The sequence below is a fragment of the Malaclemys terrapin genome, chromosome 6 (assembly GCF_027887155.1).
Source record: "Malaclemys terrapin pileata isolate rMalTer1 chromosome 6, rMalTer1.hap1, whole genome shotgun sequence".
NCBI lineage: Eukaryota > Metazoa > Chordata > Testudines > Emydidae > Malaclemys > Malaclemys terrapin.
Window position 1 is genome coordinate 113535449 of NC_071510.1, and position 128908 is coordinate 113664356.

Sequence of the window (128908 nt, forward strand, 5' to 3'; positions counted from 1 at the left end):
TCCCACTTACAGGGAAGTCCCGAATTAGGAAACTGATACAGCTAGAGGGACTGGGGTAGAGATGAGTAATTGCCTCAGATGATTCTGGCATTGTTCAGATTTATTTTTAAACAGGGACCAAGGCAAGGCTGAGTACCGCTGGGAACCTTGAACCACACACAATAACAACAAGCCAACCCCTGCAAACCCTCAGGGCAGGGCAGGGAGGTGGGCACAGGAGGAGCGGGCATGGTTCTGCTGGTGTCTCTCGCCAGTGGGAGCGCGCTCTAGACAGAGTGTAACCAGAGATCAGCTCAGGCCGCTCCCCTGCGGCGGGGATGGGGAAGGGGGGAAGTCTCCTGCTCCGGTGGCCGCTGTTATTACCTGGGAGTCACGTGGGCTCTTCCCTGGCTAGGGGAAGGGCTTAGTTAGGGCTTCAGGGCAGCTGCTGCAGAGGTGGATCCTTCTCTCCCCCCCCGAATAGGATGAGCCCAAATGAGCAAACACCCCCACCCCCTCACCCCACCCGGCTCTAACCTGCCTGCGGCCAGACACCTTGCGTAGAGTTGAGGAACTAGTTTGGCAAGTCCTGAGCCAGCTTGCGGAGGGAGCGGAGCGCCATTGGAGGGCTGGGAGAGCCCGAGCCAACCCCAGGCGGCTGGTGCGCCTCTGCCCTGGTAGCGGGGCGAGGCGAGCATGCAGGTGTAGGGCGGGAAACGCTGCCAGGAGCGGCCGGAGGAGCCCGCGGGGAGCCCAAGTTTCCGCGAGAGGTAAGGGGCTGCGGAGGCGGGGCGCTGCTCTCCGGGTGCGGCTCTCGCACCGGAGCCGGGGCGAGGGGCATAGGGGGGGTCTCCGCGCGGGACAGCCCTGGCTGGTGGGTTGGGGCAGGAGCGGCGGCGTGTCCCCCGGCTCTGGAGGCGGGTTGAAGGGCTTGAGGGCGGTTAAATGGTGCCGCTTCCCCCCAAGCCCAACCCGGCTATGTCCTTACGCCGCTCGCCCCGGCGATGAGTGCCGTGCCCTTCTCCTGCCGCGCCCGCGCGGCTCTGCGCCGCTTTAACCCAGCCGGCTGCTGACCATGGTAAAGTGACTCTAACTTTCACTGAGCCCTGATCCTCCTCTGTCCTCCTGCCGGGCTCGCTGCATAGGCGCTGGAACGAGGGGTGCGGCCAGCAGCACCCCCTGGCTTGAAGTGGTTCCCATCACACACCGGGTTTACGGTTCGGTTCAATGGCTCGCAGCGCCCCTGGCTCGGAGCTATTCCTGTTGGCTTGCTCAGACCCGAGAAAGCGAGGCCACAAGCTCCATGGGAAGGATGGAGGCTGCCATGCCCAGCGCAGGGGGAAGGAGTGGCTCTGCCTGAACCCAGACTAAAGTTCAGAGCCACACAACCGATCCCCAGAGAAAGGCCAAACAGGTTTTTGTCGCTCCTCCACAGGCATCCAAACAGGTCCCAGCTAGATTCAGGGTGCAAGTGCTGTCACCCTTCAGCCTTTGTCTCTACAGACTTGTGTACTGAGTACCGCAATCTCCGAGGTTTCTGTAGTTGACCTCCAGGATAGGAGCCTGAAGGCGCTTCATAAACTAAACTAGCTATTTAACGTTAAATAATATTAATATCGCTTATATAGTGTAAAGCTAAAATAGCTAATTTTTCCTGGGCATTCACTAATCTCTTAATAGTGCACTCTCAGCACTGCTGCTTGTTTAAATGACCAGTGCACCTGCCAGTTCTGATTCATTTTCAGAATGATCACTTTTTAAGGTAAACATTAACTCAGTGCAGAAGCACCTTGCATTGGTGTGTTGCTGAAGCTGGTGGAGGAAATAAAAAAGCCAAACCTACTGGTGTTTGTTTTCAAATGTCTTTTCAATCCCTGTCTGCCAGCACAATAGAGAAATGCACGTCATTCTCCCTGGACTGGGTGGACAAAGGCAAATTATGATGCACCTGCCTTGACTCCAGAATATGCTGCTTCTATATCACTGTGTAGGCTGCAGTATGTTGTTGTTTTTTTTTAAAGACTCTCTACTTCTTGTGCTCGTTGGTAAAGTTTCCTTTTCCTTTAATATAACAATGATTGCCTGATTCCACTGTGACTGCAACAATTTCCATCTACACAACGTTCTATAAAGCTCAACAGTATAACAAAGGAAGTAAAACTCTACAGTATATTAATTCCTTAGTCAACTAAGAGATGGTTTTCTTCCTTTTTTTTCTCTTAAGGAAATGAGATGTTATTCCAATATAATGCTTAAACTTTAATATTTTGGCCAAATGTAAAGGTTATATAAATGCTTACATATTACATGAATTTCGGGCTGTCACATCCTCTAATAAAGTGACTATAGCACATTCTCACAGAAAAATAGTTTTGAGGGAGGGGAGAATTTTTTGTTTGAATCGCTTGGTAGATTTATGTGACTTTTGTGGGTCACAAGTATAGTGTATTTCACCTACATTTGTAAACAAGTTTTTGTTAGTGGTGGGTTTTTTGTTTGTTTTGTTTTGAGTGCCAACGGTGTAATTTGGTGCTGTACAGACCTAGGTAGGTAATCCTGACCTGAAAGACTTTTACTTATAGGGAATGTGAAAATGGAAGTTCAAACTCTAATGACAAAAGCAGCTCCTCACTATATTTTAGGGACTGTTTAGTAATTGGTTGGTGCATCTTACTTTTGGTGATGATAGGGTGGAATGGAAGAAGGGACTGAGAGCTGTGAGTTCTGATAATCCTGGCTGGATCAGGCTGTGTGGCCTTGGGCAAGGCCCTTAAATTTTGTTTGTTTCCACATCTATAAAATGGTGGTAATTGACTAATTAAAAGCTATGTTTACATAGTCTTCTACAGAAGTGAAACTGGTGCTTATTAAGGAACATTTATAATCATGTAATAAAACTTGCCAAGAATATCATCTGCGAGGTTTGTCACTATTTAGAACACTTAATGTAATAGTGAACCAAAGAAAATTAGTGTTAATTCTTCTGGGCTTTTTGGTTAATTGTCTCTTTGGTTCAGATTTCTTACTACTCCATGTCTATTACCTATTAAGATTTAAAATAATGTCCCTAAAACATTAGCTTTTTTTCTCTAAAAGTTCTAATAGAATTGCGTAATTGGATGAGTTAGTTATCAAAACAATATCCTAACTTTTTTTTGTTAAGAATATATTAGAGATATTTAGGAAGTGAAGTACCTCAGATGCTACAGTTACGAGGACTGTGTAAGTAGCTGCCTAAGTAGCTGTGTAGATATAGTACCAGGAACTTCTGGGTACTGGAGGCTCTCAGATGATTTGTGATCACCTTTTTCTATTGTAAATATATTGTAGAAAGGGTAAGAGAAAAGTGAGCCAAGTACAAACCAAGTGGACTACTAGCTAATCAGTTCCTAAAATAAATCCTGCACATACTCTTATTAAAGCCTGGAAATCTAACTCCTGGTATGAGCTTATGAGTGTCAAACTGTATGGTATCAAATCATGGTTGGTGGTTGATCTGTTTTTAAATAACTCAAGCTCACGGTGACCAAGATGATTTGGTCACTGTCTGCTTTATTTCAGTCTATGAAGATTCCAAATGTGAATTCCCTTGCCAGTAAAAGATTGAGTACTTTTGTAGCATTGGAGTAATTTATGCTTCATACTCCTGGACATATGCCCCAAACTTTTTTTTTTTTTTTAACTAGTGCTAAACATTGAGGTGGCCTTACTTTCAGTAACTTGATTTGTTCTTTGCTTGTTCTCTCTTGTGAGACTTCCTGAGAGTATTCTGGTCCCTAGTCTTGCAATTTGCAATATTAAATTGAATGAGCCACTTGCCTGCCGCTTCTATTCAAATTAGCCTGAACTCATTTGCTAATTTTTTTTTTACTGTAGTTATGCAGGCCTTATTTTGACAGCATGTTAGTTGTGTTAGGCCTGATTATGAAGTCTGCCATAGGTTTAAATTCTCCTTTTGGGAATTGGAATCATAAGGGTTTCCGATCTTTATCCTTGGCTGTTTTCTTTAACCAACATCTGCTAAATGGAACAGTCTGATCCTAATTGTTTGAGCAAAAGAATGGAGCCAGAAACTCCTGAATGTTAATCATATCTCTGCTATGTGGCTTTGGGCAAATCTCCTAACCTTTCCGTATCTGTTTCTCTTTCTTTAAAATGCAAAGAAGCCTTCATTACCCATCTCCTAGGGGTATTGATCAACACTCTGAAGATGCAAAAATATTACCTAACACAGGCCTGCACAACTCGTAAAGCAGCAAGGGCCATATTACTCCAAAGAAAACAGCTGAGGGCCGAAACCCCCCAGCGCCGCCCAGCCCCGCGGAAACAACCCCTCCAGCCACTGATTCGCCGCTCGCCTCCTCACACCTCCCCCCCCAAATATAAAGCCTCGCTGCCACTGCCCACCCGGCTCATCATCCCCCCATGAAATAAGGGGAGGGGAAAAGAGGGACAGTTTGAAGGGATTTTCTGGGGCTATGAACTAAGGGGAGGGGAAAGGGTGGCGGTATGAAGGGATTGGATGCGACTGTCCAACACACAAACACAGGGGGCGCAGGGAGCCCGGGGGGGGCAGTGTGATAGGGCCTGGGGTGGGGGGGAAGAAGGTCCCTGGACCAGGGAAGGAGGCAGCAGTCGGGGCGGAGCAGGTGCAAAACACACACACACCCTCCCTCCCTCCCCTGGGGATTTCCTGGCTGCCCACAAACAGTTCAACCCCCCCCCACCCCCTGATCACTATGGAGGCCACCCTGGGACCAACCAGCGCAGTAGCTGCCCCGCCCCCAACTGAAGGGAGGGTTTGGGGGGGTCTCGGCCCAGTTTCCCCCTCCCCCCCTGAGCTGCAGCTCGAATCCAGGCTGGACACCCCTCCCCTCGCTTGGCACTTACTGGCTCTGCTTCAGCGGGCCCAAGAAGCGATGCACTGTTGTACGCCAGGCGGAGGGAACAGGAGATGGAGACACGTGCGGTTCTGGCCGTTAGGGCGGCTGGAGCGCGGCACGTGCAGGGTTGTGAGGCGGGGCCCCACCCCGGGCAGGGGGCGAACCCAGCAGCCCCACCCCGCTGCTTGCCCGCGGGCTGCACAGTGAGCCCACGCGGGCCTCATGTTGTGCAGGCCTGACCTAACAAGTATTCCTACATCTTGACTCCTTAGGACACGTGTAAAACTCTAACACAATAGAGTTTTGTGCCGTGTTGGATATCAGACTTTAAAGTATAACTTTTTTCTGATTTATATCTTAATTTGATAACTTTCTCAGAGAACTTGAGCAAGTTTACTGGACATGGTTGTCTTAATCATAGAAACAGTGCTGAACAGGATGGCATAGAGTGGAAACAATACAAAGATAGAAGTCATGGGATAGATGAGCAAGAAACAAATAATTAGGCAGTACATGAAAAATTGGAGACAATAAACCCCCAAGAGCCCAATCAATCTGTCTAGTCGAAGGAAAGCATCCTAGTGAATGAAGGGAAACACAATTAACATAAAGGAGGCACAGTATATTTCATTATAAATCTTAACTCTTATTTGTCCTCCACAGTCATCATAGAATGGTACATTTAACATCTCTTCTTAATTTTTATGTATGTAGTTTTAAATGGCCCTCAAAATTTGATCTTAACTCCCGTTAGTTTACTTAGGGTTACCATTCGTCCGGATTTACCCGGACATGTCCTCCTTTTGTGTGCTAAAAATAGCGTCCGGGGGGAATTTGTAAAGCACTCACAATGTCCGGGATTTCCCCCTCCCCCGGCAGAGCGAGCGGCTGGGAGGGCTGCAGGAAAGTCCCGGGCTGGACTCCGGAGCAGCTTCCTCCTCCCACCCCCACCCCTGCATTCTGAGCTGGCCGGCAGCTCCTCCTCCTGCAGCCCGCTCCGGCAGCCCTGTGCAGGGCCAGGGACCGGGTTTTGTTGTGCTGGGGAGCTCAGCCATGTGTCCGGCTGGCACAGAGCCCAACACCCTGTTCTGAGCAGCAGGGTAAGGGGGGGCAGGAGAAGGGACAGGGAGGTTCTGGAGGGGGCAGTCAAGAAACGGGGGGGGGGCTTTTGGAGGGGAGTGGAGAAAGTTTTGGGCAGTCAGGGTACAGGTAGGGGGTAGGGTCCTGGGGGGCAGTTGGGGGGGGGTCTTAGGAGGGGGCAGTTAGGGGACAAGGAACAGGGAGTCTTAGGTAGGGGGTGGGGTTCTGGAGGGCAGTTAGGAGCAGGGGTCCCAGGAGGGGGCAGTCAGGGGACAAGGAGCGGGGGGTAGGGGGCTGGGAGTTCTGGGGGGGAGCTGTCAGGGGGCAGGAGTGGGGAGAGGGATCGGAGCAGTCAGGGGACAGGGAGCAGAGGGGTTTAGATGGGTTGGGAGTTCTGGGGGGACTGTCAGGGGGCAGGAGTGTGGAGAGGGATCGGAGCAGTCAGGGGACAGGGAGCAGAGGGGTTTAGATGGGTTGGGAGTTCTGGGGGGGGCTGTCAGGGGGTGGGGAGTGGTTGGATGGGGCGTGGGAGTCCCAGGGGTCTGTCTGGGGGTGGGGGTGTGGATAAGGGTTGGGGCAGTCAGGGGACAAGAGGCAAGGAGGCTTAGATAGGGAGTGGAGTCCCGGGGGGCAGTTAGGGGCAGGGGTCCCAGGAGGGGGCAGTCAGGGGACAAGGAACGGGGGGAGGGTTGGGGGTTCTGGGGGGGCGGGAAGTGGGAGGGGCAGGGGCGGGGCTAGGGCGGGGCTCCTCCCGTCCTCTTTTTTGCTTGTTGAAATATGGTAACCCTAGTTTACTACAACTATGAGTATGAGTATTACCCCACCCAAGCATTTCTGGCACTAAAAGAAGGAAAAAAAAAAAAAAAAAAAAGGCAGAGCTACAGTAGAAATTTGTAGGCTAACTAAATAAAAGAATGGGTGGAAATCAGTGGCATATATGTGCAGTTATACAATACACCTACAGCAATAAACTGCTTCATTTTGACTTTTACAAATCACATTAATTCTATCTTGTGTCAGGTCATTCACACCAATAGTGTGACAAAGTCACAAATTAATGTTGTAGCATCCTGACCTCTGTCAATATGTTAGAGATACATTCAGTAGGGTTGTGGTAGTAAAAAAAGAAGTGGGTAAACTAAACTCCATATTCCCCTAGTGAGAAGTAGGGTAAACTCTATTTAACTGTGTTTTCCCTTGACTATACCACTGAATATGTTCTGTTACCAGAATGAAAGTGGTGCCTCAAAGACTTCTAATTTTGAAGTAGTGGATCTTCCTTAATATCTCTTTCTCCAGAATGTGGAACAATCTAGTTTGAAGTAATGGAACAATGTTAGTTGCCCTCTCTCTACTTCCTGTCCTCTATCTCATTTCTTTGAGAAAGTTGCAAATGTTCAGCTTTTACATTATTTAACTGTTACCTGACAGCTCTTTAAAAAGATATTAAATAACAGGGTATCTGAATAAATCTGTCTGCGAGTGTCTAGCCTAGCACTGCCTGGTGGCGTTTGCCCAGGTAACATAGCAAGGCATGTTTGCCTCCTAACCATTCTCAGTTAGGATGTTATCTGTATTTGAAAGGGTTTATTAAAAATAGGCATCTTAGAGGGATGGTATCATAATATTTCCAAAAGCTTGATATGTTTGGACCAACAGAAGTAATGCCCAAATGCTAATGGATACTTGGACTAAACAAGGAGAATGAGACTACATAAGGAGTGCACTACTGATTACATGTAGTGGTGCTGCTCTGAAATGCAGAGGAAGGCAATTTCAGAATGTGAAGTGAATCTTTTTCTGCCATGTGAACTACTATTCCCCCATACACAAATTGACCCTCTAATTAAGACCCTGATCCCCCAAATACTTAATATGAGTAAAGCTTAAGTGTGTGTGTGTGTATTTGGGGAGGGACAGGGGAGGGGTGTAGAAGGGAAGAGGGAATCCGAGCATAAGTGAAGTTACCTGTTGTATTAGTGTTACCGTGGCTTGAGATGCTTTCCCTACTGCAGTATTTGCCTAGATGTATTTTTGACTTTTCTTTACACTTTTGTAAAGATGTGAATGGGAGGCAAACTGTTCTAGGAAATTGTTTTTTTGGGGTTTTTTTTTTGTTTTGTTTTTTTTTTAATGGTCTCTATTGTGAATGGTGCCCACTTTGAGGGGAGGGGTGTGGGAGGGTGGGGTATGTGTGTATGTTTCCATAATCATTATGATTAAAGAGTACAAATTTGAGCATTTTAAAGAGAATAGTCATTGTCAAATTTTCTCATTCATAATGGTGGCAAAAATTATATTAGTGAAAAAACATGTTAAGAACACTTTATAGCTTAAGTTTTTTTGTTTTTGCTTAGTTGCAATCTCTGACTTTATTTGCTAGCAGAATGTAATTGTCAAAGATTGTACATATTTTTTCTGGTTATGTCTTTATAAAGCTTCTATGTCTAATAGAAAATGGATACATGCACTTCATAGAATCGTAGGACTGGAACGGGCCTTGAGAGGTCATCTAGTCCAGTCCTCTGCCCTCATGGCAGGACTAAGTATGATCTCTAGAACATCCCTGACAGATTTTTTTGTCTAACTGCTTCTTAAAAATTTGTAATGATGGAGATTCCACAGTCTCCCTAGGCAATTTATTCTAGTGCTTAACCTCCCTGACAGGAAGTTTTTCCTCATGTCCAACCTAAACTGCCCTTGCTGCAATTTAAGCCCATTGTTCTTGTCCTATCTTCAGAGGTTAAGCAGAACAATTTTTTGCCCTCCTTCTAACAACCTTTTATGTACTTGAAAACTGTTATGTCCCCTGTTATCATGTTTTCTAGACCTTTAATCATTTTTGTTGCTCTCTCTGGACTTTCTCCAATTTGTTTATATCTTGACTTGACTTGTTTGTGTGCTTGTATGTGGTTTTCCTTAAATAAACCGCTTTATTGTTCATGTGAAAAATAAATTCATAGAATTTAAGACCAGAAGGAACTATTATGATATTTTAAAGTTTGACGCCCTCCATAACACAGACCTATGAAACTCACCCAGTAAAGTCTACATCAAGCTCATAATTTCTGTTTGTGTGATAGGTTATCTTTTAGATCAGCAGCTTTCAAGCTATGAGGCGGGCCTCCCAAGGGAGGCATGGGAATGTATCAAGGGAGGTATGAGCTATGTGCTTTTTATTTATTTAAGAGTTCTGGCTGTCAGCTCTGGATGGCTGGGACTCGTGCAGAAGGGTCGTGCACACCTGGGAGGCAGGGATAAAGGGGACAGCTGCCACCCAAACTCTGGCTCTCCTTTCCCCCAACCATTCGCTATCCCTCACCAGAAGGCAGCTTGGGCTCTTCTCTCCCCCCAATTTCTCACCAGGAGGTGGTGGGGCTCCGGCTGTCAGTCCCGGGGTGGCAGCAGCAGTGCAGAAGTAAAGGTGGCAATGGGAAGCTAAGTCTGCTGTGAAAAGCGATATTGACAAATATATCACGTTTCACATTGCCTCCCTTACTTCTGTGCTGCTGCTGGCACAGTGCTGCCTTCAGAGCTGGGCGCTCAATCAGCAGTCACTGCTCTCCGCTCTTCCTTCAGAGCTGGGTGGCAGGGTGTGTATGTGCGTGATGGGGGCCCGGTCAAGTAAGTTTGAGAACCACTGTTTTAGATGGATATCCAGTATTTATTTAAAGACTGGAAGGAATGGCGAATCCATGCATCCCTAGCTAAATTCTTCCAATAGTTAACTAATCTCACGCCAAAATTTGCATCTTATTTCTAGTCATTGTCTTGCTTCAACTTCCAACCATTGGATCTCATTAAGCCCTTTGCTGCTAGATTAAAGAGCTCTATTATTGGAAACAGTTTTGTACTTCCTGGTGCAGTGTAGAGTGAGCCTGACACCTGTCTATAAGGTGCCACAGGACTCTTTGTCACTTTTTACAGATCCAGACTAACACGGCTACCCCTGATAGTTGACACCTGTGTATTACTCTGCCTTAGTTCTGTAGTTTAAGACTATCATGAATTTATTGCTTCTAAGGGGTCTGAGAGATTTATGTTTATTTGTATTACCTACCTGAATTGCATACAGTTTATTTGCTTAGTGGAAATTAATGAGAGAGTCTTGTTTTTTTTGTTTGCTGTTTAGTTAGCATCATGTGATGGCTATAATTTTTTTCACTGTTGTGTTTAGAACAGGAAGTTATTTTAAAAGGTAATATCATAAACGTCCTTTTAATTAGTTGCTTTTGAATGAAGACTTTGTGGGCCATAGATCTCTCCCCCCATCCCCCAAATGTGGCTGTGATGTTGTGCAGTCTGTATGGTTTTATAAAACCCAGGGCACCAGAGGCCTGATCCTCAGCTAATGTAAACTGGTGTAGTGCCATCAGTCTAAGGGCTTGGCTACACTGGCGCTTTACAGCGCTGCAACTTTCTCGCTCTGGGATGTGAACACCCCCCCGAGCGCTGCAAGTTTCAGCTCTGTAAAGTGACAGTGCAGACAGTGTGCTGGTAGCTACTCCCAGCGCCTTAATGTTGCTAGTGAAGACATACCCTAATTGACTTCAGTTAAGCTATGTCACTTTACACCTCTTGGGTCTTGGCTGAGTACAACAAAAAACTTTGGAAGCTCCATTTTCATTCCTTTTGAAGTTAGAGAACTTAAAGATACAAATACAACTTGGCTTGTAGAGTACATGCTGTGCCAGTTATTTGGCACTTTTAATGTCAAAGGTGCACTGCTGTTCAGTGATTTGTAGTAGAGGGAACATAGGATCTGCCCTATTGGATCAGACCACTGTCAACTACCAGGAGAGTAACAGAAATGTGAAAACTTCATTATACCTATCTAATTGTGCGTGCTAGAGTTTGCTTCTAATGGTGATACAATAAGCTTCTGATGATTCCCTTTTCAATTACCCCTCGCTTTTGTAATTTCTCTTATATGCATGTTGCTTGTCAGTTTTAGCTATATTTTCCTTAAGGTCAGGTTGGGAATTTAACTTAACAGGCCAAATTAAAGTGTGCTATTTAATTGTTCTTCTCTGACATTGGTTTTTCTACCAATTTAAAATATATCTAGCCATCCTGGTTGTGCACTGAGCAAACACTACATTGAGCAATCCATGATGACTCAAGTCTCTTTCCTCCAAATTTGGAGTCCATTTATGCTATCCTTTTCTACATTACGTACAACCAAGTTAAGCTGCATCTGCTATTGTGAATTCTATCTCTTTTAGGTACTTCTGTGGCCCCTGTCACTAAAGTATCAAGCACCTCAGAATCTTTAATGGTTTTATCTTCACAGTATACCTGTGAGGTAGGAAAGTACTATTATGTCCATTTTGTAGGGAACTGAGGCATAGAGAGGTTAAGTGACTTGCCCACAGTCACACAAGCAGCTGTTGGTGAAGTAGGGAAATAAACCTGGCTCTCTCAAGTGCTCTAACCACTGAACCATCTTTCCTGTCCAACATCCCCAGTGAATTTAAGATTATCTGGAGCATTTTTTAAATTCTGTGCATTTTACTAAACAAATCCACGTAGTGGCAGGAATACAAGCTCACAAGCTATTTTATTTTATCCTCTAAAACATGAAATAAATTAAATAACCGATTCCATTGTAGGACCCTGGGGAACTGTGTTAACAGACAGATGCTGACAGTACCTGTTTTAAGAGAGTATCTACACTTAAAATGCTACAGAAGTACAGCTGCACCGCTGTAGAGCTTCAGTGTAGACACTACCTATGCTGACAGGGTTGATTCTCCTGTCAATTTAGGTAATCCATCTCCCCGAGAGGCAGTAGTTAGGTTGATGGAAGAATTCTTCTGTCTACCTACCTACCGCGGCCTACACAGGGACTGAAGGAGTGTAGTTAAGACTATGTAGGGGTGTGGATTTTTCATACCCCTGAGCAATGTGGTTATGCTGACCTAATTTTCTAGTATAGGCTAAGCCTAAGGGAGCCCCTGACATCTAGTAAATATCTTTAATTTTCCTTCTGTCACAAATATATGTTTAAATGCATTTCCATAGGTGCTGATAGGTCATCCTTTTCTCTCCATATGTCTCTGTTAATAGCCTTGAAATTTTAGCACTTACGTAGCTGCTCACTGTAACTTTCCCATTGCTCAACAAATGTTTAATTCTTGCCAAGACTTTGCCCCTTATTCTGTTATTTATTATTCTTAATTTTTTGGAAGGATCTCATTAAAAGTCTTGAAAAGACCAATTATCTCCTGGGTCCACCTTTAACTACTGTCCTAAAGCTTTTTTTAAGTAGGGAAGGAAACCTCTTAACAGGTTAGGTTTATTTTACAGAAGTCAGGCAATTAAATTGCCCTACCAAGTTAGTCTAGTGCAGCTGATGAAAGCTGTCTTCATCTACACTTTCCAGCAGTTTCCACAATGGTGAGGTAAGAGATGCACTGATTTGTAATTCCCATGGCATCGTTTTTAAAAAAGTCACATTAGGAGCTTTCTAATTATCAGCAACTACTGTTTTGAGGATATTGTATATTGTCAGTCTCTCTATTCTACACTCTTAAATAAATAAATAAATAAATTCCCTGTGTAAATACATGCTGTTTGCTTCTGGTAACTTACTGCACCTGAATTTCTAAAATTGCTTTATACTTTCATTAGACCACAGTACATCAAGGCTATGCTCTGGTCTCTTTAATTTTACCTCTTGGATTTGAAATTTCCAAATTTCTCCTGTATCTCTGGCATGAACTAATGCATGATTGATTGTTCTAAGGAAGATGAAATCTTCCATAGTGCTCCTAGCTAGTTGCAATGAAAAAGATTGTTACTTCCTTAATACTTCAGGCTACACCCTTCAGCGTGATTTGATCACTCTTATTTTACAGTAGCATGCTTATCCCTAAGCGTCATTACTAGCACTACAATTATCCAGCCTTGCTTAAAAATTCAGCTATGCCATTTGGCATAATGGCCTGTGGTAATGAATTCCATACTCCGGCTGACTTCACTGCACTGTGTGACAGATTCCTGCTGAGCCATATTCTGCCCTCAGTTACATCAACCCCCGTAATATCAGCGAAGTTGCATGAGTGAAACTGAGCCCAAAATTTGGCTTGTACAAAGTTTATCTAATTGTGCAATCCAATTCGTTAAAGCTTGTCTCACTGTCATATACCAAAACAACCTTGATGAATACAAGAGAACATTGTATATTCCACGATTAACAAGACCATCATTCTTATCTACTCTCAAACTAGTAGTTATTGACACATTTGCTAAGTGTTGTATCAAACAGCATGCAAAGTACATAATAATGTTGAAATGACCTCAGACTCTAACTCTACTCCATAAGCTTAGTTGCTCAGATGTAGATCTCTGGTTTCACAAATGTCTCTGTAGAAGCTTGTGCTCAGGTTCAATCCCCCGTCCCCATGATCTACCCATAGGTAGGGCCCTACCAAATTCAGGGTTGGTTTTGGTCAATTTCACGGTCACAGGATATTAAAAATTGTAAATTTCACAGTTTCAGATACTTAAATGTGAAATTTCAAGGTGTTGTAACCATGCGGGTCCCATCCCAAAAGGAGGTAATGGGGTGTCTCAAAGCTATTGTAGGGGGGTCGCGGTGTTGCCATCCTTACTTTCTGTGCTGCTGTTGGAGATGGCGCTGCTTTGAGAGCTGTGTGGCTGGAGAGCAGCAGTTGCTGGCTGGGCCCCCAGCTCTGAATGCAGCACTGCTGCCAGCAGCAGCACAGAAGTGAGGGTGGCATGGTATAGAGGGGGTCCTCACTTTTTTGGGGGGCAGGGCCAGTCTTATGGGTGGGCGACTGCCCAGAGTGCCGTGATTGGGAGGGATTCCCTTGGTCACCCTTCCCCCTCAGCCAGCCCAAGGCCCCTTTAACTCCTGAGTGCCAGGGTGCTGGGCTGGGAGCCGGGGAGGGGCAGGGCTGGGGGCGCCCAACCGAGGGCTCCTACCATATCCTGGGCTCCAGCTGCAGGTCCTGGTCAGGCTGGTGAGGAATGGGACATCATCTTCCCCTGCAGGGGCTGCTCCCAGGGCTGGGTCAGACCCACCTCCAGGAACCTTCTTCAGCTGCCGGAAGCTCTACGGCTGCGGGCTGGGAGCCCAGCTCTGAAGGTAGCACCACTGCCAGCAGCAGTGCAGAAATCAGGGTGTCATGGTCAGGGCCGGTGCTGCCATTTAGGCAAACTAGGCAGTTGCCTAGGGCGCCAAGATTTGGGGGCACCAAAAAGCGGTGCCCCCAATTTTTTTTTTTACAGCGTTCCTACGCCCCCTCCCCGAGCGCGCAATTGCTGCTCCACTTCTCCCGCCTCCCAGGCTTGCAGCGCCAATCAGCTGTTTGGCACCGCAAGCCTGGGAGGGGAGGAGAATTAGAGTGGGGGCGGCGTGCTCAGGGAGGAGGCGGAGCAGAGGTGAGCTGGGGTGGGGAGCTGCCACACGGCTCCCGGGGGGGGAGCTGCTGTGGCGGGGCGCAAGGTGGAAGTTTCGCCTAGGGCGCGAAACTTCCTTACACCGGCCCTGGTCATGGTATTGCCACCTTTGCTTCTGCACTGCTGCTAGCTGTGGCATTGCCTTCACAGCGGGGTGACTGGCCAACATCCACCACTCTCCAGCTGCCCCGCTCTGAAGGCAGAGCAGAAGTAAAGATGGTAATACTGCAACCCCCCTACAATAGCCTTGTGGCTGCCCCACAACTCCCTTTTGGATTGGGACCCCCAATTTGAGAAATGCTCATCTCCCCTGTGAAATCTGTATAGTACAGGGTAAAAGTACACAAAATGCCAGATTTCGTGGGGGAGACCAAATTTCACGGTCCATGATGCATTTTTCACATTTGGTAGTGCCCTACCCATAGGCAAACATATCCCACATACACCTCTACCCCGATATAACGCTGTCCTCGGGAGCCAAAAAATGTTACCGCGTTATAAGTGGAAACTTATATCGAACTTGCTTTGATCTGCCGGAGTGCGCAGCGCCCCCGCCCCCTCCACCGGAGCACTGCTTTACTGTGTTATATCCAAATTCATGTTGTATCAGGTCGCATTATATCAGGGTAGAGGTGTATTTCAGGACTAGTGTTAGTGTATTCCTATTACTTTTGCTACTATTTCCCTCCCTGGAGATATGATTTGATTTGAAATAATACTTAGCAATTATGTAGTGCTTTTCACGTGTAGATTTCAAAGCCCTTTACAGGGGGATTATTATCTCCATTTTACAGATGGGGAAACTGAGGCACTGAGCAGTTGAAGTCACTTACCTGGCGCTACTAAGCAGGTCAGTGGCAGAGCTGGAAATAGAATCCAGGACAGTGATTCTCAACCTATTTACCATTGTGGGCTGTATCCAATACTACCTGTTTGGCCCTGAGGATGTCACATGAGCCGCAGATTGAGAACCACTGATCTAGGACTTCTGACTCCTGGTCCAGTGCCCTGTGCAGTACTAGATCATGCTGTCTCTAATAATAACAATGTAAGATGCATTCATGACATATCAAAACTTAAAAAGTTACCTTTAATTGAAGAACTAATGAAGGGAACAGCAAATGCTAATCTGTTGTATATTTTTCTATATTTAATGATACATTTAGAATGAGCAGCCTCCCAAGTAGCCCGTTTTGAGGTATTTCTGGGAATATCTGAGGTACAAAATGTCTACAGTTACCAAGGAAATATTTGCACTGTAGTCACTGTTAACTTTGCTCTGGATCTTGTACGATTAGTTGCAGGTGATTGTAGCCTGATTATAATAGCATAATGTGAATTAAACATCCTGATCTTTTTTCAGCAATACAGCCTTAACTTTGAGCTGAAAGCCACATATCCCCTTGCTAATCATTTGGCCCACCCTGTCTGGTTTTTCAAGTTGCTAATCTTTTGGAGAAGAGCATTTACACATTTTATCTTTGTGACCATCTTCTTCTCTAAACATATACAGCTTCTGTAATATAACATTATCTTGCAATGGTAGAATGTCATTTTCATATACTGTAGCATACATACGATATTTAATGCAATTCAGTTATCTAAAAGCATGTGAGTTTTTGGAAGATGGAGTGGATAATATGTCACTTCTGTTATTGACTAAATCTAGTATAGACTTGTTCTCAGCAGAACAGTTCAATAAAACTTTGTCCACAACTTCCTTAAAGAGATTTCCCCTGTACCTGACCCCCAAAAATAATTGAAAATGATTTCACTATTAGGAAAAGCTTCCTGAATTTAGCTGATGGTTTTCCTTTACTTAAGAGCAGTGTACAATCAACAGCTGAACAGATCTCTAATGAGATGCAAATAGAGCAAGCTACCTGTTCAGTCCTGTCTAGTGGTGCAACACATTAAGAGTAGAAATGCCTAACCTGAAGTGCAGTCTAGGCTCAGTGAGTGTCCTCTGTCATTTTTTGTGTAAGTGTAGCAAATTGAAAATGGTGGTTGGCAAACTCTCACTTCATCACTCATTTTACTTCTGTGTGTTTAGGCTTATAAACGGAGACTTAGTTCATTCCAATCAGTATAAACATGTTTGGGGTAAGCTGTGATACAGGAGAGTTTGTCTGAGCATTGACAGAGACACACCCTGGAATGCAGTGCTCTGTGCGGAAGCTGGATATTATTATTCTTTTTTTTAATAGAGAGATTATCTAAAAATTTGCCATTCAGGTAAGATGTTTACTCTTTTTTTTGCGAAAATTGTCCCTTAATCATGTAGAACATTTCTGGGTAGATTTATAAACCGGGCAACCTTCCCTACTTTAAACTTGCTCTGGTCTCCAAATGTGTTATGGGCTTACAGAGGATCCATGAGATTGGTAGAAGGATGCACCTCCAGCTGCTTCTGAATTGTTAACACCCAAAATTGTAAATCAGGCCCGCAAAATCATGAGATCTCAAAAAAGTGGGTTCTTTCTTTTTCTGTCCGAGCTGTCAGTGGTTTGTTTTCAATCTTTTCTCCATAACCAGGAGGATTAGAAACTTTCTTTTATAAGGAAAGCTGTGTTCTCATCTAACCACACCACTCCAGGAGCTGGGTCTTTATTAAAACCATGAAATATTTCAGAGCTGGCAATAAAATAACAATTGACAACACTGTCACTTGTCTGAAAGAAGAATGGAGGGCAGCTTCAGAAGAATCTGCCCCACTGCTGTGAATTTCAGAGACTACTCTAGCTCTCCTGAGCTTGTGGTTCTATGGGGAAAAGGGCATGTACACCTCCATTTACACTAGTTTGCCCTCTTTATGTGGTTTGTTTTTATTATTTTAAATTGCAAAGCCCTTTCAACAAAAGCTGTATTTTTTTTTTAAATGTGGATGATTTAGTCTGTGTAATCTGAGGAATGAATTTGAAACTGCTTTCCAGTTGGAGGGCCTTGTCTTACCTGAAACAAGAATGGCTATAGATGGATCCTCTGTGGCCCATAAAAAGAAAAATCCTGATATTGAAACACTGCCCTAAAAACAAAAAATGGGCAAAGGGGAATGAAAGAACTGGGTTTTTGCCTTTTATTGCTTTTGAAATAGAACTTAAAAGATCATGGCTGTGGTGTGTCTGGTGCAATCCCCACAGCCAGTAATGAATGCTTTATCATCGTCCATAATGCTGCATGAGTTTCGGGCTGTGTACACACTGCATCTTAAGTCGATATAAGTTAAGTTGCTCGGGGAGTGAATAACCCCCCTCCCGAGCAACGTAAGTTAAGCTGACCTAAGCGCCAGTGTGGACAGTGCTATGTTGGTGGCAGAGCTTCTCCCGCCAACATAGCTACTGCTGCTTGTGGGGGCTGGAGTAATTAAGTTAATAGAAGAGCTCTCTCCTGTAGGATTAGAGCATCTGCATTAGCAGTGCTACAGTGGTACATCTGCATCAGTGCAGCTACACCACTGTAAGTTCTATAGCGTAGCCATAGTCTTAGTTGCAAGGACAGACTGACGGGTTGGATCACAGAAACCCCCTTGGGAGCTGCCACCTAATGTACCAAGACTACTTCTATTCCTGATTTCCCTGCCAGCTCAGGACTCCAGCACCCTGTCTTGCTGAGCCAGACACTCCCATCTGCTCCAACACAGACCCAGGGTCTGAATAACTTGCCCCAAAGCTGCAAGTTTACCTGAAAACAGCTCACAGAAGTGTGCTTGTCTTTAGCACTCAGATGCCCAACTCCCAATGGGGTCTAAACCCAGATAAATCTGTTTTACCCTGCATAAAGCTTATGCAGGGCAAACTCATAAATTGTTTGCCCTCTATAACACTGATAGAGAGATATGCACAGCTGTTTGCTCCCCCAGGTATTAATACATACTCTGAGTATATTACTAAATAAAACGTTTCAGAGTAGCAGCCGTGTTAGTCTGTATCCGCAAAAAGAACAGGAGTACTTGTGGCACCTTAGAGACTAACAAATTTATTAGAGCATAAGCTTTCGTGGACTACAGCCCACTTCTTCGGATGCCATCCGAAGAAGTGGGCTGTAGTCCACGAAAGCTTATGCTCTAATAAATTTGTTAGTCTCTAAGGTGCCACAAGTACTCCTGTTCTTTTTAAATAAAACGTGATTTTATTAAATGCAGACAGTAGGATTTAAGTGGTTCCAAGTAGTAACAGACAGAACCTAGTAAGTCACCAAGCAAAATAAAATAAAATGCGCAAATCTATGTCTAATCAAACTGAATACAGATAATCTCACCCTCAGAGATGCTTCAGTAAGTTTTTTCTCAGGCTGGACACCTTCCAGGCCTGGGCACAATTCTTTCCCCTGGTACAGCTCTTGTTCCAGCTCAGGTGATAGCTTGGGGATTCTTCATGATGGCTTCTCTCCCTCTTTGTTCTGTTCCACCCCTTTATATATCTTTTGCATAAGGTGGGAACCCTTTGTCCCTCTGGGTTTCCACACACCCCCCCTCACTGGAAAAGCACCAGGTTAAAGATGGATTCCAGTTCAGGTGACCTGATCACATGTCACTGCAAGACTTCATTGCCCACTTGCCAGCACACACACATACAGGAAGACTAACAGGTAAACATTGCCATCTGCAGAAAATGGGCCTTGTTAATGGGAGTCCTCAAGATTCCAAACCATCATTAATGGCCCACACTTTACGTAATTACAATAGGCCCTCAGAGTTATATTTTATATTTCTAGTTTTAGATACAAGAGTGGTACATTTCTACAAATAGGATGATCACACTCAGTAGATTATAAGCTTTGTAATGATACCTTACAAGAGACCTTTTGCGTGAAGCATATCCCAGTTGCATTATATTCACTTATTATCATGTTTTTATAAAACCATATAGACTGCACAACATCACACAGACCTCTGTGATCTAGAGGACTGCGCATGTATGCCTGGCCTACACTAGGAAATTAGATCGGTATAACAGTTGCTCAAGGGTGTGAAAAATCCACACCCCCTGATTAACGCAGTTAAACCAATCTAACCCCCAGTGTAGACAGCGCTAGGTTGATGGGAGAATTCTCCTATCTCCTAGCTGCTGCCTCTTGTGGAGGTGGATTACCTACACGGATAGAGAAGCCTTCCCTTTTGCATAGGTAGTGTCTTCACTAAAGTCATTCTCCAATGTTTTAAGAGGAGCCCTTATAGTTAAGAAATTTGGAGTTGTAAATCTGGCTCTCCCATAGACTTGAGTTGACAAAGACCACAAGGCATTTAACCTGTCTGCCTCAATTTACAGATGGAGGTGATATGTATTTCAAAGGAATATCATGATTTTATTTAAATGAGCTAATGTATTGGAAACAATGCAAAGAATTTGTTAATGTCAATTATTTATTGGCTTCTTAGAGGCTTTGCACACATGGGGATGGGGAAATTCAATGTCAATCAACTATTGTTTCATCTAGGTTTGAGAGCCAAATGTAAGGTGGTTGATTTCTGGTATAAATAGAACAATTCCATTCTGCTCCCCTTTCATGCATCTGATCTTCAGCGTGAATGTGCCAAATATCAGAATGTGCCAAATATCAGAATTGCAAAAGGTGATTGAGCAGTTTATAGTTTATTCCTCATCTCTTTGTAGCTTCCTCATCTTGGATTTTATCCCAGTATACCAATGCTGTGAACAGTTCAAGTCCCATAGCTATGCATGCTCTTACCAGAGATTTAAAAAAAAACAACACAAAATACAACAGCCCTGGTAAATGAACGCAATAATAAAAAAAATAACCCATGCTCTTGTATGGTTCTTTTCATCCAGAGATTTCAAAGCAAAATGAGCTAGAGATCATAATCAGAATTGGGGGAAATTATTCTAAGTGAAACTTTTTCGGTAAAAAATTTTTAAGTTTGGTGACATTGAAACATTTTGAAAATTTGAGTTGATTTTGCTGAACTGTTTCAAGTGAAGGGAAAAAAATTGTAGTGTTCTATCTCTTTGATTCAAGTCTACTTTTGGTTTTGAAATTTCCTTCAATTTTAAAATCATTTAATTTTGATTAAGCATTTTTAATGGTTTTTTTTAAACACTTCATTTCAGGCAAAAAAAAGTTTCTACTTAAAATGATTTTTTTAAAACTTTGATTTGCCAGATGTTTTCTTTTGGGTCAGCCCAAAACTTATTTGGTTTGTTGGAAATTAAAAAAATAATAATAATCAACTTTTCAGGCAGCTCTAATCATTATCCCTGTTTTACAGGTGAGGAAAGTGAAGTACAGAGGTCAAGTGACTTGTCAGTGGCAATGTCAGGAATAATACCCAGGACTCCGGTGCTCTATTTCCTTGGTCACACCGCTTTGAAGTTTATAATACTGTTGGTGGGTACCACAAGCCCTGCAACTTGGGACTAGTCTTAAGGAGGAGTTCTAAACTCTCCTTAAGACTATTTTTTTGCAGCGTTTTTGTAGCTGTGTTGGTCCCAGGATATGAGAGGGGCGAGGTAGGTGAGGCAAATCTTTTATTAGACCAATTTCTGTTGGTGTAAGATGCAAGCTTTCAAGCTGTACAGAGCTCTTCTTCAGAGTGTCTTCCTTCTCCAGACCTGATTCCCTTCCCCAGACTTGAAGAAGAGCTCTATGCAGCTCGGAAGCTTGAATCTTCCACCAACAGAAGTTGGCCTAATACAAGATTACCTCACCTACCTTGTCTCGCTTAAGCTTCTTGTGAATTATGTTAGATCCTAAAACAGGTTGGTGTTGTACTGTTGGATCAATGCAGCAAAATTCTGTTAACATTTACTTAAAAATAATGTCCCTGTTGCATGGGGATCTAGTTTATGCTTATTAGCACACCTTAAACTATATCTACACTGGTATTTGGACATGGGTACTGGACTGTGTGTATGCTCACCTATATACCCTATACCCATGCCAAACATCCAGATATGCTGTTCTGGATGTGGGGGTTACGCTTGATACCAGGGTATATCACGACCATGCTGCCTTTTTTGGTACATGAGGTTAGCATTAGCATTTCAGAGGTGGTATCCCAGGATTCTGTGCGTCATAGGAGACACTCTAGGATCCTCCTTGCTGTGCCCTGGCAATGGCAGCTCCCACTCCCACCAAGTTGGGCAGCAGAGAGGAGTAAGACATGGAGCAAATGGCCAATGATGTGGTTCTGTTCCCATTCCCTCTTGCGGGACAAATGTGTCTGTGTGCAACTGGTGAGAATCTTAGATTCCATTCCCTTTACCCCTGTCACAAGCCAAAGATAGGTGACCGGGACGGTGACTGATCCCCACTGACGCCCTATGACACAAAGATGCAGGAGATTTCTGGTGTTGTGACTATATGTCTGTGGGTGGACCACCACTTCTGGACCAGAAGAACCAGCACACTGGGGTGGGATCACATCATGGAAACCTGGGATGATGAGCAGTGGTTGCTGAACTTCAAAATGAAGACGAGACGTTCCTGAAGCTATGTGAGGAGTTTAGGGTGACCAGATGTCCTGATATTATAGGGACAGTCCTGATATTTGGGGCTTTTTTTTATATATAGGCTCCTATTTCCCTTCACACACACACACACCCCACCACCACCCTTTGTCCCAATTTTTCACACTTGCTATCTGGTCACCCTAGAGGAGCTGGCCTCAGCCTACAGCAAGAGAACATTTGGTTTTGGAGACCTACAGAAGCAGGTGGCTATTGCTTCTGTGGAAGATGACAACACTGGAGCTACTAGTCACTCGCAAACCACTTGGGTGTGGGGAAGTCTACTGTCAGGGTCGTGGTGGTGCAGGTTTGCAAAGCTATCGACACTCTCATCTATCCACGGTTGGCTGCCTTCACCAGAGTTCTGGATATTACAGCTGGGTTGTAGAGAATGGGGTTTCTTAACTGCATGGTGATACCCATATTCCCATACTTTGCCCCTCAAAAGAAGCAATTGAGCACGTCAGTTGGAAAGGGTGCTATTCACTTCTTCAAGGGCTGGTGGACCACAAAGGCAGGTTTTTGAGCACTAATGTTGGACGCACAGGAAAGGTTCATGATGCCAGGGTGCTGAAGAGATCTGGACTGTACTTGAAGGGGAGGAAGGGACTTTATTCCTCAGAAATGACATGGTTCTATACAGTGTCTCTGTGCCCATGGGTATTCTGGGGGACCCTGCATCTCTGCTGCTACCCTGGCTAATGAAACCCGGACATGAAAGATCCAGCAAAACAAGAGCTCAGCTACCAACTAAGCAGCTGTGGAATGGTAGTGGAGTGCCCCTTTGGATGGGTGAAGGCTTACTGGCGATACCTAGGCAGCTGGTTGGATGCCATTGTGGCCAACACCATCCACATTATTGTGGTGTGCTGTGCACTTCGTAACATTTGTGAGACAAAAGGTGAGTACTTTAGAACAAAGTGGACACAGGACTGGACTGACTTGCAAAGCCTTTACCCAGTGACTATTCATACTGGTGCTGGATCACAGTGGGCCAGATGCAGTTTGTGCCTACGTCTTGGAACAGTGGGCGGGCAGGGGTTGACATCAGCCTGGTCCCAAACAAAGCATGCAGCTGCTGTAAAAATGCAAGAGAGAACTTTCTCCACTCACTTATGCTTCAGTGTACTATTTTGTCCGTCCCACCCCCCACCCCCCTAGTCATTCGTTGGTCATTTTAGGTAATGAGTTATACACAGTATAACACCTTTTGGTTTGTGATTGTTCCAAAGATGGTGTCTGCCCAGTTAAATTGCAATTATTATTCTTTAATTTTATGTTAATGTTCACAGCTATTTAGGGAGATTACTCAGTGCCTGAAGGATGCTTGAGAACAGTTAGTGAAGGGCTAGGGAGTGGCTTTTACAACAGCTTTCTGGGGACTGTGATTGTGTTCAGGCATAAGGGCACTTATTGGCTGTTAACCGTGAGTAACCCCCTTGGTTCAAAGCAGTCATGGTGTTTTGGAGTGGGGTGAGGGGCCATATTAGTGCTGTTCAGATAGTGAGGGCACGGTTTCTTCACTGTGTCCTTCCTGTTGTGTCAATCTCCCCCCAGCCGCAATCAATAGGGTTACTTGTTATTTCTGTGCACATTGCACTTTCAGCGCATCTCCACTTATAGTCATAGATACCTGGGTGGACAGGGGTGGTGGTGGTGGTGGTGGTTTGTGGGCATGGTTCTGGGTGGTACAAAGAGGACCTTGCAATTCTTTGGTTCTGGACAGTTATGGAACCCAGGGCACCAATTGGTGGGATCAACACCTAAAAGGGGGACAAAAAACATACCCTTTCACCACCGCCCAAATGAAGGGTCCACACAAGTAAAGGAAATAAACATTAACTTAAACTAGTGCATATAGTGTAACTCTGAACATTTTTTTTTTTTTTAAAAAGGAACTGAGAATTAAAACAGAATGGATCAGACTACTCAAATAACATTAACACTTGACTGCCTGTGGCCCTGATCTCCCTCTCCCTGGACACGGGAGAAAGGCTGCAGATAACATAACTGCTGTTGAAGGACACACTATTGATACTTTTCAGCATTTCAGGAATGCTATTGTTTTCATTATACACCTCTACCCCGATATAACGCTGTCCTTGGGAGCCAAAAAATCTTACCGCATTATAGGTGAAACCGTGTTATATCGAACCTGCTTTGATCCGCCGGAGTGTGCCCCCCCCGAGCGCTGCTTTACTGCGTTGTATCCGAATTCATGTTATATCGGGCTGCGTTATATTGGGGTAGAGGGGTACTTTTTTTCTTCAGATGACTTTTGCAGCCTCCCCAAAAGAAAATGGTATCTAGCATGGACTAATGGTTTTTAAAAATCTAATGCTTTAGAGTCTGGGCTGCATTTATTTCAGTGGCAATATTAAGGATATGACGGGCTGGACCTCCTGGGATGTCTGGGCAGGTGGGCTGAGACGCTGCTAAGTCAGACTGTTCTGCCAGCCTGGGTCCCCTTTTACCTGGCATTGCTGGGCTAGGCTCTCCAGCCTTTTCCAGCCAAGCAAGCGGGCAGGGCCACACCCAGCTGCACAGAGAGACAGAGATCGGTTCTGAGAAGGCTCAGCTTAAGGGGCTTGCCACGGCACCCGGATGTCCACCCCTCTTTGGAGTACAAACCCAAAATTATATGGAATTTGCCTCTTCCTTCAATGTGGAGGAGGGTGTACACAACTTCTCGCCACCTGCCCTCCAGTTAGAAATCACATAAACTGGGTAATATTATAAACCAGATATACATTTATTAACTAGAACAGGTGTATTTTAAGTAGTTAAGGGGGTAGCAGACAGAACAAGGCAGATTACTAAGAAAATAAAACAGAGCACGCAAACTAAGCTTAATACATTTAACCAGTTTCTTTAGTGTAAGTTCACAGGCCAGACACTCTTCCAGCTGGGTCCAATTCTTTCCCCCAGTTCAGTCCAGGGCCGGCACCAGGCACCCAAGCACATGCTTGGGGCGGCACCTGATAAGGGGCGGCGGGGCATTCCGCGGGGGGGGGCGCTCCGGCGGCGCTGCGCTGGGGGGGAGGGCTCCGGTTGCGCGGGGCTCAGCGAGGGGGCGGCGCAGGCGCAGGCGCGGCACTGGAAGGGGGTTCCAGCGGCGCTCGGCGGGGGGCGGGCTCCGGCGGCGCGGCGCTTGGCCGGGGGTGGGGGCAGCGCGGGGCTCGGTGCTCGGGGGGGAGGGGGGAATTCCGGCGCGCGGCGCTCGGTGGGGGTGCGTCACGGGTGCGGCGCTGGAGGGGGGTTCCGGCGGCGCTTGGCAGGGGGTGGGGGCGGGCTCCGGCGGCGTGGCGCTTGGCGGGGGGGGGGCGTTGCGGGGCTCGGCGCTCGGGGGGGTTCCGGCGGTGCTCGGTGCGGGGGGGGGGGGTGGGCTCCAGAGCGCGGCGCTCAGCGGGGGGGCGGCACTCTGGGGGGGGGGGGTTCCGCCAGCGCTCGGCGGGGCGCTTGGCTGGAGGGGGGGGCGGCGCGGCGCTTGGCGGCGGGGCTGGGGGACGGTGTTTTTTTTGCTGCTTGGGGCAGCAAAAAAGCTAGAGCTGGCCCTGGTTCAGTCTTAGTTGTTTCCAGCAGTCCTCTTAGGTGGGGTAGCAGGGGAGAACTGACTACCTGGATTACCTCATTCCCCACCCTTAAGTAGGATTTGCATAAGGCAAGAGACCTTTGTTTCCTAGTTTGAACACCCTCCCCCTGCCAAGCTTCTCATGGAAAAGTACAGAATTCAAGATGGGTTCCAATATCAGGTGACATGGTCACATGCCTCTGAGGGGGCCCCTGTAGCCATTCTTCACAGGCTGACCCACACGTTCACAGGAAGACTAAGCTCTTTTATAGTCCGTTGTCTCTTGCTGATGGGCCATCAGCACAGTCGGGCTTTTTCATTGTTGTATCTTAAGTGTTAGCAGCAGGCATCACCCAACATAGCATAGTTACCTGGAGGCAATGTCCTCCCCCTCTCTGGGCATTTCAGGCCCCAGCTCTCCTGCTGGGCCACTAAATGGTTCGGTTCCCCTTCTGGGGCCTCAAAGTCCAGGCCACTTCCCCCAGTGGTTAACTGGGCGTGGAGGGGGGGAAGGGGGGAGACCCAGGCCCACCCACTACTCCAGGTCCCAGCCCAGGGACCCTGTAGATAGCAGCTGTCCACCATGTCCCTTTATCTAATTCTCTAGGCCACTTCCCCATGGCGCTGCACCATCTTCACCCTTACCTCAGGGCCTTGTTCTGACGGGAGTCCCAACAACCAGCCCAGAGCTCCTTCTCACTCTCTCCATCTTCAACCAGCACTGCCCTGTCTGAGGTCCTGCAGCTCCCTCAGCCAGCCACACACCATCCATGGTCATCCAGCTCCAGGAAGGAACTGAACTCACTCTTCCCTGCAGCTTTTCTTATACTTGCCTGCTGGGCCCTGATTGGCTGCTCCGTGCAGTCCTGTTCTGATTGTCTGTGTCCTACACAGCCACTCTAGGCAGTTTGGAGGACCCTCCCCACTGTCCTTTTCTGGGGCTGGGTGTGGCAGGGCCACAAGGCTTCCAGCGAGGGCCTCAGAGGGTCTGGTATACCCTGTCACAAGGACAGTCAACTGACAGCACATTTATCAGGACCCGGGTGTGCTCAGTTTATCAGGCGACTGCTCTTGGAGCAGGTTCCATATCCATGTGTAGTGGTGGAAGAGTGTAGCACACCTCAAGTGGTCAGCATAGGTCTCTACTACAGGTGAGAATGGGGGGACAGGGACCGTCATTGATTTGGGTAAGGATTAGGCAGGAAAGGGTTCAGTGCACTCTGGGAAAGGGGCTGGAGGACCACTGAATTTGGGATATAGAACATGTCCCTTTCCTTGTCCATACTACACACTGGCAAGTGTAGGGCCAGGCCACAGCCTGGGCATGTTCATACCCACACCTTTCAGGCATGCTAGCGTTCTTGTCTTGTGCATGCCTTGAAACCTGTTCTTTTGGGGTTCATATGTGGATGGTAGGGGGATTCCGGCACAACTGTGTGTGGCCTGTGTCCAAACACCAGCATAGACCTCGCATGAGATGGACCAAGTAAAACCTGGGATGGAATTTTGAAGAATCTGAAAAAGAGAACACACCAAAGTCCCATGTAGGAAAAAGGATGGGATGTTCCCTGGACATTCAAATGTAAGCTTGGTTTTGAAGCACTCTTTTATTTGAATGTCTTGTTTGCATTACTAGTTTATTGAAGTGAGACTAATTATTTTGTAAGTAATAGTGGTATAAACTGATGGGGGTTTTTTTGGACTTCTCTAGAGAGAAGCCCAAGTGACACAGCTCACACATTGATCCAAAGCTCAGTGGTGTCAGAACTGTGTTTTTTATTTTTGCCCCAATGCTGGTTATTCTTTTTTTAACCCAATTAAAAAGTTCATTCTTAGTTTGAATCTGTTACTCCATGTTTATAAAATGCATCTGACCTATCTGAACTCTTTTTTATATTTTGGAAGCATATCTAGTTATATTTGGCTGCTTCCATGCAGAATCTCCTATTACAGTGGATAAACTGATTAATAAATCTTTAATGAAGGATAATATTCCATTAGGCCATCTGACCGGGACCACTGACAATATAAAGTGAGAAGAGGAAAACAATCTCCCATCATGAAAATGCTTTAAGTTTGTCTAAAAAAGAAGAACAGGAGTACTTGTGGCACCTTAGAGACTAACAAATTTATTAGAGCATAAGCTTTCGTGGTTCTTTTGTAAGGAATAAATGGCTAGCAGGAACTGTAGAAGCAGAAGCACTAACTAAACACGTTACCTGTTTGATAATTATCAGGCTGTGAAATGTACTGCTATGCAGTGTCCCAAGGTGACAACTCTCTTAGAGATTCTGTGTTGCTTACGTATGGTGATTATCTGATTTGCTATTTGCAATAGTCAGTGGAAAGTTAGCTGGCAACTACTTTTGTGGCTGCAGAAGTTACACTTTACAGACTAACAAATATTTTGCTCCCTCCCTGGTCATTGATTAGATTTCATTTGAAGATATATAGAATCATAGGACTGGAAGGGACCTCGAGAGGTCATTTAGTCCAATCCCCTGCACTCATGGCAGGACTAAGTATGTGGTGTTAAATCAGTGTTCTCAGATGCATCTCATGACTGCCTCTTTACTCATGGGGTAAAATTCATCCCCAGATATAACTAACTATAATGGATACATTAATCCCATAGTTTTTCACTTTTTTTCTCCAAATGCCATCAGAAATAGATACTGGATAGACACAAAGTCTCCATTTGAAATGCTGCCAAAAAAAATCTTCCTTACTTGTCAGTGGGACCATGTCACCCCCTCTTTGAATCACTCATCCAGTTTTCCCCTTTTCTGCCACATTAATTCAAGTTTCTCATCCTTCAGAGCCTCCTGGTTGCCCCACCCACTTTCCCAAAAATACCAGCCTGCACACAGTGTCCATTTCTCCCACAAACATCTCTACCTTCTTCCATACTGCACCCTAGTACTGAAGTGCTCTTCCTGAGTCAGTGATAACCTACAATGAAAATTTACATTGGCATAGCTGCATCTCTCAGGAGTGTGAAAAATCCTGAGCCATGTAGTGAAACCAACCTAACCCCTAGAGTAGACAGTACTAGATCAAGGGAAGAATTCTTCCATCTACCTAGCTACTGCCTCTTGGGGAGGTGGATTAACTACATCAACAGGAGAATCCCTCCTGTTATTGTGTCTACACGTTACAGCAGCACAACTATAGCATATACCCTCTACCAGAAACACCTCCTAAATACTTTGTACTAACAAGACATGGTCTATCAACATTTGCCCTATGCACTTTCTTCCTCACTCAGTCTGTCTGTGTTTTTAATCTGTATGAGCTTTCAGGACAGGACCTGTGCTGTCCTTTGTTTTGGAAAGCATCTAGTACATTGTGGGTGTAACCAAAATATGTAAGAGTCTTGATAAGGACTGGGCATGGTTTTCTTTCTCCAGTCATGCATGGATGATGTTTGTACAGTATTAGGTAATGGAAGACTTATTATTTTCAGAAACTAGCAAGTCCCTGAAACTCAACAGGATTTTGTAACAGTGTATGGCCACCATGACAAACCAAAATTAGTATTTGTGCTGCCGAAGCGAGATCTCTGCTCCATGCAAATTATTTTGTATAGAAATGATATGTTAAGTTCCTTTTGACAAAAGAATATAAATATTATGTACGTGTTAAATCCCAGTAGAACATTCATTTCTAGCTAAGACTACTCAGTTTGTAACTGAGAACCTTCTTTGGCGGATGACTGTAAAATATTTAAAACATTTGCCTAGTCACACACTTAGTGCATTTGTCAGAGCCAGGCTTACAAAATAGTCAACACAGATTATATGGTTTGCTATATTTGTGTTTACAGAGAAGATGCAGTTGAAATCAGTTTCTGTTTCAACTAAACTCTGGGATATGAGGTGTTCTTGTAACTATTTCCTTTTCTTGTTGCTAGTTTACAGTATTCAGGTTTCCACCAGTTCTGGGTATAGCTATAGCTGCTGGAGATGTAGAACTTGGAACAAGAACTAAATAAATTCATGGAGGATAGGTCCATCAATGGTTACCAGCCAGGATGGGTAGGGATGGTGTCCCTAGCCTCTGTTTGCCAGAAGCTGGGAATGGGCGACAGGATGGATCACTTGATGATTACCTGTTCTGTTCATTCCCTCTGGGGCACCCGGCATTGGCCACTGTCGGAAGACAGGATATTAGGCTAGATGGACCTTTGGTCTGACCCAGTATTGCCGTTCTTATGTTCTTAATTGTGCTTAAGAGGCATGTTGCAACTAATTGGTACTGAATAAGTAGGGGTTTTGTACTTAAAAACAAGTGTTGTCTAGTGGCAGGAGCCATTGGTTCCTGGGTTCTGTTCTTGGCACTATCCTTGAGCGAGAGGCAAGATTCCTTAATCTCACTTATATAAAATGTGTACAGTACTTAACCTGCTTCAAATGGGTAAGGCTTAACGTAAAGTGCTTTGAAATCCTTGAATTTTACTCTTATGTACATGAGTATAGCTGCTTTTGCTGTATTGAGCTAGTAAAAGCATGCCCTGAATACAGAAGTATCACTGGATTTGGACCAAATCTTTACCATTCATCACTTTAACATGACCGTGACTCAGAATCAGGATGCCTGATTGCAGTTTTAAATACATAACCTTTATTTCTGTAACAGTCATACACTGCTTTTTCTACCACTTCCTTCTCCAACTTTTCTCAGAGTATTCTGATCTTCAAAGATTAAAACTGTGTGAGCAGAAAGTTAATACAGCTTAGTCTGACCCTCATCTCAATTGTTCCTGTTTCAAGTGACTTCACATATGATGACGTAACCTCATTTGCCGTACTTTTAAATATTTTATGCTTGCCTTGAGTTCCTTAACATAAGACATGGAAAAAATATAATTGTCCTGGATGAAGTATAAGATTTAACAATTTCAGCATATATGATAAAGGCCCCAAGAAATAATCTGGAAAGTCTGCTCTCCCCTTGAAACGTGTTGATGATTTTCTGGATATAAAGTGTAAGATAGAACTGTATGCAGTGGCCCTTACTTTGTTGGATAAAGTTTTCCATTATTGATGGTTTTCCCCATCCTAACTTATTAACTAGGCAAATATTAACTTGAATCACTGATGTGGCCCAAGAAGCCAAATATATTTTGTAATATCCTTGAAATGTTGAAGGAACTAATTCTTTGTGTGTCACTGTTCTATGGGTTAGAGTCCACCACTGCAATTCAGGAGAGATTTGGGTCCTTTGCCAGACTTTGCCACTGGCTTGCACTCTGACATTAAGCAAGATCAGGCCAGGGCCACAGGTCAAATCACTTGCTATTAGGATATATCAAAGTAATTGTTGAATGTAGAGGAGTGTTTAGTGTTTAAACTTCATGAAAATTAATGAGTCGTTACTTGCATTGTTTTCACTTGCCTGTTATAATGTAACCGCAAACATTTACATTGTGTATACGCTATAACTAAATTACCTATCAAAGAAATCTTGTGAAATGCTAATGAAGGACTTAAGGATTTTAACAGAAAATGCTAATTTCAAAGCAAGTGGTCATTGTGTGTGATGATCGAGGTCATGGACTCCAAGTGCATTCCTCACTGTCTGTTATCAAAGAAAAAGCCCACCTGGGTACAGACACTCTCAGCTAGCTTTCTATGTAAAGGAGCTCTAAATATGGATTCAAGAAATGACTGTTTGGACTCTTACCGGGAAGTGTGCCAGATGCAAAGTGGAGATCCCTAGAGATGTACTCACCTGTTAATATATTTTGACTGCTTTAACCCCTCAGTAACTCTCATTTCTTTTTCTTATCTAAAAAACCTGTAGTTAGTTTACTATAGAATTGGCTGCCAGCATTGTCTTTGATAAAAGGTCTGGAGTACCAATTGATCTGTGGTAAGTGGCTAGTCCTTTGGGACTGGGAGCAACCGGATGTGGTGTGATTTTTGGGCTTATCTCGCCATTATTACTAAATCCAGTTTGTCTGGGTGGCAAGATAGGCTCTCCAGCCTATGGGGACTGTCTGTGACTCCATGGTAAGACTGGTATAGTGATCAAGGCGTTCACATTTGTTACTGGCTTGGTGAAATCTAATTATAGAATATATCGTCATTTTGGGGTGTGTCCTTGTTTTCTGACAGTCTGACCTGACATTGGCGCACTCAGTTGTGTGCCACTACAGACAGTGTGACACTTAGGTACTTTGCCAGACTTTGCTACTGGCTTGCACTTTGACATTAAGCAAGTCATTTACGCTCCCCCACCCCCTCTGCCTCCATTTTTCCACTTGGAAAATGGGCATGATAATGATCACTCTGGTAAAGTATGTGAGATCTTTGAAGAGAAACAACTAAAATACACCAATTCTTTTGAAACTGGACACATCTGATCAATTAACTTGTTCAAAGCTTCACTTCATTCAGAAATATGAACTTTTGGTGGAATTACACAGAGGAGTGTAAGTAACTCTTTGAGCCCTGCTAGCTATGACATTTTAAGAGTCGATGTGATGGATATGGGAATATTTTTGAGTGACCTTACTGCATTAAATTTATGCATTATTCTGGGCCAGGGACTGTATGTAATTCCATGGTGGAGGGTGACCACAGCTCCTCCAGGAACTATGAACAGTCAGTGCGGGGGTGATTAGGCAAGTTTACTCGGGTTGTAACACCTCCCAGAGAGATAGTAGCACTTGGAGAGGCTCGCATATACTGCCTGAAAATGGATTCTTCAGAGACCAACAGACAAAGAAAGGTCTCTTGGATAAATAGCCTAAGTTTAAAATAACAAATGGCCTTTGTTCTGGTCCAGCAAATGGACAGAACCTTCTGTCCAAGTGGGTTGGGGGGGGAAGGGACAATCCTTATGAAGTGTTGGAATTACTGATGCCTAGCAGAGCTCTTGTTGGGTTTAGGGGAGTTATCTCTGGTAAGGTTATTAGCATGTGTGTACGTTCTTTTATTGTTTTCTCTGTAATTCTTGTTACCATGCAACTCTTTATAAGGTAACTTATAATTGCTGGCAATTACTCTGTTCCTAGCCTCGAGAGAGAAACAAAGTGCAGACACTGACCTGTTTAGGTACCCTGGCTTGCTCGGAATATCACAGTGTAGGCAGGGAACTGTGCTGCATGGAGAAACCCCTGGTCTGGAGGGAGAGAAACGTGGGTCTCTACCCAAGAGAGGTGATGGCTGAGGAGCTGGGAGCCTAGAATGGGTAACCTTGAGGGACCATGGAGGGGGAATACAAGTGCAGTTGCCCTATACTATGATGATAGGTGCTTGGAATATTGAAATGGAATTAAAAAGCAAATTGAAATTAAGTATTTTAAATTGTGGATTACTGCATGGGATTGGGAGCTGGAGTGTTCTGAGAAATCCCTTGCTATCTTCATTTACCAAAGGTTTCTACGCCAGTAACTTCAGAGCTATCCTGAGGTAGGACTGGGCAAGTCTCCCTCTGTATCCACTTAACCACTCTTATAGTAAATTTTGACTTGCTTTGTTTTTTTCATTATGTATTTTTATGATTGCTGTGATATTCAGTGTCATTGAATGTATTGGTCCTAATTTTTAAAGGGTGCTGCCATCTTAAATATTTCTTATAACTCTTCCCCCCCCCACACACACACACACCCAAATTATCATTGAGAAGAATGAAATTGAAATCTTATACTTGCAGACTTTTACTCCTTTACAATTTTTGGTCTAGATTGCTGGTCTTTTTCTTTAGAATGCTGACCACTGGGACTTTTTGGTTTTGTTTGTGCTGGGCCTTTATCCTCCAAATGACAAACTTTGCCAACGTGAGCAGGAAATACTCAAAACTCTGGACTTACCACAGCTTAAAATGACTGCTTTTTATGTCAAAAGATATATAGGAATCCAGGATGTATTTACTCTTCCACGCCCTATATGACTGACTACTTCATAATGCATGGCATCAATGTCATAGGACAGTTAAAGTACATAGCTACTTTTACAGACACTGTGCATGGTCAAAAATATGTTTCAGTTGTGCAGAGTTTTGGGCCAATTGCCATAGCATAAAACCCTAAATAAATATCCTGAATTGTAAGCCTATGTGCACAATACAAACTGGCTTTTCAAATCCACATCGCCTATATTCTTATAGCTGCCTTTATCTTCTGCTTTATTATTTTATAGAGTAGAAGGTAGAAAATCAAATATCTTATAACTGACATTGCTCCTATTGCAAATAAATTAACCAGGTTGCCTTTGATCAAAGTAGTACACAAACATAATTCATGTAAAATGCATAAAGGTTAAGGACATTACACATATTGTTCGACCAGCATAAAGGACAAAATACCAGTGTCTCCTTCCATTCCTAGAATAATGTGGGGGGAAAGGGGATCTTGGAACTGAGGGGAATCCCATCAGCACCACTTTCCCTATAGTTCCACTGGATGGAAGTTCAATTTGTGCCTCTCTCAAATAATCCTATTGATTTAGAGGTATTTCCAGCAGCAGCAAGTAGAGGTTTCTTTTACATTTTCCTTTTCACTACTTAAAACTGAGATAGAAGCTTTCTTTAAAATCCTTGTTGGGATCTGCTTTCTGGAGCATAAAATTGCCTTGACATGGGGATACAATTTGGGAATTTGACTCTTAACCTTGTGCTTGTTTCTTTGGCCCACATTGCCACTTCTCTGCAAAAATACTTTCTTAAAGTCTAGCTATGGAAAACTTTTTTTCAAGATAGCACGAGTGTGTTGCGCTTGGGATGGCAAGGAAGTGCTTTAGTTTTTTGTGTGTGCTAATAGATCACTGAACCCTATGGAATGCAAAGGCCCAACATCTGGAAAATATTTTCTGAGTTCCTCACAGAAGAAAACTACTTAGAAGAAAAATCAAAAGCCATGGCTCCATGTGTATGGCCCTCGTTCATGTACCTCAGTCAACTCTGAATGGTTGCAAGGCAGCATCTTAGGAAATCCATTATAGTGATTCTTTAACTTAAACCTGTGACACTTTCTATTAAGACTGAACGCTTTGCTTCTGACCCACCTTTCCCATGTTTTGCGGGAGGGGGAAGAGGGGAAGTCCCATGTGTATTTTTCTTCCTGGTGGAGAACATTTTTGTGTAGTGTTTGATGTTAAAAAGGCCAACATTCCATAAACAGGCATCTTGCATCTGCTGCACACCTCTTAAATGGGATAGGGGAGCTTGTGTGTGTCCATGCTTACATGGCTTGTTTGCCTCCTCATAATACGGCGACTCTAGTTGAGTTTTTATTTAATTTCTGTGCTCCCGTTGTGCAAACACTGTAACTAAAGTTGCATGTATTAGTGTTCCCATGGACTTCAACAAGATTACTGCATGTAAATAAAGTTCAGCGCATCTGCTTGCACCTGTCCTTTTGTTCAGTCAACAAGATGTGTGACTGAACCTAAGGGGATTGAACCTCTTGCTATACTGTCAACTTAGGTCTTGTCACAGTAGCAAGTTCTGCTGCTTTAATTATACCAATATAGTTAAAGGACAGCCCCCCAACATGGACAGTGTTATTGATATGACTTACGCTGCTTCCCGAAAGAGAATCAACACTAGTTAAGGCACCTTTATATGGGTATAACAGCATCATAAGAATGACCATGCTGGTCACACCAATGGTCCATCTAGTCCAGTATCCTGTCTTCTGACTGGCTAATGCCAGTTGCTTCAAAGTGAATGAACAGTACAGGGCAATCATCAAGTGATCTGTCCCCCTTGTCCACTCCCAGCATCTGGCAGTCATCTGGCAGTTAGAGACTTAGGGACACTCAGAGCATGGGGTTGCGTCCCTGACCATCTTGGCTAATGGCCATTGATAGTCCTATTGTCCATGAATTTATCTAATTCTTTTTGGAATCCAGTTATAGTTTTGGCCTTCACAACATCCCCAGGCAATGAGTTCCACTGGGTGACCATGCATTGTGTGAAGAAGTACCTCCTTTTCTTTGTTTTTAAATTTGCTGCCTATTAATGTGACCCCTGGTTCTTGTGTTATGTGAAGGGGTAAGTAACACTTCCTTATTTACTTTCTCCACATCATTCATGATTTTATAGATCTCTAATGTCTCCTCCCTCAGTTGTCTCTTTTCTAAGATGAATAATCCCAGTATTTTAAATCTCTCCTTTGTGGAAGCTGTTCCATACTCTTAATCATTTTTGTTAACATTCTAGGTACCTTTTCCATTTCTAATGTATCTTTTTTTGAGATAGGGCGGCCAGAACTGCATGCAGTATTCAAGGCGTGGGTGTACCATGGATTTATATAGTGGCATTATGTACTACTGTCTTATTATCTATCTCTTTTCTAATGGTTCCTAACATTGTTAGCTTTTTTGCCTGCCACTGCACATTGAGCAGATGTTTTCAGAGTTACCTACAATGACTCCAAAATGTCTTTCTTGAATGGTAACAGGTAATTTAGACCCCATCATTTTTTATAGATTCATAGATCCATAGATTCTAGGACTGGAAGGGACCTCGAGAGGTCATCGAGTCCAGTCCCCTGCCCACACGGCAGGACCAAATACTGCCTAGACCATCCCTGATAGACATTTATCTAACCTACTCTTAAATATCTCCGGAGATGGAGATTCCACAACCTCCCTAGGCAATTTATTCCAGTGTTTAACCACCCTGACAGTTAGGAACTTTTTCCTAATGTCCAACCTAGACCTCCCTTGCTGGAGTTTAAACCCATTGCTTCTTGTTCTATCCTTAGAGGCTAAGGTGAACAAGTTTTCTCCCTCCTCTTTATGACACCCTTTTAAATACCTGAAAACTGCTATCATGTCCCCTCTCAGTCTTCTCTTTTCCAAACTAAACAAACCCAATTCTTTCAGCCTTCTTTCATAGGTCATGTTCTCAAGACCTTTAATCATTCTTGTTGCTCTTCTCTGGACCCTTTCCAATTTCTCCACATCTTTTTTAAAGTGCGGTGCCCAGAACTGGACACTATGTATAGTTGGGATTATGTTTTCCAATATGCATTTGTCAACATTTGAATTTCATCTGCCATTTTGTTGCCCAGCCACCCAATTTTGAGAGATCCCTTTGTAACTCTTCACAGTCTGCTTTGGACTTAACTTGAGTAATTTTGTATCGTCATGCCACCACACTGTTTACCCCCTTTTCCAGATCATTTATGAATATGGTGAACAGCACTGGTCCCAATATAGATCTATTTATGTCTCTGCATTCTGAAAACTTACCAAGTTTTCCTACCCTTTGTTTCCTGTCTTTTAACCAGTTACTGATCCAAATAGGACCTTTCCTCTTATCCCATGACTGCTTAGTTTGCTTAAGAGCCTTTGATGAGGGACCTTGTCAAAGGCTCTCTGAAAATTCAAGTACGCTATTTCCACTATATCATCCTTGTCCACATGTTTGTTGACCCACTCAAAGAATTCTAATAGATTGGTGAGGCATGATTTCCCTTTACAAAACCCGTGTTGATGTTCTCCCCCCCCCCCCCCCCACCAAAGAAATTGTATTAATTGGTGTGTCTGATAATTCTGTTCTTTACTATAGTTTCAACCAATTTGTCAGGACTGAAGTTAGGCTTGCTGACCTATAATTGCAAGAATCACCTCTGAAGCCTTTTTTAAAAAAATTGGCATCACATTAGCTATCCTTCAGTTATCTGGTACAGAAGCTGAGTTAAGGGATAAGTTACATACCACAGTTCTTCAATTTCACATTTTGAGTTCCTTCAGAACTCTTGGGTGAAAGAAAATTTAATTTACCAATTTGTTCCCAAACCACCTATATTGACACCTTAATCTGGAACAGTTACTCATATTTGTCACTTAAAAAGAAGAGTTCAGGTGTAGGAATCTCCCTCGCATCCTCTGCAGTGAAGACCAATATAAAGAATTAATTTAGCTTCTCTGCAATGGCCTTGTCTTCCCGGAGTATTACTTTAGCATCTTGATCATCCAGTGGCCCCACTGATTGCTTGACAGGGTTTCTGATGTATTTGAATTTTTTGTTTTGCTGTTTGTTTTTGAATCATTTGCTAGTTGCTTTTTAAATTCTTTTTTGGCCTACCTAATTACACTTTTACATTTGACTTGCCAGACCTTATGAGCCTTTCTATTTTCCTCAGTAGGATTTGATTTCCAATTTTTAAAGGATGCCTTTTTGCCTATAACCGCTTTTTACTCTGTTTAGCCAAGGTGGCATTTTTGGGGTCCTCTTACTATTCTTTTAAATTTGGGGTATACATGAGTCAATGCACAACTACATATCAATCTGTTGGCACTCACATCTGCACCAGGACAGGTTCCAGGCTTATTTGACAATTTTTGAAGGTCTCCAACTATAAACTGAGAGTGGATGGGAATATGGTGCCAGAGTTAAGGCGGGTGTGAACACTTCAATTGTGAAGTTTTTGAGTTTTATCATTCCTTTTTTGAAGCTATAATTTCGTTAACATTGTGGGTTTTGTTTTGTGATTTATTTTAGAAGGGGGAAAACTCTCATTAAGATTAAGGTTGAAACTTTTCTGACTGGGAATGTATGCCCAGGTTATTGGGACGCAGGGACCGTGTAAATACCTAAGATATAAAAGAGCTGGTGAAGGGGAGAGGTTAACAGTTTTATCACCCAGTTAGGCATTAACTCTGCCCTTCCTTGTGCTAGATAACTAATTCTGTTTCTACATTTGCAGCATGTGGGACAACTCTGTAGGTCACTCCAGTGCAAATGGAAAGAGGGATGGGAGATGGCAAGATAATGTCTATATGAAAGTAGGAGAAAGTATTTATGGAGCACTGGCAATGTAGTAGGAATTGAGCAAAGAACAGTGTTACCAATTCATACATCCAGTGCTGCATTTTCTGGATTTGGATTAAGTGAGCATGGTCAATGTTCATATGTAGCTAGTTGTCTTTAAATTCTATCAGAATAGTTTTGTTATATTTTACCATCAAGTTAACTATTAACTAGGTGGTATATCTTGATTACTTGTTGACACTTGTAATTGGGCTGTAGATTTAAGTGCTTTCTCTTGTAGTAAAGACAAGCCCAATGGGGGAAGAAAACTAATCACAAGAGTTTTTAGTCTCTATTTGAATCCATGGAAAATACTTGTTCAGGGGAAAAGGTATTTGAAGCAGCAGTAAAGCGTTAAGTAAAGTCCCTGAAGATTTTCTTTCTTTCTTTTCTTTTTTTTTTTTTGGTTAAAGAAAATCTCAGTTGTGTCAATACACTATGCAGTTTTGATCTTTGATGTGGCCTGAAAAGTACAAGCACGCCCACCTCTCTGGGCCAGTAACCCTTCCAGGGCCATCTCTATCAGTATCCACTCCTTACTGTCTTCTAGCAAGTAAACTGTGATAATTAGGCTTTGCCTACACTGGCACTTCATCAACAAAAGTGTTCAGGGGTGTTAAGAACCCCCACCCCCCTGAACGACAGAAGTTCTACCAACGAAAAGAGCTGGTGTGAACAGCGCTTTGTTGGCAGGCGCGCTCTCCTGCCAACAAAGCTGCTGCTGCTCGTGGGGGGGGTGGAAGTTTTTGTTGGCAGGACAAACTCCTCCTGCCGACAAACAGCAACTACATGGCGCACCTTTTAGCGGCACGGCTGTAGCGGCACAGCCGTGTTGCTAAAAGCCTCGTAGTGTAGCCATACCCTCAGTGTGCTCTGCATAGCCTTTTGCATAGACAAGCCTATAAACTTGTCTCTGAATGCAGCAGAACACCCCCCCACCCACACAATAGCTCAGGGGTGGCCAACCTGTGCCTGAGAAGGAGCCAGAATTTACCAATGTACATTGCCAAAGAGCCACAGTAATATGTCAGCAGCCTCCCATCAGCTACCTGCCCCCATTCCCTGCACCTACCACCGGATGGCAGCCCCAACAATCAGCGCCTTCTCTTCCCTCCCCGCACCCTCCGATCAGCTGTTTTGTGGTTTGCAGGAGGCTCTGGGGGGAGGAGCAAGGGCACAGCAGGCTCGGGAGAGTGCGGGAAAGGGAGCCCCTAGTGGCAGCCAGCAGTATTGCAGCCCTTTTCTGTGGGGGAAAGGAAATTTTGCACAAAAAACGCTAATTTCTGCAAAATTCTGCACTGCGCTGTGGCGCAGAATTCTCCCAGGAGTATCTCATGGAGGTGGATTATGTCGACGGGAGAAGCTCTCCCATTGACATAGTACTTTCTACACCGGTGCTTAGGCTGGTACAACTGCTTTGCTCAGGGTGTGGATTTTTCACACTCCTGTGTGATGGTAATTATACTAATGTAAATTTGGGGTGTAGACCTGGCCTGAATAGAAAATTTACTTCTTTCTGAGTGGCGCTCTCACCTTAGTATCTGAGTGCTTCCCAAATATCAATGAATTCATCTTTCCGTCCCTGTGAGAATACGTGGTGATGGTATCCCCATTTTATAGCTCGGATGCTAAAGCAGAGACATGAAGGTTAAAACCATCAGGAGTGTCCACTGATTTGAGGTCCTCAATTTGACACCCAGGCCTCGATTTTATGTATGTACTTTTGAAGAATACTTAGCATTTTTGTAGCACTTGGGAGCTTTGCTTTGAACATAAGTGATTTCAGTTGGAAATGCTCATCAGTTCTACAAACCTGGCCCCAGATATCTCAAGGTGGACACCCAGAAACTGAGGAACACCTAATCAGTGGCCAACTGTAAACATTTTGGTGTATGTAATTAGCCTAACACAGGAGTGGGCAAACGTTTTGGCCTGAGGGCCACATCAGGGTTGCAAAACTGGGCAAAATTATGGAGGGCTGGGTAGGGAAGGCTGTGCCTCCCCAAACAGCCCGACTCCCATCCCCTATCCAAGCCCTCCCACTTCACACCCCCTGACTGCCCCCCTCAGAACCACTGACCCATCCAACCCCCTGCTCCTTGTCCCCTGACCGCCCCCTCCTGAGACCCCTCCGACTCTAACTGCTCCCCCAGGAGCCCACCCCCTTCCAACCGCCCCTGCTCCCTGTCCCCTGACTGCCCCACCCCCTATCTACACCCAACACCCGCTGCTCCCTGACTGCCCCCTCCTGGGACCCCCTCGCCCCAACCACCCCCCCTGGGACTCCACCCCCTATCCAACCACCCCCTGCTCCATGTCCCCTGACTGCCCAGACCCCCATCCACACCCACGCCCCCTGAAAGGCCTCCTGGGGCTCCCATGCCTATCAACCCCCCCATTCCCTGTCCCCTGACTGACCCCCCCCCCAGAACCTCTGCCCCATCCAACTGCCCCCCTGCTCCCTGTCCCTTGACTGCCCCTCAGGATCCCCTACCCCTGGTGAGGTTCCAGAGGACTGGAGAAGGGCAAACTTCGTACCTATCTCTAAAAAGGTGAACAAAGAGGACCCAAGGAATTAGACCACTCAGGCTAACTTTGATACATGGAAATATACTGGAACAAATTATTAGAGTCAGTTTAAGCACCTGAGAATAATAAGGTTATGAGAAATAACGTGCGTGGATTTATTGAGAACAAATCATGCCTAACGAACCATAATTTTCTTCTTTTATGGGTTTAATAGCCTAGTGGTGGTGGGAAGCTGTAGATATGGTCTATCTTGATTTTTAGTAAGCTTTTTAACACAGTCACACATGACATTCTCATAAGCAAACTAGGGAAATGTGGTCTAGATGAAATGGGTGCACAACTGGTTGAAAAACCATACTCAAATAGTTATCAATGGTTCACTGTCATAGGACAATATATCAAGTGTGGTCCCAAAAGGGTCTGTCCTGGGTCTGGTACTAGCCAATATTTTTATTAATGACTTGGATAATGGAGTGAAGAGTATGCTTATACAATTTGTGGAAGACACCAAGCTGGAGAGGTCACAAGCACTTTGGGGGAAAGAATTAAGAATTCAAAACAACCTTGACAAATTGGGAAATTGATTTGAAATCCGTTAGATAAAATTCAATAAAGACAAGTGCAAAGAAGGAAAAATCAAATGCACAGCTACAGAACTGGGGAATAACTGGCTAAGCAGTAATACTGCTGAAAAGGATCTGGGGTTACAGTGGATCACAAATTGAGTCAAAAGAGTGATGCAGTTGTGAAAAAGGCAAATACCATGATGGGGTACAATGACAGGAGGGTCATATTTAAGACATGGGAGGCAATTGTTCTGTGCTACTTGGCACTAGTGAGTCCTCAGCTGGAGTATTGGGTCTAATTCTGGGCACCACACTCTAGGAAAGATGTGGATAAATTGGAGAGAGTCCAAAAGAGCAACAAAAATGATAAAAAGGTTTAGAAAACTTGGTCTGTGAGGAGAAGTTTAGTTTGAGGGGCGGAACTGATAAGTCTTCCAATATGTAAACTGCTGTTATAAAGAGGACTGTAATCCGATGTTCTCAGTGTCCACTGAAGGTAAGATAAGAAATGTTTGGGTTAATCTGCAGCAAGAGAGATTTAGGTTAGATATTACAAAATACTTTTTAACTATAAGGATAGTTAAGCGCTGGAATAGGCTTTTAAATGAAGTCGTGGAATTGCCATCATTGGAGGTTTTTAAAAAACGATTAGACACATACCTGTTTGGGATGATCTAGATATACTCGATCCTGCCTCAGCACAGAGGGCTGAACCAGATAAGCTCTCAAAGTCCCTTCCAGACCTACGTTACTATGATTCTGTGTGTGAACTGAAATTTTACAGGGGTGGTAAAAAGCGTATCCCTGTCACCAGCGCAGTCCCCTACCCAATTTTAAACCCTTTTTCCAAGCATGGAGGTGCTAGAGCTTCTCAATAAAATGGCTGAGAGAATTTTAACATGGGCAAACCAATGTATTTTTCCCTACTCTCATTCTCGAAAATAGCCTAACAGTGTTTCCTGAAACTTTCACAAAAATTGAGGCAGTCACTCACCATGGAACATTTCAGTCCAAATGGTTAAGTTTTTGGCAAAGGTATAAGCAACTGAAAACAGGATCTTATAAGGGAAAGTGCTTAGGGTTGCCAGGTGTCCAGGTTTCGAAAAGGTCGAAAAGGGACCCTGGCTGCTCCAGTCAGCACCACTGACCAGGCTGTTAAAAGTCCAGTTGGCGACAGAGAGGGGCTAAGGCAGGCTCCTTGCCTGGCAGGATCCGCACGGCTCCTCGGCAGCAGCGGCATGTCCACCTCTGGCTTTTACACGCAGGGGTAGCCAGGAGGCTCGGCACGCTGCCCCTGCCCCAAGCGCCAACTCTGCAGATCCCATTGGCTGGGAATCACGGCCAATGGGAGCTGCAGGCGCAGCACACAGAGTTACCTGGCAGCGTCTCAACATAGGAGCCGGAAGGGGGGACATGTCGCTGCTTCCGGGAGCTGCTTGAGGTAAACGCTGCCCAGAGCATGCACCCCTGACCCTCTCCTGCACCCCAACCCTCTGCCCCAGCCTGGAGCACCCTCCTGCACTCCAAGCCCCCCTCATCCCTGGCTCCACCCAGAGCCTGCACCCCTAGCCAGAGCCCGCACCCCCTCTTGCATCCCAACCCACTGCCTCAGTCCAGAGCCCCCTCTCGCACCCTCAAATCATCATTTCTGGCCTCACCCTGGAGCCTGCACCCCAAGCTGGAGCCCTCACCCCCTCCTGCACCCCAATCCCCTGAGCCAGCCCGGTGAAAATGAGTGATTGAGAGTGGGGAGAGCGATCTACAAGGGGGAGGAGGGTTGGAGTGCATGGGGGTGGGGCCTTGGAGGGGGGCGGGGCAGGGGGTAGGACAAGAGTATTCGGTTTTGTGCAACTAGAAAGTTGGCAACCATAAAAGTGCTGAGCAACCATGACTATACAAACAATATTACAGTAATGCCTCTAAGGGTACATCTACACTACAGCGGGGAGTCGATTTAAGATACGCAAATTCAGCTACGTGAATAGCGTAGCTGAATTCGTCGTATTGCAGCCGACTTACCCCGTTGTGAGGACGGCGGCAAAATTGACTTCTGCCGCTTTTTGTCGGCGGCGCTTGCTACCACCTCTGCTGGTGGAGTTAGAGCGCTGATTCGGGGATCGATTGTCGCGTCCCGACGGGACGCGATAAATCGATCCCCGAGAGGTCGATTTCTACCCGCCGATTCAGGCGGGTAGTATAGACCAGACCTAAGTCAGAAGCAATGGGATTTTGGCCTCTGCTGGAACCAGGCTTGCAATCACTGAGAAACTCCAGCTTTTTCGCTATTTCCAGTCCTCCCCAGAAGTTCTAATCGGCTGGCTGCCTTTCCCAGTTCCCTGACTCCCAGGGAGGAACAGTCAATTGGGGCTGCTGCAAGAGGCAGAGGGCACTCTCCCCTCAGGAGCTGGCAGCTGATGGTGATTGGAGATGACACCATTGTTACAGCAGGGGAGGGAAGCAGAGGGAGCAGGCACCTTCCCATGAAAAATGGGTCATCCTCCTTCCTCACCCTTCCTCTGTCCCCTCTCTAGTCCTGCAACCCCAGGCCTGGGGGAGAGAACAGCTGTTCCTCCTGTCCAGCTTGAGAGAGGTGGGTGAAGAGCTTCCACCATGGCTAGAAAAGCAAAGGTGCACAGAGGACAAGGGACAAATGTTGGGCTGAAGGGGACGCAATCAATTGATGGGGGGCTAAAGGGGCTTTTAACATTTTATATGGGGCTGGGGATGATGGCTGTGGGGTTGGGCGTGCACAGCATTAACTGGGATTTTGGGACTTTGGAGAAATCTCTGTACCGTCAGGCACCATATGATAGAAATGTGTGTGATTTGATCTCAGTTGTGCTTTCTGGCAAGAGCTCCTACAGCAAGGGCCACAATCTCCTTACCCTTAATACACTTATGAGATTTGGCACCACTATATTTGTCACCCGTGCTGGAGGTGGTAAGGGGGAGTTCCTTTGTCTGATTGCAATATTGCCACCCCCAAATGTCCAAGAAGCACAAGTCAGACCCCCCTCCAAATTTAAAATAATAAATTTTGAATCCTTTCTATTTGCCATCTGTTTTTTTTTTAACTTTTTGGGGGTACAATTAGGTCACATTTTTAAGTTTTTCTCCCCAATCATGAGGGCTAGAAACTTTTCAAATGAAAGCTAAGATTCTTGCATCCTTATGTTAATTTGGGAGCTGGGAGTTGAAGAAAAAACACCAGATATGACTTGCAGTAAGATAAAGTTGCAATAAATTCACAAAAGTTGGCAATATGGATATGTAAATAGAAGATCTTGCATGTCAGAGATCTTCTATGAAAGCCCTGGGTTTGCTTTACTAAAACAATGAAGCTTTTTATTTCTCCAAACACTTTTTGTATTTATTCAGATGTCAGGAGTTGATATCCACATGACTAAAGGTTTTATATTATGTTGACACACATTGTATAGTAAGATAATGCTCTGAGTAAACTGAGCTCTATCAAAATGATTTTAGAATTGTGTGTAATCACTATGCTAATACACTGATGAAAGAGAATAGTTCTCAAATTTCAAATTGTTACTTCGTAAGATTCATTCCCAGGATAAAATTCAAGACGTATTCAATTGCTTCTAGAAAATTTAAGGAGAAGTGGAACACCTTAGAATGCCCCTATATATAAGAGTGTGTCACTCAAAGTTCTTGCATGTATTCATGAGCTTTTCTTTTTGTGTCTGTTGGTAAAAATAAAAGCATGTGTGTTTAACTTTGCGGAGTGGAGAGTAACTGGCACAATGTAGCTATGTTAATTGAATTTTTAAACTGTTTAAATTATTTAGATAGGGTTGTGACCGTCTGAGTGTATTGTTGTCAATTCTTTGATTAGTATACTAATGTGCTTGATATTTATATAATGAAAATTAACATGCAATAACTGTGGTTTTCATTGAAGGCCTTGATGTTCTTTTTACTCCCATCTTCACTGTCCCTGTAAATGAATATCTGTAATACTACTGCCTTAGAGATTGCTACAGTTACTTCTTTCTTCAATCTTTTATCTTAACTAGAAAATGAAACCAATACATGTTTTTTTCCATGTACAATTTGTTGCTCTCCTCTGAATACTTTTTTCTTTTTTTAAAGACTTTCAAAACTAAGCCTTGCTCTCATGGAGCCTTAGCAAGTGAAGAATACAATGGGAAGAATATTCTTAATGTCCAATCAAAAACATTTTTGTTGACTTTGGAGATGTGTTTAGAGTATGACTATTCATTACACAATCATGAACTGGATTTAGACTGAGATTATTCTAACCAAATAGCAGCGTCTGATGATGGTATCAGCTCTGCTTCTCCCAAGGCAGCAAAATATATATTAACTTTTGGTATGAGTACCTGACTTTTTGTAGGGACAAACTTTTGTCAGTATTGTATTGAGCACCAGAACCACAGGGAGTCAGCCTGTTTGAGTATTCAGCTTTCTTATTTTTTTGGTACTCATAATGAAACAGTAATGTGTGCTAATAGAAACAGAGATCTGTATGGTGGAGAATGGGAAGTTTTAGTAATATTTTTATGAACAATGTGTGTCTCAATTTATCCACCCATTTTGTATTGTTACCTAACTGAGGACATGTCTATACTACAGACCTATATCAGTATAACTATGTTGCTCAGGGGTGTGAAACATTGTTCAGGAGTGTGGTTTTATTTATACCAGCCATACCGCACTGTGTTGACGGGAGAGCTTCTCCCGCTGATATAGCTACCGCCTTTCAGGGTGGTGGATTAATTACACCGATGGGAGACATGATGCAGCTGTGTCACTGTAGTACTGTACTTGAAAACAAGCCTTGACTGTGAAGCGTTTGGTTCCTAATTTAGGGTGAGGGGAAGTGAGGCATAGCTGGATGTCCGACAATATGTCTGTCTGGGATGGATCCCGATGTGCCATCAAAACCTGAATGGAATCAACACATATGAATGTTAGACCCAATGACTGAACATTAACTCCTAATGACTGGCAGCCAGTAGGAAGCTGTTTCCTTCAACTCTCTGCAGGAAAGCACAGTGGAAAGTCCTGAGCAGAAAAAAGGGATGAGGTGTGAAAAGACTGCGGGTATGTCTACATTACAGAGACTATGATGACATAGCTTCAGTACTCTCAAGTGTCTTTATGTTTTTTGTTTTGTTTGCTGGTAGTTTGTGCATGGAAAAATAAAGATCAAACATTTTCTGTCTAAATTATTTTAATCTTGGTTTGAAGAAAACCATGAAACAACTCTTTATGCCAGCATATTGTGTGGTGGCTCTGCCGATTGGAGCAACACTGCCTATTCTGCAGGCAGCAGTGTTCTTAGTGATTTAAAAGTACAGTTCACAGAAAACAGGCATATTTTATAGAGCTACACTATGGCACGCATTAGGAAATATATGTCCAAACTCAGACAATACTTCCTATCTGAAAAAGGTGGGGAAGAAGAGAGGTGAATAATAACAGTATGTCTTAGATTCACCTAATAATTAGTAAGCTTCAGACAGATTTGATAGTATGGCTGACTGAAAAATATTGTAGGTTACTTAGAATCATAGAATTGTAGGACTGGAAGGGACCTCGAGAGGTCATCTAGTCCAGTCCCCTGCATTCATGGCAGGACTAAATATTATCTAGACAGATGTTTGTCTAACCTGCTCTTAAAAGTCTTCATCTCTGGAGACTCCACAATCTCCCTAGGCAATTTATTCCAGTGCTTAACCACCCTGACAGTTTGGACATTAGGAAAAACTTCCTACCTAAACCAGGATATGTCTATGCTGCACTTTCATCATTAAAACTTTTGTCGCTCAGGGGTATGAAAACCCCCTCCCCTTTCTCCCCCCCCAAACAACAAAAGTTTTGATGAAAAGTGCTGGTGTGGACAGCGCTTTGTCGGCAGAGGACGCTCTCCTGCCCCCTCATTCGCGGTGGCTTTATTTTGTCGCTGTGAGAGCGCTCTCCCAGCTACAAAGAGCAGCTACACTGCGTACCTTATAACGGCAGCTGTGCCACTTAGCTAGAGCCAGACACGCTGCCGCGCTGTCCTGTAAGGTGCGCACTGTAGACATAGCCTAAGAAGACTTTTCTTTTTAAATGGAGGAATTGAGACTGAACACTACTTGCTGCTAATAAAAGGATATCTTCTAAAATATAAATATTTTCTGATTTAAAACCTAATCCCAAACCGAGGAGGAGTTTCTTCTGTTCAAGAGGGACTTTGATTTTCTTTTTGCTGTCTTTGCAAAACTGGCCAAACTCTGTAGATTAGACATTTGAGCAAGAAGAATGACTTTGGGTACTAGCTCAGTCAAGAAGTTGTTGGAGTGGACAAATGCTATATTATATTTCATGCTTTCCTGATTTGGATAGGAGAAACCAGAAACGCAATCTCTGTACTCCTTTTCTGTAATGGATATAACATCTTACTTGCCAAAAGCATAAATTTGACTTTTCCATAAGAACTTCACTTTAAGTAAGTTCTTTACTTTTTATAGACTTTTAAGAGGTACAATGCCTAATGGTAATATCCGGTCTTGATTCAGTTCAGCCAGTCTGGCTTGTCTTGAGGAATGGAAACTTTATTTATGGATTGTGAAGTAAGGATTGGCAGGACTTGAACCCAGGCTTGAAGAGCTACGAGGCAACCAACATCCTCACACTACCACCCAGCAGCAGTTCCGTTGGGATCACTGTCAGACCACTCCAATATTGACTCCTTGGTCCTATATAAGCACATAGGGCATACCAGGAAGCATCCAGGTAACAATGTAGATGCCTAGGTAACTGCCATGACTGATCTGTTTCTGAACTCCATGCATTGACCTCAGTGCTGACTTGGATTCTGACTTCCGATCAACCTCTGAGACTGTCTTTGTTCTGTTTGTACAGCACTTAACACCAAGGAGTCCTGGTCCATGACTATGGGTCGTGAGTGCTACTGCAATCCAAATAACGTAGGGGGAGTTTATAGTGACCCTACCCGCGGACATTCCACTTTCCCCGAGGGTGCTCCGCCCCAGGTCCTGCCTTCCCCGAAGGCCCCACCCCCACACTGCCTCTTCCCGCCCTTGCTCCGCCCCTCATTCCACCTTTTCCCACCTCTGTTCCGCCCCCTCCCAAAGGGTGCCCCATCCTCGCTCCTCTCCCTCACCCCCACAGCCCCTCCTGCTGATCTGTGGTGGCGGGAGGGGGAGGTGCTGATCGGGGTTGCTGGCAGGCGGGATGGCTGATGGGGGAGAGGAAGCAGCTTATCAGTGGGGCTGGCAGTGGGTGCTAAGCATGCACTATTTTTTTCCCCATGGGTGCTCCAGCACCCCATGGAGTCAGCGCCTATGATAGTGACTTAATATTAGATTGCCGAACGTTCTGTATTACAAAAGATTCTTGCAACCTTCTCTTTGAGAAGGTCTCACATGTTTGATTGTTGCAGGACTATGACACCTGGCAGGGGGACTACCTGCAACTGTAACAACGCTTCATTGTGCAGGGTTTGAACCGAGTCTTCAGCACAGAGTACTGCTACTGGAGCTCCATTAACTGGCAGCAGAAAGCTATTATCCTGGGGAAAATGCTGGGGGGATGAATTGACCCGTAGGTTCACATGCTGGGTTCTGGGAGAGGTTGGAGGAGCCCAGCCTAAACTGGCTTTCACCCCCCACTTCTCCATGAGTTGGAATGTGATGGCCTTGGATGGGGGTAAGGGCCACTGGAACCAGGGTATGGTTGGGGGGGATCTCATTTCTTCTTCCCTCTCCTCTCTGGGAGTTGAGGGAGATCCAGTTTGTGGTGCCTCCAGAGAGGGACATGGGCTGCTGGGGCCACATGCCAAAGTCTGGGATGCTGGAAATAGTCAAGTGTGACTCCCTTCCTTCCTGCTACAGCTGCTGTAGCAGCTCCTGAATATTCCCAAGTAGTGGAGGTGGAATGAGCTGTGGTGGTGGTGGTTTGGCAGTTTTGCCAAGGTTTTTCTTGAGGAATGCAAGTTAAGAGAAGGGAAATTGTGATTTTAACTGGTTATCTTTCTCAACAAAAAGCTAGTCAGAATTCCATGGGGCAAAAAAAAAGCCACTTCTATAGCCTGATGGTTTCTTTACTTTTTTTTGTTTTAAAACAAACAAAAAAACCCTAAGAAATTACCTATGTTAAATAATATTTAGATTGCAAAGTCAAGCACTTGAAAATTCGGAAAGGCCTGATTCATGATTGCCTACGCACTCTGAATTCTGCCTCCTTTTGTGACTATCATGGGCACTGAATGGGGGTAAAAAGGTATGTGAACATGTAATTTTACTACAGGGCAGAATTAAGGTTGCCTGGGAGACTGTAAATTTGGCACTTTCTAAGTGAAATAAAATATTTGTTTTCATGGGGTTTCTTACATAATTTTACTTAAACTGTATAGAAATACCACTGTTCTCACCCTCTCGGTCTGGGTTAAAGCAATCCATTTGTTTTGGGCTATCCCAAAACAATAGACTGTGCTGCTCTGCCAACTTATATATTTTCCTCTATATACATTCTATCCTGTTTTCTGAACTGGGAACACACACTGAAACGTTGCCTGAATTAGAACTATATGAACTGCAGCTACAGACTTCAGCACAATTTATTCTGTTCTAGCTGTTTTGGTGGAATAGGCAAACAGTTACTGGCACAAGTTCTCTGGATTGTATGCAATGTACTCCTTTATATAAATAGTCATAAAATCTTAATGGACCTAATTAGCAGTTGATATCTGGCTAAACAGTGTTTTTAAAAGCAATTCTTCAAGGGCTTTTCATGCTTCTGCCTCCTGGAAATACCATCTCAAATACAACAACATTGAAAAGCTTATTAAAGAAAGACATCTGCTGCTGATGTGATGTCCTTAAACAGCAGAAACATGGCTCCCTCTAGTTTGTTTGGATCCTGCAAGGGGAGCTGATCTATGTCATTGTCATCTTCACCTTTGCTGAGGCTCTGGCCTTTGCTTCCAGGCCTGGCACAATGGAACCAGTTCATTTTCAAATTTTGCCCTGTTTCACTTTGTGGATTCAAATAGAAGTTGCCACAGCTCCCTCTATTGGCAGTAACATCTTACATACAACACTCACCCCTCCACACACACTTTTAAGTCAGAGTGTTTTACTACAAAAACAAAGCAATCTCTGAGATTCTCTTTCAGAAAATTACCAAAAAAACCAGTAGTAGACTGTTTTTGTGCTTCTGTTTGCTTTCTTAGATTAAATTTATATTCAGATAAAAAAAATTAAGGCAGGCACATAATATTTAACTAGAATCTCTGTTACGTCCTTATACTCCAGCTCACCAAGTTCTAGTGAAAAATACAAGTTTTTAAGAACAGTAAATATTGTTTTTTTCCACCAATGTTAGGAAAACAGCCCTTCGTTTATCAGCATCTATAAAATTTGCATAAAAATACTGCTAGAGTCTCTGAATATATATTGCAAAAAAAAATTTCATTAAACTGGAAACCATCCATATTGATCAAATGGCTGCCTATGGCTTTAAACTTTTTATATACCTTCTGTTTCCAGTTTTCTCTGATATGTTCATGGTATACACTCAGAGAAGTTGTATAAAAACATATAACACTCTTGCTGGAAGGCTGCAACATAACACTATATTTATTGTTAAATCCAGAATGATAACACATAGTAACCAAAAACAGACACACAAAACAGGCTGCTCCCTGAGGCAGATTGGTACAACTCAATCTTGGCACCTTGCTGTAGCCTGGCTCTTTCCAGACTGACTGATTGCATGCTTCCCAACAGAACCCCCTAGCCTGCAAGCCGGACCAGGAACCCCCACTCCCTCTACATACACTCTCTTAGGGCTTGTCTACACTTACATTTTACATTGAAAAATCGTGGAGGTGGATTACCAGGAGTGCTGGGAGAGCTCTCTCCCAGCACGCGCAGGCGACCACACTCGCACTTCAAAGCGCTGCCGCGGGAGCGTTCACGCAGCAGCGCTTTGAAGTTTCCAGTGTAGACGTATCCTTAAAGGGAGAGCTTGCAATTCCAACACAGTGCTGTATACACCACATTTATGTGCAGAGTAGAGTGATCATATGTACCTAATTACCTTAAGGCCCTATCTGTTCTGGCCATGGAACCATGTTTAAATGGAGTTTAGCCTTAAGGCTTGTCAACACGGGCACTTTACAGTACTCCAACTTTCTCGCTCAGGGGGGTGAAAAAACACCCCCCTGAGTTCTACAAGTTTCAGCGCTGTAAAGTGCCAGTGTAGACAGTGCACTGTCTATTGTTCCAGCGCTGGTAGCTATTCCCCTCATGGAGGTGTGTTTCCCTCCCCCCCACTCCAGCGCTGGTGCCATGACTACACAGCCACGGCAGTGCTTTAACGTTGCTAGTGAAGACATGCCCACAGATACTGCAAGATGGGGGTGTAATACTGTTAGCTAGCCTTTGTGGAAAAGGCAGCTTCTTCATTTTAGAAGGATTTAACTTTAGGTTCAGGAAAACCAGTACAGCCATAACAGAGGGCCAGGCTACACAAGCTGTGACGAGATCTCCCAATTGCTGTAATTCTGGTGTTGATAGGCTGAGTTCAAACTGTGCTTAAACCTATGGACACTGAAATTTACTTTAAGAAATATATTTTCTGGCTTGGTACATAAGGGAATTTTTAAGAAATATTAACATTATTTTTAGAGAGTCCATTTTTATGCTTATTCTAATTCTGATATGCTATGACATACCTGAGGCATGATGCCTGTCAAGGCACTCCATACATGGGCCAATAGCCAAGAATGTAATCCCTTCATGTGACACATCTTCCCAGGTGTCTCCCAAAAAAATTTCACAACTATACTTACTTACTGACCTATAGTAGTTCTGTCATTTCTATTAGGTAGCTTAGTTTAATTCCTTTCCCTTTGGAGTCAATGCCCATTTAAAAACATATGATTTATCTGAAAAATATACCTACCCACTTTTTTTTGCATTATGGTAGCTCCTAGAGACATCAATCAGTGCCTTATGTTTATACAATACTTAGCACAAAAAGATGGTTCCTGCCCATTTAAAATCTGAGACTAGAGATAACAGGTGGATGTAAGAAAGCAGATGGAGGCAGTACTGAGTACCAATGAAACAATTAATACTCAAGATTTCTTCTCTCTAAATGAAAGGAGCACAAATTGAAAAAACTATCTTTTCAGTTTATGTTCATTGTTGCTTCCTGTGTTGTCAGTTTGTCTGATTCCACTTTTTGGTCTCTGGATCTTCCGCACAGTGACATAGGAGGCATGTGGTGCATCTGCAATTACATGGGGTTCTAAAACTACAAAACTGTGGCAGAGGGATTTGGAAGCAGGTGTAGCATAGTGATTGCTATTTTTAGTTTTCCTTAGAATACAATTTGACAGATAAAGAGATGTGGTCTCTGTGAAAAGGTGCCTAGGCTTACCTCTTTCTATTAGACAGTACACTTAAGTCTCATTGTTTTGTGAAAAATTAGGCCATGCTTCTAATTTCATCCCCTGTAATTCAGTTTATTACAACATATGGCAGCAATAAATTTGTGGTGGTTTTGTTTGTAGAATTGGAAAGGGATCATTATTCAATATAAAAATCATTCTCTTGAGGTTCACAATAGCTGGCACAAAAGAATTACCATCTGTTCAAATGGGTCTTTGATGGCTTGACGGGCTGTAGCATGGTAACATTTTTAGCTTTGTGTGATTGTCTGTGAGTATAGTGTAGCAGGGCTGTTTTTGTATTTAATCTAATGCCGGTTAAGTGTTAACAGACTTTTGAAGTAAGAGAGGAAATCTTCATCAGTGCTGACAGCCCTGTATGGGCCTTCTGCACTCGGGTGAATTTCACTTAGGCCTGGTCCACGCTAACCCCCCACTTCAGACTAAGGTACGCAAATTCAGCTACGATAATAACGTAGCTGAATTCGAAGTACCTTAGTCCGAACTTACCGCGGGTCCAGACGCGGCAGGCAGGCTCCCCCGTCGATGCCGTGTACTCCTCTCGCTGAGCTGGAGTACCGGCGTTGACGGCGAGCACTTCCGGGATCGATTTATCGCGTCTAGACAAGACGCGATAAATCGATCCCAGAAGATCGATCGCTTACATCCAGACCAGGAAGTAAGTATAGATGTACCCTTAGGTATTCAGATATGGTGGTGATGTGAACAGCTTAAGAACTTAAGTAGAGAGAATTCTGTTGTCTTAGCATAGATGTACAATTCTCCTTCAGTGCAATTTTTTTGAAGGCTTTCCCTTCTTGCATATACATGACTATGGCTTGACCTTCGCGGCACTTATAATTTAGCTTGGATTTGTGAGGGTGATGAATGGAAGACCGAGTTCCGGTTTCAGTATGGCCATTTTGAGTATCTGGTGATGTCTTTTGGTCTTTCAAACACCCCAGACGCTTTTCAGCATTTTGTTGTTAATATTTTTAGGGACATTTTAGATCAAATACCTTAACAATATTCTTATTTTCAGAAATCCAACTCCTCCATGACCAACATGTTTGCCTAGTACTGGAACTTCTCTGTGAACATCGGCTATAGGCAAATCTAGAAAAATGTGAATGGAATCCATGGAATTTATAGGTTGTAGAGACTTGCCCCAGTGGCATCAGTGTGGATCCTAGAAAAGTATCTGTGATCACAAATTGGGCACCCTAAGAAATGTGCAACAAGTACAAAGTTTCCTTGGATTTCCAAATTTTTACCAACATTTTCTTACAGATTTTGCTGGACTGGTGTCCCATAGACTGGATTGCTCTGGAAATGGGAAGTTTGGTCAATCTTCGATTGCTTAAAGGAGGCATTTACGTCAGCGCCTAGATTTGGTGAAACCTTTATAGTTGAGGTGGAAGCATCCAATATGACAATCGGAGCTGTACTATCCCAGTGACATGGACCCTGGAATTTATTCCATCCATGTGCATTCTACTCCTTTAAACTGAAAGAGCAGAGTTACTAGATCTGCGATAAAGAACGACTCTCTGTTAAAGCTGCTTTTGAAGAATGGCACCACCATCTTGAGGGTGCCGGACTTCCAGTCCTGATATCTACAGATCATAAAAATTTGGGATATCTGCATGCTGAAGAGACTCTGAACCAATGTCAAATCTGATGGTCTTTATTCTTCTCCAGATTTAACTCTGTTTTCATGTACTGACGGGGCACCCAGGATGGCAAGCTAGATGCATTCTGTCTTAAGAGGGAATAGCTAGGAGAAAGAGCTCAAGCTCAAAAACATTCTACAATCCTCAAATCTTGTAATTTTGCCTATGCCCTAGTACATAGGATTTGTTGCCCCACCTCCAATCCTCATTATTCAATGACCAATTTGTGGTGGAAAGCATGTTGAGTCAGAATGTTGCCAGTGACCAACCTCCTAACCTGTCTTCCTAATTAAATATGGGTTTCTTTATTTTAAAGGCTGTATCTGTTTTCCACAGGCACACCCAAGCTTGAAGTACTTAAACTTTATGATGATTCTCTTCTGGCTGGTCACTTTAAACCATGTAGACTAGTTTCTCTAAATACCTGGGGGGTCAAAGATGCAGCCCTTCATCATCTTCTATATTAACTCCTCCAATGTTTTCTCTTGAACAAAAGCCCCCTGCGTGAAACATGTTTGGGAATCTTGCCTTTATGAACCCCATCCCAGTCCTGGTCATTCATCTCCATGAATTTTTATCATTGATCTATCCAAACTGGATCTATCCAAATTGGGACTAAAATGGTCCACTTTTATCTCATATCCCAGGATCTCCACTGCTGAGGAGATCAACAGCCTCTTTTTTTTTTTTTTAAACTCACATCTTCAAACTCTCTGGGCTACCATCTAGCATCATCATCCACTGGCACACACAATTCATTTCCCATTTGTGACTAGGACTTCTTAAATTGCTGAATGTTAAGCTACATCTTACCTCTGCCTACCATCCTCATACCGATGAGCAGACATAAGAACATAACATAAGAACAGCCATACTGGTTCAGACCAATAGTCCAATGTAGTCCAGTATCTTGTCTGACAGTGGCAAGTGCCAGATACTTCAGAGGCAATGAACAGAACAGGGTAATGTCGAGGGATCCATCCCCTGCTGTTCAGTTCCAGCTTCTGGCAGTTGCCGCTTTAGGGACACTTGAAACATTGGGTTGTGTCCCTGACCATCTTGGCCAATAGCCATTGATGGACCTATCCTCCATGAACTTATCTCATTCTTTTGAACCCAGTTACATTACTGGCCTTCATGACCTCCCACGGCCATGAGTTCCACGGGTTTCCTGTGTGTTGTGTGAAGAAATACTTCCTTTTGTTTGTTTTAAACCTATTGCCTATTTAATTTCATTGGGCTTCTTGTGCTATGTGACCATACGTGTAATGTATTTGGCCAAATGCATTAATCGAATCCTTGAATAATACTTTCATTGTTTCATCAGTTATCACCAGGATGACTGGGTCTATGGATTGCATCTGCTGTTCTATCCATTCTTACAAAAGGTGTCTCATGTCCCCACAGCCATCCACCTAGTCCAGCATTTTGTACCATGTCCAAGAGGAACTGAGAAAACATCTCAATTCTGCCAAAAATAGCTACAAGTATTATGTGTACCAACATCACTGGGAAGTCCCTTTGTTTCATTGACTGGGTATGGTTATCATCATGGAATCTCACCTCCACTTCACCCTCACGTAAAGTAGATCATCATTACTTGGGTTCATGTAAAATTATCCAGCAAATAAACCCCATCTTGGTCAAGCAGCTTCCTGTTCACCTCCTTTGGATCCTGTCTTCCATGTTTTGCTGTTTAAAGCCAGGTACTCTCACTCCCTTTCCTGGATGAGTCAAGCCTCAGCCAGTCATCCTCCAGGGGCACGAAGAATTTCTTATACGATGGATCCTGGACTCTGTTAGTCAACTGAGGAGCAAACTGTGAGGTACTTTGTGACTTGGGAAATTTATGGGCCAGCTGACCAGTCATGGGAACCCCACCAGTCACAGCTACACATCTGATAAGATTAGGGAATTTCACCAAGCCTACCCTGCCAAGTCCAGACCTGAGAAACCTGGAAGGCATCCTTGAAGGGAGGGTAAATATAAGGAGCTCATGCAGCCTGTGCAAGGCTTGTAATTGATTTAGTATAGCATATCCCTCACTGGTCATTGTTCACCTGAGGCTGCTTACGCTGACTATACAAGAACTCAGTGAGTGCCCTTCATATTCTGCTAAGCACAACAGTTGTCTGGCTCCTTACCCACTAGATTCTGCGTTGTGTTCTCAGAATACACACCTGATGTTGCTTCAGCTGAACCTGAGTCTGTTGTGAGTGTTATCTTGTTCCATGGCAATGGATAACTATATTGAACTTTTTACGTTTAGTAAAGAAATGAACTTTTGTGTTCTCAATGGTAGTTTAGTATCATTAAGGCTGCCCCCACTTTTTGTTTTGTTTTAAGACAAAAGTAGCTCATTGATCTGGTTCAAAGAAGCCCGTTTAGCTTTTGAATCATAGGCCAGCTATGGTATATTGGCACAGAGACATTCTATTAGCTCATTAGTCAGAGTTAAGCTAGCTTTTGAAAATTGATATAAAGCGAACGTCTAATGTTTCAGCATTCAAGTGCAGTATGATGGGAGTAGGGTTACATTTTACAAATGTAGGCCCTGGGACAGAGAAAAAATAAAGTACAGGTGTTATGTCATCCATTTGGCCTTTAGATTGCCATGATTTCTCACTATTCCCAAAGGCATGTGTGGCCAAAGGCCTTGATCTTTTTTGCTAAAACTCCTGGAGTTAAAAAAAACAAAAACAAAAAACAAAAACCATAAATGAATTATCTATAATAGTTATCCTCAAATCTTCTGTTTAGCAAATTGGGGAAAGTTCAATGATCACACTTTAAAATGGCTCCCTCCACAACACAGCAAAACGTCTGTACAGGGCCGGCTCCAGGCACCAGCCAAGCAAGCTTGTGCTTGGGGCGGTAGATTCTAAGGGCCGGCATTCCGTCCAATCTTAGGGTGGCACGGCTGCCCTATTTTTTTTTTTTTGTCTTTGCCTCTGGGTCTAGCCGCCCTGCACCCTGTTTTTTTTTGCTTGGGGTGGCAAAAAAGTCAGAGCTGGCCCTGCTTCTATATGGTTTTTGGTAGGGAGATTTGTAGTTTTAAATAATTACAAATCTGAGGCAGTAATTAACTCTCTGAAAGTTATACTGAAAGAAATGACTAGCAGTTGCCTATTGTCCCTGATATGGAGGGTAGAAGTAGTAATCTGATGTTACCTGTCTGTTTTCTCTGGCATCCTCCATCTACCAAGGAGACAGCATATGTTTAAAACAGAGTTCTAAATTTGTTTTAAACACGGTTTATATTTACATGGCTTCATTGGCAAGCATATACAGGTAAATTACGTGTACATGGCCCTGATCCTGAAACCATAAGTATGCGCGTGGGATGCTGTACTTAGAGCCCTATTGAAGATAGTGGGGCTTGGTGAAGGTGCAACCGTCTGCTTGTATGATGCCAGTTGCAGGATTTGGGCCCATATTTAAAGCAGTGTTCTGTAATTAGTTTAGAGTCCAATGTGTGCAAAATACTGAATAAAGAGTGGCCTCTTCATTATTTACTGCTCCCCTAATCTGTGTCATCTGTAAACTTTATCATTGATTTGGGTTTTTTTTTTCTGATAAAAATGTGATGTAGCATAGGGCCAAAAAACAATCCTTGTAGGACCCACTAGGAGGGGAGGGATAGCTCAGTGGTTTGAGCATTGGTCTGCTAAACTCAGGGTTGTGAGTTCAATCCTTGAGGGGGCCATTTAGGAATCTGGGGCAAAAAAAAAGATGGTTCCTGCATAAAATTAAATTATGGGACCAATCAGTTTGACTTTTAACCCATTTAATGTGCGCCATGTTAATTTTGTATCATTCTAGTTTTTTAATCAAAATGTCATATGGAATCAAGTCAAATGCCTTACAAACCACTAAGTATATTACACGAACACAGTTACATTTAGCAGCCAATTACCCCCCTTTTAATCTTTAAGTCCTGTATCAGTTGTTCCATTATTTTGCTTGGGAGTGATGTCAGGCTGACAGGCCTATAAGTATTGTGGTCCTCTCATTTACCTTTTAAAAATATTGGTATAACAGTTCCATTCTTCTGGAACTGCCCCACAGTTCCAAGATTTTTTGAAAACCCACATGAACAGTCAAGAGAACTCCTTGGCTTGTGTATGTGTGTTAACTCTTGGGTACAGATTATGCTGATCTATTGATTTTAAGAAATTCTAACTTGAGGAGCACACCTTTAAGACTAACAGATGTATTGGAGCATAAGCTTTCGTGGGTGAATGCATCCGACGAAGTGGGCATGACTTTAGGAGGTGCTGTTTAACATCCTCTTGAGTTGTTTTTGGAATGGAAAGTGTTTCATCATTACACAAGATTGCATCATCTGTTTTTTTCTTAAATACAGAAGAAAAATATTTATTGAACACCTTTTCCTCTTTCTGTATTATTATTGACTGTTACCATTTCCATTCCATAGGCTAATACCATTATTAAGGTTCTTTTTATTCCTAGTATACTTAACTCTGCTGGCTGTAGATTTTGCCAAGTGTCCTTTTGCTTCCCTTAGCAATTTTCTGTAATTCCTAGTTTCTGATTTATATTCATTTCTATCATCTTCCACTTTCTTCTGTTTATGTGGTGGGTTTTTTTGTTTTGTTTTTAAATTGCTGCTTTTACTTCCTCTCTATGCCAGATTGTTTGTTTGTTTTTTAAGCAGTGTGACCTTCCTTCTCAGTTGTGGCTTTCTGGGCATCTAGTAAAATATCTTATTGTTCCCAATTATCATTCATCTTTTTCTGTTCATATTCTTTCTCCCAAATGACAGGGCTCATAATTGTGAAATGCTTCATGGGTGGGTTTCCAAACTTGTCTACAGTGTGATTTGCAATCTATTATCAGGGCAAGTCTGGATAGGCAAACAAATTATTAAACATGTTCCATTAAAAATGGTTCCATTAGTCCTGTTTAATTGCTAACAAACACACCGTGTCTTTAACATCTTAATCATGACGTAGAAGAATAGTATTAAATTTATATTTCATGTTTTGAAGATTAACACCAGATTGTATAATTCAATGAAGGCATTTCTGTACCATTTAAGTATATTTTTAAAAACTCGACTTTTTAAAAATGACCTAACGCTTTGAAATATGCATCTTGGAAGTTTACTGCAAAAATAGGAAATGATCCTTCACAAGATGCTGAAAATACTCAAAAATTAACAATTTTCAGCTCTTTAAAAATACTTTAGTAGATGAGACTGATGATTCCTCTTAGAAGTCTTGCTCATATCCAGATTGTGAAAATCCAGAAAAGGCCAGATCTTTGAACATTTTAAAAGGAATTGTTTCTCAAAAGCTATAATTTGCAAAAGCTTTTCTTCTGAAAATAGAGGCCACAAATCTGTGTTTATATTTTGACTTTTGGGAGTTGGAATTTAAACATTTTGAAGGGTCTTTCAGGAACAGGTGAAGACTAGCTATGCTTTTGTCTTATGAGAGTATGTAGGTACAATAACGTGTTCAATGCTGAGGATTTTTTTTAAACAGACTTGTGTATAGTATAAGCCTCCAATGTAAATTTGTATTTGTAATCAGTTCTAAGTACATTACTTTTATTACTGCATCAGAATGCTACATTTTACAGTGCAATAATATGAATGTCTCTACTGTTTTTTTTTTATTAGAATAGTCATGATGTCCAAATATCCTGTAGAAGTAAACACTTCACATTTGGTTTTTTGATATGAAAAATAAAGATTCATTTAATCTTATTGAAAGAAATTACTTGTGTGTGAGCTTCTCCCTCTGCCCTCCTAATGGATGCAACTGGAACTGATTATAGTCCCTATACCAGTTACTGCTAATGAAGGTTCTCTCCTAGCTCAAGTGGTAAGAGCCTGATCTTCTGAACCAGAAGGATCTGAATTCTATCCGTAGTGTGTCTCCTTTTTGAGATGACATGGGCTGCAGTATAGTAACAGCTGTAAAGACCTATGTGGTCCTAAAGTTAGTAATACTGTTGTAATACTTGCTAGAATTTATGGGTATATCAAGGAATTAGTATGTCATTTACAATCATCATTACATCAGTCTGCTTAAAATTTCAAAAAGATAATCTAGATGTGTTAAAGGTCTTGGATTAGAAATCCTGTTCCATGGCTCTGAACTATCTTTGAAATTGAAGTCTGAACTCAGTAAAAGGAGTTCTTAGCAGAGCTGCTTTCAAACCTGATTTTAAGAAGAGACAGATTAGAATGCTTTTTATGCTTTTGTTATATTAATTATCAATTCATTGCCTTTATCAAGTGTTTGCAGACTGCTGGCAGAATGCATTCAGACAGGGATTCAGAGACCACCTTTGATGAGGACTCTCAGCCAAATGATGAGGTAATGCCCTACAGTGATGATGAAACAGAAGATGAATTGGAGAGTCCGCTGCCTGCGGTTGAACCAGAGCAAAACCGAATTAACAGAGAGGCTGAGGAGAGCAGAGAACCGGTTAAGAAAGGTAATAGTATGAGAAATTGTACCAAGCTAACTATTGAATGTAAAGGTTCAGAGGATTGTTCAGTGTACCAGATTGCTGAATTTGTTCAGTTTATTTTCAGATTTAAGAATATACTCAATACTTTCTCCCTGAGCAGATCTACATAGATTACTAGAAAATGCAGTTAACCAATGTCAACTACAAAGTTAATCCACACTCATCTACAAAATCGCATCCCACTATAGCTATTTGGGCCCAGTGAAGTGGCTTCACACTATGATCTGAGGTCATCAAATATGAGCTTGATCAGTTCCAGTCTATTTATTCAGAAATGTTCACAAACTGATGGACTGTTACTCCTGAACCTTTCATGTGGCTTCAGATTTATTGCTAGCTTTCCAGTTGGTTTTTTTAGCAATTTTATTTAATTTTGTTTCTGGGTTAGCAGCAGATAGGTCACATCCACAAAGTGGTGGGTGGTGCTGACATCAGGTCTAAGGAGAGGGATTGCTCTTTGGAAAGTAACTGGCACATTTTGGGTGCCCTCACAGTTTTAAATAATAAATGTAATACACAGGTACCTGGAGTACTGGAAGAGTGGCAAAAAAATTGTCAAGATGACTGGCTAGAGTCTGTTTGTCTTTTGCTGTTGTGACTCTAGAGAATAAACAGAAGCATTTAATACACTGATTAATTTTTTCACTAAGTAGGTTACTTCTGAAACATTTCTACTCATTAAAGACTTAATTTACACATAATGGAAGCAAACAAAGTATGTAGATTTGGTGTTAATTTCTACCAGTGTAAATGAGAGATGCACATGCTTTGAGTTTCAACAGTTTTATAAATGACTTTTAACAAGTTGCCACTGCCAGCTGGAGACTTAAACTAAAAATAACAGTTCAAAAATACTTTTCATCTTGAAGTAGTCGTCTTGGTGGATTTTATGCTTCTCTTCATGGCCTCTAGAGACAAAATCATGAATCAGCACTGTTGTTCCACTTTTGCTACTAGAATGTGTGTCTAGCAGCAGTTTCTAATGGAGTGTCAGGATATGGAAGGTATTTCTAGCGGCATTGGAAATTAGACTTTGCTGGCTATCTTTAGTTTGTCATTCAGCAATGGCATGGTCAGCAATGTTGGTATCTAATTCAAGCATTTAATAATTAAACTTCAAAGCTAACATAATTTCATGATCAATGGGGGAAGTTCATACTTCTTCCTTTTGGCTGCAGATGTTTGTCTGGTTGCAGATTCAACAAGACGAAAGTGCGTTCGTTTACATGAGAAAGCGATATTTGCAGCCATGTTGGCTAGACTTTTTTTTTTCTTTTTTTTTTTAATCTATGCTCATCTTCGTTTTCTTTGCTCTGGTTAATAAAGTCAAAACTCTCTGCTTAATTTGCAGAATCTGTGGAATGTACCGAACTAGGTTAGTCCAGTGGTTTTCTATTGTCAGGTAGCACTACAGAAATCTTATCCTTGTTGCTTTTTCTCAATAGAGAAGATTTCCATTTAGTTTTCTTAGAAGTTGAATCCTTTAAGAACAGCTTTTCTCTTCCTCAATGAAGAGTGTAAAATAAGAACCGTTCCAAGTAGTCTGAATAATAAGTCTTTCCCCTCAATCAGGTTTCACTAACTTATTACTTAATTCTAGGGTTACCATACATCCTCTTTTTCCCGGACACGTCCGGCTTTTCGGCAGTCAAACCCCCGTCCGGGGGGAATTGCCAAAAAGCCGAACATGTCTGGGAAAATGGCGGCTCTGCTCCTCCCCGACTCTTCGGCTTTGTTTAAGAGCCGGGCTGCCCGAGCGCTACCGGCTTTGGGCAGCCCCCGTGCCTCCAGACCCTGCGCCCCCAGCCGGGCACTTCCCCTCCCGGGCTCTGGCGACGCAGGGTCCAGAGGCACGGGGGCTGCCCTAAGCCGGTAGCGCTCGGGCAGCCCGGCTCTTAAACAGAGCCGAAGAGGAGCAGAGCCTCCAGCCCCAGCGGCTCTGCGTAACTTACACTGTGTAAGTTACACAGAGCCGAAGAGGAGCAGAGCCGCTGGGGCTGGAGGCTCTGCTCCTCTTCGGCTCTGTTTAAGAGCCGGGCTGCCCGAGCGCTACCGGCTTCGGGCAGCCCCCGTGCCTCTGGACCCTGCGTCGCCAGAGCCCGGGAGGGGAAGTGCCCGGCTGGGGGCGCAGGGTCCGGAGGCATAGGGGCTGCCCAAAGCCCGAGCGCTACCGGCTTCACGGTTTGCTGGGCAGCCTCCAGACCCTGCGCCCCCGGCTGGGCGCTTCCCCTCCCGGGCTCCAGCTGTGCTGGGGAAGCGCCGGCTGGGGGCACAGGGTCTGGGGGCTGCCCGGCAAACCCTGAAGCCGGTAGCACTGGGGCAGCCCTTTCCCCCTGGCTGGGAGTGGGAGGGAGGAGGGGGCGGAGTTAGGGTGGGGAAGGGGCGGAGTTGGGGCGGGGCTAGGGGTGGGGAAATGGGCGGGGCCAGGGCCCGTGGAGGGTCCTCTTTTTTTATTTGAGATATGGTAACCCTACTTAATTCAGAATTCTCCTCATTGTCCAGTCATCCATAGTCTTCCAGCATTAGCATCAGTCCAGGTTACCACTAAGGTCCATGTATGCTACAACAATTGTCAGTGGACCTGCTTACAACAAGGTGCATTCATAAACGCATATTACTGTTCAGGACAGCACTTTAATCATGTGAGGGGACAAGCATGTCGTAACCAGGTCTGCTTGCACTTACTTTTTTTTTTTTTTTTTTTGCAACTGGTTTGGCTGATTAGTGATACAATCTATTTTAGAACCTCAGTTTTCTTACAGTAGGGTTTATAGACTTATAGATTCCAAGGCCAGAAGGGACCATTGTGATCATCTAGTCCGACCTCCTGTGTAATACAGGCCACAGAACTTCCCCAAAGTAATTCCTAGAGCAGATCTCTTAGAAAAAACATCCAGTCTTTGCTGAATGGCCAAAACATAACGTGTCCATTCATTGCTGCTGCTCTTGTTATAATTCAGTCTCGTTGATAGTAGTTAATGAGAAAAAAGGATTAAGAGAACAGACTGGAAGCCAATATATCTATCCTGCAGTTACCGCCAATCTTTTCTCTATTTGAAACAGGTCAGACAGGTTGCAACTTGGCTGACTATTGACTAGGAAACTGCTTTAAAAAAAGCATATATTCCCCACCCTATGGGGCAGCCTGCAGGAGTTCCCTGATCATGTGGGGCAGGATTCAGTTAAGTCACTGTACCATGCCCCTGCTCGTGGGATTCCCAGAGTTACTGGATATAGTTCAGCATCCTTATTGCTCCACACTCACACGTATAACATGAAGAATAATCAGAGCAAGAAGGATTGTTGATCAGAGATGCCGTGATCTTGTCTGTGGGACTGTGTGTGTCAGTCTGTGTGAGACTGATGTAGGTGCAGAATCTAGAAAACTGGTCTAATACAGTGTTCAGAACTGGCTTGGCCTCACTCATACTGGGCAGGCAAATTGTTTGAAAACTGGTTAAAAAACCTGTTAGACAAGTTGAGCAAAGTTTAGGCAGGGTCTAAATGACTGGATTTTTAGGTGCCGGGAGCAAGGTAGGTAGTGGTATCAACAATATGGGCCTGAGGGCAGGAGTGGAAACTGGAGGATAGTGGAGGATAAGGGTTAGACAGTGGATAGACAGAACGTGAAGGCCTAGAATGTAGTTAGTTAGTTAGTGTGTGTGTGTGTGTGTGTGTGTGTGTGTGTGTGTGTGTGTGAGAGAGAGAGAGAGAGAGAGAACTGGACTGGACGTATAAGGGATGGAGTGAGGCAGTTGAGCAAGGGGAAGAGACAAAATGACACAATGGGGCAGGGAGTGGACAGGTTAGAGTGCAAAGGCAGCATGGAGGGAAGATAAGGAGCATCTGTATGAGGTACTTGTGGTGCACGCAACCCAGACAATCCCCTTCTCACAGGAACTGCTTGACCAGTTCTAAATTCACATCTCCATCCCAGAGACAAGGTAGTTGAGGTAGTATTTTATTGGACCAACTTCTGTTGGTGAAAGAGACAAGTTTTTGAGCTACACAGAGCTCTTCTTCAAATCTGGCCATCTCAGGCATACCAGAGTGTCCAGGCCTATAAAAAGATGGATTGCAAACCCCTGGCGTAGCATCAGGGCCGCCCGGGCGGGGGGAGGGGGGCAAGTGGGGCAGTTTTTCGGGGCCCCCGGAGTGGGGTCCTTCACTCGCTCCAGGGGCCCCGGAAAACTCTCGTGGGGCCCGGGCCCCCAGAGCTTCTTCCGCTCCGGGTCTTCGGCGGCAGGGGGTCCTTCCGCTCCGGGACCCGCCGCCGAAGCACCAGGTCTTCGGTGGCAATTTGGCGTGGGAGCCCCGCTGCCACCGAAGACCCCAGGCCCCCTGAATCCTCTGGGCGGCCCTGCGTAGCATAATGCCACTCTGGGATGTAAAAGGCTCCTTGGACTTTTTTTCTTTGACACAAAGTTTCTGCTGGACACAAAGCAACTCAATAGCAGGAAGAATATTTCTTCATTGCTGAACCTGCACTTTATTGCTGTAAAACTCTTGGTTATTATGTTAGCAATTTCGCACAAATTAGAACTAGCTGAAAGTCAGAGACTTAAAGATGAACTGTGTAGGATTTTTAATGAAACTGGGATTGGGCCCTTCTCTAAGATTTAGACAAGTGGTCAGAAAGGGGTGGACATTTAAATTTTGCTTGTTTTTTATCTTAGAAATATTGGGGATGTCAAGTCAGGCTTTGCCTAGTATTGTTGGAGGATTTCTTAGGAGGTCCCAGAGGTGCATTGTGAGCTTTCGCATGTTAATTAAAAGGGCAAGATTGCTCAGTCTCTGAGACACCCTTTTTTTTGTTCATTAGGCATTGGAGTTAGATGGGTGTAAGCAAAGCAAAACAAAATAGTCTGATTAAAAATCTTTTCTCTCAGTTGTTTAGTTTCCAGCGTGTTGTAACATAACGTTCCTAATTTTCTGCTTACCAGACATGTTTTTCTCCCAGAGTAGGTTAGACTTCAGTTGCTTATATAGACAAACAAACAGGATGCTTTTTTACAAAATTCTTTGAGACCTTCTTTACCAAAAATACAGAAATGAGAAAAGGTTCAGAGGCCCAACTTGATTTTTTCATTGCATGTTGCCTTAAAAGATACGGAGGGGGTAAACCTTAAATTTGTAGACTTGTTTCCCCATCGTTGGAGCAGTCAAGTGTTATGATTCATTTTGATATGTGTGTGGCTTTTTTTTTTTTTCCCTTCCCCTCCCAGATTGCAGCTGGCAAGTTAAGGCAAATGATCGAAACTTCCACGAACAACCCCAGTTTAAGAAAACAACATTTCTATGCTTCAAGAAAAGCAAATATGCTGTAAGCCATCTTCCTTTATATATAATGACTGATGTAGATTTTTTTTGTCAGGAGGAACACTTGTTAGTTCATGATTAAATGTTCCAATAATTAAACCATGTACATGTACTAGTATACCTCTGCAATCTGCAAAGTTGGGTAAGTATCATGAACGGATTAACTGAGGCACAGAGTGATTTGACTAAGGACTTGTCCACATGGTTATTTGGTGTGTGGCAAGTCAGACTTTGAATATACATCAAAGTGCACTATGGAACGTTTAGTGCACCATACCAGGGTTCGTACTGTCAGTTAGTGTGTGGCTAGCTTGAATGCTATAGCCTGGCTTGCCATGCACTAAATTGCTGTACACACTTGTGAGGCAAAAGCCATTTAGAACCCAGACTTCCTGAATCCCAAAGCTGCATCCTATTCACTGGACTATGGCTGTCCCTAACATTTGAATCAAATAATGTTTAAGTATTTTATTTTCAATACTTTACTAAGTGCAGCCTGTAGGCAGACAGCATCTTGGTCAAGCCAGAATTTCGTGTATCTTCAAAATAAATGATTATCTATTTCCAAATGCTTAGGTACAATGGAGTCTTCTTGTTGTTGGCTTAGGTCACCCTCTCTAAATCAAACCATGTTATGGATGTATAAATAACTTTATAAAAAAATTGTGTTTTAAAACATACATTTTTAAAAACAGTAGGATTATTTTAAAACAAACAGCATAGTAGTAGTGCTTGTGTGCAGTTCTGGTCTTAAATGATAAATAGTGGTATCATGGGATTTCACATTGGCCTGTCTTGATTACTTTCAGGACAATAACTTGTTTATTTTATAAATAAAATGTTTTTCTAATTGCCAACCCCTGCAAGCTCTGCTAGTATCTGAAAGTCAATTTGGGTTATTTCTGTCTTATGCATGAAAATCAGTAATAAAGATTCTGTAATCGGAACCCTTCCTACCTATTCTACAAAAACAACGAGGCATCTGGTGGCACCTTACAGACTAACAGATTTATTTGAGCATAAGCTTCCGTGGGTAAAAAACCCACTTGTTCAGATGCACGGAGTGAAAATTACAAATACAGGCATAAATATCTATTGGCACATGAAGAAAAGGGAGTTACTTTACAAGTGGAGAACCAATTTGAAGGCCAATTCAGTCAGGGTGGATGTGTTTCACTCCCAATAATTGATGATGAGGTGTCAATACCAAAAGAGGGAAAATTGATTTTGTAGTGAGCCAGCCACTCCCAGTCCCTATTCAAGCCCAAATTAATGTTGTTAAGTTTGCAAATGAATTGTAGCTCTGAGGTTACTCTTTGAAGTCTGTTTTTTGAAGTTTTTTTTGTTGAAGAATGGCTACTTTTAAATCTATTAATGAATATCCAGGGAGATTGAAGTGTTCTCCTACTAGCTTTTGTATGGTTTCAGAGTAGCAGCTGTGTTAGTCTGTATCCGCAAAAAGAACAGGAGTACTTGTGGCACCTTAGAGACTAACAAATTTATTTGAGCACAAGCTTTTGTGGGCTACAGCCCACTTCTTCAGATGCATAGAATGGAACATATAGTAAGGAGATATATATACATACAGAACATGAAAAGGTGGAAGTAGCCATATCAACCCTAAGAGGCTAATTAATTAAGATGAGCCCCTGATGGGTCCATCATAGGACCCAACCACACCATCAGGGGCTCATTCACCTGTACATCTACTAATGTGATATATGCCATCATGTGCCAGCAATGCCCCTTTGCCATGTACATTGGCCAAACTGTGTTCATCTGTGTACATTTTAATGTGTACATCTGGCCTCAGTTAAAACTGCCAATAAGGGTATCTGTTGTTCTTGTGGTCATGGAAAGAGATGAAATAATTTAGAGTATCAGAGGGGGTAGCCATGTTCGTCTGGATCTGTAAAAAGCAACAAAGAGTCCTGTGGCACCTTCTATACTAACAGACGTATTGGAGCATGAGCTTTCATGGGTGAATATCCACTTCGTCAGCAGGGCCGGCTCCAGGGTTTTTGCCGCCCCAAGCGGCGCAAAAAAAAAAAAAAAAAAGCCGCGATCGCAATTGCGATCTGCGGCAGCAATTCGGCGGGAGGTCCTTCACTCCGAGCGGGTGTGAGGGACCATCCGCTGAATTGCGGCCCAACAGCTGGACGTGCCGCCCCTCTCCGGAGTGGCCGCCTCAAGCACCTGCTTGGCAAGCTGGTGCCTGGAGCCGGCCCTGTTCGTCAGATGAAAGCTTATGCTCCAATACATCTGTTAGTCTATAAGGTGCCACAGGACACTCTGTTGCTTTTTACAAATAATTTAGAATTGCTAGATCCTAGTAGGATATCTGTCTGGTTCTAGTCCTTTCCTGCTCTTCTCTTAGGACTGTAATTAGACCATTGCACAGTTATCAAACAGGAATGACTTTTCAATTATCACTACTGACCTGAGTACAGTTTGAAGGAGTTGCCTTGAGGTAAAAACTCAGTATCCTATTTCCAGTCCCTTGATTTTACATAGTGATCCAGATAATCCTTTTAAGATATTGCTAGTTGACGGCTAAAGCAACAAAAGGCAGCTTAGAAATAACATTCAAGTCAACAGTGATTTTGGTTGACTTGACTAGTGATCCTTGTTAAACTGGTTTGCATAATACACTTAACTTACACGGCCATTTGTAGAGAGGGATACTATAAAGTAAAACATTTTACATGAAATACAAATTGGATTGGAAAAGTGTCCATTAGTATATTGCTATTTAGAATGACTTATTTTTAATTTTTTTCTCAACAGGGGAATGCAATTAAGACCTACAAATACAATGCAATTACCTTTTTACCATTGAATTTGCTAGAACAGTTTAAAAGAGTGGCCAATTTCTATTTCCTGGTTCTTCTTATTTTACAGGTAAAATTTGATTACATAATACAGATAATTATGATAAAGATGATAATATAAGTTCAGTTACTCAGTAATGCAGCTGAATATTACTGCTTTTTGTCACATTGCTATCATGAAACTAAAGTGGACTTTATAAACAACTCCAGACTAACTGCTTTTAAAATTCAGCAAGTTTAATATGAACTTGGAGCAATGCACTTTATTTGCACATTGATCATTTTAGCTTGATATTTAGATTTATGCCTTGTGTACCCTGCTTAGAATACAACTAGTTACTTAGACTGTGAGCAATTTGGGGTATGGACCATCCTTTTTGCTTTAAGTTTGTACAGTGCCTAATGTGGTTCTAGTCCATGACTGGAGCTTGTAGGTTATGTTTTCACTGCCAGGAAAAAAAAATGTGCATTCTTAATTCACGTAGCTAACTCAGGTTAATATAGTCTTGAAGGCATGGCAACCTAAAGCCAATGTTCACTCCCAGGATCCCATATGGACTTTATATTGAACTGCTAACACAAGTTAAGAGTTGCCATGTCTTCACTTCTATTTTAACCTGAGTTAGCTAACCTGACTTAAGAACACACGTTTTAAAGAACTTAATGGGCTCAAATCAGGGAATTGGATAACTTACTTTCTTCTTTGAGTGATGGGCCCTATTGTAGTCCACTGAGGGTTTATGCATGTGCACTATGCATCCGGAGCCAGAGAATTTTGGTTGGACCACGAATGAGCCCTGACTCACCTCATGGTTTTGTCCGAGGTGACAAAGGGCAGGACAGACAGACTGTGTCTCCAGTTCCTTCTCACCGCCGCATGGTCTGGATCGGAACGATCCGTATCCGCTTGCGAGTGATGCACTTTCACAAACAAAGTTGTATATAGTTAGTGTTTTAGAGTTTTACTATTTTTATTGCTTTTAGATAGTCTGTAGTAGTTTTAGAGTAAAATAAGTTGTTTGGAGGGCTTATTGTTTCTCCATACTCTTTCCCACCTCTCCCCCCATACCAATGCATGGGTACTGGACTCTGCCGAAGACCCCAGGCTTTAACATCGGTGCCTCCTGCCTGTATTCCTTCTCGGTCAGTGACGAATATCAGCATTGTCTCTACTGCTTGGGAGAGAATCACATTGCATTCAGATGCAGTATCTGCTAGTCCTTCCTCAGCCATACCCCAGAAGGTCGGGCTCCTTGCCTCCAGAAGCACCTTGTGAAAGTTGCCATGAGGCCTCATTCAGATCCAGGCTGGGGAACCCCCCCCATCTCCGTACATTTGCCTGAGACAGCCAGGAGCGCCCCTCTGGCTATGAAGCCTGAGTCTGGCACTGGCAGTATCACCGCTATGGGCCCCGCACCAGGGCGTAGTTGAGAGGCAAGGAAACCTGATGATAAGCATGGCGGTAAGACTTCCTCTAAGACCAAGAAAGGGGACATTCCATCTACTAGCTCCCATCATGGAGAAGGAACACGTGCCAAGCCTCATAAACATGAGAAGAGTCCTCACAAGAGGACAGAGCCACTGGTATCAGGGACAGAATCGCCAACATTGACAGCATCGATGCCCCCACAAGACAAGAGACTTTTTCATCATGGGGAAGTCCCCCACGCCGATGCCACTCTTGGGCGATTAGGGAGAGTTCCAGAAACCCAGGATATGTTTGCTCTGGGGGACCCAACATCTTCACACCCGTCTACACCCTCCACCTCTAGGGATATTGTGTCTTCCCTTCAGGACATGCTGCATTTGGCACACCACACACATCCCATTCTGGTGATCTACACGCTTCCCCTGGTTCCAACAGTACCGCCTATGGAAAATGTCTCCTAATTCTTATCTTCTTAACTTCAGATGAGTCGGATAATGGACGGAGTCAGTCCATCCCATACCACCATGAGGACTAATACAGGAAGCCATCTATACTGTGGCAGTATCCTCTGCTGTAGCCGCCACAGAGCCACTGGTTTCCCACACTGTGGGGTCCATCACAACACCCACCGGATCCGTCATGCTGGCCCAATTGGGGACCTTGGCCCCATTACCCTCCTTCGGGGCCCCATAGTCAGCAAGGGAGACTTCACCAATTTTCCCATCTCATGCACCTTCCTGCAGATGCTCGACACCAGTGATGGAGGAAGAGTCACTCAGCCCAGTTCTGATGGTACCGATGGAGCAGGAGAGATTCCCGTCTTCCTCTCTGGATGTGGCAGTGGCTTGAGCACCCCCTTCAACCCCAGATAACTTCCACCAGTTTCAGGATCTTCTGTGGAGGGTGGCAGGGGAGCTTTACATCCCTCTGGAGAAGGTCCAGGGTACCCAACATCAGCTCCTAGACATCCTTCACTCATCGGCATCAGATCTGCACCACCTGGCGCTCTTCCCAATCTCCCAAGAGTTAAGGGCACCTTCTCTGTACTCAGTACTGGCATTGGAGCAGTGGACTTCTCCACAGTGGAAAGATCTCGTCTTATGGGCACTTTTTCTACCCTAAGGGTAGAGTTGCGTTGCCTACCAATGAAGCTATACTTGAGCCAGCCAGGACATTTTAGCACATGCTGACCATATGTACCCCTTTCCTCCCTGCTGTCCCTAATCTCCTGATTCAGCACAATGGCAGCATCAGCCATTCTAATCCAAAGGTGCTCCATCTCAAAGCCTGGTATTTGGATAGACATTTTCTCTAGAGTGGACATGTTCATCAGACGTGCAAAACATCCTTTCTAGCAGCAGGATGGACTCCACTAAATGTGGTTACTGAGCCAAGTGGACACGCTTTGCTTCCTGAGTGGAACACAAAGGATTTTCCCAGAAGCAGGGGGGATTCCCCTCCTCCTTGACTACCTACTGTCCTTGAAGGCATTGGGTCTTGCTCACAGCTTCCTCGAAGTCCACCGAGCAGCAATTAGCACCTTCCCCCCCTGTGGAATGATCTTCCATCTTTAGCTACCTGTTGACTGTTTGGTTTTTGGAAGGGCCTCATTAGAACCTTCCTACCTGTTTCAACCCATCGCTCCCCAATGGGATCTTAACTTGGTCCTATTTGTGCTAACGAAACTACCCTTTGAACTGCTGGCATCATGTTCAATTTCCCTCCTCTCCATGAAAGTTGCCTTCCTGGTTACTGTCACATCAGTGAGGACTGGTGAGCTTGGCGCCATGATGGCAGGCCCTCCTTTCATGACTTTCCATAAAGATAAAGTATCCCTGTGTCTGCATCCCAAATTTTTGTCAAAGGTCATACCCCAATTTCATGTTAATCAATCCATTCACTTATTTGTTTTCTTCATGAAGCCATATGCTTTGGAAGAGGAATGGTGACTCCGCTCCCTCGATGTCCATTGGGCATTGTCCTACCTGAAAAGGATGAAACCAGTCAGGAAATCCCCCAGGCTGTTTGTCGCAATATCCGAAAGAGTTAAGGGGTGGGCAATCTTCACACAATGAATCTCTAAGTGGATTTTGGGCTGCATTACACTCTATCAATTATCTGGCCTGCAACCATCCTCAAGGGTGTGGGCCCATGCAACAAGAACCAAGGCTCTGACCATGGCCTCCCTCCATGACTAATTGCTTTGGGATATCTGTAAAGTGGCCAGGTGGAGTTCAGTTCACACCTTTGCTGTGCATTATGCCTTAATGCAGGACCCAACGGCGGATGCCTCCTCTGTTGCAGCTGTCCTCCGCTCATCTATCCCATCTTCATCCTTGTACCCTCCTCCAACTTAGGTACTGCTTGCTAGTCACCCTCAGTGGAATACAATAGGGACCATCACTTGAAGAAGAAGGAGAGGTTACTTACCTGTAACTGGAGGTTCTTTGAGATATGTGGTCCCTATCTGTATTCTGCTTCCCACCCTCCTTCCCTTCTGCTGCAGATCTGTTGATTTGCAGTGGAGAAGGAACTGGAGACACAGTTGATCCGCCCTGCCCTTTATCACCTCGGACGAAGCTGTGAAGTGAGTCAGGGAGCATGTGTGGAGCCATGGATGCTACTTTTAAATCTCCATCTCTGAATGCATGGTGTACATGCATAAACCCTCTGTGGAATACAGATAGGGATCACACATTTTAAAGAACTTCCAGTTATAGATAAGTAACTTCCTCTTCCAGAACTGGCATATGAGACTGTTAGTCCAGAAGCAAGAATTTTTAATCTATCTTTTATGGGGGTAGTACCATATGACTGGAGAATGCTAATATCATCCCTGTATTTAAGAAAAGTGTGGGGGAGTGATCAGGGCAATTAGAGACCTGTTAGTCTGATCTCAGTAGTATAAAAGGCTTTAGAACAAATTGTGAAAGGAAAAAAATAATTTAAATTCATAGAAGTAAATAATAAAGGGGATGTAATGCAATGTGGGTTTACCGAAAGTAGATCGTTCCAGAATAACCTTTTTGAAGCATGTGGGGGCAGGTCACTTGCCAGGATTATCTGGCTCATGTAATCATTTCCCTGCCATTTGAGGGGCCACTGGCAGGCTGCACCTCAGTCCCTCATATTCTCTGCCTGTGTCACATAATAATGTAGTTTCCTGTGGGCTGTAATACTTCAGTCTAATTTTGGTTGTTGGGCTCAGTGTGTAGGTGCTGGGTGGTGCTTGAGGCCTGTGATGTACAGGAGGTCAGACTAGATGATCTGTTGGTCCCTTTTGCCCCTAAAGTGATTCACCAAGTTGTTTCCTGATCTTTGTTCACATTCACAGACAATTCCTCAGATAACTACTTTATCGTGGTATACAACACTAGTGCCTTTGCTCTTGGTGCTTGGGATAACTGCAATCAAAGACCTAGTGGATGACATCGTAAGAAATATTTTCTTAACTTGTCATCAATTTTAACATTATTTAAATATGTAAGAGTAAACATACTCCTTTTTCCTGTCCCCTTAAGGCTCGCCATAGAATGGATAATGAGATTAATAACCGGACATGTGATGTTATCAGGGATGGAAGGTATTGTAAAGTTTTTGCTTTAACTTTGAAAGTAATGTTTTTACTAGTTACTGATTACTCCTGCAGAACTTAAATTGTAGATTATATTGTACATTTAGATTGCAGTTCTCCACTGTTTATCGACTCTTATGTGTAACTCCTATTAACAATTAAAGTTAATTGCCTACATCCAATCCCTTGTGGTTTGAAAGAACAGTCACACCATCACTGAATCTGTGTCAAGTGAGAGTTTTGGGGAAAAAGGCAGAAATATTCATGTGTGTTAAATGATGAAGCTTGCCTGCATTGCAGTTCTTAAGAATTTCAGTAATCAGGAACTGTTTGAATAAGGAATGTTTCTCTCTTGAGATATAAGGCTCTTCTACTCTGATACTGTGGAAGTCTGCTACGGAAGATGCCATACACTTGAAGATGATATATAAATGAATACTACTAATCTTAAAAAATATTTGACACTTAGGTTCAAAACTGCTAAATGGAAAGATATTCAAGTTGGAGATGTCATTCGTCTGGAGAAAAATGCCTTTGTTCCTGTAAGCGAATGGCCTCATTTTAAAAAAATAAATAAATTTCTTGTTTGCATGGAGTTTGTCTCTGGTGCAGTGTTGTTTGGCTTTCATTTATTTACTGTACTGTTTTGACTAGGCTGATATTCTGCTGCTGTCCAGCTCGGAACCTAACAGCCTTTGTTACGTAGAGACAGCTGAACTAGATGGGTAAGGCTCTTTTTACGGGATTTCTTACATGTCATTTTTGGCTTAATGGTAAAAGGGCTGAACTGTGTGTTGCAGAAATATTATTCCAAAGTAGTGAAATTCTTTATATACCAAGGTGATTAGTCCTGGCAAATTTAAGGTCATTAATTTGTGAGAGTTTTGTTATTACTCTTTCATAAATATCTTCATTTGTATTCTCTCTAAAATGAATGGCTTTTATGAAGTCCAGGTGACCTGGACTCTGCATAATATGGATCACTAGTGAGATACGCTAGAGTAAATTTTTATTTGGCAGTGATCTAGCCACACAACTTCTATTGATCTTGAGGGCCACATGTTTATTCCCTACATTACAACTCTATAAAATCATGTATAGAGTCCGTTTGGATTACCAGACATTGCAGTCAGTGTGTGTTTTGCTCTCTTTCACTAGAGCCCTTAATTTTGTCAGTTATTTAATTTTCGGTTCTACTTTATTTACAACAGCTTTCTTAAGCTTAACTACTGCATCAGGAAAGCAGTGGCTTTGAGCATTTATATTCATCCCACTAACTTTACCGTTTGGCATCGTATTAACGTCCCGTTCCCCGCCTCCAACAACCGCAGTTAAAAGCTGAGCAGCCCTAGGCAAAATACTGTGGAAAATTACAGCTGCACTGATCTTGTGAAATGTACTGGAAAAAGAGACATGCAGGGAACCTCTAAAAATGGAAATTTAAAAATCATTAGTTACTGCTTTAATATGAGTCTAAAGATAATCTCTTGAACCATTATAAAATTAATGAGGTAGAGGAAGAAACAATGTGTAGAAAGCTTTTTTTTTTTTTTTTTTTTTTACACACAGTGCCTTTGCACCTTTTTCCTTTTGGCAATGAAATACTATTAATACAAGGTTATAATAAACTAAAACCAATTTTTCTGAATTTTATTTTATGATATCAAGACATAATAGTACGTGCACAGATGTAACCTACTTCACTTATTTGGAAACAGCACTTTGTGCTGACAGTGTCTCTGAGGTGAGAAATCACAAAGCAACAAGGCACATCTTGGTGTGTGTTGTGGCTGAATGGTGAATAATACACCATTTGAGACTCTCCTTGTTTGAACTCTGAGGTATTTGTTCTGTCTTAAATTGTTTCATCGAGAAATGTAAATAAGAGTTCAAGATCTTGCCAAAGCTTTCCCACTTTGGGTGTATAACTGGGTTCTTTTTACGGTGTTGCTCCTTCAGGGTACCCAGGGTTGTGAGGCATCTGACCCTTACATGCTTTTTATCATGAAGCAGTTTTGTCTATTCCTGCTGTGGATCAGCTCCCTGAAACCACCAGCCCCTGGCAGCAGCAGATCTTGCTTTTTCCGCATGGGTAGCGACAGGCACACACCAGCCCTGAATATACAAAGCTTTGCCTGCAGCATCCCCAACCCCTTATCCACTGAACACTCACAGGATTACCAGGCCTGTTATTCCCAAAGAGACAGTGTACACCAGCTTGCAAGATTCAACTTGGGACCAGCACTTTGCTTCACAGCACTTAGATATATTCGTTGTGAAAACAAGAATACATTTATTAAATAATAAAGATTGAAGTGAGAGTGAGTAAGAAGACTGGAGACAAATGGGTACATATAAAAAAATCTTAATGTGCTTTCTAGAGACTATACTTAACTAACAATTTACTCTCTTGTCCAAATAAGTTTCTCATCTAAAGTTCTCTCCATTGTTTTCAGCTAAGCCTGGTTGAGACCCCTCTTTCATGAAACAAAATCACTGTCCTTTTACTTCCTCAGTGAAGGGTACCCAGGCAACTCCCCTGTTCCCCCAAATATACTCAAGCAAACCTTTAATGTACACCTCCAGATAGGGTTTCCTCCCACCTGCTGCTTTTCTCTTCCTGTTAGTTTATTTCTGAAGTCCTCACAATCCTTCCTTTGCATTCCATTTAGAGTGATTGTAGGAGACCCTTTGTGAACAAGACATTTCTCCATTTATTTATAAACATACAGATAAACATGTATTGTCTGACAGAAAACCTATTTTTCATCTTTGCTGGTGACCAGCACCTTGATACAGACGTTAGGAATGTATTTTGAGAATATATACTCACTCCTTACATAGTACCTGTACATATATTTCAAAATGCTATGAATGCACGGAGCGACACCGGCTTTCATTTGAGACCATGAGTGACATTCTTTGGTGAACTAGAAAGTACATACACCTCTACCCCGATAAAGCGCGACCCGATATAACATGAATTTGGATATAACGTGGTAAAGCAGTGCTCGGGGGCGGGGGGGGCCGGGAGGGGGCGGGCTGGCTGCGCACTCCGGTGGATTAAAGGAAGTTCGATATAATGCGGTTTCACCTATAACGCAGTAAGATTTTTTTTGGCTCCCGAGGACAGCGTTATATCGGGGTAGAGGTGTATCAGACTCAGAAGAGTCCTGTAATCCCTCTGCACCCCCTTGCCAGTTGGCACTGAGAGGTTCTTGGCTCACATTTCCTTATTTACAGTGAACATAAGTCAGTCAATATATCCATTATGGGGAGAAATGAGCAAGCTTTCTTGTTAGAATTACTTGTGCAATTTGTGAGAATTTCAAATGCATTAATGTAATGTTTGCAAATATGCTATTTTACCATTTTCTCAAAGTGGATGTGCACAGATAATAGTTGCATACGTATGTGTGTGTGTTCGTGTTACTTCATATTTTCCTCCTTTTTTCGGGTTTTGGTAACCTTTTTTTTTTTTCTTCTTCTTTCTTTTAGTGAAACTAACTTAAAGTTCAAAATGTCACTTGAGGTAACAGACCGATATCTCCAAGAAGAAAATGCAATGGCAGAATTTGATGGTTTGTGCAAACACTTTATTCTAATTACAATTGCTCAAATGTAGCTTGAATAACTTACAGTTAAACAAAATGTAGAGCTCAGACTGGGCTGTTGGTAATATGTATATGGTTCTATTTTTACGCCAGTATGCAGTACAAGTAACTTGTTTGACTGAAAATTGTATTTTGCTCAACAATACAATCTGAAAGACAAGATTTTGTATCATGGACATTTTGCAGTATGTTGATGAGAGGAGAGAAAGGAGATTCTAAACTAACATTTCCATTCCAATGTTTTCTGTAAAAAAACAGTGTTTTATATTGGGAACCTGTAGACTAGTTTCTATTACTCCTTAATATTAAACATAATTTTACTGTGCAAACACAAAGTGTATTTTATTTTTCAAATTTCACATTCCCTCCTGTTGGGACCTGAGATAGAACTGTATTTCTTTATTAAAATTCTCTAGCAATCCTGTACCTTATACTTCAAAGAAAAAAAAGTTTCGAATAAATTTATAGCAAATATGGGTAAAAAGTGGTAAAAATTCTTACCATCTGGCTAAAGTTCAGATTGCAATATTCAGTCACTCATATTTTTTGTTCACTTACATTTGTAAACACAAATATATCCGAATTCAAAATTTCAAGATGAGCTGAATTCCATTTTCAGATGGAAGCAGAAATACCATGTGACATGAAGTGACCAATCCATAATTTACACAATAGCAATAAAAAATAACAAAGTCCACAAAAGAGACCATAAACTAAAATACATGAATTGTAGTTGTAGCCATGTCGGTCCCAAGATATTAGAGAGACAAGGTGGGTGAGCTAATATAGTCTTTGGACCAATTTGTGTTGGTGAGAGAGAATCATAGAATCGTGGAATATCAGGGTTGGAAGGGACCTCAGGAGGTCATCTAGTCCAACCCCCCGCTCAAAGCAGGACCAATTCCCAACTAAATCATCCCAGCCAGGGCTTTGTCAAGTCTGACCTTAAAAACCTCTAAGGAAGGAGATTCCACCACCTCCCTAAGTAACCCATTCTAGTGTTTCACCACCCTCCTAGTGAAAAAGTTTTTCCTAATATCCAACCTAAACCTCCCCCACTGCAACTTGAGATCATTACTCCTTGTTCTGTCATCTGGTACCACTGAGAACAGTCTAGATCCATCCTCTTTGGAACCCCCTTTCAGATAGCTGCTTTCAACTATCAAATTTCCCCTCATTCTTCTCTTCTGCAGACTAAATAATCCCAGTTTCCTCAGCCTCTCCTCATAAGTCATGTGCTCCAGCCCCCTAATCATTTTTGTTGCCTTCCGCTGGACTCTTTCCAATTTTTCCACATTCTCCTTGTAGTGGGGGGCTGAAAACTGGACACAGTACTCCAGATGAGGCCTCACCAATGCCGAATAGAGGGGAATGATCATGTCCCTCGATCTGCTGGCAGTGCTCCTACTTATACAGCCCAAAATGCCGTTGGCCTTCTTGGCAATAAGGGAACACTGTTGACTCCTATCCAGCTTCTCATCCACTGTAAGCCTTGGGTCCTTTTCTGCATAACTGCTGCCTAGCTACTCAGTCAGTAGCAGTGCATGGGATTCTTTCATCCTAAGTGCAGGACTTTTCACTTGTCCTTGTTAAACCTCATCAGATTTCTTTTGGCCCAATCCTCTTAATTTGTCTAGGTCCCTCTGTATTCTATCCCTATCCTCCAGCGAATCTACCACTCCTCCCAGTTTAGTGTCTTCTGCAAACTTGCTGAGGGTGCAATCCACGCCATCCTCCAGATCATTAATGAAGATATTGAACAAAACCGGCCCCAGGACCGACCCTTGGGGCACTCCGCTTGATACCGGCTGCCAACTAGACATGGAGCCATTGAGCACTACCCGTTGATCCCGAGTCCATTCATTCAGCCCATACTTCTTTAACTTGCTGGCAAGAATAGCAAAGTTTTTGATACAGTCTCCCACAGTAAAGTCAAGGAATAACACATCCACTGCTTTCCCCTCATCCACAGAGCCAGTTACCTCATCATAGAAAGCAATTATGTTAGTTAGGCATGACTTGCCCTTGGTGAATCCATGCTGACTGTTCCTGATAACTTTCCTCTTCTCTAAGTGCTTCAAAATTGATTCCTTGAGGACCTGCTCCATGATTTTCCAGGGACTGTGGTGAGGCAAACTGGCCTCCTTCCCTTTTTTAAAGACGGGCACTACATTAGCCTTTTTCCAGTCATCCAGGACCTCCCCCGATCACCATGAGTTTTCAAAAATCTTGGCCAATGGCTCTGCACTCGCATCCAAAAGATTCAAATTTGGAAGAATATCTTTACCACACGCATTTTATCAGCATGACAATGTATTTTTCTTGTTGGGTCATTGCCGCTTAAGTCTCAAAAGCAAAATAACATCAAATAATGAATAATAGCCTCAGTCTGGATTGTAAGCGATCCAGTAAGAGAGAAACCTACATTCCTCTCCCATATTGATCACCTTCACTGTTAGGGAAATACTCAAGTAAAGATATTGGCTGAAAGTCAGCTTAACTGAGGGCTGAATACAACATGGCAATTGTAGCGAGAAAATAGTTCTGCTGTATACTGTGTATTTGTAGTCTGCGGATGAACTTAAAGTAAAATGCTAATGGATTCACCATATCCAACATTTTTGGAAATGTAGCGTTGAATATCTGCCCTCAGATTTTCAAACAAATGTTTCATTCAGAACTTTTGCTTTTAAATGCTGTATTTTTTGTAACAGAATCCAATGCTATTCCTGTAAAAGGACTAAAGTAAAATCCTGTATAGTATTTCATAACGTTATTGGTATTGATCATTACATTTTTTAAATTTTAATATTTTATTAGGTTTTATTGAATGCGAAGAACCCAATAATCGCCTAGACAAGTTTACAGGAACATTATTCTGGAGAAGCAGGACTTATCCACTGGATGCTGATAAAATTTTGTTGCGTGGCTGTAAAATCAGGAATACAGACTTCTGCCATGGAGTGGTCATATTTGCAGGTATTTATATAACAAACAGAAGTATATGAATTAAGTACAGCAAGATCACTAGGTAAAAGCTGCATCCCATAACTGTCCAGCATAGGCACTTCCATTAACTTCAATTGAAGCTCTTGTGTGAAGGATAGATCCCTGAACACCCCACCTTTAAAAGGTGCAGAATCTTCAATTCCAGTTGTTTCCTGTATCAGAGTCTGCAAACTTACAAGGTCTAGTACACTTTTTTATGAAATGATATTCACGCTTGATGTCTTTCTTTTTATTTTTATGAATTTTGTTTTTGTGTGTTTTTTTTGTTTTTTTTTTTTTTTTTAGGAGGAGACACAAAAATAATGAAAAACAGTGGAAAGACCAGATTTAAAAGGACTAAAATTGACACTCTCATGAACTACATGGTTTACACGGTAACAGACTTTTTTTTTTTTTTAATTCTGTTACATTTTTGGAGTTCATGCCCTATAGGTGTGACTGTTGTCCTGTTATGCCTAGTTTCAATAATCATTATTCATAGTGCGACATACTATCAGGTATGTTCAGGCCCAAATTTAGGCACTAACCTTGCAAGTGCCACATGGGTGGATCCCACTTTGTGGTTAGACACTCGATGTCAGTGGGCTTTGTGTCAGTGGTGGGCCTGCCTGTCTAGAACAGCAAGTAAGGTTGAGGCCTTATTATAAAGGAAAACAATTACAAAGTGAATAAACAAACTTTCATTGATTTTTTTTTTTTTTTAAATTAATTTTAAACATTTCACCTGCAATGTTATAAACTTTGGCTAAGTTAGACTTGAACTAAAACAAAAAAAAATTGGCCCCCAGGCACTTCACTGTTGCTAGTTTCATTTCCAAACGGAATTAAAATGCAATAGTTAAGCTATCTGCATATAGTAAAATGTGAAAATTAGACCTTAAAAACGTCTTCAGTTCAAACACAGGTCAATTTGAGGAAAAATCTGTCATATGTTCGTAACACAGGTTTTTTTATAGATTCTAGGACTGGAAGGGACCTCGAGAGGTCATCGAGTCCAGTCCCCTGCCCGCATGGCAGGACCAAATACTGTCTAGACCATCCCTGATAAAGTAAAGACGTGGTAAAGACGTAGTGTCTTTGTAATTATTAATATCTTGGCAAATGTCCTCTTTTAAAACAGAACTTTCAAGGGAAAGGTTGCCCTAGTAGATCTGTTTTTCATTTTATTGAATAACTACTAAGAATACGTCTCATGAGAATCTTCATAGAGGTCAAGGTTGGGAATCCAGCCTAGCAAATAAGGCCATTGACTTACAAAGACCACTCTTGGCACTTTATGTTCTAGATCTTTGTTGTATTGATCCTCCTGTCAGCTGGCCTTGCTATTGGACACACTTATTGGGAGCAACAGATTGGCAATACTTCTTGGTACCTCTATGATGGTGAAGACTACAGCCCTCCGTACCGTGGCTTCCTTAATTTTTGGGGCTACATCATTGTTCTTAACACTATGGTTCCCATTTCTCTCTATGTGAGGTAACTAAATCTCTTTGTTTTTAAAGTTGAAAATGTGGTGGGTATGGAGTAAAATTAATTGTATTTCCATTTGATGCGGTTTCCTCCAATCTCCCGTTCCCAAAAAAATGTTGTGTTCTTTTCCTCTTACTGATATTTTCAAAGGAAGGTGAGCCATACTGTGTGTCACTAGGCTGTACAAAACTTGACTGAAAGATGCAAAATTAATGTTAAAAACACTTGGCCTCTTCAATAAATTTAATACTGTGTGGTGGTAAATTGCACACATGAACAAATTACTTCTCCAATATTCAAACAATGTACAGTGATAGGTCAGATCCTGAAAGAATTTACTTCTGTGTGTAAGCTAGTTCTGTACAGTCCTATTGAGAAACTGTATGGAAGAAGCTGCTTACAAGATTAGGCCCTATGTTGAATTTTTTCATATGTTCTACATTCAGCTTTTTTAAGACGGAGAACTGGCTCACACTTCATGTTTTACTGAAAAGTACTTTGAATTTTGGCTGTCAGTCTAGTATTCAATTAGCCCCCAAGATGATGTCTACTTTGTAGTTACATTTTACTATTGAATATAGTTTTCTCTCCAGTGGTGGTAATATGGGATCACCTTTGACATGCTCCATTTGGGGTCTCTTATCTGACTTGTACTGGACTGTTTAAACTGAGCTGTGCACTTTCAATCAATTGTTTTGAGTAGCTTGTATCCTGGGTGAGTTTTTGGACATAAACTAGCTCCTTTGTATAATTTCTAAATATTAACACATCCGATAACATGGGTTTATTTGCTTTACTGGTGTCCTTGAAAATCCATTCAGAACTTGATAGAGCTGTATAATGTCTTTGCATTTTAATGTATAGCAGCCTGTTAATGGTATGATCTTGCTGTTGTGTTTTACTCAATTAGTGTTGAAGTGATTCGTTTAGGCCAAAGCTATTTTATAAACTGGGATCTGCAAATGTATTACCCTGAGAAGGATACACCTGCTAAGGCCCGAACCACCACTCTGAATGAACAGCTTGGACAAATCCACTACATCTTCTCAGATAAGACAGGAACGCTTACACAGAACATCATGGCATTCAAAAAATGCTGCATAAATGGACAAACATACGGTAAGTACATAAGAACACAAGAACAACCAAACTGGGTCAGACCAAAGGTCCATCTAGCCCAATATCCTGTCTTCCGACAGTGGCCAATACCAGGTGCCCCAGAGGGAATGAACAGAACAGGTAATCATCAAGTGATCCATCCCCTGTCGCCCATTCCCAGCTTCTGGCAAACAGAGGCTAGGAACAACATCCCTGCAAGTCTGGGTCATTGCTAACTATTACGCCTCTCTAATGGCAACTGTTTTTCAATCTTAACTGTTGCATGCCCACTATATTAAGAGCTTATTTGTTAATGCACTTCAGTGACACAAGTGTGTTCCACTGTGAAAATTCTGATATTCTCAACCCCCAAAATATAAAGGGTATGGTATCTTTTTGCTTCTACAAGGACAGAGATCCAGCTGGTTCTGAGGGATGAACATGAGATTGCCTCTTCAAAAACATTTTCTCCCCTGTTCCACTCTCTGCACTCCCAGCTTGCGTGTAGTAGATAGAGAGGCAGGGATGGGGGGAGATGGCTATGGGAATCAGGCACTTTGCACACTAACCCCACAGAACACTTTGTGGCTATGTTAATGATAATCCAATCAGCATTAACTCACGCACTATGGACTCTAGAAATCTCCGTTTTGGGGGAACTAATTGGTGGGTAGAGGGGTGAGCAGTACAATTTCTGAAGGAGCTTTACAGAGGGAGCAGAAAAAGGGACCAGGCACCATTATGCTGGTTTTCTGGCTCAATTTGCGTGGTCTCTGCCTGTCTAGTTAAGCTGGTTGGAACGCTTTTGGCTAACAGCATATTTTGACAAAACATTAGTTTTGTCAAAGCTGAAATATTTCATGGCGATTGTATCTTTTTTGATTTAAGTTTTTCGTCAAGAGGGGAGAAGAAAAGAGAGAGAGAGACTCTTTAACCTGGTGGCTGTGGCAGTGGGCTGGGTTGTAGGAGACCCAGATTCAAGATCCTACTCTGCTTGGTTCAGAGTGATCTGAGATGTAAACTCTGCATGATTTAGTTCCTGTGAGGAACAAAAACATATTTAAAACTTCAAAAATTGTCATGAAATGCAATTGTCATCCTCTGGCCAGCTCTGGTCCATGGGATCTGCTGGTTCTACTTCTTGCTTCACCTGAAGGGTGCAGATGTGCCAGTTTTGGTTAAACTTTCCTGACTAAATGATTGCTGCTAAAGTTATTCAAAATTGCTGTTGTTTTTTAGCCATTTTTAAAAGAGCCATAGCATAAAAAAAATTATAGCTGGTATTTAAGTCAATGCTGAGTAGAAATTATTGGAAATTTTGCCAAAGGAAAATTCTGTCTGTCAAAAAATGCTGATTTCTCAAAAGCAATATGTTTCACTGAAATATGTTGCCTTTCAGAAATTCATTTAGAACCAAATTTTGCAGAAAAGATGTTTCAATAAAGTCAAAAGTTCCATTTTTGACCTTTTTGTAACAGCATGTTTGACCTTTCATTTTGAAACTACCTTTGGTTTAATTTATTATATATTCTAAAATGAAAAATAAAATTTGAACAAAATGTTTTAATCAACCCAAAACTAATTTTGTTTGTTTTTTGGTTTTGGTTTTTTTGGTGTTTTAGTTCACAGGATTTTTTTTTTTTTTTAATTTTGTTATGTAACAAAAAATCAGGTTCCCACAAGCTCTAATGCTGGCTGTGATTTTGAAGCTGTACTCCCATTTAAAGTTAATTGGAGTTTTATCATTGACTTCAGTGGAAACAGAGTTAAGCCAACACAGAGCACTTTTGAAAATTAAACCCTATATACTGTGAAATGATGGGTGCCAAAAAAAACCTAGATACACTGAAATTCCCTTTAATTTGTATTCTGTCTACTTTGAGCACTAGACATTGAAATTGTCAGATGCTTACCTTTAAGATTTCAGAACAATATTGTTTCCATTACAGGAGAATCCAGGGATGAGTCTGGACGACATCAAAACCATGAAGAGGTAAGTCAGTTGACTTGTTTCACTAAGAATGTGTTGAAAACACTGGGGCTTTGAAATAGGAGGTTTAGGATTTAATTTTTCTTTTAATTTAGGGGATTTTTGCCCCCCAAGTAATGAGAGGCTTTTATCTAGGCATGAAGTAATTGCATTCACCTCAAATTCTGTTCATTTTTTCCTAATCCAGCAAGTTGATTTTAGCTGGAACATGTATGCAGATGGGAAACTCGCGTTTTGTGATCATTATCTGATAGAACAAATTAGATGTGGAAAGGAGACTGAAGTTCGACAATTCTTTTTTCTGCTTGCAATTTGCCACACGGTAATGGTGGATGCTTCTGATGGTGAGTATTCTGTGTAAAATGGACACATGGTAGCTTCAACTTTAACATCATTCACACAAGTGAGATGGAACACCAGGCTACTGTATAAATCCTAAGCTAGTGCTTGCGCTAAAGATGCCCATCTCTACATGTGCCATGAAGTCTCAAATTTGACTTTTGAATTGTCACAATTTTGACATAAATATATATTAAATACCTGCTTCAATAAACATTTTCTGAATCTACGTTTTACAAATACAAAATACAGAGGACTTCGTGTTTTCGCAGTATTACACTTCGCTCTATGAAAACCTGTATTTGGTGTACAGAGTTTCAAAAGCATTAACACAAAATAAAGGGTAAAATAAACACACAGGTATAAGCACAGATTTTACATACACATGTGTAATTTCACGCACTTGAAGTTAATCTTCAGTGGGATAACTCATGTATAAACAGTTAAGTATTTGTTTATGTGCTGGCATGATTAGGACTATAGACGCGTTTCCCCTTCAGTAAATGTGCTTTTTCCCCTCATAATGGTTCTAATATATGCACAAATATATACAGTGCCATAGAGGACTAAGTTGAATAAAGAGGAATGTTGAACTTTGCAATCTGAAGAATGAATAAAGGTTAAGGGTGCAGATGGGTGGCCGTGGGGAGAAGTGGTGAACTGTGGAAGCAAGGATAAAAGTCTGAGTCCAAACATACTCTGTATGCAAAAGTAGGGGACAAAGCGCTGAATTTTCCAGCCACTCTGTTGTTCTGGTCTTATCTGAATTCAGTAACTAGATTAAGATAAAGAAGGATGTGGATAAATTGGAGAGGGTTCAGAGAAGAGCCAGGAGAATGGTTAAAAGGTAAGCAAACATACTTGTAGAGAGAGAGATTCAAGCAGCTCTATCTATTTAGCTTAACAAAGAGAAGGATTAAAGGGTGACTTTATTACAGTCTATAAATACTTGTGTGGAGACATGAGGATCAAATATTTGATGGATTTTTTCAGTCTAGCAAATAAAAGTTTAACATGATCCAATAACTGGAAGCTGAAGCTATACACATTCAGACTGGGTATAAGACATCCATTTTTAAATGAGAGCAATTAACCATAAGAGCAATTTACCAAAGATCTTGGTAGGTTTTTCCATCACTGGCAATTTTAAAATCAAGACTGAATGTTTTTCTAAAAGATTTGCACTAGGAATTATTTTGGGGAAGTTCTGTGGCCTGTGTTATACAGGAGGTCAGACTAGATGGTCCCTTCTGGCCTTGGAATCTATGACTTTATTCACTGTAACTTTGTGCCTGCTTTTCTTGGTCTTCTCTAATTAAAGTTAATTTTTTCCAATGGTTAATGTGGCCACAGCTTTCTGTTTTGAGGCTGTTATCTTCCAAAATGCTGCAATGAAATAAATGAGAAATTAAGATTCTACAAATAAAAATCACTTGTATGTAACCAATTTCTGTTATCTCCATTTTACTGATGGAGAAGCTGAGGAAGAGAGGTTCAATGACTTGCCTATTTGAAAGGAGTCCAGGACAGGGATTAAATGAGCTCCCAGATTCTGTCTTTGAATTGCTAGACCATTCCAACTCCGTTTTTAAATTAAATCCACAGTAAAAATGGATCCTGAGTTATAGAAATCAAAAGTATAGAATATTAAACACCCCATATGGCCCTTGATTGCTACAAAGCATGGGGTTGTTAAAGTCCCAACTGACTATAAATGCAACACACTAGACGAGGGCATCAGTTACTAACATATACTATGGCTTTCTTCCTTTTCACTCTATTAATACTATAGGTCAGCTCAACTATCAAGCGGCCTCCCCAGATGAAGGAGCCCTGGTAACAGCAGCCAGAAACTTTGGATTTGCTTTTCTTTCACGAACTCAGAATACCATTACTATAAGTGAGATGGGGATTGAAAGAACTTATGATGTTCTTGCTATCTTGGACTTCAACAGTGATAGAAAACGAATGTCTGTTATTGGTAAGCTGATCTCAAAAAAGCTTTATTTTTAGAGACCCCTAAAGAGAAACTCTCTAAACCAGTAGAACGGAGGTTCTCACACTGTGCTGTTATGGTTGTCTTTGGCAAAATGGCTGGTTATATGGTGGTGGCTGCTCTGTATTTCCAGCTGCTAAAATGCTTTAAATGAAACTGAAATACACAGAAGGCTTTTCTAACCTTACTCTGACATGTTAAGTGATTGTTGTAGTGCTGTCAAAGATATTATTCCTTTATCAGTGTAGTCCACCCAATTCTGAATGCAAGTGGAGGTGGTCTGTGAATGGATGCAGATATGTCCACTGGACAATCTCTGTATTAAAATGCGGGTCCATGTTATGAAAAGTTTGAGGACCCCTATAATGTCTAGTTCTTCTTCGAGTGATTGCTCATATCGATTACAATTAGGTGCGCGCGCGTCGCGTGCACAGTTGTCGGAAAGTGTTTCCCCAGCAGCACCAGTCGGGTCAGCTGTGGAGCCCCCTGGAGTGGCACCTTCGATACATGACCCTGCCGACCCGACGCCTTCTCAGTTCCTTCTTACCTCCGTGACGGTCGTTGGAACTGTAGCTTAGCAAGTTCTACCATGTTTCCCTAGCTTTGTTTGTTTGTTGTTTTCTGTAATTATTAGTTAGTTCTTAGTTAGTAGTTAGCTGTTGGGCTGGAGGGGTTTACCCTCTATCCCGACTGATTTTCCTTGGGAGGGTTTACATGCTCAAGTCCCAGGGGTTCAAGTCCTGCAAAAGCCCATGCCAACAGGCGACCCCCATGACGCGTGTGTCTGGGGGAGGCTCACCAAGCCGACAAGTGCAGGATTTGTAAAGGGTTTTGCCCCAGAACTAAAAAGAGGCGAGACTTTTTGCCTCGCAGCTCCTTATGGAGGTGGCACTTAAACCACAGCCTCCACCAGCGTGGGAAGACCTGGCGCCAAGTTCATCAGTGCATAGCACCCCAGTGACAGTGACGGAAGCGGCATCATGGTAGGACTCTGGCAGAGACCCGGGCACCACCGCTCCCCAGTGCCAAAACCGGTGGGGTCGATCCGGCACCACTCCCACTCACCAGCACAGAAGCAACACTGGAAGCCAGGGAGGAGCAGCTCTCCATCCCAGAGGCCCACCCCTCTGGAGTCAGCCGTGGGGCACGTCCTTGAGAGGAGCACCAAGGGCCGAAGTCTATGGAGATGGCACTGTCAACTTCGGCCCCACAATGGGGACCGTCAAGTTTGGTGCCGTTGGACTCCCTGGCCCAGGTCATCGAGGAGGTGGAATTGCCATCCACCCTGGATATCTTTAAGGCTACGAGGGACCGCATCGCCATGACAGTGCCGAGGTCACCAACCCTTTGCGCCAAGCCTCCGGTACCACATTGAGTGGCACCGTCTCAAGGCAAACTGGCGATGCTCTGTCCCTCAGCACCGCAGATAGAATCACGGCACCACTCGGGGCGGGTGCAGTCCCAAATCCATTTGGTCAGGTACACATTCGAGCGACTGGGTCTCCTCCTCAACTTGGGGAAGTCGACCTTGGAGCCTACCCAAAGAATAGAATTCATCATTGCGGTGTTAGACTCGGTTCAGGCATGAGCACTTCTGCCAGAGACCCGATTCCGAGCCATCCCAGACATAATTCAAAGCCTCCGGCAATTCCCAATCACAACAGCAAGGGGGTCCCTCCTGTATCTATTATGGAAGGTAGCGAAAGTCCCTCACCTCTGACCCACCTTACAGTTTTCCACAGGGATAAGATGCAACTCAGGCCTCAACCGGCCTTTCTTCCCAAGGTGGTGTCGTACTTCCACACCAGTCAGGACATTTTCCTGCCTGTCTTTTCCCCTAAGCTGCAGGCCAGTAACCGGGAGCAGAGGCTGCACTCCCTCAATGTTTGGCGAGCACTAGCTTTTTACATCAAGCGCACTAAGCCGTTCAGGAAGTTGAACCAGCTGTTCATAGCGGTGGCAGACTGGATGAAAGGGCTCCTGGTCTCATCTCAAAGAATATCCTCCTGGATCATGTCATGCATCTGCACGTGCTATAAATTGGCCAACCTACCGGCCCCGGCACTTATGGCACACTCCACAAGGGTCCAGGCCTCGTCAGCAGCATTTTTGGCCCAGGTCCTGATACAGCAACTTGGTCTTTGGTACATATCTTCATTTCTCACTACGCCACTATCCAGCTCGCCAGAGATGATGCAGCTTTCGGCAGAGCGGTGCTACAATCAGCATTTCCTTAACTCTGACCCCACCGCCTACGTAAGGCTTGGGAGTCAGCTAATTGGAATCGATATGAGCAATCACTTGAAGAAAAAAATGTTACTCACCTCTAGTAAGTGTAGTTCTTCAAGATGTGTTGCTCATATCCATTCCAAACCCTCCCACCTTCCCCTCTGTTGGAATAACCGGTAAGAAGGAACTGAGGAGGCGCCGGGTCAGCAGGGTCATATATTGAGCGTCAGGAAGGCACCACTCCAGGGGGCTCCACAGCCGACCCGACGGGTGCTGCTAGGGGAAAAAATTTCCAATGACTGCACACGGCGCGCACGCATCTAATTGGAATGGATATGACCAACACATCTCGAAGAACACTTAGGAGAGGGGAGTGACCGTTTTGTTCGCATGCTGAAGTGTTATCTCACTTAATAGTAATGAACAGTTTTTTAGTTTTGATCTTAGTTTCTTCCATAGTACATGAAGTATAAATTCACTAAAACAATATCAATAGTGGGCTATCAGACCATATCAAATTCAGGTTTATTTTATTTTATTGCGAGTGCAAGCACACTGCAACATATCTTCACTGTAGTCTCTCTCCTGCTCTTGTGAGCAAATTGTGTTTTGATGTTTTAAAAAAATGCTCTCAAAACACAGTTCTTACCAATTTCGATACCTTATTTATTCGCAGCAGGGCTGAGGAGGAAATGATGTGTTTGTGAACCAGAATTAAGCTGTTGAGCCGCATCAAAGAGCTTATACCAGTATAAGAGAGAAACTTGATTTAGTAATTCTAATTCTAGGCATACCAGCCTCGAATGTCTCTTCCTGTTTAAAGAAGTTGTGTGTTGGTTGCCCTGTTATTTAACCTTCAGTTCTCTGATGGAATATTTCAGGTCTTCTAATTTAAAAAAAAAAAAAAAAAGAGATCTTCCTGTTACCAGAAAACTGATGACATAATAGCGAGACACAAAATTCAGATCAGAAATGTATTCTTTATTACATCTACCCTTTGCTTTTTTTTTTTTTTTTTTTTCCCTTCTCTGATTTAGTAAGAGAACCAGATGGAAACATTAAACTTTACTGTAAAGGAGCTGATACAGTAATTTATGAACGTTTGCATCCAATGAATCCTCAGAGACAGATTACACAGGAAGCACTAGATGTAAGTTTTGCTTTTTTAAATGCCATTTTTAACATGGGTAAAACTAAGCTATTTGCACCTACCTACAACTGCATTGAGTTGACTTATTTCTACTTTGCTAAATAATTGACATCGTACTACTAGAACAAAGTTTTCAAAAAAGCTGAATAGCATCCAAAACAACTTATTTTGCTGCTACTAGACGTTCTGTTGTTCGAAATCGGAACGTGATTTTTCCCCCTTTTTTCCTTTTTAATGGAATTGTATTTTAAATGTTTGCATTGTACATATTGAAATTAGTTTTTCATTATTTGAGAAACTTGCATGTCACTTCAGACCTTCCTGCTCCGTTCAATTTTTTCCTTGTACTTTGCAGCACGTTTTCTAGACCTACCTAGATTGACTGATAAATTGCACTATGTACTATTCCTGCATTGATTGTTTTACATTTTTTCCAAATGATTGTAGAATCTTCTATTTAACACCAGAAGTGAAGGATTAGAATGCTTTCAGGCTGCAACTCATTTTTGGATATTCTGCAGTGTCCAACTTTCACCATACACTCTGAGTACAATAGCAGCCAGTGACTGAGTTCTTTCAGATTGACTAGTCATAGCATGTCCTCTCAACTTCAATTTTAAGCCAATATTGAAATCTATGCAGCTTATTTCTCTTTTTTCCCACAGATTTTTGCAAATGAGACCTTGAGGACATTATGCCTCTGCTACAAGGACATTAGTCATGGTGAATATGAAGCATGGAATAAAAAGTTCATGGAAGCTAGTGTAGCTGCAAGTAACCGTGATGAAGCCCTGGATAACGTATATGAAGAAATAGAAAAAAACCTTATTGTAAGTTTGATACGGCATTTGATACGGTCTCGCATGATATTCTTATCGATAAACTAGGCAAATACAATTTAGATGGGGCTACTATAAGGTAGGTGCATAACTGGCTGGATAACCGTACTCAGAGAGTTGTTGTTAATGGTTCCCAATCCTGCTGGAAAGGCATAACGAGTGGGGTTCCGCAGGGGTCCGTTTTGGGACCGGCTCTGTTCAATATCTTCATTAACGACTTAGATATTGGCATAGCAAGTACGCTTATTAAGTTTGCGGATGATACCAAACTGGGAGGGATTGCAACTGCTTTGGAGGACAGGGTCATAATTCAAAATGATCTGGACAAATTGGAGAAATGGTCTGAGTTAAACAGGATGAAGTTTAACAAAGACAAATGCAAAGTGCTTCACTTAGGAAGAAAAAATCAGTTTCACACATACAGAATGGGAAGAGACTGTCTAGGAAGGAGTACGGCAGAAAGGGATCTAGGGGTTATAGTGGACCACAAGCTAAATATGAGTCAACAGTGTGATGCTGTTGCAAAAAAAGCAAACATGATTCTGGGATGTATTAACAGGTGTGTTGTGAGCAAGACACGAAGTCATTCTTCCACTCTACTCTGCTCTGGTTAGGCCTCAGCTGGAGTATTGTGTCCAGTTCTGGGCACCGCATTTCAAGAAAGATGTGGAGAAATTGGAGAGGGTCCAGAGAAGAGCAACAAGAATGATTAAAGATCTTGAGAACATGACCTATGAAGGAAGGCTGAAAGAATTGGGTTTGTTTAGTTTGGAAAAGAGAAGACTGAGAGGGGACATGATAGCAGTTTTCAGATATCTAAAAGGGTGTCATAAGGAGGAGGGAGAGAACTTGTTCACCTTAGCCTCTAAGAATAGAACCAGAAACAATGGGTTTAAACTGCAGCAAGGGAGGTCTAGATTGGACATTAGGAAAAAGTTCCTAACTGTCAGGGTGGTTAAACACTGGAATAAATTGCCTAGGGAGGTTGTGGAATCTCCATCTCTGGAGATATTTAAGAGTAGGTTAGATAAATGTCTATCAGGGATGGTCTAGACAGTATTTGGTCCTGCCATGCGGGCAGGGGACTGGACTCGATGACCTCTCGAGGTCCCTTCCAGTCCTAGAATCTATGAATCTATGAATAAGTTGTAATATTTTAAATTATAAATGTGTTTTTATTCGTGTCCAAATAGTAACAGACCATTGTGGAAACTGAATAGCCCTTTTTGATTAGCACATTTGTGAGTACAATTTTAATTAAGAGTTTGAGACTGCCAAAACTCAGTTCTAGAGAGCTTCAGGGAATGAAGGAACATGGATTTCTTTGGTTTAGCTTTCACTGGACTTTTTTCCTCCATTCCAAAAAGGCTGCTAATATCTCTGTAAGCAGTAGCACTAGCTCAGAAATGAGTTTTATTAAAAAAAAGTTCAGGTTTTAAAATTTGATAGGTAAACAGCCATCTGCTGTGATGGTAACGGCATTACAAATAATTTGCAAAAGGGGAACCTTGCTATAGCTGTTCAAAGGTTATTTCCTCTTTAAAGCTCGGAAATACTTCTACTATTAAATTTATCTCCACTGTGTGTGAAGCAACCGGTTAGTATGGTATGGAGTTAACTTGCCTTTATTTGAAGGATTGAATATTGCTTAATGTGCCTGACACGGGGTAAGACTAGATGGATCAAACAGTCTGATCAAGATATGTCACTCAGATAACTCTTAATTGGGTATAGTCGAGACCACTTCATGAGAAGCAAGAGTATAAATTGCAAATAGCATTTAAAAAAACAAAAACCTCTCATCACAGTCATTGTGAAGATTTTTTTTTTTTTTAAGACCCAATACCCTGGGCCAAATCGGGCTCTATTGAATTGGCAAATGCTATTGACTTTAAAAAAGTTTCTCTGGGGTAACTAGAAAGCAGAACTTGGCCATCTGAAGTATACCAAGAAAAAGTTTATTGTTAAAATGATCTGGTTAACTCTGAATTCCAGGATCACCATACTGTTAACTGCTGATTTCCCATTTGAGCCGGCAATATGTGTTGGACTGCTTTTCTAAAAATTAACTATAGATCAGAGTGTTGGCAAGCCATCTCAGTCATGCAGCCCAGCTTGCAACAGTATTGTTGTGGGAATCTTTCTTACAGTAAATTTTTCTGGATTTAAGAAGTCTCGGATATATCCTCTTTTGAACTCTTTGCTGCAAACAGACTGCACAATTATGACTATAAATGGGATCCACTTACTGAGGAAACTTCATGCTGGCAGTTTGTTTTAGTCCACACCACTATTATGCTCTATTTAGTAATATCAACCACCTGTTAATCACTCTTTATCTGCTACCTTTACCACCTTGTTAGTGGTATTGGATAGTGCAAGACTTCATGGTGTCACTGTCCCTCTTAAAAGCACTTCTGTTACATTAGGCTCTTGACATTCTCTCGGAGGGGGGGATAGCTCAGTGGTTTGAGCATTGGCCTGCTAAACTCAGGGTTGTGAGTTCAATCCTTGAGGGGGCCACTTAAGGATCTAGGGCAAAATCAGTACTTGGTCCTGCTAGTGAAGGCAGGGGGCTGGACTTGATGACCTTTCCATCCTAGGAGACAGGATATTTCCATTAATTTAATTTAATTTAATTTATTTATTTACTGTGTGAGTTCAGTAAAACATTATTTAAACACTGTGGGGAACATGTCGTTAAAACATAAAATTCAGTATCTGAAGTGGAGAATTTATTAGTCTGACGAAGTGGGCATTCACCCACGAAAGCTTATGCTCCAATACATCTGTTAGTCTTAAAGGTGCCACAGGACCCTCTGTTGCTTTTTACAGATCCAGACTAACACGGCTACCCCTCTGATACTATATAGTTGTAATTATTGTAAACAAATCCTATATGTAACTGGGAAGGAATACAATACACAGATGAAAATGTTTCCTGTGGTGTCCTACATAATAACAACTATCAGTCATCTAGTTCTGTAATGGTGGTGTTTATTATCGTCATAGTACCTAGGAGCCCTAGTCATGGATCAGGACCCCGTCGTGCTAGGTGCTGTACAAACAGACCACAAAAAGATGGTTCCTGCCCCAGTGAGCCTACAATCTAAGCATAAGACAAGAGACAACAGTATCTTCTTCCGTATCTAAATAGCTTCATTTTATACTACAAACTAACCCTGTTTTCTCTCTGGATTTTCGTCTTATTAAACGCTTGTGTTCCCAATAACTTCCAGCTCTTGGGTGCTACAGCTATTGAAGACAAACTACAGGATGGTGTTCCAGAAACAATTTCCAAACTTGCAAAGGCGGACATTAAAATCTGGGTGCTTACTGGTGACAAAAAAGGTATATTTACACTACTATAATAATAGCAGAAACATGAGATCTTATGGTTGGAAACTGAAGCTAGACAAATTCAGGCTAGAAATAAAACTCAAATTCTCAACTGGGTAACTAATCACTGGAACAACTTCCGTAGGGATATCATGGATTCTTTGTCACTTGAAGTCTTTAAATCAAGACTGGATATATTTCTAAAAGATGTGCAATATCTCAGATGGAAGTTCCGCTTAATGCTGAGTTTACTGAGATTGTATGGTCTGTGTTGTGCAGGAGGTCAGACTAGATGACCATCATGGCCTTAACCTATGAATTATTTTCAGAGAAAAATCTTTGCTATATTTCCAAATGAGAGACTAATGTATGACAATTGGTTGCCAACTAATTAACTTGTCCAATCACAAAGGTAACTGATTGGAAAATAATGTTGATGACAGACATGACTTTAACAGAAGAATGAGTTGCTATTTCCATTATTAACTCCTGTTTCTATGGTTATAAAACCTGGCTGTTTCATGCAAGTGAATTTTGTCTTTTAAATTGCTGGGACAAAAAGGAAACTTTCTTCTTAAAGATGGTTTTGCAAAAGAGAATAAACCTTTAAGTGACTTGCCCATTATCACACAGGAACTTGGTGGTAGAGGCAGGGATAGAATCCAATTCTCCAGGGTAATGTTCACCTGCCTTAACCATGAACCATCCTTACTCTTCCTGCAGTCTGTGCCTCATTTACTACACACCTTCCAACTTCTGCAAAAATGAAGCAGGGGTTCTTCAGATGAGTTTACTTAACTATATAACCATAACTCAACCCCAGAGCAAGTCCATCCTGTACAGAGGTTCTGTGAACACAATAGTATATGTGATCATGTAATGAGACTATCATAATGCATATGCACCAGGAGGCTAATACACAGGCATTTTCTAACTTCTGACTACTTCATTTTAAAAGTGGATGTTCGTAAGGGTTTTTTTGTGCATGTGTGCACATGTGTGTAATTTCCTAGGTTATTAAAAAGGCAAACAAAAAACCAAATTCCATAATGTAGTATCATATTGACACTCACAGGCGTCATCATTGAGGTTAGAACCAAGTTTACATCCATCACACAGCACAGTTATAGTGGAGTAAATGAGGATAATAGTAGGTTCTCCTTAAGCTTGGAAGGATCAGTTTTTTCTCAGGAAATATCAGTTGCACTATACAAACCAATGAAAAAATATTTCCATCGATGATCATTGAAATTTACAGATAAGCAAAGTAAGAAAAACACTTCTTGAGAACTTCTTAGAACGTGATTTAATATTGAAATTTAGACATATTGATGATGGCAGTTTGTGTTTTAATGGTTTTAAAACTAATTTAAAATGCTTAAAACCCATAATTTTGCACAACTGAAAAAATAAATAGATAAAAACAAAAAAAGCTTAAAAATAAAAATCAAGGTTATCCATTGGAATTTTTTTTTAATCAAATTCTGCCAAACCTAGTTATCCTGTTTGTGGACCAGCATTAGAGAGGAATGAGATGCAAGCTGCTGCCCCATCCCCTCTGACTTGTCTCTATCCTTTCTTTTCCCCCACTCCTGGCTCCTTGTGCCATTCCCATTCTCCTTGACATCCGTGTCTCTATTCCTTAGGTGCCTTGTGCCACTTTTCTTGCCTAGCCAGTCCCAGTCTCTGGACTCACTGTCAGAGTCCCAGTGTCTCCCCCTCCCCACAATCAGTCCCAGTCTCATCAGACTCCTTGTTCCAATCTATGCCTTTCCCTCCCCCAGTCCACCTTTTGTTCCCTCTGCATTCAACTCAGATTGCTTCCTACTCTATGGTGCCTTGGTGCCAGCAGGGGCACCACTGAGAGCACAGGAGACACAGGCTCCCTGCTCCCAGTCCTAGTGCATGACTCCACCCCAGCTCGGAGCAGCCACTGAAGCAGTAGTCACCAACCGGTCGATTGTGATTGACTGGTCGATCTTAGAGGATCTCCCAGTCAATCGCAATCTCTGGTGGTGCAGTGTGGCTGCCACTAAGGCAGGCTCCCTGCCTACCCTGGCCCCATGCCACTCCCGGAAGCAGCCAGTGCAGCCCCAGGGCTGGGGGGACAGGGGTCTCCCTCCACGTGCTGCTCTTGCCTGCAAGCACCTCCCCCCGCAGTTCCCATTGACTGGGAGAGCTGTGTGGGCAGTGCTTCCAGAGGGGCAGCGCGCGGAGCCACATGCCCCCCCCCCGCTGACAGCACCCCATACCCCCTCCTGCACCCCAAGCCCCATCCTGAGCCAGCACCCTGTACCCACTCCTGCACCCCAACACTCTGCCCCAGCCAGGAGCCCCCTCCTGCACCCAAACCTCCTCCCAGAGCCTGCACCCGGCACCCCCTCCTGCACCTCAACCCCCTGCCCCAGCTCAGCCCAGAGCCCCTTCCCACACTGTGAACCTCTCATCCCACAGCCCGTACCCCATCCCAAACCCCAAACTCCTACCCCAGCCCGGTGAAAGTGAGTGAGGGTGGGGGAGAGCAAGCGACAGAGCGCGGGGGATGGAGTGAGCAAGGCGGGGCTTTGTGGAAGGGTCAAGGCCTAAGGGTATGGGCGGGGTAGATTCTGGTTTGCCCTTAGATTCAAAAAGTGATCTTGGGCATAAAAAGGTTGGAGATCACTGCTCCCCAGAAGGTGACATTCCTCTTGCTGAGCTGCTAGGCTGGGAACTGCCAATGGGAGCTGCGGGGGTGGTGCTTGCATGTGCAGGGGCTGCCTGAGCTACCCCTGAGCCAGGCGCACTGGCCGCTGCAGAAGTCACAGAAAGTCACGGATGACGTCTGTGACAAACTCGCAGCCTTAATAATGATTCATTAAAGAATCTTAGTAACGTGTGACTTTGTTACAGAAACTGCTGAAAACATTGGATTTTCTTGTGAACTTTTAACAGATGAAACTACAATCTGCTATGGAGAGGATATCAGGCAAGTTACAAGCATACACAATTCTTTGTGTAGGAGTTTAAAATCTCAAATTTCAAAATTATTCAAAGTAACCACACTGTTCCTGTGGCTTGCTTTCTTTATCTGGCTATCTCCTTTGATTCCTCCTATATGGTGTTTACAATGCTTTAACAGTGTAACTGAAACGCAGGCTGTGGCTACTCTACGAGCTGGAGGTGTGATTCCCCTGCTCACGTATGCATAATTGTGCTATCGAGCCAGTGTGAGTGCAAATAACAGTATAGCCATGGTAGAGGGGGTAGAGGCAGTGGAGGCACAGCTGAGCCATGCAGAATACATACCCTATCAAGCTAGCGCAAGTATGTGTACATCAGCAAGGGGAATCACACCCCTATTTTGTAGCACAGATGTAGCCACAGTAGTGGCCAATATTCAGTTATGCTGTGGTTTGTGGATTTTATTTATTTATTTATACTATTTTGCATAGTCGTTTACCAAGGCAACCTACTCATTGTTAGGGCCCTACCAATTTAGTGGCCATGAAAAATGTGTCACGGACCATGAAATCTGGTCTTTAGGGTGGTTTTATCCTATACTATACAGATTTCACTAGGGAGACCAGTGTTTCTCAAACTGGGGATCCTGACCCAAAAGAGGGTTGTGGGGGAGGTCATAAGGTTATTTTAGGGGGGGGGGGTCACAGTATTGCCACCCTTACCTCTGGGCTGCCTTCAGAGCTGGGCAGCCAGAGGGCAGCGGTTGTTGGCCAGGCGCCCAGCTCTGAAGGCAGCACCCGCGAGCAGCAGTGCAGAAGTAAGGGTGACAATATCATACCATGTCATCGTTACTTCTGCATTGCCGCTGCCTTCAGAGCTGGGCTCCTAGCCACCAGCTGCTGCTCTCTAGCCGCCCAGCTCTGAAGGCAGTGCTGCCTCCAGCAGCAGCGCAGAAGTAAGGGTAGCAGTATCACAACCCCCCTACAATAACCTTGTGACCCCCGCCCTCCCCCACAACTCCATTTTGGGTCAGGACCCCTACAATTACAACACCGTGAAATTTCAGATTTAAATGGCTGAAATCATGACCGTGAAATTGACCAAAATGGACTGTGAATTAGGTAAGGCCCTACTCATTGTGGATCAGGCAGAAACATGTCTTTTAAAAACAGTGGAGGTAATAAGCCAACCATTGTTGACTTGATGCTACCACAATAACTAAATAACTCAGTTCAGCACCTTGTATAAGTACTTCACTAAGTTAGGAAAACAGATGCTTAGGTAGCACCTTTCACCCAGAAAGATCCTTGAAGCTCTCGATAGTTAAGACATACAATATCAACTTTGTCCACCACTGTAATACAGTAACCCCTAGGATGAAAATATAGCAGCTGTTTCAGAGACATAGCAATACAACACAACATTTTACAGTAGAAATTGAAGATTTTTTTTCCCCTAAACAAATTTACAAGAATGGGGAAACTTAAGATATCAAGTTATAATCACCTAGCTGGAATACTGCAACTAATGCTCTTGCTTTTATAAAAAGTACCCTGCAATTTTTAATAACCATAAGAGGCCAGGATTTTCCCTTTTCATTTAATTTGAAAGACATTATCAGTATCAGGGGAATGCAATTTACCCTTTGTTTAGGGCTTTGGAGCAATACTGACTCAGAACGCTACCCACAGAGTTGTTAACCACTTCTTACATCATATGCTGTATGCCTTTCTTGCAGATCTCCCATCCAAGTACTGAGCAGTTCACACTTAGCTTGGTTTGAAGTCTACCTTTAGATTTCCCATAGAAAGGGCCCACTACAATAGTAACTATAAAAATAAGTCAGTATTTGTAGTTTTTAGATGACCTACATTAAAACTCTTCATTCATTTTCCAGTGCTCTTCTTCAAACAAGGTTGGAAAACCAGAATAACAAAGCTGAATCGAATATAAACTCCTCTCAAAGAAAGAATGAGCCATTCTTTCAATCTGGTAGAAATCGTGCTTTAATAATCACTGGTTCCTGGCTGGTATGTATAAAGCAGACTCTTCCATTACTTCAATTTGGGGAGTTTTCTGGGATACATAATAGGTCAAAGGCTAATAGTGCTGTAAATTGGAATCCTATGTTTCTTATCGTTAACTACTCCTTCATTCACTTGATTGCTGTCCTGAGGCACCCAATGAAAGATATTTAACCTCTCTGCCTCAGTTTCCTCCATCTATAAAATGCCAAACTATAAAACTAGTCTTTGAAAATATCATAGATAAAGCAATAAAATCTCTCTCATTTATCTACGTTTACCATCAAAGCAAAAAAGAATTTCCTGTAAAAAGAACAATCTAATGTTAGAATTATTCGTAATCAGAATAATTACTCTGAAAGTCAAGTGCTAAAGAACCAGAAAGATGCAAAATTAGATCTTTCAAGCCCCAACATGCTCTGAACAGACAGCAGTCATTACTTCATGGTTGAAATACAGGAGGTCCCCAGTATACATCTCCCCCTTATCTGTTGTTTCGCATATCTGTCGCTCGTCAATAGGGGAACATGTTCCAATTCACATCGGGCCCGATCTGCATATCCGTCATTTGCAATACTTTACTGTAAGTTGCAAATGAGGGATATGCGGACCGACATGAATCGGAACACGTTCCCCTATTGATGAGCAACAGATATGCGTAGCCACAGGTGGGCTGTGGCCCACCCACTTAACATCCAGGCCCACCCCTGCAATACCGGCTCTGCTCCCGCCCCAATGCTTGCTTCACACCACCCATCCGGTGCTTCAGCTGGGGAGTGGGGTCGGGGTGCAGGCCTTGCCCTGCTCCGCTTGCCTGGAACTCCAGCCATGGAGCAGCATTGGGGGCTTGCCCCACTCCGCTCGCCCAGCCCTCCTGCCAGGAAGTGGGGTTGGGGAGTGGGGGCTTCCAAGCCCCCGACCCCTGCTCCCTGGCTGGAGCGCCGGAGCAGGGCAAGCCCCTGTGTCCCAACACAGCTCCCCAGCTGGAACTTTGGAGTGGGGCAAGCCCCTGCACCCCAACCCCGCTTCCTGGCAGGAGCACCGGGTGGAGCAGGACAAGCCCCTGACACCGATCCCTGGCAGGAGCGCCAGGCTCCCCTGCCAGGTGGAGCAGGACAAGTCCCCGTTCCTGCTCCCCTGCCAGACATAGCAGGATAAGCCCTCGTGCCCCGATCCCACTCCCCAACAGGAGCCTGGGGGGCGGCAGGGCGGACCATGTGGGAGTGCAGGGGGCACACATTTTTCTGGGAGCCCCTGGTCAGCGCATTTATCATTTGTGTTCTTCCCCCCGCCCCAAAGGCTGGCTGGAGGGGGAGAGAGGCCGCCAGATCACTCCTACCCCTCTGCCCCCCCATCATTACCCGCCCACCCTGCCGCCCACCCAAGTGTCCCCCTCCTGTCTACGCCACTGCTGTACCAGCAGGTCCCTGGTATATGTCGTTTTGGTATTCGTGGCCCTTTTCAAGAACACAACCCCAACGTATACCGGGGACTCCCTGTAAGAGGGTATGCCTGAGAGCAAAAGTGTGAACAAAATGTCAGAAATAAAAGGAAGCAGGCTCATATGGTACCTTGTACTGTGGTCTGATGTTTTAAGAGTTCAGAAAACACTGAAGGACTTTCAGTAAAGAAGTGACCTGGTTGGCAATCCAAGTATTGGTGAGAATCCTATTGGCAGAATTCTATACAAACCAGAGTGGGAGGAGATAGATCAGCAAATAACAAATTTAAAACTATTCAGCTTAGACGTGACCATTAATCCATGTATAAGTCTGTGCCTCAACTGGATAATCCATAAATCAAAACCCAAAGATCATACCTGAAATGATGAGCTTCACTGTCTTGCTAATATTAGGCTTCAGAGGGAGCTCACACCAGTACAAATCACGGCATTTGACAATGACAGCTTGGTGTTCCAGGTGATCACACTTTCCATTTTTTTTTTTTTTTTCAAAAAAACCTTAATATCACAGAAACTAATGTTATTCTTTAAAATGAATTAGCTGAAGATAGAAAAAGGATTTTTTCCATTAATTTCTGCAAGAAGTATTACAATAGAATAAGTTGCACAAAAACCTACCACATTCACTGTCCCCTTTTCTTCAGGGAAGTTTCACTGGGATGGTATTACAGAAGTGCACATAATGTAGATGAGAGTCAAGGTATTTCAGACTTCAAAAATGTTATAAGAGCAGCCCTTAGAACACTCTATCTTTAAATAGCGAAGAAGGGACAATAATTACTTTCTCTTTGGTTATCCAGAATGAAATCCTTTTAGAGAAGAAAAAGAAGAAGAAGAAACTTCTAAAACTGAAATTTCCCAGAACAGCAGAAGAGAAAGAAAAGCAAATTCAGAGTAAAAGGAGAGCTGATGCTAACAAAGAACAGCAACAAAGAAACTTTGTAGACTTAGCATGCGAGTGCAGTGCAGTGATCTGCTGCCGCGTAACTCCCAAGCAGAAGGCCATGGTGGTGGAGCTGGTGAAGAAATATAAAAAAGCTATAACTTTGGCTATAGGGGATGGTGCCAACGATGTAAACATGATCAAAAGTAAGTTATCTATAAAATTTCACTGGCTATTTAGTGAACTGGTTTTGATTTTGAAGGTCTTACATCACTTTATTAGAAAGTGCTATTTTCCCTGAGTTCAGACAATCTTTTTTAACAATTGAAGTAGCTGTTTAGATACATAAAGAATAATTTGGGTCTGGAGAAATTTACAGTAGGGAATGGGAATTGTTAAATGACTGTATAAGCTGGAGTGTTATTGTGCATCTTCATTTGTTGAATAATATATCTTGTTTTAATAAAACTTGCTTATTCTATTCTATTTTATTTATTTGTTTATTTGTTTTATTTAATGTAGCTGCTCATATTGGTGTTGGAATTAGTGGACAAGAAGGCATGCAAGCAGTCATGTCAAGTGACTATTCTTTTGGACAATTCAGATACCTGCAAAGATTACTATTAGTTCATGGCCGATGGTCCTATATAAGGATGTGCAAGTTCTTACGATATTTCTTCTACAAAAACTTTGCATTTACGCTAGTACACTTCTGGTACTCATTCTTTAATGGCTATTCTGCCCAGGTAAGAGAAGTGCTTTTCTAATATGAACTAGAAAAACTTATTTTTTGCCAAAACAAAATAATGGAGACCAACTTATTAAGTGATGATGTAATTTGAGCGAACAGCATGAAAGGAAGCAGCCTTTGCAGGTTCGTGTTAGAGCCTTTCATATCATTGTGGTGGAATTCATACTTATTCTATTACTCATGCCTTGGAAAGACTTTAATCTCCAGCTATAGTGCTATTGGTATCTTAATCTTCGCTAATTTAACTGTTTTCTGATCTAATTAATAAATTGATATTTATTTTCTATTGCAGACCGCTTATGAAGATTGGTTTATCACGCTTTACAACGTGTTATATTCCAGTCTTCCAGTTCTTCTGGTTGGCTTGCTTGACCAGGTATACTACTATGCTATTAAGAAAAAAAATTCCAAATGAATTTTAGAAGCAATTGTTAAAGAAAAAGATCAGAGTAAACATAATTGAAGTAACTTTTACTTCTAATCTGTGACATTTTTAGGTTGCTAGATATCCTATTATTAGAGGACAATAAGGCGTGACCTGCTAGACTAGACAAAGCTAACCAACTTCAAATACGTTTAATGTTGAATTGATCTGCTCAAATGTTTGTAGGTCTTAGCAGACCGCTTTTCTCCATGAAGCTAATAGAAAATGTTGTAGGCTTCTTTTCATTAATAACTAGAAATACCTGACATAACAATTGCTGTGACTTTCTGTTCAGTCACTTGCTAGAGGGCAGGTCCCATTAATTCCATTGGTAGGATTAACGCATCCTACATTTCCATAAGTGTAGATTAGAATTGGATGGTGATAGCTTTCTTCGCAATGGCCTGATTCAGCAAAACAGTTCAGCACATAATTCCAACTGACTTCAACAGAACTGAAGTACATGGTTAAAGTTAGCCATATATTTAAGTGCTTTGCTGAATCAGGGCCAATATGTATGTACAGTACTGTAGAATGACATTAATGGGGTTGATTATGAAGTATACTTGCATTATTTATCTTCGATTATAGCGTCAGAAGGTATTTCTATTTTTAAAACCATTTTCAATGGGAATAAATTTGGCAAAAAAAAATTATGCTGAAAACTGCAATATTTTATTTTTAATCTGAATGGGTCTTAGATTTTATTTTAGATTTGCTTGATTTTTTCCAAATTTGGCTTGTCTATAGATTTTGCATGCATAGAAATGCTGTGCATTTTTGTGGTGGGGGGGGGAGGTGTAGAAGAAAAGAAATTTCAATAAATTCATGCAGTATGTATGCGTTAGAGATTTAAAAAAGAAAAAGGCAAGGAAATTGAGTTGCATTTCCCACAAAAATGCTAGCACTACCTTTTGGCATTTATATATTATAATAGACTCTTTCCATTATGCTGGGCATTTTTGCACACTATTATGGAAATATTTACACATAGGTGTGAATGGAAGATATAGAAATGGTAAATCATTTGAGTGATGGAAGGAAAAATGTACCATATTCTTAGATCTTCATATTCAATATTCATATTGCATAAATATAAAGTCTAGGTTTTGGTGGCATTTCTTCCTTTCATTTCTATACCAACACACTGCTATTCTAGAGTCTCTGTCCATTTTCTAACTATTTAAAAATATAGCTTGCATTCATATATGCATATATGAATTCAAGTTCTGTATTTTTTTTAAGCTTCAGATTTTTATCACTTTTGGGATTAATACGGAGGTAATCTGTTGGCTTGTCTTGCTTAACTCCCCTATCCTCCCACCCTAAAGCTAAATGTTGATGGGGGAAGAGTTATACAGTGCTTCAGGCTCTATGGCACAGATTTATTTCTAACTGCTGTAACTTTTCTTTTATTAAGGATGTGAGTGACAAACTTAGTCTTCGGTTCCCTGGTTTGTATATATCTGGACAGCAAGACTTGCTTTTTAACTACAAGAAATTCTTTGTAAGCTTAATACATGGAATTATAACATCACTGATTATTTTCTTCATACCGTACGGAGCTTATCTTCAAACCGTGGGGCAAGATGGAGAGGCACCTTCAGACTACCAATCATTTGCTGTCACTGCAGCCTCTTCTCTCATAGTTGCAGTCAATTTTCAGGCAAGTACATTTATCTTCATGATCTCCCCTGCTGCTCTGAAAGCGCATCTTTGTGAGAATAAACGCTTAATTATCATTCAGTTTAAATCTTTTTGCATATTGATATACTTTTGCCTGGTTACTATCTTCCTCTCTGGTATATTCACAGAATATTCTATATTGTATTAAAACTATATAATAAATAGTGTGACCCAAGTATCTGGATAACAGATAGTTTGCAGAATATTCAATTACATGCTTCTGACTTCTACATCATAAATTCATTGTGAGTTATCTGATTTACTTTCAGATGGGTTTGGATACCTCTTACTGGACTTTCGTTAATGCTTTCTCAATATTTGGGAGTATTGCACTTTACTTTGGTATCATGTTTGACCTTCACAGTGCTGGAATACATGTTCTCTTCCCATCTAGCTTTCAGTTTACAGGTCAGTGTTTTGTTTTGATTTGTATTTGTGCATTCTACTTCAAATGGTTATGAAACTAGAGTAAACACAGTATCAAAATATCAGCTTATCAGATGTGATTTGATGCCCAGTAGTAGAGGTGAATGTTAACTCACTTTAGAAAAACATTGCCTAGTTTATACGGGGTCAACATGTGTGTCTTAATCAAAATGGTTTTGTTGAAGTAGCTACCTGTGTTGTGCAGTGTAAGGTGTTGCGTACAAAGAAGCAAAGTAAAAAGTGATCTGCAGCACAGAGTAAAGGGAAACCTGTGATCCTACATTGAAGGCTGCTCTGTGGCTGCCAAGTTACTCCTGCACATCAGTGGGAGTAAGGTTCAAAGGCGAATCTAAGTTGCCTACTCATGCAATTGTATCACATCTCATGACATTTGATGTTTCCTATAACTTTAGCTATAATTTAAAAAAGAACATATGATTCTCAAGCAAATTTTTCTAGGCTTCTTTGCTGTGAAAAGGCTTGAAAATGTAACCCAACTGCACCCTAAAGGATCAAAAACTAGAAGGCAAATAAAAAGAATTCCAAACTTTTTATTTCTAAAAAGGTCTCAAGATTTTGGGGGGCGTGACTCCAAATTTGTAACTGGTTTGGGTTGGTAATACTTTAAGTGCCTTATGTGCTTACTGAACATGCTTGAGATTACCTTTTTTTGCCCATTGTCCTTCACCCTTCCTGCCTTTTTAATTTGTGACCTGGGTAAGTGAGTGGATGTGCAATGGGCTTTAGACTTATCTTCCCAAAGACTGTCAGGTGCCGAAACTTACTTGAAATATGATATGGTTTCAAGTATCAGAGGGGTAGCTGTGTTAGTCTGGATCTGTAAAAAGCAACAGAGAGTCCTGTGGCTCCTTATCCAATACATCTGTTAGTCTATAAGGTGCCACAGGACTCTTTGTTGCTTTTTACATATCCTATTTGTGCATAACAAATTTCCTGCTGCATACTGGTTTCAGTTGTGACTACATCCCTGTGCAAATTACTTTCAGTTCAATATCAAAATCAATCTGAGAAAAATCCTGTGTTGCTTCCTGTACAACATAGTCATGATCTTCATCCTCTGCTTTTTAAAAGTGCTTCAGATTTTAGAATTTGTTCTGTCTGGTTGCTTAAATTAAACATTAAGATTGAACTGCACTACGCTGTATGTATATTACAATGATCCTAGGGGTTTCTCTTAATCACAGTTTTTGCCCATTAAAAGTAATAAAAAAACCACATGTGCCAGCCACATACTTGTTCTCACCCTAACTTACCCCTTGAAGAGTTTTATAAGTTAATACATTGAAAAGGAAATACAAATGTTGTTATAAATTTGTAGCACATTTGCTGGCTCTCTCCTTACCTCAAACTTTTTCTTGGTAGTGGCTTATTTTAGATTTTGATACGGTTATATTCAAACACATTTGGAATACTTCAATTATACATTTCAGGGCAGGAAACATGAATTTAATTTGTTGTGCTTGTATAAATTTAATTGAAAACAGATACAGACTAACTTTCACTCTTACTTTTCCCAGGGACTGCTCCAAATGCTCTAAGACAGCCATATCTCTGGTTGACAATACTTTTGTCAGTTGCAATTTGTTTGCTTCCTGTTGTTGCACTAAGATTTTTGTCAATGACAATTTGGCCTTCAGAAAGTGATAAAGTAAGTAGAAAAATTTGGTTATTTGAACTGTATTTAGTTATATAAGTCAATAATATTCTTAATGTTCAGAAAATAAGTTTTTGCCAAAAGCTGTGAATGGGCGACAGGGGATGGATCACTTGATGATTACCTGTTCTGTTCATTCCCTCTGGGGCACCTGGCATTGACCACTGTCGGAAGACAGGATACTGGGCTTGATGGACCTTTGATCGACCCAGTATGGCTGTTCTTATGTTCTATAAGGATAATTTAATTAGGATTGTGCATCTGACTTCCTCATGAGCCTGAATACACCCTAAAATGGCAACTTAGGGGTTCTCTTTTAAATCCTAACCAAACTGGCAGTTTGGGAACCTTGCTAGAGATTGGTGCTCTGTTGCTTTGCCACTGCAATGGAGCAAGGAGTGTCAGTGCCTTGAGATGGTCTTCTCAATACTCTCCCACTAAGTCTGCTTCTGCCTCTGTCTGATCTGCTGTCTTCCTCAGTAAGTGCTGGCCCACATGTATTTCCTTCTGCCACCTCTACCTCACCTGCTGACATTTCTCTCTTTTCCTTTCTTTAACTTCTTATTCTCTCCTTCCTCTTCTCTTTGTTCTGTAGGGTAGAAGAGTGAAGATCTTCCCTCCCAAACAGTATGCCCCTTTTCTCCATATCTCTCAATGGTGGGGAGTGACTGAAAGAAAAGACACACACACACACACACACACACACACACACACACACAGACTGACAGTGTGGTGAGTCAGTAGGGAAAGTGGAAGATCAGACAACAGACCTGCGCCAAGAAAGCTGCATCAAGAAGGAGATAAAGCCCTATCACAGCAATGGAGTCCATAGTGCAAATGGCTCTGTTTGAGGGGCTTGATTTTTGGTATCTCAGCTGGCTCTCTCAAGCCAGAGAGTTGAGCAATTCCAGAGTGCTTCAGGTTTAACAGATAAAGCACAAAAATACCTGGTACCATTTGCGGTGGGTGATGCTGCTGAAGACATCCATGTACCTCACCCCCTCACTGATGAGGAAAAGAGAGAGTACACAAAAGTGAAAGAGGCTTTTGTCGGCCATTTTGTAGACAGACAGACTATTACATATGAAAGGGCCAAATTTAATAGGAGGTTCCAGGAACAAAGAGAAACAACTGTGATTTTCATTACTGTATTTCGTAGGCATGCTGAACATTGCAAATACAAAGCATTAAAAGAATAACAAATAGGAGACAGGATAGTTGTTGGCATAAAATAATTCAGTTTATGAGCACAGCTTCAGTAGATCCAAATGTCACACTAGCAAAAGTGAGAATGCAAGAAACCATAAAGAAACAGCAATATAATTTATGTGCTAGCAGCATATGGGAGACTGCATCAGACAATATTGATATAGTAAAGAGGAAAGACATAAATTAGAAAATAAGAACAGGGCACAACTAGAGAGTAAGAGACCAAAGAACCTTAATAGGAGGGAAACTTGGAAAAGCTGTGGAAGATGCAGCAAGACACATGCCACAGCCGTCAACAATGTCCAGCCAAAGAGACAATGTAGGAGATGCCAGAAAATGGGACTTCCTGCAATAGCATGCAGGTCACCGGGAGTCGCGGACACAATCTAACAGGGAGTGTTATCAGACAAGCCAGTACTTTTAGAGGCTATATTCTCAATAGAATAGAGAACACCTTGGTACACAAGCATGCATCAAAATAGATTAAACCTTTAATTTAAAACTGATACTGGGGCAGCAATCACTGAAATTCAATACATAAATAAAAATCATAAGCAATCCCGGAACAGAGATCCGCAAAGATCAAATAAGATTCTACATGGAGCTAGGAACAATACATTGGATATTTGTGGCCAGTTCCTTGGAAACCTGGAGAAAGGACAGAAAAGTCTTCCACAAATAATATATGTAATACAAAGACGGACAGCTCCCTCAACTGGGTTGCCAGCAATACAAGGACTACACCTAATAGAGAAACTGGAATGCACCAATGGCAAAAAGCAAGTGCAGGGGATGAGCACAACAATCCATATGGTGGCCCAGTCTGAGTAGGCAAATTCAGACCTCAGCAGAGGGTTGCAAGGTATGTAACAAGGAAGAACAATCACTAGAACCATTACTGTCTACAAAGTTACCGAACAGACCTTTGCAGCGGGTAGCAGCAGATTTTTTTTTTTTTCTGGAAAGGTCATACGTACATTATTGTAGTGTATTACTTCTCCAGATATATTGACTTGATTATACTTACACAAACTTCCTCAGCACAGGTCATAAAGAAACTGAAGTCAATATTTACAAGACAACATTCTGAAACATGGGGTTACCATCCGTCCGTATTTCCTCGGACATGTCCGGCTTTTGCGTCTCTAAATAGCCGTCCGGGAGGAATTGGTAACAAGGTTAAAATGTCCGGGGGGTTTTCCTCCCTAGCCTCCCTCCCTCATTTCCATGCAGAGTGCGGCTGCTGATTGGGCAGCTGGGCCGATTGAGCCGCTCCCATTGGCCTCCAGCAGCCAGAGCCCTCCCCTGCTCCCCCCTCCCTCTGTCTGCAGCCCTGTGTAACACACAAACCGACCCACTGGGCAGCGTGTTTTGCCTGCACGTGGAGCCAGAATGGCAAGGGGAGTCCGGGGAGGGGGGCACTCAGGGAGCGGGGGAGTGTTGGATGGGTTCCCGGCCTCCACCTGCCACCCCCCCCGCGCGTCCGTCCCTCCATGAACCCTCCCTCCCTGCCTGCCTCTCCCTTGCCTGCTTGTACTGCCAGAGCCAGCAGCAACTGCTCTCTGCTGCCCCTGGGTCCTAGCGTCCCCCATCCACTAATGGCAAGGCAGGCTGCCCTTTACCCTGCCCTTCCACCCTAGCCCTGAGCCTCTCCAATGCCCCAAACCCCTCAACCCCAGCCCTCATCCCCCCCGCACCCTAATCCTCTGTCCCAGCCCTGAGCCTCCTCCTGCATCATGAACCCCTCATCCCCAGCCCCAGCCAGAGCCCTCATCCCCCCACACCCTAATCCTCTGCTCCATCCCTGAGCCCCTTCCTGCATCATGAACCCCTCATCCTCAGACCCACAGCCCTCACCCCTGCATCCCCTCCTATCCCCAAACTCCCTCCCAAACCCCCTTCCTCCTTCCCACACATCCCCTCCTGCCCTCAAACTCCCTCCCAAAGCCTGCACCCCCTCCCTTTACACCGCCTCCCACCCCCAAACTCCATCCCAGAGCCTACACCCCTCACCTCCTCCTGCACACCCACCCCCTGCCCCAGCCCGGAGCCTGCACCCAGCACCCAAACTCTATCCCAGAGCCTGCACCCCTCCTGCACCCTAATCCCCAGCCCAGGACCTGCACCCCAGACCTCCACCCCTCACCCAACCCCCCTCCCAGAGCCTTAGGCAGGTGGTGGTGGGCGGGTTCTGTGCACCACCATTTCTACAACCCTGCCACCCATGCGAGTGGATAAGGGTCGGGGCAGCCAGGGGACAGGTAGGGCCCTAGGGGGGCAGTTAGGGTGGGGGGTTCTCAGCAGGGGGCAGTTAGGGGACAAGAAGCAGGGGGGGTTGGGGTTCTGAGGGGGCAGTCAGGGGGTGGGAAGTGGGAGGGAGTGGATGGGGGTGGGGCAGGGGCGGGGCTAGGGCAGGGCTTTCTCTTCCCCCCCCCCCCAACTGTCCTCTCTTTTGATTGTGGAAATATGGTAACCCTATGAAACATTCCTAGCCTTTGCATAGGATTTGGATTTTGCACATTGTAATAGTAGTCCACACTATACCCTGAGCAGCGGGGAGGTGGAGAGAGCATTTCAGATTTAAAAAGACTTCTGCAAAAATCAGTGGACCCATATAAAGCACCACAGGCATATCGGTCAGCACTGCTTGTGTCTGGACTATTTCCAGTAGAACTTCTAATGGGACGATATCTACCTGTGGCTCCGATACAGCTTAAACTGAAGTGGGCATACCTGAAGGAATTTAGAAAATGGGATGCTGAAATAAAAATTTGGCAGCAACAATACTTCAATGTTCAGCACAAAACAAAAGCACTCTCTGAACTGAGACCAGGGAACACAGTGTGGCCCAAAAGTTGCCAGAGTTTCAGAATTACTCTGAACTTGGCAGAAACTCCCAAGTGTTACCTAATGGCAACTCCAAAAGGACTTCTCCAGGGGTCTCTGGTTCATTTTCAGTATTTCCCAACACAACACCGAGGGGATCTGGGACCTGTCAGGAACTGAGCCCCCTCCACAGGGAAACTCAACAGAAATGAGGACACTGTCTGAAGACTGGTCAGACCCCCTCAAAGACTTGATCTTTAAAATACTGCTCAGGACTATGTAAATGCAATTCATAAGGGGACATACTAGTGTAAATAGTTTTAAGGAATTTGAAGTTTATTTTTAGTGTGTGTGTGTGTGTGTGTGTGTGTGTGTGTGTGTGTATATATATATATACACACACACACACACACACACACACACACACACACACACACACACCAGAGGTGGCCAAACCATGGCTTACAAGCAGCATGCAGCTCTTTTACAATTAAAGTGCGGCCCACGGAGTGCCCCCTACAGCCTCTCCTCCATTCTCCATCTACCAGACTTGGGGGGAGCTCGGGGCTTCTGCCCTGCAGCTGTGTGGTGGGGCTTTGGGCTTCTGCCCGGCGGAGATGGGGGGTCTTGGGGCTTCAGTCTTGTGGGGTGCAACTGCCAGAGATCATAGCTTCAGCAGGAGAGGGGCTGAATCCCCAGCAGGCACACCCCATGGGGCTGAAGTCCTCAGACCCCCTCCCCACAGGGCAGAAGCTCCTAGTCCCACCACCCTGCTTCAAAGCAGAAGCCCCACTCTGACTGGCACGCCATGACTCTCGGACTTCTGAAGATTGTCGTAAGTGGCTCAGAGGGTCAGTAAGTTTGGCCACCCCTGGTATACACGGTTGATAATTTAAGTTTTAATCTTTTATTAGAAAGAAAATAGGATGTGAAGTAGCCAGAGAGTTCCTGGTCATCAACAGTTACGAGAGAGGATGTGTTGCAGTGGGGAGCTTAATAAATGTGGGAACTTCTTGGTCAGGGAGTTTTCTAGTTGTTGCTTAAAGCATGACTTTGTGTCTGTCCTCACACTAAAGTGATGATACCCATATCTGATCTAAGGAAGCCTATTCTAGCATCCCCATCACATCCACAGCCAGCAGAATGAGGTGCAGGCAGTTTCCAGGCAAACTAAATACTTTCTGGTAATTGGGCTGGTTGGGAGTGATGGGGTGTGTGTGTGTGTGTGTGAGAGAGAGAGAGAGAGGGCTGAGGGAATGGGGTTTGAGAATCTTCATTGTTAACATTGGATCGTCTGCAGAATTTTATATATACTTTTATTTAATCATGATCTTAAGTATTTTAGTGCTGAGCCCATCTATAGGTCTGAAACTTTCTAAATAATCCTTATCTGAATACCAGTGCCCTGACATTCTGCTATGGCCAGACACATGTCTGGCCACAACTATTAAAACAGGCTTTCAAATATTTGTCTTCCCTATACTTAGCCATTGCTGTGTGTCCAGATTGCAAACCGAATACAAAAACCTGCCCAGGCTCACTTTGGATAAAAAAACTGCCATTTTTGGCTTCAGACTATATTATAGTTTTGTTTGTATTTACCACTTTAAGTTTATGGCAAGAGGCAGCAGTGGTTTCTTTTTGGGTTTGTGTGTGTGTGTTTGTTTTTACCTAGAACTGGCAAGAGAGCCCCAAGTGGAATAACGATTGTGATTATTAAAATCCTATTGTCTTTTAGATTTTATTTTTAAAGCTATTGCCATCTGTAAACAAGAAAATAAGCTTAGATACAAATATCAAATTTTTCATTTTGTTTACTACACAACATGCCCACTCTAGCTTGGAATGCCTTAAGAAGTTAATAAAAATGCAAAATAAAATAATTTAAAAACACTTTTTTTAACATATGCTTCTGGTTTTAATTCAGGTAAATTTTAACAAGAAAATAACTCTTTTATAAAACTTGTAACACTTTAAAGTTACCATCACGTTGTTCCCAAGATGTTAAGTACAAATGAGCACCTATTTTCCCTCTAAATTAACCTGTTACAAATTTTCCTTTCATAAAGATTCAGAAGAACCGTAAGAAATACAAGGCTGAAGAACAGTGGAAGCGAAGGCAGAGCACTTTTCGTCGAGGGATATCAAGCCGTCGTTCTGCTTATGCTTTCTCACATCAACGGGGATATGCTGATCTTATTGCTTCTGGACGTAACATACGTAAAAAACGAGCACCTTTAGATGCTGTGCTACGCCACAAGGTGGCTGAAGGTAGACAAGTTGGTGAAACCAGCTGATAATTGTCTAGGATTTAAGTTCTAGAAGACAGGCTTTTTAGCAGAATGATTGCACAAAGAATGTTTATTTTTTATGGAAGACTCAGGATTTTTTTAAAAACCAGATGACATGAGGCTATGAAGATTTCACAATTTTCTTACAAAACTGCTTGGTTTGGGACTATTGAAAAATAAAAAAAACAAGAGGTGTTTTTTTGTTTTGTTTTTTAAATAAATCCTAATCCTTGTGCAAATGTAATGTGAAACTGAAGGATATATAAAATTCTAGGGTCTAAAAACCTAGAGTTTTAATTTTTTAAATGATGCTTGGAACTGCTAAATTTTATCCCTTTTTTAAAAAAATTAGAATCATGAAATAAAATTGCAGCACACATTTCATACCTTACTTTAAAGATGAACAGCTGAGAAGCAATCAAACTGTATGTGCCACTTTGTTAAACAATTTTATTTATACAATGGTAAAGGTGAATTAGATTAATATTTTTTTTCTTTGGGGGAGCCATGCCATCTGACCTTTTATACAATTAAATTAGGCTCCATGATGGTATGTTGTAGTCACTCACATACTTGGAACAGATGAACACATTTTAGTGAAAATACGATCTCAGTTATAGGTGTGGTTACAGTCCATTCCTGTTTACAAAATGGTTGTCTATTGCACTTTTTTCACTTTTACGGTTCCATCACTGGCTTGGTTTATTCTTTAAATAACTTCTCTGTGTCTCAGGAGGAGAGTGATGTGGAGTTTTTGAAACACTTTCCCTGAAATATTTGTGTGTCTATCTTCTTGTACAGTATTTTATGAAGTTATTTGGTTATTGGAAAACTGCCTTTTGAATTGACAGATGTGATTGTTCATTTCAGTTGAGTTTCATAATGCAATACACATTGTAAGACTAGATAAGGAAGAATAGTCCACTTTTAAGTTGAACATACTTCATTTGGTAATTGTTCTACAGTGTCCTTTTTTTGTACATATTACACACACACTCTCTCTCACTCACTCGCTCACCTAGTTTCTTTAACTTTAGGATGTATAAATGTTTCACCTTTTTTTAATATAATACTGACTTACACCGGCATTAATAACTGTTCCAATGTTTTTTAATAGGGCATAAACCCAATGTGTACAGTTAATCTTTTAGATATAAGCAAAGAAGTGTACATTTCATAATTTTAATGGAGCAAATGCAAGAAAGTTTACAGTTTTTTCTTTTAATAAGTAAATGGATGGGAGCAGTATAGTTAATTTTAAAGAAAAGGAAGTGTATAATTTCAATTTCTCTCATTGAGAGATGTGGGAATGGTCGACAATACAAATGTCAGTCTTCTAAATTGGGTGCAATATTAATTTTAATATGCAAATTGATATGGATATATTCCATTTACATGTAAGTGAGGCTTAATATGTAACATATTTTGTTTATAGATAATAAATACTTTCATAAAATGTCTTACATTTTTAATCTTTTGACCAATGTGGAAAACAAAGTGGTTTTTACCATTTTTATGTTTTATTTGAATGATTATTAAACAATTCTGCGTAAATGAGGTTGATGCTACTTGATGCTTGTAAATCAGTCTGAATTATTGGATTGAGGAGTTGCCTGTGTAATAAAATACAAACAAAATATTTATTAACTGTTGGGAGAAAACATCTGAGATATTTCTTGGCCTATCAAAGGTTGAAAGTCAAACAGTTAGCCACCTAGAAGTTCAAAATGCCTCTTAAGAAAAGATAGCACTGATCAAAAGAGAGGAAATATGTTATGTTTTGGGCTTGGCAATTGGTAGTACAGAATTGAAGGGGAGAACATTTTAAAAAGATTGTATTTATTTCAGAGTGCAGTTTACACTTACTTATGTATCTCTGTTACATTTCAGTCTTCATCTGAATTCTTTAAGCCAGCGGTTCTCAAGTGGGGGTCCGCAGGGCCCCGCCGCTGAAACCCGGTGCCCTGAGCCCCGGCAGCACCGTCTCTCCCCCCCGCCCTCCCATGGGGCTGAAGTGGGCAGCAGTGCAGGGCTTCAGCCTGACACCCCATCCCACCTCTGCGGGGCTGAAGCTGGTAGCAGCGCAGGGCTGAAACCCTGAACTCCCCCGCCCCTGAAGCCGGGGCTGAAACCCCGACGTGGGCAGAAACCTTGAGCCCATGGGCAGAGTTGAGGGGGCACAAGGTTGTTGCCCCCCCCTCAAACTGCAGTGCCAGAGTGGGGCAGTCCTCCACCCCACTGCCGCCTCCTCTCCTGCAGCGCCCGCCCTCTAGCCAGGTTCTAGGTGGGAAGCCAGAGCCAGGCAGTGTGGGGCAGCTGCTCCTCTGGCAGGTGGTGCCGCCATAGAGCAGGCAGCCATGGCATTCCCTCAACCGCCTGCTAGTGCCCAGTGTTGTGGCTGCTTCTCAGCTTCCAGTCCCCTTTGTCTGCTCACGCAGCTGGTCAGAGCTGGGCCCAGCAGAGCCCTCAGGGAGCAGCCACCGGCACACCGCTCCGGACAGGTAGGTGGCCTGCTGAGGTGGACCCCGCTGTTCATAGCTGAATACAGCCCTGCTGGCCCTTGCTTCTCCCTCCCCGCCCCCCCAAATAGAAGTCAAACTACACCTATGCCCCAGGGTTCCCATCCCTGGCCTGGAGCCCTGAGTCCTGTCCCCGCCCCGCTGGGCTCTGGCCTGGAGTTGTTCTAGCATGTTGAGGTGGGGCTCAGAAAGAAAAGGGTTTAGAACCCCTGCTTTAAACCATACTGGCTTGGTCTGTGATTTTGTCTGATCTCACACACTTGGCAGTGTCAGCCTAGAGCAGGGGTTGGCAACGTTTGGCACGCGGCTCGCCAGGGTAAACACCCTAGCGGGCCAGGCCAGTTTATTTACCTGCTGACGCGGCAGGTTCGGCCGATCGCGGCCCCCACTCGCTGAGGTTCGCCGTCCCGGGTCAATGGGGGTGGCGGGAAGCGGCGCAGGCGAGGGATGTGCTGGCCGCAGCTTCCCGCCACCCCCATTGGCCCGGGGCAGCGAACAGCGGCAAGTGGGGGCTGCAATCGGCCAAACCTGCTGCATCAGCAGGTAAATAAACTGGCCTGACCCGCTAGGGTGCTTACCCTGGCGAGCCGTGTGCCAAACGTTGCTGATGCCTGGCCTAGAGAGAGACCTCCATGGAAACACAAGCTGTTGCAGGAAGTGGTGCTAATTTCATCGGATGACATTCTTTCAAGTCATTGAACACATCACTTAATATGGTACTAAGACCACTTTTGCTGGAATTACTGTCTTCCAGATGAGGCTTAGTCCCTGTTCATTTAAAAAACCCATGATACTGACAAGTAACAATTTGGTCAAGTACACTCTGCCTCCCTGAATTCTCCTGGAAGCTTCAGTTGGGTACAGTATTCACAGCATGCCCTGAGTGGTTGTGTACAGTTGCCATGTACTGTGTGATGTCTCTTGTAAACCATCTTTGAGAGAGGTGCAATGCAGTGGTGGGTTTATGGATTCCGGTGTCATACAGTTGGACAAGTCCTCTGGGATTGTGTAGAACAGTGGTTCCCTAACTGGGGTTTGTGAACCCCTGGGGGGTTGCGAAATGTTACAGGGGGTTCTCGGGGGGGGTGAGGGGAACTCCCTAATGACGGACAGAGCTGTCCCTAGGGACCCCAGGCAGCACAGGGCCAGCAGCCCGAAGCCCCTGAACGTCCAAGAGCTAAGCAGGTGAAAGCAAGCATTTCTATCACACTGAGGAGATTTAAACTTCAAGATTCCTTATAAGAAATGGAAAGGGAGGTGGATATTTTTTGCTGTTTTTAAAATTAAATAGGCAGCTAGTATTGTTTTTAAAATTATTATGAAGAACAAGTTTAAGCTTTGTTGTAAAGCATGTTGTTTGCCTGGACTGCTCAAGACCTGAATGCTTGTGTAGGAGGAACTCTTTGAGTTGTCTTCTTAAATACCTTCATGCTGTTTCACATCTGATACTCTTTGATGAAACATAGAAGCCTTGTCTTATAACAGGCTTATTCAAAGTGATACAAGCTACGAATGTGAGATCTTGGAAGAGTGTTGCCATTTTCATAATGTAATACAAATTCTGTAATGATAATAATTAATAGTGTGTAATAAGCATGTCATAAAGACACATTTTATATTTCCAAGATCACTGCTTTTATAATTTATACTCAGGTAAAGGAGAAAATCCCTGGAAATACTCATTTTTAGGAGGGGGCTTGCGAGACTTGACATTTTATTGAAAGGGGTTCACAAGTTGTAGAACTGGTGTAGAAGAACTCAATACTGTCTTGATGACAGCCTGATATATCAGTTCCCTGATGGGACTCCATAAACTGCTATCCTCTGCCCCCCTGAACCTCATATTATTCTCACAGGTCACCAAAGTGTGTAAATTGTCTGCAACAGATGACATCGGAAGGCAGATGGGCAGAGTGCTGATGACAGTCTTGTGCTGAATCAGATTAACAGGGATACAAAGAATCTTTAAAATCTCGTGGCTGTGCTGAAGACTTTCTTCACCACCACCTTGCTTAGCTGAACTGTTTAAACCAGGTAACAGCTTGGTAAATTAGAACTGTTTGCATCCATCGCGGCTTAACGATTGCTAGATGTCAGACTCTAAGAGCCTGTACTAAGGCTTTTTTTTTTTTTTTTAACTTCCCATTGCTAGCACTGGTTAATCTCTAGCCATGTTAGCACCTTTAGGAGCCCTCATGAGACAGTCTGTTTCCACTGTCATCTTGCTGCTCTCAAACTAGTTGAATTGGCATAGTGCATAAAACACCAGTGTCATCCAGCAAAGCCTCTCAATGTTTGCTGAGATGGATGGAGCTGAAACAGTTGGCAATAGTGAGAATTATTAATTGTCTAGTGTAAACAGGCCTTAGAAAAGCAATTATTAGATCTCTGTTCAAGAAACATCCTCAGTTATTGCCCTGTCTGAAATCCCTCACTTCTGAGAATGACTGTTAAGACCGCAGCCAACAAGTCCAGAAATATTTGCCTTCCTCTGGCCTCCTTCAGCCCTATCAGATTTTAGGCTTGAACCATCTGAATTGTTACAGATCTTCTGGTCAAGGATGTAGTCTCCATTTTGACTCACACTGTTGACCATGGTGATGTTTTATGCACCTATGGCCTTTTATCAGTATCAATATATAGACACTCAAAGCAATTCTTTCTCCCTTCCTTACTGAGAAACTGTACAGCATTGGCTTGTCAAAGTGCTTTTTTTAATACATGAATTCTCTATGTAGTTCCACAACACTAACAAAACAATTGCTGTGTTTAGTGAGTTAATTAAGGTGTGTGTGTGTGTGTGTGTGTGTGTGTGTCTGAGCCACTCAGGGATTGAACGCATTGAGGTACAGCCCCTCTACGCATTAGGGTGCTGCCTTTCTCCTGGTAAACAAGGTTCGAACAAACAAGTCTATCCATTGTATTGTCATAGAATATCAGGGTTGGAAGGGACCTCAGGAGGTCATCTAGTGCAACCTCCTGCTCAAAGCAGGACCAATCCCGACAGATTTTTACCCCAGTTCCCTAAATGGCCCCCTCAAGGGCTGAGCTTACAAACCTGAGTTTAGCAGGCCAATGGTCAAACCACTGAGCTATCCCTCCCCTCTATCATATTGGCCTTTCGACCCTGTCTTTAGGTTGGGTCTGCCAGTTCCTTGTTATCTCTGTGGGATGTGTTTGTACCAGACTGTTCTGGTACCGCCTGGCACACGTTCTTTTAGCAGCCTTCCTCTCGCCAACTTCTGTGAGCAGGGCCTGCCTCTGTCTCACAGCCTAACTTTTTGCTTTATGTTAGCAATGTCTTGACCATTACTTCAGTTCAGGCCTCATACCGGGCCTCTGATACCAAGGGTTTATGTCTCAGGGCCTCATCTTATTACATTCATCATAAAAGGTTTTTTTTTCTTTTTTTTTTTTTTAACCACCCATTTTACAAGTTACCGTTAGAGGTTGCTCAGATTTTGCCAATTTAAGGGGCTTCTTACCTGGAGCCAGCTGGGGCCATTCCTGATTTCTTAAAGCAGATTGCGAGCACGGTCCTCTTTTTTTTATGGAGATGTGCGTATGCCATGTACTTTCACGTTAACGATTGGTAGCTACGTGACATTTGGTCACTTCAGATTTTAAAGGGGTATGATACTCATGTATTCTATATTGCATATAGAAAAACTCTAGCGATAAAACTCTATGGACTTCAGTAAGGCCAGGATTTCACCAAATGTTTAATAGTGCTGTGGGTAAAGAATTGGCATGAGTGAAGACTTATTCTAGGGTAGAGTTCCTTTCACTTCTGGTAGACCCTGTTTCTCCTATGTATTTTTTATAATCTTTGTTCAAGAAGGAAAGAGATGATGCATCTATCACAGAACTGTGCTGAGTGGTTTATTTTGGCACACATTTTCCAAACTGGTCTGAATCTGTCTAGCAGAATTTAGAGATTAGATTTACAGGTAAAATGTGTATGTATTCTTCACAAGCAGTTTCTCTTATAAATTTTGCTGGCAAGCATTTACTTGTATTTGTTTTAAGTCAGCTGTTTGATTTGGTGATTCATTATTACTGTGATTCATCAGTGTGACTAATTATGCTATGACAGCCATATTATCTTTTGTCAGAGGGGGGGAGGGCCAATAAACGCCAAGATTTTCCTGCCCTGTCTTCTCAAGTCCCCAGCAAACTATCTTTATGAACAAGAAGAATCACACACTACTACCAACAGAGTATGTACCAATTATGGCATATTATTAATTTGCAGTAGAACCTACCATGTGCACAGCACTTTCCAGACTCTTAAGGACATTCCCTGTTCTGAGGATCTCACAACCTAATGAGAGAGGTCATACATCTACAGGGATAACTGTCAAAGGAATCTAATGCGTGGAGTTGAAGCAGTCTTTGACAAGGTCAAGCACCATATTGCAGGGATGAAAAGACTCTAGTGAAGCTATTTTAAATGACTGTTCAAAAGACAAAATTATTGTTACATTGGAGTGGTCTCTTATGTCAGGAGGTTGCTCAACAAAGATAGTAGCACAGGTTTCATGGCACATCTATCTGATGGAATTTCATCAAGATAACTTCCTTGTTCTGCAGTCTCTACATTTATGGGCATGCTTGAGTGCAACATACCCATCAACATGCAAAGTCTAGGTGGATTTTAATCTTGGACAGAAATATCTTGTAATGTTATTGAAGTGTTGAATTCAGAAGGAGCTTGTTCAGTCAATTTATTACCTGTAAACCTAAACCTGGGTATCTTTGAGACAAAGGCAGAAAGCATGCCAAGGAATGTTCATTAGGATGATCTTGTGTAAAAAGAAAAAACAACAAAAAACCAACCCTTTTTTAAAAAATAAAAAGCTTAGACAAAACTGACTCAGCTGAGGCTTCTAAATAAAGAAATGTTTAATAAATAAGAACATACAAAGAGGGGGAGGTTTGCAGAGCCATGAATTCTCCTCCCCACCCTCTTGCAATTTTAAAATGGGTCCCGAGAGCCCTAGAGAAAGAAGCCCAAGCCAACCAGGAGGGCTCTGATGAGTTCTGACCTCCTCCCTCCCAGGGAGGATGGGATCCTGTGGGGGAGGATTTTGAGACACACCTCTCTAAAGGGCTTCAAGCCCTGAGGAGGGCTTCGATGTAAAAGGCCCCAGCAAAGCTTCTATGCTTCCAAATCATGCAAAAAGGTTAAATCTGAAAAGCACAAAGATTTTTCCAGGAGAGGAGAGTCCTCTGACGACAACGACTCCACTGAGGAAGGCAAGCTTGTCTGGCTCTGAAACCTGTGCAGGATCCTGAATGGAACAAGCCTGAGAAGGACAAGCATATTAACAAGCATGACCTCAGGATCTATGAGACAAGGTGGGTGAGGTAATATCTTTTACTGGACCAACTTCTGTTGGTGAGAGAGACAAATTTTCGAGCTAAACAGGGTTCTTCCTCAGGTGTGGGAATGGTACTCCGAGTGCCACAGCTAAATATAAGTTCTAGTATAGTTAGCATGTATTCTAAGCGACCATTCAAGGTGAAGTGGCCCATTAGCACCCCTGGACAAAAAGTGTGTGTGTTGTGTTAGTGGGTTGTTGTAGTAAGCCATAAATCCAGTGTCTTTATTAAAGCCATGATTTTTACTGGTTTAGTAAAAACTGCTTAGGCTGGGAATGGTAAATATTGTGTAGTTGCTGGAAATAACTACTTTTGGTATAGATCCAAAGACTGTTATTCTGATTGGCCAATGTTTTGTTTCACATTAAAAATTCCCTGCGGTGATAAGTGGAAAGATTTCACATCCTATACCCATTTTTGTAATGTGGCTGAATTCAGATTACGGGAGGATGCTTTAAAAGCAGAACCCTCGCTTGGACATTCTATTCTTCCCTTAAACCTGAATCTTAATAGCCAGGAACAGGAAATTCGGGAGTTAACTAGCCCCTGCTGGTGGAAATAAAGTGGAAGACTGATAACTAACAAAGCTTTTAATGACAATGTAATTGTGGTAATGGTCATTTTAATTCTGCACTGTCAAGTTTATTAGTGGTACAAAATGTTGCAAAATTGTAGACGTATTTTTTAAATGCTTAATGTAGTAAATCCCACATAGTCAGGTTTCAAGGCGGAGAATGTAGGATAAGTATAAAATTAAAGAATTAAAGTTAGCTTAAGTTTAGTTAAGGAAATATATATGTGTTGTAAAGAAAGGCCTGACTAGCAAGTAGAAGGAAGGCCTTGAAAATAATAAGTGATAAGGACAGAAAGAATAAAACAGGAAGGATGTCTGATTCAAAGAATAACTAACAAAGTAAGGGGAAGTTTCTAAAAAGTGAGCCTCTGATCAATAGGGGTGACTGCAGATGAAGAGAATCTGTCTTAAAATGAGCCAACACGGCCCTGTGTGTTTGGTAATTTCCCATATCAATTTTAAAATATTAAACATTCCAACAAATAGTATCTAGGGGACACACACACACACACACACACACACACACACACACACACACACACACATCAAGACAGCAGTTGCAAAATGATTATTTCTGGTGGCTCAAACTTTACAAATGTACCACCTTTAAAAAAATGAATGTAATAAGTACACAGAACAATTAAAAGTTGAAAAAACACAAACAACCACCACCCCCTTGCAACCCCCCCGCCCAAACTAAACGGAAAAAAATCCTGACAGGTCAGGGGAAAAACAATGTTACCTTTCTGCATAAATCTAAAGTAGAAAGCAGCCTTCCTCCAAGGACTGTATTTAGGAAGTACAGTTTTGCAAGCTAAGTGTACTAAATTTAAAAAATAAAAGCAAAAAACATAAGTTTAGAACTGCCACAAAAAATTGGCTAAAAGTGTCAGTTAATTTTTAATTTAATTTTTAAAAATTAAGGAGTTGAAAAAGCTTTTGCACAAATTAACACTGCAAAATATGAAGAAAATTGAACAGTTGGGAGGGAGTTGTAAAAATGTTTTAAAAAATGAATGTTAAAGAGGAGAATGCTTGGTTTAATAATAAAACATAGTTATGGCAGTATAACTCAGTGCAGTCATGCCCAGTGAAACCCTTAGTAACAAAACAAATTATGCAAAGGGGAGCTCAGATGGTGACAACTACCACCACTATATGCTTTTTTTTTTTTCTCCCCTGAAAAGCCTTTACAGCCATTCGGAAGGAAATGAGCTCTTCCCAGAAAATGTGTCTGTAAATAATAAATTGTGCTAACTGCTGCAGGCAGCGTGACAATCTGGTTTAAATTATTAAACTATAAATAATTTAATCAAAATCTCTAAAAAAGACATGGGGATGTCTAGATGGTATAACTACTTCCAATACGTGTAAAAATGTAACCATGATAGAATTAAAAAATGAAGAGCAATTTTATTATATAGTTCTAATATTTTTAGTAATTATTTTATATTAAAGTGAAATAGAATTTTTGATGGGATTTTAATGGTTGGCAGTTTTGTTCTGATTTTGAATTATTTAAAGTAGTTTTAATTATTTACAGTTAATAATTTGTTAAAAGAAAACAATTTGGATGGCACATTTGAATAGTATTTCAGTGACTGGGGTTCACTTATATTTACTGATTACACTGCTCTACAGCCAAAATGCTTCTGAAATAAATGTAGTCAAACTTTACTAATTCTGGGTCACTGAGAACGAAAATGATGCTTAAAATTGTTGATTGGCTCTAGTTTTCAAGATATGCTATTGGGTCAGTATATACGACCCTTGACTTGGGAATGACGGAGGATAAGTGAGTTATAAAGGGAAGGGATCTCAATTTAAACCAGAAATGACTAAAATATATCTTTGACTGGATCTATAAATAAATCTGACTGGGTTTGGACAGTACTTGCTTTTTAGGCAAAACAATGAATGATGCAATCTGAAGCTGGTATTGCGTCATACATGATATGAATTGCATCATGTTATTCCTAGAAGTCATGGATGATGCAATCATAATGAAGCTTACATCACTCTGCTGAACAAATTGCCCTATATCAGCTCTAGAAATCATACAGTGTCGTGCTCTCTTATTTGTCAGTGTCTGATTTTGCAAAGGGACACATTTCCGTTTAGCCAAAGTGAGCAGAGATGCCTCGTATATGTGTGAACAGTGCAGATAACTTCTGCTATGTTTGTGGTGAAGTGACTTTTGCATCACAAAAGCGCAGCATAACCACTATGGTTAAGAGAGCCTATCACCTTTATTTTGGCTGCAAAATTGGAGATCAGGACAAGAGGTGGGCCCCACACATATGCTGCAACACTTGTGCAACAAATCTTCGCCAGTGGTTGAACAGGAAAAGGAAATCTATGCCTTTTGCAGTGCCAATGATTTGGAGAGAGCCAACAGATCATACCAGCAATTGTTACTTCTGCATGGTGCCTCCATGGGGGAAAGGTGTGTCAAAGAAGAAAAAGTGGACTGTGCATTATTCAAACATTCCATCAGCTATACGCCCAGTACCCCACGGAGAAGGACTGCCGGTTCCTGATGCGCGAGAATCATTCTCATTTGAGTCAGACGAGGGAGAGGATGAAACTTCTGGTCCTGACCCATCAATGTCACAGGACCCACATTTTCTCCCATCCTCCTCCTCTGAACCACACCTCATAACACAAGGTGAACTGAATGGCCTTGTCGGGGATTTGGAACTACCCAAGAGTAAGGCAGAGCTGTTGGACTCCAGACTACAGCAGTGGAATCTCCTGGCAGGTGATGTTAGGGTTTCCATGTTCCGTGACCATCAAAAGGATCTTGTCCCATTCTTCTTCATGGAAGGTGATCTTGTAGCCTGCAACAACATCGTGTGATGGCAGCCCTCAACATCGTTCACGATCCAGATGAGTGGAGACTGTTTATTGATTCATCGAAGACGAGTCTTAAAGCTGTTTTACTGCATAATGGCAATGTTTTGCCATCAATTCCAGTTGGTCATGCAGTCCATATGAAGGAAACCTATGACAAAATGAAACAACTTTTGAGGTGCATAAACTATGACCAACATCAGTGGCAGCTTTGTGGCGATTTGAAGGTTGTTGCGCTCTTGCTTGGTCTGCAGACTGGATACACAAAGTACTGCTGTTTTCTCTGTGAATGGGATAGTCGTGCAAGAGATTCCCACTACATCAAGAAAGATTGGCCACTCCAACAGTCATTGGAGCCTTGGAGGAAAAGTGTTCAGCATTTTGTTACCACCCTTACACATCAAGCTGGGTCTGATGAAGAATTTTGTCAAGGCCATTGACAAAACACAAGCAGCTTTCAAGTACCTCTGTGGAAAATTTCCAAGCCTAAGTGAAGCTAAGATAAATGAAGGTGTCTTTGTTGGTCCTCAGATTCATGAACTTCTTCGAGATGATGCATTTGACCATGCACTGCGTGGCAAGGAAAAAACGGCATGGAAAGCCTTCCAGTTAGTGGCAATAAATTTTCTCAGAAACAACAAGGCAGACAACTACAGGTTGTTGGTGGAAAATCTCCTCAAGGCATACAAAAGCCTTGGTTGCAACATGTCACTAAAGATACATTTTTTGCACTCTCATCTAGATTTTTTTCCACCGAACTGTGGAGCAGTGAGCGGCGAGCGATTTCACCAGGACATTGCAACAATGGAGAAACGCTATCAGGGCAAATGGAGCCCATCAATGCTTGCAGACTATTGCTGGACAGTGACAAGAGATGCTCCATTTAATGAATACAAGAGACAAGCCAAGAAGCGCCGAGTAGACACTGAATAGGACTAAACTATGTACATAATAGTTTTTTGCCTTTTGTTTCCTAATAAATTTTATTTATATAACCCTTTTGCTCATTTTTAAAGTGTTACATAAACAGGACAGGTGAAATATTATCATATAAAGCAACCATAAACACATGAAAAGACCTAGGTTTACAATTTATGATTAAAACTCTATCTACACAATATACATAGACATAAAATGTAAAAACTTAAATATCTTAGAAACAGTAGCCAATCTGTTGTTTGAATTGTCATATTTGAATTCAGAACATCAAAATACATAATAAATAGCACATTTTATCTCTGAAGCAGACGACTTCTCAAAAATTGTAGACCAGTGTTATTTTTTTGTGTGTGGGTGGGTTTTTTTGCTCTTAAAGCACTCAGCTATTTAAAAAAGAAAACCAAACCTACAGTCCTTTTTTGAGCCCTTATAGGATTTTAGTTCACATTTTTGTAACCCCTTTTACTGTATACGCTACATGTTTTATAGAAATGCATACTTTTGTATAGTTTAATTTTTACTTTTTACATTATATTATTACATTAGGTGCTGTACAAACAGAACAAAGAGACAGTCTCACTAGTTATTCCCCTTGTCCCTGCCCCAAAGACCTTATGCTCATAAATTTTCTAGTGTATGAAATTACAGATTGAGTTCCCAGTAATAATTTCCATCTAGAAATTATGCATATTAGGATATCATTCTTTTAAGGTTCTCATTCCTGAAGAATAAGCACAAGACAGGTGGATACTCAAACAAGGAGGGGGGGGGGGTTAGATTTCAATTTTACTTTAGCTCACAAGCCCCATTGCACAAATGACATGCTGAGGTTTTCTTTGCTAGAAAAATAACTTGTGTTTAGCTGATTATTTTCTCTAGAATGACTCTCAATACACATATGCCTAAAGACAAAACTTCCTCCATTATGTCTTGGGTTGTGCTAGGTACCTTTTGGTTGACCTTAATGCTAACCTTGACTCTGGCTGAATTGTGTCAGCTTCTTGTGTTACTGCCCATGGGCATGGAGTTCACCACCTATGGCTCATAGTGGCTGGAAGCACTCAGGTGAGCTGTGAACTGCTTTCCTGGTGACCAACTCCTGTGGGCAGGTGACCAGTGAACTATTCCTGGTTCATCCATTCTAAACCTATAAATGGCTGATCCATCTATCACAGATCTAGAACTAAACTCAACAAACATCTGGAGGGTGTCCTCTGAGTGGGTTGTCAGCTAATCAGCAGCCAGTGTGAAGGTACTATTTGTTTGCCTTTTGGACAGAGACAGCAGCATTGCAGGACCTCAGCTCTCCTAGGAGAAACTAAAAGGTGTACAAGACCATTTCAGAGGGAGTTGTGGAGTTTGGTCACCGATTTGGTAAGTACCTATGCTTGGAGAAAATGAAGGGTCCAAAAAGGGGGCTAACAAAGGCCAAAGGCTATAATCACTACTTAAGTGTCCATCTCCTCACAGAATGGGTTGTATTATGAAAGACTGTCCCATCACAAGGCCTCAATAGCTAATAGACACTGACATGGTTGCATCTGAGAACCATGGGCCCATGGTTGCATCTGAGAACCATGGGCCCAGGCCAGTGCCTCTAAGACCAGAGTCTCCAATATACTGGGGGCTGAAAAATGTTATCGCCTTTCTGAGTCTCATCTTCAACTGGTTAGTCTGTTGTCAGTAGTGTCTAATGTATTATCTTTTGTGTCCCAATTGCTGGAACTATTGATCCTTCTGTGTTATACATAGGACCTTACCAAATTCACGACCATGAAAAACACGTCACAGACCATGAAATCTGGTCTCCCCCTGTGAAATCAGGTCTTTTGTGTGCTTTTCCCCTATACTATACAGATTTCATGGGGAGAGCAATATTTCTCTAACTGGGGGTTCTGACCCAAAAGGGAGTTGCAGTGGGGGGGTGTCAAGGTTATTTTAGGGGGGGTCGCAGTATTGCCACGCTTACTTCTGCTCTGCCTTCAGAGATGGGCAGTCAGAGAGCTGAGGCTGTTGGCTGGGCACCCAGCTCTGAAGGCAGTGCTCTGCCAGCAGCAGCGCAGAAGTAAGGGTAGCGTTACCCTAAGATAGGGCCCTAGTTATATATAACAAATTGTATATTTTAGTGGTACTATAGATTCATAGATTCTAGGACTGGAAGGGACCTCGAGAGGTCAGAGTCCAGTCCCCTGCCCTCATGACAGGACCAAATACTGTCTAGACCATCCCTGATAGACATTTATCTAACCTACTCTTAAATATCTCCAGAGATGGAGATTCCACAACCTCCCTAGGCAATTTATTCCAGTGTTTAATCACTCTGACAGTTAGGAACTTTTTCCTAATGTCCAACCTAAACCTCCCTTGCTGAAGTTTAAGCCCATTGCTTCTCGTTCTATCCTTAGAGCCTAAGGAGAACAAGTTTTCTCCCTCCTCCTTATGACACCCTTTTAGATACCTGAAAACTGCTATCATGTCCCCTCACAGTCTTCTCTTTTCCAAACTAAACAAACCCAATTCTTTCAGCCTTCCTTCATAGGTCATGTTCTCAAGACCTTTAATCATTCTTGTTGCTCTTCTCTGGGCCCTTTCCAATTTCTCCACATCTTTCTTGAAATGCGGTGCCCAGAAATGGACACAATACTCCAGTTGAGGCCTAATGAATGAGGCCTAGAATGGATGTGACAACTTAGTAAGAAACTAAGATTCAAATTCTGTTCCTAGCGTGGACTATTTAGAAAAGCTGGACGAGCACAAGTCCCATGGGGCTGGAGGCGCTGCATCCGAGGGTGCTAAAGGAATTAGTGGATGTGATTGCAGAGCCATTGATCATTATTTTTGAACATTCATGACGATCAAGGGAGGTCCCGGATGACTGGAAAAAGGCTAATGTAGTGCCCATCTTTAAAAA

General features: G+C 42.6%; 1 protein-coding gene across 1 annotated transcript; it reads left to right on the forward strand.

The window, feature by feature from the left end:
• The first annotated feature begins 499 nt into the window (after window positions 1-499).
• Window positions 500-115295, forward strand: ATP8B1 (ATPase phospholipid transporting 8B1). The gene is made up of 28 exons (XM_054032693.1): window positions 500-749; window positions 60667-60868; window positions 66130-66227; window positions 69011-69124; window positions 73818-73916; window positions 74005-74066; window positions 74527-74599; window positions 74712-74782; window positions 77556-77638; window positions 80492-80650; window positions 80966-81054; window positions 81966-82156; window positions 83061-83269; window positions 85198-85241; window positions 85426-85582; window positions 87370-87558; window positions 90840-90952; window positions 91618-91782; window positions 95031-95142; window positions 98020-98095; window positions 99968-100100; window positions 102357-102645; window positions 102962-103185; window positions 103483-103566; window positions 105035-105280; window positions 105570-105708; window positions 107265-107395; window positions 113506-115295. Exons 2-28 carry the CDS (start codon window positions 60688-60690, stop codon window positions 113731-113733), a joined length of 3759 nt encoding a protein of 1252 aa, XP_053888668.1. The 5' UTR covers window positions 500-749; window positions 60667-60687; the 3' UTR covers window positions 113734-115295.
• The last annotated feature ends 13613 nt before the right edge of the window (window positions 115296-128908 follow it).

What these genes read in the sequence shown, in the direction of transcription:
- ATP8B1 (XM_054032693.1), top strand. Translation starts at nt 60,688, where the DNA reads ATGCATTCAGACAGGGATTCAGAGACCACCTTTGATGAGGACTCTCAG. An exon ending in AAGACCTAGTGGATGACATC is followed by an intron (nt 73,917 to 74,004) that starts GTAAGAAATATT and finishes TGTCCCCTTAAG; the next exon opens with GCTCGCCATAGAATGGATAA. An exon ending in TGGAGTGGTCATATTTGCAG is followed by an intron (nt 80,651 to 80,965) that starts GTATTTATATAA and finishes TTTTTTTTTTAG; the next exon opens with GAGGAGACACAAAAATAATG.